This window comes from Camelus dromedarius, chromosome 5 (assembly GCF_036321535.1).
Source record: "Camelus dromedarius isolate mCamDro1 chromosome 5, mCamDro1.pat, whole genome shotgun sequence".
NCBI lineage: Eukaryota > Metazoa > Chordata > Mammalia > Artiodactyla > Camelidae > Camelus > Camelus dromedarius.
In genome coordinates, this window is record NC_087440.1 from 55,049,599 (window position 1) to 55,153,807 (window position 104,209).

The window sequence follows — 104,209 nt, forward strand, 5'->3', positions numbered from 1 at the left end:
TCTGTGGGGCCTCAAAGGAACAGAGATGTGCTGCCTTGGAAACAATCACTCACTGACATTTCTCTCAGTTACCTGGGTGTACAGACCACTAATGACTGGAGGGTCCCCATTCTCTCTGATGCTCTGGAAACTGTGTACCTTGACAGGGCCCAGGGAGGGCATGAAACCCCAAGAACGTCTGTGCTTACATTTCTTATCAATCAGGTCTAGGGGCGGGGAGCCTGGAGGTAGAAAGGAAATATTTCCCAGGAGCAAAAATTAAATTGAAGTGTAGAGAATAAAGTGATATTTCTTACATACTTGAATTTGTTGGCTGAGATGTATACCCTGCCACACAATTTTTAAATTGTCAAGATTTATGACATTTATATGCTACTCTGTAATATAATTATTAAATCTGCTGTGCTTTGGGCATTGTGTGATGCCCAAAAGTGAAAACTAATAGCTAGCACACATGCTATATGATTACATAAGTATTATTCACTGTGAACCAGATATTGTGCTTAGACTCATTTAGAAGGAAACTGAATCCTATGACATTTAAAGTTTGCTGGTTAAGTCTTTCCTTAATTTTTTCTGCTTCTGCTTGGTTGCCAGCTTTGTTGTATAACCTGATGCCTCAGATTCCGATTTTTATGCTGAAGCACTTCCTCAAATAACTTTTTTCATGCAGGGAGCATGAATGGTAAATTTTAAATTATCAGATATCTTTATTTTGTCCTCATGCTTATTTAACAATAAAGCTAAGTTACAAAAAAAATCTTCCCTTAGATCTTTGAAGATACTAGTCCACGTTCTTCTTTAGTCTTACTTTTTGTGCACTTGCTCTAAGGAAAGTGAACCTCAATCTCTGGTGTGTTTCTGTTTCTCCTTGTATCACCAATCGCTTTTGCTTTATGAATATTGATGCTATGTTCTTTGGTGCACAGATTTTATATCTTCATTGTGAATTTCCCCTTCAATATTATAAAGTATCTTGTTTAATGCTTTTTTGGCCCAAATTCTGAAGTTACTACAAGTCTGGCTTTGATTTTTCTCTCAGGCCCCAGTACTCTCACCAGAAGGCATCCTTCATGAACGACACTGATGTTTGCTCCACAGACACCTCCTCTCTCAGAATTTGCTCATGCTGAACCTAGCATGTATCCAAGTCTTCTTAGAAACTGGTTTGCGTTTGGTGTCCTGAGATGCAGTTTCTTCTCTTGATTTTTCACAAGATTCAAACCCATTTGCTTTCTGTTTTCCAGGTAGTCCTCAAATTTTCTGCTATACTGATAATACTCTAATCATTTTCTACTCACATGATATTGTGCCTTAAAAAAAATCTGTCTTGGAATTTCACTGGGAGGTGGCAGGGTATGGGGTTAATCATGTGTCACAGTCTATACCTTGACCTGGAATCTTTCCTAGAGATACTTTTGTTTTTTTATGTATATACATTTTTTTTTATTGAAGTATAGTCAGTTTACGATGTGTCAGTTTCTGGTGTACAGCACAATGCTTCAGTCATACATGAACATACATATATTCGTTTTCATATTCTTTTTCACAATGTTACTACAAGATATTGAATATAGCTCTTTGTGCTCTACAGTATAAGCTTGTTCATCAGATTTTGTGAGAATCCTCCTGTATTTCAAAGCAAGAGACACTCTGCCAGAGTTCAGTAGGTGTTCTGTGTGTTTGTAGACGTAATTCTTGATGTATTTGTGGGAGAGGGTGAACTGTGAGTCTCTCTACCCTGCCATCTTGGCTCAACTCCCTAGGGATTCTTAATAAGCTCCACATTTATAGGAATAAAACATTGTTTAGAGTCCATCCATTTTCTCCTTCCCTCCCTTATTCTTCAACATACATTGCATGTGTACACAAAATCATTTATTATCTGTATGCATTTCCTTAATATTCATTAAAGTTCTCAGTGCTTGAGTTCTCTTTTCTCCCCATAGATGTAAAATACTGAAAAATGTAAAATCCTTTAGAGATCTATTTGGATGATGTATCTCCAGTGAGCTTTCAAAAATTTCACTGTGCTTTCTAAGAGATAATACTGTTATGTAGCCACTATAGAATGACATAATTCCAAAGAGAATTACAGCAATCTATAGCCAGAATACAGTACAAAAAAATTTTAAACTCAGTAAGTTCAAAGGTTTGAATACATTACTTGCATATAATTTTATTCTTATACTTTCTGTACATTACCAACTTCAAGGCATTTTACAGCTGGTGGCCAATAATATCTGTAGTAAGTCATTCTTTTTCTTTCTATGCTAAATATGCAAGCAGAATGTTATATATTCAATTTGACTATAATATAGGTGATATCATTATCTACCTGGTCTTAAATCCTAATTTTGGAAGATAAATATTTATTATTTTTTAATAGAAACATTAGTTCACCTATTTTGTTAGCTGTATCAGAATCTGTATTATCACTTTTCATTTTAGAAATCTTAATTTCTAGAGTCCTTCTTTAAAGGAACCTAGTTGCAGTACAGCAGATTCACCATGTGGTGGCACCCAAAAGTCCAGAAACCAGCATTATACAGACTGTATTGGGCCTCTGAACAAAAATTTAGGCAGATAGCTATCTTGTAGGAAGAAACAAGAAATAAACAGAGCTGTGAAACAGTCGTAATTTAAAAATGCTAAAAATGTTCTATATCTTGATCAAGGCTGTGGTTACATAGGTATATACATATGTAAAATTCATCAAGCTATATATATTTAAGATTTGTGCATTTTACTATATGTATATTATACCTCAATAAAAAAATGTTGTGACTATATGACAATAAAGGAAAAATGTTCTATGTAAACATATCTTAAATTTTCCCCTATTACTGGACACAACAACAAAAAATTTCACAGGGAGCACTAGGTATTAACAATTTCTCTAAACAGTATGAAACTATTTTTATGACAGTTATTTTAGCTTATTGCAATAAATTTAAAACATTCTAAAACTGTCAACTTTAAAATTGTTAATTGCGGTTAAAACTGAACCATCAACAGCACAACAACACAGTGGATGGATAAATCATGGGTCTAATCACATATTGGAACATTATCCAGCAGTTAAAATTAAGGAAGCACAGCTACACACATCAATATGGATAAATCTCACAACACAAAGCTGGGTGAAAGAAACAAATCACAAAATATTTAGATATTTTCCTATGTTCAGAAAAAAAGAAAAAAGATAACAATAACCAATTGACTGTTAACAGTTGTTCTCAAGTAAGTCTCACCAAGATCTACAAGCATCTTTCTAAGATTAATTTCACATTATTTTGATAGTAGGGGTTGCAAAGTTTTCATGAGAAGCCATTTACAAACTGTGCCGGCCTTCTGATTAATATTGCCAATTAGGAACAGAGAAGAATCTACCCATCAAACTTGGGTCAAATGAAGTTATGATTGGATATATTATATATTATACTATAATTTATTTTGACACCAGGAGACGTTATTTTTTTAAAGGCCATAATACCTCTTTTTGCCCACTTTGAAGCATAATTGGGGTCAAAGCCCTTGGGTCCGCCTCTATAAAAAGTCATAGGGGCTGGGGTGTTCAGACCTAGGTGCACATATGAAAAAGAAGAAATTTTATAGGTAGAGTGATGAAACCAATGTGGTCATGTCTGAACATTTTTGCAGAAAGAATTAAAAGACAACTTTAAAAAATCTTGGAATAATCTCTCATCTTTTGAAAATATTCTGATAATTCTACTGATTGCTTGTTTTTAAAAGAACCCAGATTAGGCTTAGCCTAAACAAGGAAGTCACCTGTGAATTTGACAAGACCTGTGAATTTGGCAAGCATTTTGAACAGTATACTTCTACGTTTTTATACTTTTTTCACAGATCTATTTCTTTAAAAAATACATATAATTTTGTAAAATTGTAACGTTTATATAAATTGCATCATACTGTGCATATTGTTCTGCAACTTATCATGGTTATTCCACCTGACTTCAAAATTGATCTATATTATACATGTAAATTGAGTTTATTCATTTTATCTACTCAATAGTATTCCCTTTGGGCAATTTCATTTTCTATTTGAAAATTAATAAACATTTAGATTCTTCTAGTAAAATCAGGACTACATTGAACATATCTCCTTGGGCACATGTCTGAGAATTTCTCTAGTTCATCTGACTACAGGTGAAACTGCTGGCTTGTGAGTCCCACGCCTCTGTACTGGATATTGTCAAATTGCTCTTCCAAATGGTTGTAGCATACAGTTTCTATTTTCCCTGGCAGTAAATGAAGGTTCCTGTTTACCCACGTCCTTCCTATCTCTGGTATTTTTGTTTTGGAGTTGTATGATTTTAATAGAAGTATATTTTATCAAACTATTGCTTTATGACTTCTAGCCTCTGTGTGCATGTGGGTTGTCATGTTTAGAGTGGGGTTTTGGGGTTTTAGGGGGTGGCAATATTTAGTTTTGGTAGCTATTACAGCTAACTTGCAAATATAATTTTGTTGTTCATTTTGTTTCACAATGATGACATTAAAAGAGAATAGCCAGACATTTTTCATTGAGAGGTTTTTCCTCACTGCACAGAACTGGGTTATCTAATGCAACATTAATAACTGTATCAAATCCAAGGTGAAGAGTTAATCTGGAGGATTCCAGTACTGATGTTTCTTTCTCCCATCTTCCTCGTCCTACTTCTTTTGAATAGTATTCACTTTCTCTTCTTTATTAGGTCAGTCTTAAAGTTTCAGGAAAGTTCTAGATGTACCAAAGTTCAGGTTAAAAATTTTTGCAGTGTAAGCTCAGTCAAGGCACTAAAATTTCTCATGCCATTCCAGTTAAAAATAAACTAAAACTCCAAACCTGTAGGATAACCAGATGTGACATCTGCTGAGTTGTCCTGTATAAATAAGCAATAAATTACAGAGTGAACAAGGGCTGTAGCAGGTGTGGTAAACCAAGAATGGCTTTTTGACATAAACTGATGATATTTTTACTTCTTCTGAAACAATCAGAGGTATTTTATTTTACACGCTCAATCTTTTTTGTGAAACATATTTTTCATAACAGTATAGAATCTAACAATAGTTTATCACACTAGCTCTGGGTGTGTGTAGGGGGTACGGGGTGTTCCTTTTCTTTCACCATCTAAATGTCCCTAAATGAAGATTTTTGCTTCAAGATTGCATTCCTCCAAATTATGTGTCAAATTTCCTTTGAAGAGAGTCCAGCTAGGGGTAGGTATAGCTCAGTGGTAGAGTGCATGCTTAGCATGCACGAGGTCTGGGGTTCAATCCCCAGTACCTCCAATTAAAAAATAAAAAACAAGAAGAAGAGAAATCAACTACTTTAGAAAAGTTTAAATCTTGTATAAGGAAAGTCATTTTGTTTTTCAATATTTCATGACTTTTGGAGGGTGGCAAAGTCTTTAAGCTCTTTTGGCCAAACCTAGGTTTTTCGATAAGAATGTGAAAAAAACAAGTCTTCACTCAATACACATGGAAAGATATCCCTAGTTTACAAAGTTTTCTCAGATCCTTATGGTAAGATATTCATAATGCAATTCTCTCCACAACCAACCGCAAGGCACTCTTGGTTACTATCTGTGTTGCAACATCTCACTCATGTGTTACCTTTTGGTTACTTAATTATTGGAACTCATCCTTCCATAAATCTATGCCTGCTATTTACCTTCTGTCCAACTCCCTGATTCCTGGCTCCTACCTTCCTTCGACTTTGCCCTTCAGGTGAAATGGGTAAACTCAGACATGAAAATGTATTTAATGGTTTCAGTTGTTTTTATCATCAAAATGAGACAAATGAACTTATTTACAAAACAGAAACAGACTCACAGACATAGAAAACAAACTTGTGGTTACCAGGTTGGAAGGGGTGGGTGGAGGGATAAATTGGGAGTTCGGGATTTGCAAATACTATTACATATAAAACAGATAAGCAACAAGGTCCTATTGTATAACACAGGGGACTATATCCAGTACCTTGTAATTGCCTATAATGGAAAAGAATCCGAACATATATGTATGACTGAATCACTATGAGGAGGAACCGGGAGGCAGCAGCCGTTTTGTAGCACATACTCACCTTCTCCCAGTTATTAAGTCAAACAATTTAGGAGCTACTATGAAAAGATTTTGCAGTTGTAACAAAAATCCCTAATTAGTTGCTGTAAATTAATGAAAAAGGAGATTATCCTGGGTATACCTGACGTAATCATTTGGAACACTTTTAAAAGAGGGCTTAATCCAGGCCCAGCTGGTTTCACACTGGCGAATTGTATCAAACATCTAAAAAAGAATTAATACCAATTTTTCAGAAACACTTCTAAAATATAGAAGAGGAGGGAACACTTGCCAACTTATTCTATGAAGTCAGTATTACCATGTTAAAACCAAAGACATCATAAGAAAAGAAAATTAGAGAACAGTGTCTCTTATGAATATAGACATAAAAATCCTCAAAAAATACTAGCAAACTGAATCCAGGAACATGTAAAAAGGATTATACACCATAACCAAGAGATCTATCCCAGGAATGCAAATTTGGCTTAATACGTGAAGTGAATTAATGCAATATACTTTATCAATAGAATAAAGAACAAAACCACATAATTACTTCCATAGATATAGAAAAGGCATTTGATAAAGTTCAGCACACCTTTATGATAAAAGCAATCAATAAACCAGGAACAGAAGGGAACGTAACCTAGTACAGGACATCTACAAAAAAACATTCTCCTGAGAGCGCACACTTTCCTCTGTTCTTCCATTCGAAAAGCTATACTTATACCTGATTTTATGTAGGGAAGTCTAGGGTAGGGCCTAGGTGAGACGGTCTTCTAAGTGTGGGGTTCAGTTTTAAGAAGTACACTTGCCCACAGGTATGTGCCATGTTATCCACTCTAGTCTCATTAATAATAAAGGTGAAATTTTGGCTCATCCCAGCCCCTAATGCTTTATTGTCTGTATCCTCAACTGGTTCAGAATTAGGGCAGGAAAGAGGGGTGGTAGTTTTTTGTCCCCTCAAAGACCTCAGCATGAGGCAATCGAAGGAACAGTTTACAGACACATTTTAGACACGCACGATAGTAATCCCCTGAGTAATGACGAGAATCTTAGGCTGTGTTTTGAAAGTTGGAAAGGATCCCAGAGATCATCTAGCAGCTAGATTCTAACCCATAGGGGTTAAGTAATGTGTACAAGACTACCCAGCCATCTAGTGACATATCACAACTAGAATCCAGATTTTCTTTCAGCCTGCTGCACTTTCCACCACACCCTGCTGCTTCCTTAATATGCTGAGATAAAAAAAGATAGCACATTATGCTCTCCGTTATCATCTTATCTGCTTCTCTGAAGATCGGAATTTTGTCACTGCTATAGATGAAGGAATAAATGCACTTAAGTTAAATAGTTTTCCTATGGTCATAGGGCTTATCAGAGGTAGTGCTGGAAATGAAAAATAGTAGTCTAATTTTAGTTCAAGGCTGTACTCATGAGATCATTTTTTCTGTCAAAATGCCAGACTGAAATAAGTAAGAGAGTGGGACAACGTGGAAATACAGTTGCTGGGGCAGAGTCTCTGGCTGATATGTTAATTCAACTGGTGATCTTTGGTTCCTTTTCTAGCATGATGTCAGAGTATATTGTGGTATTAAAATTTCCTCTTATAAGAATGGAAGGAAATAAGTAGAATAGGGTGTCACTGCCTAACTCCAAAGCCTGTAATCTTAATTAACTATGATGTTTACTGCCTCCCTAGATGCGTAAGGTGCAAAGGCAAATGTTTAGATAATAAAATGAAAGTTTAGGTGAATTTCTAGAAACAGTTCATTTATACATTAAAAAAAAAAGTAGCAGAACTTAGCACTTGGCTATTACAGCTTTCTTTAAATAATCATCCCTGTAAATTTATTGGTAGAAACACAGTAATGTGAAAGAAACACAGTGATGTGAAAGAAACACTTTAGGCCACTGAAATGACAGCAGATCTCTTAATCAGGCCACTACTCTTTGATTTTCTGCAAAATCTACAAATGAATTTAAATTTTGATTTTCTACAAAAAAGGTCTTTGATCCTAACTACTTGCCATGTTGAGAAGTCATTCATTCATTCATATGTAGTTTTTGAGCATCTACTGTGTCTAAGGGATTGTTTTAGGCACTGAGGATTTAGTTATAAATAGAACTAAGTCCCTGGTCTCATTGAGAAGAGGGCATTATAAAATGATAATCATAGTAAAAATCCCTTATTTGCTGCTGTTAGACATAGGCATTACTCTTTTTAATGAAGTTGCTTTATTTGTGTCTCTAGATAAGAAAATAAAAGAAACCAGTCAAATAAGAATGGGAAATAATGCCACTATAGTCTGTTCTTAAAGCTTCAAATTACACACTGGTTTATTAAAGCCCCTAAAATATTAAACAATGAGAATATCTCTTTAACTCCATTTCCCTGACTTATTTGACCATTTAAGCTTTGTTTTTCACCATTTTTGTGATAGCGCTTACTAACCCCTGTAGTATGAATGTTCCAAAGAAGCCAGTTGTAGAAAATACTGAACTGTAAGAGCTCTTTGTTTTTATTTTTGTATATATTCTGTGATGTTTTATTAAAGTGTACAGTATTTACAATATTGTGTTAGTTTCAGAGGTACAGCAAAATAATTCAGTTATATATATCTTTTCAAATTACTTTCCATTATAGGTTATTATGATATGTTGAAAATAGTTCCCTGTGCTATAAAGTAAATCCTTGTTGCTTATCTATTTTATGTACAGTAGTTTGTGTGTTCTATGATTCTATACCAGTTTTAGTTTTTATTTATATTGTTAAGTTTTAGAAGACAAAAATGGACCTACACTAGTTCAAATACATAATAATAATCAACTACATTATAATATGGATCCATTGGAAATGCTTTATTCCTTACCTTTCCCAGGTTGATTTATCTCTGTAAACAACCATAACCTTTAAAAACCTTTCAATTATAAAATAAAGCATAGAAACAGAAAAATAAACAAAACAAATATAGAGCTTAGTGAATAATTATAAGGTGAATACCCTATGGCCTCCACCCAGGTCAAGAAATAGAACTTTTCCAGTCATTTCAGAAGTCCCGTTGGCCCCATACTATTCACAGCCCCCCTCTTCCTTCACAATAACCTCTCTCCTGACTTTCATGGCAATCTCTCTCTTGCAGTTCTTTACACTATAGTTTAGTTTTGCCCATGTAAAAGGAAAAAAAAAAAAACATCTTGTTATATCTTTTAAATCTCTTGTGAACTACCAGTTCTCCCTCCATTCTTTCTTTTCCTTACATTTTCTCTGTTATAAACTCTGTTTGATACATAGTGTGTCCTACAGACTGAATTTTGCTGACTGCACACTCACAATATAGTTCTGCATGTTGCTGTGCCCTCGTATTTCCTAGAAGTTGGCACCTGTATCCAGAGATTTCATCAGGCTCAAGTTCAAACCCTTTGTGTTCTTTTTTCAAGAAGTTTGGTTTTCACTTTTTTTTTTAATGTTAGCACTTTTTTTTTGATGTTGATATTCATTTTCAAATTCAAACCATTATATGTTATTATGAGATACTGAATGTAGTTTCCTGTGCTAAATAGTAGGTCCTTGTTTTTTATCTATTTTATATATTGTAGTGTGTGTATGTTAATCCCAAACTCGTAATTTATCCCTCCCCCACACCCCTTTACCCTTTGGTAATTATAGTTTGTTTGCTATGTCTGTGAGTCTATTTTTGGTTTGTAAATAAGTTCATGTGTCTTTTTTTTTTTTTTTGGTTTCACATATAAGTGATATCATATGGTATTTGTCTTTCTCTATCTGGCTTACTTCACTTAAGGTGATAATCTCTAGGTCCATCCATGTTGCTGCAAATAGCATTATTTTATTCTTTTTTATGGCTGAGTAGTATTCCTCTGTGTGTGTGTGTGTGTGTGTGTGTGTGTGTGTGTGTGTGTGTACACACACACACCTTCTTTATCCATTCATCTGTCAATGGACATTTAGGTTGTTTCCATGTCTTGGCTGTTGTAAATAGTGCTGCTGTGAACATTGGGATGCATGTATCTTTTCAAATTAGAGTTTTCTCTGGATATATGCCCAAGTGTAGGATTGCTGGATCATATGGTAAGTCTATTTTTAGTTTTTTATGGAACCTTCATAGTGTTCTCCATAGTGGCTGCACCAATTTACATTCCTACCTACCTAAAATGGTTCTTTTTTCCCTACATCCTCTCCAGCATTTATTATTTGTAGACTTTTTGATGATGGCCATTCTGACTAGTGTGAGGTGATACCTCATTGTAGTTTTGATTTGCCTTTCTCTAATAATTAGCAATATTGAGCATCTTTTCATGTGCCTGTTGGCCATCTGTATGTCTTCTTTGGAGAAGTATCTATTTAGGTTCTTCTACCCATTTTTTGATTGAATTGCTTGGTTTTGTGATATTTAGCTATATGAGCTGTTTGCGTATTTTGGAAATTAATCCCATCAGTCTCATCATTTGCAAGTATTTTCTCCCGTTCCATAGGTTGTCTTTTCATTTTGTGTATGATTTCCTTTTCTATATAAAAGCTTTTAAGTTTAATTAGGTCCCATTTGCTTATTTTTGCTTTTATTTTCATTACTCTAGGAGACAGATAAAAAAAATTGCTGCGATTTATGTCAGAGTTCTGCCTGTGTTTTCCTCTAGGAGTTTTATAGTATCTGGTCTTATATTTAGGTGTTCTTCTTTAGTTTAGACCAACCCTAAAGCTTGTGGTCTTTTCAAGGAACATGAGCCAACAAACTTTCATTTATATTGTGTAAGCTAATTTGAATTGGGTTTTCTGTTATTTGAATCCAAAGGCATCTTAACTAATATACCTTCCAATGGCTTCAGGATTATATCAGCATTCAGTAATGTAAATCAACGTTTCTAGGGATATATTTTTGACAGGAGGTCCTAATTTAACACAACAAGTTCATGCTCTTGACCCGACTGCTTTATTCTCTAATCTTGTTTTCAAAATCTTGAAGGATACTTTTGGAAAGGCTGAGGTATCTGTGTTAAAATTCAAATGTTGAGCTTATCTTTTCTGGAATTACTCCTTGGTTTTCTTTCTTTCTTTCTTTCCTTTTTATTTTATTATTTTATTTTGTTTTTTTAAAGCCCGGTATTTTATCCTTGGTTTTTTTGGGGGGGGGTGCGGAGGGGTAATTAGCTTTATTTATTTACTTATTTATTAATTTTTTCAATGGCGGTACTGAGAATTGAACCAAGGACCCCATGCGTGCTGAGCACATGCTCTACCTCTGAGCTATATCGTCCTCCCATTTCAATATTTTAAATTAAATCTTCAGTCTTGTTAGTTGTAACTGTAAATTCAAATTTGTAATTGTGGATTCATATGCAAGAAATAATACTAAGATCCTGTGTACCCTTTATTAAGTTTCACTATCTCACACAGCTATAGTATAATGTACAATATCACAACCAGGATATTAACATCAATACAGTCAAGATATGGAGCATTTCTTTCACTACATGGGGTCCTCACGTTGCTCCTTTAGAGCCACTCCCCCCATGATTCTGGGAAACCACTAATCTGCTTTCCATTTGTATAATTTTGTCATTTTGAGAATGTTACAGAAATAGAATCACATAGTATGTGACCTTTTGAAATAGGCTTTTCTTGGTTTTCTTATGCTGTCTCATTTCTCCACCTTCTTCTCTGCCCACTTTTCATATTGTTTCTGTCCTGACCCCTTTATTTTCTCCTCTGACTCCCTAAAGGTGAGCCTGTCCTAATGTTTAGTTCTGGACCCCATGATTTAACACAAAGACTTTCTCAGACATGCTGCTCACTCTCATGACTTCAAGTAATCACCTTTCCAGTTCATGCCTCCAAACCTTTCTGTTTCGTGCCTCCATTTCCACCTCCACTAGGAGGCACAGTACCATGTCAATGCACTGTACCTAAAACCTAATTCATCTTTCATCTATGACTAGCTCTCTCTAAGGTTTGTTTTTGCCTCTGCACCATCATTCTCTCAGTCTCTCAATTTCAGAACTTGTCATCCTAATCATCTGTTTTCCCTTTTCTGCCACATTCACCCTGTATCCGAAGTGTAGTTTCTTCCCTTGTAACGTTTTCAAGGACCACTGCCCTGGCTCAGACTGTCACAACCTCGCATCTGGATAACCGCACTTATTTTCTACCTTATCCTGTCACTACCCCTCCCATCAATTTTATATGTGAATTCTGAAATACCGCCTTGCTAAGAGCCTTTCAAGGTGCCTTAAAACCTTTATCCTGGCATTGAAGGCCTCCCAAATTGGTACTTTACTCAGCTCTCCAAATCCATCTCCCTCTTACTTGATGTGCTCACTTCTTCCCAGCTGCCACACTCCCATCTTCTTTGCTCACATCCTTCTCCACTTTCTGAAATGCCCTCTTCCTTCTCCATTGTTTAATCTTGTTTTCCCTTTAAAGCTAAGCTCAAGTTCTCCTTCCTCAAAGAAGTAGTTTCTAAGGTAGTAGGAGCAAAGTCCGCTTTCAGATTCCTCCCTCTCTCTCCCAGAGTTAGATACACGCCAGGGCAGCCTAATAGAAGATGTCCAGCCTTTTACTAAACCTAGCAAGTGTGGGAAACACCTGTAGGATGTTTAACCTTATCCATGGAGGGTCTGGTTATTTTACAGTTACCACAACCTGAGTGCAGATCACTAAGTTCACTTTTTTCTCTATCCATCTTGAGGCTTCCGGGTTGGAAACTCCAACCCCACCTGGCAAGAAACCTGACTAGGTGAAAAGACTGACAATTGGCACAAGAAGCAACAGGTCCCTGGAGCCAGGGAAAGGGAGATTAAAAAACAAAAAACTCTGTAGCTATAGGGGAAGAGGCTTCTCTGATAAGGTGGTAGGAGAGGGAGAGGTTGAGGTCCAGCTCCAGGGAAAGAACTTGGGGAGTCGCTCCTGTATCTCCGGTGCTAGAAGTTAAAAGCTGTTTTGCATGTTCTTTCAGACTGTGTGAACTTGACCTGTCTCCATGTGGTAAGACTAATTGGGGACAAGTACTGTATTACCTCCTCCTTTCTAGAATATGAATATAATGTATCAGTCAGCATGCTGGCTGGAAACAAATGGCCCACTCAATGGGTTTAACTGAAGCATTTAAACAGGGACTATTTTCAGTGTGGGCAGGGTTAAGGGACTCACCAAAGGCTGGTGAAGTACCCAGGGATTAACAACAGCTAAGAGATTTTACCACCATTGGTCTGAAAAAGCAAAGGAAGTGAACGTCACTAGAGACCCAGGGAGCTGGAACCATGCAAGAGAGACTACCTGGCAGTAGGTACGGCCACAGAGTAACACGGCCTCTGCCAGAACCACGCAGGGCTGCAGGCAATGAGATCCCATGTCTTTCTCTCTCCCTCCCATTATCAGGAGCAGTGCTTCTCTTTGGCCATTCCCAGGGGAAAGCCACAGGCTGAGGGAGTGCAGGGCTTGCAGTCCGTAGAGGTCATCCTTCTAAGGCACAGGAAGCAGGGCAGAGAAAAGCAGATAATGAACCTGTGTTGAGAGCACCAACCCAGAGCACCTGTCACACTGGACTTAGAACAGCGGTCATTCTCTATTCTGAGTCCCACAGCACTTACCACTTACATCCTCATTTCAATTTTCAACAAACATCTCCTAGGCACTTTCCATAAATATTAGCTGCTTTGGGATGATCTACAAATTAACCAGACATGGGTCCCTTAGGAGCTGAAATCTAATGGGCAACCACTAAACACTTGGAATTTGCTATACTTTGAGGGGGTACAGAGGGTTGCATGCTTCAGATTGCGGGAGCAGACATGTTCTCAGAGATGTCCTCTCTTGTGATGTGAGTTTTATGTCAGGCTCCATATAAAACTAGAATATGAGTCCAGATATTGTGGCAAATCTAGTGATACCACAACAGCTTTTGCAAGAATTACCTCTGAATCGGATGGTGTGGATCTCTGTTCCCTGGCCTTGTTTCTCTCCATTCTGTAACCCCACTTTTCTGTCTGCTAACTGCTCACCTCTTTGCATGTTGCACTGTAAGCTTCTGTGAGCAAGGATTACATTGTGTTACTCGGTCTCTCTCTGTCCCTATCAGACAGAGTTCTTCTGTAAGCCACTTCAAAGGGTTAATATTTTCCTTATGTTTGACTATAGATGAACGGTTCTGTCCTGAGTAGCCAGGTCACGTGATGCAGGTATGGCAACTGTAATGAGCATCTGTTATTCACGGCTGCCCAAATCTTCTGAACAGTCTCTTCCCATAATCATAGCTCCTCGCAGTAGAAATCCTGCCTTCTCAATGCAGCATCATTTCCTTTTGCTCACTTTCTTTCTTGTTAGTGTGCAGACATGTGATGTGGATTCTGCTAGCCAGATGCAAGGCTTTGTTTCAGGATGCAGTTATATACAGAAAGCGGGAGAGTGCAGGGTATGCATTTTGCAGGTGCAGTTCCTGGCAAAGATGGTGTGGTTCTGGAGCTGGTGAAGTGAACCATAGATACAAAAGAAGAGATGGTCCTCCACAGCTGCTCTTACTCTATATCCCAGTACTAAACAGTCTTAAGTCTCTCTGAGGATGAGGACTTCATGGAAAGAAAAGAAAGGGCCATCAAAACAGTTGTTGATGTCTTGCAGCCAGAAGAAACTTCTTAAAATTGAAAGATTCTCTTTTGCCTCTGCCATTGCCAAGGGAAATTGTGACTGGGTTTTTCTGCTGTTCTAGGAGGAAGATGAGACAGGTAAGGCAGAGCCCAGTGCACAGCTGGGTCTAATCTACATCAGCTGATTCCCAGGTGACCCGGAGATAAATTGAGCTAGTCTGGCCCAGCCCACCCTACATCTGCTGACCCCAAGACATAGGAGCAAATCTAGCCAAGATCAGCAGCACTGCCCAGATCAGCCCAGATCAGCTCACCCCCGATCATCTCACCCCCAGGTAACCTTGAGGCGTGTAAGCAAGGCTAGCTGGGGTCATCAGACCCACTCATCCCTGCCCAGTTAAAACCAGCCAGTTCCCAGCTGAGCCACAGTTTCATTGTCAACAAGATTGAGCTAGTCATCGAGCTGGAGAAGGCCTGGGTCCCCCATGACTCAAGGACCAGGCTCTGCATTGAGGAGATGCAGACATGGCCCAATACTCCTGCCACTGAGAGGAGAACTCCATCCAGCACCCAACATCCCCTAAGATTCTCGCTCTGAGAATCTTGAGCACCCACAGGGCTTCTATGTCATCAGTCATTTCGTGGCTGTGTATGGGAATCATTTGAAAATCACGCTTTAAAGAAAGCATGATCCCAGTTGGGCTGCACATTCTTGAAATGTGAAGACTTTGAAAATATGCCTTGTAGAGGAGGGTATAGCTCAAGTGGTAGAGCACATGCTTAGCAGACACAAGGTCCTGAGTTCAGTTCCCAGTACCTCCTCCAAAAATAAATAAATAAGTAAACCTAACTAAAAAAACACACAAAGAAAACATGCCTTGTTTTTTCCTTTTAAAGGTAAAATCAGCAAAGGCTCAGAATAAAATGTTTACTCAGGAAAGGGAGAGACATTGGCCACTGTTTCCCTAGCTCTTTTTCTCCACTGCTGTCGAGGTCTGCGCCTGTTGCCAGCCACTGGTTTGGTTCTGGGCCAGATGCTCATGAGTTTTCTCTGCAGTCTGTGGGAGCTGGTGGGGTCCTGGGAGCACAAAGGGTTCACTTAGAATGACGATCTCCAGGTCCATCCATGTTGCTGCAAATGGCATTCTTTTATCCTTTTTATGGCTGAGTAGTATTTCATTGTGTAAATATACAACACTTCTTTACCCAGTCATCTGTCAATGGACATTTAGGTTGCTTCCATGTCTTGGCTAGTATATATAGTACTGCTATGAACACTGGGGTGCATGTATCTTTTCGAATTAGAGTTCTTTCTAGATATATGCCCAGGAGTGGGATTGCTGGATCATATGGTAGGTCTATTTTTAATTTTTTGAGGAATCTCCATACTATTTTCCATAATTGCTGCACCAAACTACATTCCCACCAGCAGTGTAGGAGGGTTCCTTTTACTCCATACCTTCTCCAGCATTTAATACTTGTGGACTTTTGAGTGATGGCCATTCTGACTGGTTTGAGATGATACCTCATGGTAGTTTTGACTTGCATTTCTCTGATAATTAGCAATATTGAGCATTTTTTTCATGAGAAACATGAGTTTTTGTATTCTAAAATAATTTTTTACTTTTTTCCCCTTTCAGTTTTGTTGTTTAACTGATTATACAGTAGCTCAAATAGAAACTTAATAGGACTGTAATTCTTAGGTTTTCTAAATGTACACTACACAAATGTGAACCTTATTAGTAAACTGTCTCCATCTTATTTGATTTCTAAATAGTGCATCTTATTTTTTCGGTGTTGTTAAACAAATCTCTTCTGTAGATCCAGAATCAGCATTCTTTTGGTCCCTCTTACAATGTGACTTCGAGTTTTCTCTCATTTAGTTTCTCTGCTATAGTTAAGTGATTATACACTTGGTCAGAGATAAGCTTGGTAGGATTATAATTCACAGGACAGGGTTTTATAAATGCTATTTACTTAAAAATTACTTTTCACAGATGAGTAGGTTCCTTTTCTTCTATTTCTAGATGGTATAAGGACATTTTAGTTGTTTCTGCTTAACGAGTCTCCCATAACATGAACTGTTGTAACAGTCTCATACAAGATGTAGAACAGAAATGTTTGAAACTGAGTTTATTTCCATATGCCAAAGACTGAGTTTACTCTAATTATGAGATTGATAAGTCTAAAGAAATTACCACTTCAAAAATGACCTAATTTCAAATAATAATTACTAGTAAAGTGGGAAAAGATATAGTTCTAAGTCTGATATTTTAAAAAATTAAATTTGGTTAAAAAATAGAATGGAACAAGTGAAAACTGATGAAATACTAGATAAATCGTTGTTTAATATAATGTTAGTTTTTCCTCATATTCTCTAAATTGAGAAGACGAACTCTGACTTAAGGTCCTGTGGCATATAAAAAAGCCTGAGAACTTAAAATGCTGCTTTCTCAACCCAAGCTGTAACTTCATCATGAAAAGCCCCTAAGAGTGATAACCTCAGAAGTTGGTTATTATGCAGATTATGCACATCTCTTTCCAATTCCGCATAATCTCTTCACATTAGTAGATTGAAATTGGCTGAAGTAGGAGTATTTACACCAAGAAATAGGCACATGCTTTAAATCAGAGCTCCCTGGAATAACCTACCCCAGTTTACCAGCAGATCCCTAGCCCTGTGGCAGTAATTCTTAACTTCATTGTGCATCAGAATCACAAATGGCTGGGCTCCTCTTCCCAGAGATTCTGATTCAGTTGGTCTGGGTGGCACCTTGGCATCTTACGCTTTAAAAGCTCCCGAGGTGATTCTAATGAATAGCCAAAGTTCAGATCACTGCCTGTAAATACTTTTCAGCCAGGCTTTGTCTGATCTGTTAATTGTGCAAGAGACCTTTAGATGTTTCCTTAATACTTCTTTGAGGAAAAATAAATCTACCTTATCAAGTTGTGAGTTCTCATCTCTTGGGACCTCTCTCCCTGAGGCAAGTAAACAGTGAGAAGACTGTGGAATGCCTTGCGCAGAGCCTCGGGCTTTTCTCAGTTGACAGTCCCTCCAGGAGGAGGATGCTTGGGTGTTAACCAGCTCTGCTTCCCATCAGCTATCTAACATTATCACAGGATGGTTTCTTTATGTTGCTGCTGCTTTTGACGTAAGTTGTTGGCACTAACGCATTTAAAATAAGTAGGACCTTTTCTTTTTCTTATAAGACTTTTAAATCTTTCAGACAAAAGTAAAAGGTTATAATGATTAATCATTAAAGCTGTTTAGATAAAGCTGTTTAGAGCCTACTGAGGCTTCATAAGCCCTTAACAATATGCTTGAAATTAATTCTGCATGAATCATGAAGGTGAAAGGTTTGGGCACTTGGTGAGGTGACCATAGGCAGCGCCTTTGCCACAGCTCCATAAACACACGTGATGGAATTGTGTGGGTGTCTCCTTATGTGCGTCTTGGCTCCCTGTGTCCTCCACAGTGCTTAGTCATTGAACGATACTGCATAATAGGTTAGTCATATATTTCTGTGCTTTGTTTGTGTACAGCACTGGAGGGTATGAAACCAACCAGAAGAGAAGCAGATGGGAGGATGATTTAGGAATGAGAAGAGAACTTTGATACTCTGTCTCACTGCCAATTCTGTGTTGCTTTTAATAGCATTACGGAAGCATTTGCCCCTAGAGTTCAAATTCCAGGTGGCTTACAAATGCCTGAGAGTTGTTGTTGTTTTCTCACTGGAAAAATAGAGCAGTAATACTAGGGTAAGTAAAGGTGGACATCTTAACTTCATTTCCTCCACTTAACAAAGAATTATCATTTTTGTACAGTAAGACTTTTGCATGTTTCACTAATAGCGTCTATGTTTCATAAATCCTTGCGATTAGAGGAGAAAAGAGGATTGAACCAAAGGTTTTTTGCTTTGAATCAATATTACCTATGGGTAAAATGTAAGTTAATTGGTTTTCTTCCCAAGAGTATCTGTCACATCACAACTTCTAAAATTTTCAAGTGAAAAATTTGCTTTTACTTGTTATGTTTATGAAATACATCTAAGACGCAAAAAAAAAAAAACCCGTAATTTTACAAATACCTGGGTATTCACCATTTAGATTTTTAAAAATATTAATAGTGAACCAACTATATTTGGTTCAGATATTTTCTGTCCTAAATAAATAAAATGTTACTGGCATGACTGAATCTTTCTTTGTGCCTCTTTCTAATAGTTTCTTCTCCCTTTCTCCTCAGAAGTAACTATTATTCTGAAGTTGTTTTGGACCCTTCTCACCCATGTCTTTTATTTTTTGAAATATTTTATTTATTTATTTATTTGTTTGTTTTCTGTTTTTGTTTTAGGGGGAGGTAATTTGGTTTATTTATTTACTTACTTATTTTAATGGAGGTACTGTGGATTGAACTCTACCACTGAGCTTTATACCGTCCCCCCTCACCCATGCCTTTATACATTTATGTGATTGTAGCTGTTCATAATAAGCAATATTTAGCATTGTTGTCTGTGTTTTATCTGCATGTTTTAAAGATTTGTATAAATGGTAACAGAGTGTGTATCCATTTGCAACTTGCTTTTATCAGGAGCTAAATGTTTTCTGAGAATTATCCATGTTTATACACATAGATCTAAATGATTCAATCGTATTGCTGTTTCTTTTTTTTTTTTTAACATTTTTTATTGATTTATAATCATTTTACAATGTTGTGTCAAATTCCAGTGTTCAGCACAATTTTTCAGTCATTCATGGACATATACACACTCATTGTCACATTTTTTTTCTCTGTGAGTTATCATAACATTTTGTGTATATTTCCCTGTGCTATACAGTGTAATCTTGTTTATCTATTCTACAATTTTGAAATCCCAGTCTATCCCTTCCCACCCTCCACCCCCCTGGTAACCACAAGTCTGTATTCTCTGTCTGTGAGTCTATTTCTGTCCTGTATTTACGCTTTGTTTTTGTTTGTTTGTTTTTGTTTTTGTTTTTTAGATTCCACATATGAGCGATCTCATATGGTATTTTTCTTTCTCTTTCTGGCTTACTTCACTTAGAATGACATTCTCCAGGAGCATCCATGTTGCTGCAAATGGCATTATGTTGTCGGTTTTTATGGCTGAGTAGTACTCCATTGTATAAATATACCACCTCTTCTTTATCCAGTCACCTGTTGATGGACATTTAGGCTGTTTCCATGTTTTGGCTATTGTAAATAGTGCTGCTATGAACGTTGGGGTGCAGGTGTCATCCTGAAGTAGATTTCCTTCTGGATACAAGCCCAGGAGTGGGATTCCTGGGTCATATGGTAAGTCTATTCCTAGTCTTTTGAGGAATCTCCACACTGTTTTCCATAGTGGCTGCACCAAACTGCATTCCCACCAGCAGTGTAGGAGGGTTCCCCTTTCTCCACAGCCTCTCCAGCATTTGTCATTTATAGATTTTTGAATGACGGCCATTCTGACTGGTGTGAGGTGATACCTCATTGTAGTTTTGATGCTGTTTCTTATTACATTGTATAAATATATTCCCATGTAGTCACCTAGCCCAGCCCTTATTTGTCCCGACCCCATTTTCTTCTTTTTTTCCCTCTAATAAATAGGGATAAGTTGTACGTGAAAATAATGTATTTTTTCTTAAGAGTTTGAAAACATCTTTCTTCTTTTCTTTGTCTTCTTTTTCCTCCTCCTCCCCTTCTTTCTCCTCCTCCTTCACCTCTTTCTTCTCCTTCCCCTTTTTTATTAGGTACTAGTCAATCCTGCTCTGGATTTAAACTTGACTGACAGTTTTATAAGAATGACAGGGGAGAAAGGAGAGGGAGGAGCTCGACTGATATAAAATTTAAAATTGGCAGGCTCAACTGCTGCCCAAATATTAAATTGTCCTTTGAAAACAAATAAGAAAACAACACTTGCCACAAACTCATTAAAATGTAATTTAATAATTGTTAAGAAGATTCAAGTAATTCAATCTTTGACAGCAATGAACAAATTATAGTCCAATCCAGGATAAGGCCCAATGTTAATTTATAGCATCAGGCACTCTGGAGGGAACATGTGAGTCATTTTACCTTTGAGAAGGCACCGAGGAAAATGCGAGTGTTTGGAAAGGCCAACAAGATTTGCTCCTACAGCACTCTGTCACAAAGACTAGTTACTCAGGGAAGGCTCACAGAGCTATGACCACTGCAGAGGGTCACCCTCTTTAATTTAGTTCCACTTATGTAAAATTGACAAGTTTGGCAATTCAAATGCCACTGCACTTAATGAAAAGATATTTTTACCTCTGAATATTTTGATGTAATCAATAAAATTGTTCTCATAGCTCATTCATTCACTGATTCAACAAATCAGTTGTTTATGTCTTTAAAGCATAGAAGGTAAGCTCTGTACATAATAAATTACATTGAAATGTTATAAGTGAAGTAGCAAAAGTGGAACAAAGTATAGTGAGATCATAGGTGGAGAGGATGACTAATTTTGCTTAGGGATTCGGGGAAAGAGTCATAGGAGTCACGGTATTGCAATAGATGAAAAACATGTTTGTGTGAACCACGGGGCTTGCACCTTCTCTGGCCAGCTCTATAGCCACCCAAATGTAAGAGCAACAGCAAATGTGTAAAAAAATGAAGAACACCGGTTTTATTCATTTTATGCCTCTGAAAGAAAGAGTGGCTTAATCAATGATTTTGGAACTTGAAAAACAACTTTTTTCCATGATGTTCCAACAGGCCTTTTATTATCAGAGCACAACTTCCTCCACAAAGCAGGAAATTAAGACTCCAATGTGCCAACATACAGAATAACCCATATGTGAAAATATGTTTAGGACATTTTGGAGAAGTACTTAATGAACTTAAGAATGAGGCTGTTACCACACGTATTCATCATACATCGATTTTATTCAGAGAATGGAGCTCCAGAGCTTTGCCAGGACTGGAAGTGTGAAGATAATGCATGCAACCACGCAGAAGTAGTCCCTGAGGAGCAGGGAATGACGGAAATCACTGAGAAAGAGAGAAAATTCAAACCTACACTCAGTAGTCAGGGACTCGTGTGGTATCATTGGGTTGACCAACGGGAGTCTTCTTCTCGACTAGTGATGACTATAAAAGTCAAGTCATTTAGTAAGAAAGTTGAGAAATATGGGGGGGTCTAGTAGGGATGGAGGCAGAAGAGAGAAGGAAAATATACAAAAAGCTGGAGAAGGGCAGCAGCAGTCAAAGGAACAGATGGCAAAGCCACAGGAGCAATGAATGAGGCCTTAAGGAGCATGTAATCTGAGTGTGAAAATGGGGGCTCTGAGATAAGAAACCCAGAGTGACTCTGAACAAGAGGGAGCAATCAGATGCCCCCACTCCTTTACAAGGTCATTATGCCAATTCCGAAGGCACTCTTTTGCTTTGTTGAGAGGAGGGGCATCTAAAGAAAGCATAAAACAGGCTTAATTTGCTTTATTTTTAATTTTTAAAATGAAGTTACTGGGGATTGAACCTAGGACCTCATGCATGCTAAACATGAGCTATACTCACCTCCCTTTAATTTGCTTTAATAATACATGTATCTGTTGGTGGCCAGAGATGTCTTGCTGAAGACACAAAAGCATTAAACATCCCAGGAGTTTTAAGAAAGGGCAAGAAGTGAGGTATGGTGAAAGGTCAGTGGGATTCTCTGTTAGAGTAGTGGTGAATTCTAATACAGTGGCATGATGGGGTCCATGCGATCAAAAGAAATCCAAATCACTGTACACTTTTCCAAGGAAAATATCTAGTTTTATTATTGTAATATTAGTATATTAGTAATTGGTAAAACACATGATTTTGCAAGGAAATGCTGGTAACTGAGCTCCGTATATTCTGAAAAATGTCTTTGGTATTTCAAAGTAAGACTTGGCACTAAGAGCATAATTATGCCTAGTAGAAAATGTCAGCAAATCCTAAAATTGCAGAATAAGTTGGTGGCATTTTTTTTGTTTTAAAGAACTCACTTCTGAGCAAAATCTATACCCTGGACCATTTTAGCAAGCTGATGTAACTGGGTTACTTTTGGCAGGCAGTCTCTCTTTTGCAATAGCAGGTGCCTTTGAATTAGATGTGCTAGAGCTGAGGAAGAATAAGGACAGGCTGGCTAGTCTTGTGCCAATGCTACAGGTTCCCCTAATTTAAATTTCAATGATTAAAAAATATCATTTTCTTAAAGAAACTCATTTATTTAGAGAACACAGATATGCATTCACAAAGATTCTTTTCCCTCTGAAATTTTATCAATTTCTAGTATCATTAGTTTAAGACTATTCCAGAAGGAAGCAAAACAAAATTACTTTATTATTGTAGCGCTTGCTCCCAAAGAGGTAGGTTTGTGTCTCCCCCTACCATTTTATTTCCTATACAATGATCTCCAGGTCTGAAATACACATATAATGTGTATCAGGATATTTTCAGCTACTTTCAAAATTTTGAGAAACTCCTATAAATGCCTTAAACAGTAATATAATTTATTATCTCATGTAAAAAGAAGTCTCAAGGATTGGTTTCATCAGAAGTTCAATGATACCATCAAGGATACAAGTAATTTCCATCTTTCTGTTTTGCCATCTTCTTATGTTCTCTTCAGCTAATAAGATGGTTCTAAGATAGCAGGTGCAGTACCAGACACTGTAAGCAGACATCTAGCAGCAGATGAAGAACTATTTCTTCTTGTGTGTTTCTCTTTTTCATTGTTCTTCAATGTAATTTTATTTAGGAAAGTAATGCATTTCAACAGAAAACGAATGTCCTTTTTTTTTTTTAAGGTAAGAAAAACCTTTCCCAACAGGTTTATAGAAACAGAGTCCACCAAACCTGAATGAAGAAGAAATAGATAATTTGAACAGACTGATCACTAGAAGTGGAATACAATCAACAATTAAAAAATCTCCCTGCAAACAAAATTCCAGGACCAGATGGCTTCACTGGGAAATTCTACCAACATACAAAGAAGAACTCATACCAATCCTTCTCAAACTCTTAGAAAAGATTGAAGAGGAGGGAACACTCCCAAACTCATTCCGTGAAGCCACCGTCACCCTGATACCAAAACCAAACAAAGACACTACCAAAACCAAACAAAGACACTACCAAAAAGAAAAAAGTTACAGACCAATATCGTTGATGAACATAGATGCAAAAATCCTCAGCAAAATATTAGCAAACAGAATCCAGCAACACATAAAAAAGATCATACACTATGATCAAGTCGGATTCATCCCAGGGACACAAGGATGGTTCAACATACACAAATCAATTAATGTGGTACACCACCTCAACAACAACAACACAAGGCCAAAAATCACATGATCATCTCAATAGATGCAGAAAAGCATTTGCTAAAATTCAACACCCATTTATGATAAAAACTCTTACCGAAGTGGGTATAGAGGGAACATATCTCAACATAATAAAAGCTATTTATGACAAACCCACAGCCAACATAATACTCAACAGTGAAAAGTTGAAAGCCTTCCCACTAAAAACTGGAACAAAACAAGGATGGCCAGTCTCACGACTTCTATTCAACATAGTATTGGAAGACCTAGCCTTAGCAGTCAGGCAAGAAAAAGAAATCTAAGGAATCCAAATTGCAAGAGAAGAGGTAAAATTGTCACTATATGCTGATGACATGATACTATATATGGAAAACCCTGAAAGCTCCACACAAAAACTACTAGAGCTGATAAAAGAATTTGGCAAGGTAGAAGGATATAAGGTTAACGCACAGAAATCAGTTGCATTTCTTTACACTAGCAATGAAATATCAGAAAAAGAAAGTAAAGAAACAATCCCTTTTAAAATCACATCCAAAAAAATAAAATGCTTAGAAATAAATCTGACCAAGGAGGTGAAAGATTTATACATGGAGAACTACAAAACATTGATTAAGGAAATTAAAGATGACTTAAAGAAATGGAAAGATATTCCATGCTCTTGGATTAGAAGAATTAATATTATTAAAGTGGTTATACTACCAAAAGCAATTTACAGATTTGATGTGGTCCCTATCAAATTACCCATGACATTTTTCACAGAACTAGAACAAATAATCCTAAAATTTATATGGAATCACAAAAGACCCAGAATTGCCAAAGCAATACTGAAGAAAAAGAACAAAGCTGGAGGAATAACCCTCCCAGACTCTAGACAATACTACAGAGCTACAGAAATCAAAACAGCATGATATTGGCACAAAAACAGACAGACGGATCAATGGGACAGAATAGAGAGCCCAGAAATAAACCCACACACTTATGGTCAATTAACCTTTGATAAAGGAGGCAAGGATATACAATGGAGAAAAGGCAGTCTCTTCAGCAAGTGGTGTTGGGCAAACTGGATAGCAGCATGTAAATCAATGAAGTTAGAATAGTCCCTCACACCATACACACAAAAAAACCTCAAAATGTCTTAAAGACGTAAACGTAAGTCAAGACACTATAAACCTCCTAGAAGAAAACATAGGCAAAACATTTTCTAATATAAATCTTAGCAATGTTCTAGGGCAGTCAACCCAGGCAACAGAAATAAAAGCAAAAATAAACAAATGGGACCTAATTAAACATATAATCTTTTGCACAGCAAAGGAAACCATAAACAAACCAAAATGACAACCTACAGAATGAGAGAAAGTATTTGCAAATGATGCAACTTACAAGGGCTTAATTTCCAGAATATATAAACAGCTCATACAGCTTAATAACAAAAAGCTAAACAACCCAATCCAAAATGGGCAGAAGAACTAAATAAGCAATTCTCCAATGGAGACATACAAATGGCCAATAGGCACATGAAAAAAATGCTCAATATGCATTATTGAATATCCATTATGGAAAACAGTATGGAAATTCCTCAAAAAACTAAAAATAGACTTAACCTATGATTCAGCAATCCCACTTCTGGGCATATATATGAAGGGAATGCTAATTAGAAAAGATACATGCATCCCAATGTCCATAGCAACATTATATAAAATAGCCAGGAGGTGGAAACAACCTAAATGTCTGACAGATGATAAAGAAGCTATGGTGTACACACACACACACACACACACACACACACACACACACACACACACAATAGAATACTACTTAGCCATAAAAAGAGTTAAATAATGCCATTTGCAGCAACATAGATATACCTGGAGACTGTCATTCTGAGTGAAGTAAGCCAGAAAGAGGAAGAAAAATAGCATACGATGTCACTCTCATGTGGAATCTAAAAAAAGAGAAAAGAAGACACAATGAACTTATCTAAAACAGAAACAGACTTCCAGACATAGGAAACTTATGGTTACCAGGGGCAAAGAGGGTGGAAAGGGGTAAACTAGGAGTTCAAGATTTGCAGATACTAACTACTGTATATAAAATAGATAAACAAGTTTTTCTGTATAGCACAGGGAACTCTATCCAATATCTTGTAGTAACCTATAATTAAAAGAGTATGAAAACCAATATATGTATGCATACGTATGACTGAAACATTTTATGCTGTACACTAGAAATTGATGCATTGTAAACTGACTATACTTTGATAAACATTTTTTTTAAAATAAAAAAAAAGAAAAACCTTTTCCAGAAGTATCTCAGTAAACTTCCATTGCATTTTATTGGTTAGGTTTGCATCACACACACGTGCCTGAATCAATCCCTGACAAGAACTTTGGGACCACACTGACTACTTTAGCGCAGTGTTTCTCAACTTTGGCACCTTTGGCATCTAGGGAGGGGTAATTCTTTGTGGTGAGGGTGCTGAACTGTATATTGTAGGATATTGAGCAGCATCCCTGGCCTCCCCCTACTAGATGCCAATAGCACCTTCCCTCCCCCGCCCAAGTTGCTACAATCAGTAATGTCTCCAGACATTGCTGAATGTCTTCTGAGGGACAGGATCAATCACCCCCTTGAGAACCACTGGCTTAAGTCAATCATTGTTCACCCCATGGGTCTGGGCCCACATCCCATGAAGCACAGAGAGGGTGCCCAAGTTCAGGGTTCTGTTAGCAAGGAAGAAAAGGGGAATTGCTATTTGATAGACAGCCAATGGGCAGTGACTCCTCCCTGCCCCAGCCATTTTCTTTCTTGCCATTTTTCAACAAACAGACTGGGGCCTTACTAAAAATATGAAAGATGCAAGAATGAGTTACTTAGTATTACCCAAAGAATGCTAATTCCTGTCTAAATGCCAGATGGAAAATATAAATATCCTTATAATCAATCAATTGGTGAACCAGAAAATTTGATCAAGGGTAACCTGTATTGAAGCACCAAAATCATGACTGGTTGGTTGGTTTCTGTAGGGTTCAAATGTTCCTATTTTTGCTCATATTCTTGTACCAACACCTTAGATTCTGCTTTTATTCTGGTCCTATTTCTAATGTTCAAGACTTTCTACTCATGTTGCTTTTATTCATCATCCATTGAGGATGAACATTTGCATCCTGGATTAAATTGTTTGGTGAGAAAATTATGAATATTTTAAATAGTTCAACAGATATTTACCAGGTGCCCATTATGTATCAGGTGTGGGTACTGTGAAGGAAAGTGACAAGGCTGAAATACTGCACAGGAGGGTTAGAGAAAGCTCTCAGAGGAGGTAACATTTCAGCTAAGGAGCAGAATGGAGAGAGACTGAGGAAGGGAACGTGTTTGATCATAATGCACTATAATAGAGAGTTCCAATTTTATACTAAGAGCAGGAAGGAGGATTGATGGGCTTGGGGATGGAGTCTGTGTTCATGTGTGTGTAATGAGCTGCTTTCCTTTTGCCTGTTGTATTTTTGTATTTGAATGCAGCACAATTCTCAGGTGGATTTAATTCCTCTTGTACTATAACCATTAGTGCGATATGCAAACCTACATTCTCCTTTTGTGATTTTCTTTTCATTCCATTTCTTGAGGCAGCATTGCTGCTTGGCTTCTAGTCTCTTAAGTATGGATGTTAGTTCTCCTGGTCCTCTAAGAAGCCCCAACCTCTAGCTTTAGACGTGGTGTTCCCACATCTGTGACTGTAGGCTACTGGGGTCTTATCTGGACCATCACTTTTTGTTTGTTTTGCGGGGGGGAATTAGGTTTATTTACTTACTTAATATAGGTACTGGGGATTGAACCTAGGACCTCATGTGTGCTAAACACACACTCTAACCCTGAGCTATATCCTCCCCCCTGGACCATCACGTCCCATCTTATTCCATTAGCTGTGGAGAGAACATTTCCTAGGGAAAATCCCACTTGGGAGATTCTTCTAGGGGGAGGAAGATCCCTTTATTTTTTCTGCCTCCCTTCAGAAACTTCTTCCACCTCTCATAACTGCAGAATTAAGCCATTCTATAGATCACTGCTCTCCTTGTAGAAGAATCTTTCTAGTATTTAAAAAGAAATCACTGAAGTATTACTTATTGAGTACCTTTTAAGTCTCAGGCACTGGACTTGGCATTGGGCTAGAGCAAGGAATAAAACTCAGTCTCCCCTCCTCTCTTGAAGCTGTCCCTCTATGGGGGGATTATAGTAAACAACTACTGTAATTAGTGTTACGAAGTTTTGTGAAACAATTATATGAAAGAGGGTAATTTGGGAGATGTTACCCAACCCAGTTTTGGCTGCTTGCTGCTCGAAAGCCAGTACTCAAAAGACATTGCTGGTCGGAAAGATTGCTTTATTCAGGAGGCTGGGACCTGGGGAAAAGGTGGACTTCTGTCCAAAAACCGACTCCGAAGATTCTGCTTGATCATGAAAGTTTTTAAAGGGAGACTCTCCATTTGGGGAAGGGGCCAGAGTCTTTGTTATCTTCCACTGTGTGCAGACTTTCTTCTGATTGGTTGGTGGTAACAGGGTGATGTTCCAGGAATCTTGTGCTCAGCCTGAAGTTACCATTCTCCACCTGGGTTGGGGCATAAGTTCCTACAGAAGAACCGAAAGATATTGCTACATATATTTCTTGAGGAGGAACCCGGACCCTACCTAATGACTGCACTATAGTTTCTTGACTGTTCTTCCTTTGTTTCTGCATCCCCTCCCGTCCCTGCTAAGCAACTGTTTGAATCTGCCCTTTGGAACTCAGAGAAGCTCCAGGAGGCTGAATCAAACCTACTTCCCACAAACAAGAAACGGAGGACGTAGAAAGGATTTGTCCCCGGGAGGGCCACGCAGGGTCCTGCTCCTCTTTAGAGAGACTAGATTCCAGATGTAAAGTGATTAGCTTAAACTTTGTAAAATTAACTTTTTTTTTCTTAGCAATTTTCAAACATTCAATATAAACTTTAAAATTTTCAAAGTACTTTCACTTTTTTATTTGAGATTCATAATAATAGTGTTAGTAAGGTAGGGAGAGGCATAATCACACCCAGGAGCCTAGTTCTGCGGCAAGGAGCAGCCTAGGGGCAAAGCCTGGTGGGGCCCACTTCTTACCAGCAGTTAAGTGGTAGGTTCTTAGTTTTTTGTTTTTTGTTTTTTCCTGAGTGGAGAGTCCAAGTGTAATACAAACAAGCCCATTGCACTGGGTTTCAATATAATATGATGTTGGCTGGTTTGAGTTGACCAAGTTCCAGTCACTGATGGAATAACCAGTTACGTACTATATGTACTTATATCGTCTCTGCTGCCCTGCCAATTTCATCTGTTCGGTCAGCACCTTAACAGTCCCATGACCTCACTGTTTCACAACCACGCCCACCCCCACCCTTGAGCTCTCTCCTGGGGCCTGTGGTCTGAGGCATTGCACAGGCTCTCCTGGCTTGTTTCAAGGATTGCTCCCATTGCACAAATGGAGAAATAGAATCCAAGGAAGGACTTGCTCAAGTGATTTCACTGCCTCTTAGTCTGATCTTTCTCCTAGACCAGTGCTATTCAAAGTGTGGCCACTGGCCTGCTTTAGAACCAGTCCATGATAAGAACAGAAATTGAGGGGAGGAGTTTCAGAAACTTTACTAGCAATTTGACAGAGTAATTTTTTGTGTGCTGAGTCTAATAATCAAGAATTTGGTCTTTTATTTTGTCTTTTAAAAACTAACTTCATATTTCTACTAGTTTTATTCAGTTTTACTATATTTCACAAAATTATCAGTTCACAATGTATTAAATACTAAAACAAAGAATTCCAACTGGTCCTTAACCAGAGACAGTTTGAGAAACACTGCGTTAGACCACACACACTAGTGGGACTTTGACAATCAAGATGTGCAAGCCAAAAGGAAACCATTGTCATTTCAGTTTGATATTTGTGTTGTTTTGTCATTTCAATGCCTTTAACCCATCTGAAATTCCCAGTAACAATACAATGAGTGATGTGGTAAGAGCTCTGGGGTCTGCTAAGTTTGGCTCTGTACTACCTGTTCAATCTTGCTCAAATAGTTTAACTCTTCAAGCCTGGGTTTCCTCATCTGTATGGAAATTTTATATTCCATATATATATACATATATCCCATACATACCATGTAGAATTTCATATGGCAACTTTAATATTATATTTTGATTAAACTGAAGAATGTTCATAAGCTCTTATTAGGTATACTTAGCTTTAAGGTTATACATTTTAAACCGTAGAGGCAAGGCACAGTACATTTTTTATTCTGCATGGTTAATCCATAAACTATCCCCATTTCTCTTGAGAAACAGTATCATACCTAAAGTACACTTTGATGAACACTGAATTTTAAAACATTATATAGTTGTCCATCAGTATCTGTGGGAAATTGGTTCCAGGACCCCTGGTGGATACCAAGATCTGGGGATACTCAAGTACCCTATATAAAATGGCAAGGTACATTCTGTGGATATGAAGAGCCAACTGTACCTACCTCATAGAGATGTTTTCCTGATTAAATGAAACAATGTATATAAAAGTTAACATGAGTCTGGATCATACATTATAAATGCAATAAATGTTGGATATTGAGGAACTACGGTAAACATTATAAAATGGAGATCATATTCATCTACTGTCATGAGAAAATGCAGATCACTGACATGGTTATTATTATTCATTAAACATTTAAGCAATATCAAGTGCAAAATCCTCTGCGGTGGATACTAGGGTATAATCCTTGTCCTCCAGCAGTTTAGACTCTAGCAGAGGGTATTAAATACACAAATGGAAGATGTCTGTGGAGTAAGGGCCATAAGGGAAGAGGAATCAAGTTTTGATTCCTCTAAATAATCCAGAGGTTTTGAGGACAGTGTTTGAGATGAACCTGAAAGGATGGACTGAACTTTTAGTCAAATATGGTATAAAGAAGTTTCCAATGATATATTGAGCTAATATTGACCAGACATACAATTTGATTCTAATATGTACAATAGGACCCCCTCTCCAATTTTTATTAAAAATATCTATATAGATAAAGGCCTAGATGGAGGTATTAAGTGATTATTTCTTGGTGGTAATATCATGGGAAATATTTCTCTTTATTCTTTTTTTTTTAACTTTTTGATATTTAAGATTTTTATAATATAAATTTACAAGAGTAGTTTTATAATTGGGCAAAATGATTTTTTTAAAGGGTTGGCTAAAATCAAAGCTGCTGATTTAGATGAAACTTGGCAAGACCTTTTAAAAAGCATTTTGGCAATTTGTATTAGTAACTATACAAGCTCTGATACTCCTTCACCTAGAAATTCTATTTCTGGGCATTTATGTTTAAAAATCTACATTCAAGAAAATGCCCCATGATTTCTTTATAATGGCATAAAAAGAAGGAAATAAGTTATGTCCAATAATAAAGAATTTGGTAAATTTGGTATGCCCACTTAACATAATTTTATGCAGCTGTTAAAGTGTTTATGAAGCTTATGTAGAAATATGAAAAAGTTATAGGTGTAAAAAAAAAAAAGCAAACAAAAAAACACAGCCACTAGGGTCCAAAATTATGTCCACATTATGATCACAACATTGTGAAATAAATATGGGTGGAACAAAAGGTCTAAAATATGCTGAATGTTGAGTGGCTGTATTAGGGTGAGGATTTTTTTTCTTTGTTGTCCTCATGTTTTATGATGTGGTTAAACTTATTTTTACAATGAAAGCAATTATCATTTTAAAGGCTGAGAATAAAAGGTTCCTCACTGGCACTCCGATTTCAAAGTATTAAATTCATAAAGTATTAAAAACCTCTTTTATAGTCATCATGTACAATCCCTTAAGCTTCTAAAGATCACATTTTGAGACTGTCTATCAAAGTTTAGCAACTTGCTGGTAGGTATTCCTGCCATGATTTGCGTAGGCAAGAGCTGCAGAAGGGACTCTCTCAACCCCTTCATTTGACAAATGAGAACTCTGAAGCCCAGCCTTCCAAGACAGTAGCAGAACCAACATTTGAACCCAAGTCTACTAGGTTATCTAACAGTAATCTAATACCATTTATAGCTCCACATCCACCTGTAAGTATTAATAGATTCGTCGTGTCTCTTGACTGAACCACTGGCGTTGATACCATTCTGGCTAGCCCGAAGGGTTGATTCCTTTCTCTACAGGTCAAGCTGGAGCTTTCACTCTTCACCACTTGGGGGCCCGAAGATGCCTCACCCGGTTTTCGCGTTTTAAGTCCCCCAGTCTTCCCGTCCCCAGCGTCCGAAGTGCCGCAGAAGCCCGGCAGGGGGCGCTGCGACCCACTGGCTCTGCGGCCCCTCCCCTGGCCAACCGTCGATTGGGCCGGCGCGTGACGTCACGCCGTTTGAGCCAAACAAATGGGTTTCGGGGCGAGCGTTGGGCTCAGCCGCGCCGTGCAGGGCGCTCGGTCTGCTTTAACAGTGGGGAGCGAGCCAGGCCTCCTGCCGCCGCCGCTGTATTGGGGTGTGCAGCCCGGGCCAGGCCCCGGCCGGGGCAGGAGCGCAGGTGGGTCCGGGCCTGGGTGGGGCGTGGCGCGAGAGCAGCGCAGTCGGGGTCCGGCGGCGGCCACCGTGGCCGCTCCCCGCCCCCTCCCGCCGCCCGCCTGCGCTCTCGGGGCGCGGGGCGGGTGGGGGCGGGGGTGCCGCCCGCGGGTCCAGGGCTCGGTTTGGGGCAGAGACCCGGCCGCCCTTACCTTTCCTGGGGGCTGCCTCTGCCTGCGCACGGGCCGGGCGCTGAGCGCCCCCGCGGGGCACAGAGGGGCGGGAGCGGGTGCCGGGTCAGGGCTGAAGCTGAGGAGATCCCGGATAGGCCGTGAGGAGGCACCGGACCGGCTCTCCCACCCTCAGGACCCGCGGCCGGTGAGGAAGTCGGTCCCTGGGTGGGGGCCGCCTCGCCTGGTCGCGCCCGCCCGGGCTCGGCCACTCTGTCTTTCCCTGCCCCAGCGCAGGTGAGCTGGCGCCCGTCCTTAACCTTCTTCGGGGACCGGGCAGGACGGGGGTTCGGGAGGTTCTCTAGCCTCCGGGCTGGCGCAGGTCGACTGCGGATACCCCTTAGTCCGCGATGAAGTCATAGTGCTGAGGTCCGCGTGTCTGTGACGTCAGTGGTTTCCAAGAGATGGGTTATGATGTCACTGCAGGCCCGGGCGGGGACCTTGGCGCGCGGAAGGGCCGGGAGGACCAGGAAGGGAGAAAAAGGAAGTTCAGTCTTCTATCAGCGTCTGGAATCGGAGCGGATTTGAATCGAAAGTTGTTCGATATCAGCATTTTATAATTTTCTGGTAGTAGTTGTCAGGTTCTTCAACTTTATTTCAAACAAGCATTGTTAGTACAGTTCAATATGAGACTCATTTGATCTAGAAAAATCTAAATCAGGAGGGTTTTTTGGGGGGAGGTTGGTTGGGTGTTTATGCTTTTCAGGAAGCTAAACTCGTGGTTTGATGTTTGTGATCGGAATTGCTGAACAGATGAACCAATTTGACTGCTGATTGTTGTTTGTCTTATCTTTTTTGCTAGGCAGTTTTAAGATCGTCTATCTGCCTGTTCGCATTTTTGTTAGAGAGTGGCCTGGAAGAGGGAGAGAGGGGGTCTTACATCAACGTTTTATGTTTTAAAGTGGGAAGGGGGAGGTCTGGATTAATCCAATATTATTCTTAAATAATAACAAGTGAGGATTTAATTTATCCAGGTTGTCTTTGTGCCCTCGATAATTGAGGGTTTCCTACGGTTATGGCTCAGCAACAAGCCTTTTTCTTGCTTTCCTACTAAGTCTGGGCTATAACAGTATGACATATCTCAGGACTGCTTGCCTGGACAAGTAACTAAAATTTTGTAGTGCTTTCAAATATGAAACTGCAGATTTGGAAAAAAAAAATTTTGTCTATGAATATTGCTTTTCTCTAAAGCTTTCAAAAGTGATCAGGCCAGAAGAGAAGCTACTCATCTGCCATTACTGACTCTTCAAGTATTATAGTAAAAAACTTGCTCATTTCTTCCTCTCTATAAAATCACTTAAGTAGAATGCAATTTGAAAGGTAGATGGCTTAAAATGGAAGTGTAATTACAATTTAGTGTCTTTAGCAGGAAGCTTGGATAGGAGCTCTCAACAGTCCCCACTGACCTTGACTTGTAAATGTTAGGATTTTTTGTTTTTAATACTTCCTTCTCTCATTTGCTCTTTAAAGGTGATTGATAAGGTGTTGTCTCTCTGGATTTTGCTATACCCATTAACATAGGAAATGAAAGCAAACATTTACTCTTGTTAATTACTATTAGATTTGACTGGAAGTTCACAAAACAGGGCATTCCTGTAAATCTCATTTTGATTCTCACCATACTTTGGAAATTTGACAGTATTGCATGTACTACTGAAAAGTGAGTGTGTGTGTTTATCTATATATATATATGTTTATGTATATGTATATATTTCTTTTAAGAATGTAGGAATTGTGTGTTGACCGTGTTGGTTGAAGGCTCTAAAGACAAAATCTGGGTTTTTGGATCCGCAAGACTGATAAGTACCAAATTAACATGAAATTGCTGATACTCAGAGTGTTAATGTACTCTTTAAAATGAAAGGATCATAGCAAGGTATTATGCAATGAACTAGAAGGAGCTACACAGAGGACACTTGCATGTATCTTTTCCAAGGAGCCTTTCTAGGGGAGGCTACAGTGGTTCTATGTAAATTAAATGTACTTGTGTAAGTGGAAAGGGGTGAAAGTCAAACTACATGTGAGTTAAAAAACATATAAATGGTGATAATAAAATAGCTCCTCCTTAGTAGTACATTTTTCTCCTCTTTTCTGTTTAGCAGTTATGAAATTTTTTAAGGAAAATGAGTCAATACATTGAGAATAAATGTTGTGTATTCTGATGTGTCGTGTATTCTGAGGGACAATGACAGGTATAAAAAAAAAGCCAGCTTTTGTGTGTAGCTGTATAACTAACAAGCCATAACACTCTGAAACATTTTTACAGTTTGTTTCTACTATTGGCAGGATGTTTTTCACCCAGGCCTTGCAGTTTTGGGCCTGGGAAGCAGCTTTTACACTTCTTATAAATGGAAATTTATTTGAGATTGGATGATTATTTTGAAATAGTTTGTCATTTTATCCAGTTACAACATTTGAAGGGACTAAATCAACCAGTCATTAGTGATATAGCATCTTTCCGAAAGATAAAAGCAAATATGAACAATGGAAGTGCTGTATTTTAGAAATTCTTTAGGATGTTTATTGGATCAATTCTGTTAACATAACATGTAGAATTTGAATTCTTATACACATTTTCTACTTTATTTTCTAAGTTTAATTTGCACAGTTTTGATATTCTAGTAAACCCAATCTTGTTTTCATATTTGTTGGGGAGAGAGCATACTAATGGTTAGAGACATCATTCAGTGTTACCTTCCCAAATTTGCAGCTGTTTAGAACCAGATACTTGAGAGAAGCTACTATGGTATAATGAATGCCTTCCTTGTTAGGTCATGTGTGACAAAGGCAAAATTCAGCAAGTGCATAATCTGCAGTCCTTTGGAAGCAACAATAACAAAAGAGCAGATTAACTCCAAATGCATTTAGGTCATCTGGAAATTGAATTCCCGTCGATTCTTATTCTTTGCATAATTTATCTTGTCCTCTTTAGTTCATATTTATGGTACTTTGAAGCTAAAGAACATACTGTATTATCTAGGAAAAGCATTAAAAATTAAAATGTGTTTCTTAATGTCTTTTGAAAGAATTTATCAGCCTTTCGTTTCCAACCCCATCTTCTAGTGAGCTCTTCACAGAAAGAGGATCCAGATCTTCCCTTTTTAAATGTTCAGCTTCAGAAACCTAGCACACACATTTTCAACCCTCAGCATAATGTAGGTATAAATGTGAAACTGAGTGCTTTTTTAATGTATTATGTTATTATCAGGCATGGATTTTATTTATCCAACAAACATTTTTTGATTACCTCTATGCTAGGTCCTCAGCCAGGAACTGACACAAATGAATTACCCTTGTTACAAGAATCCTTGACCTTTGTTTTAACATTCTCCATTCTCTTGCCCTGGAGGGCCATAGGTCTGAAGGGCAAGAATTGGACCAAAAGGTTGAATCATTTATGTTGTGCCAGATTGGCCAGAGGTTTCATCTAAAGGTCAGTCAAGGAGGTGTTAGAAACTCAGGCAAAGAAAATGAGGAACAGATTATCATAGCCCAAGACAGACAAAAGGTTAGGCTTCACATATTTAGATTGTCTTGGAATGAAAGGAGTTTAGTGAGTAAGCATTTTCTTTCAGGCAAGAAGGAGCACTGAAGGCCAGAACTAGTCTGTGTAGGCAGTCTAGGATTAGAGGTAGAGGGAAGAGGGACAGTCCAGACATCTTGCTCTCAGAGGCATTTATATACCTTCCTTTTTGTCTGTAAGGTTAGTCCTTTTCGTTAATTGACAAACTTCTGAAATACTGTGAGCCTCTCACAACCTCATTCCCACTATGCTTCTTTTTTTCCCCTCTAACATTTTATTATGAAAAATTTCAATCAGAGAAGTTGTAAGAATTGTTTGTACATTGATTACCTAAATATCCACAACCTAGCTTCTGTAATTCTTATTTGTTGTATTTACTTATCCTTTTATTCCTCCATCCTACTGTCTCCCTTTATACATTCATCAATCCTTCTTATATTTTGGTAGTATTTTGAAGTAACTATAGTTTACTGTACCACTTGAGCATGCCTATCATGAACTGTTTGTTAACTTGTTTTTTAGGTAACATTTATGTACAGTAAAATGTACAGATCTCATGTATACCATTCCTGTAGTTTGGACAAGTTCATAAATCCATGTAACCCATAACCCTGTCAAGATATAGGGTATTACCATCCCTACAGAAGGTTTCTTTGTGCACCTTCCAAGTCAATTTAATTAACTTTTTAATCTCCTGCAATCTTACTTCCACCCTTTTGAAACTACTTATTTGAATGGCCTATTAGCAGCACATTTGAGTGGCATTACACTAGGTGTTCAGAATATAAAAAAATGAAGCCCCTGCTCTCTTTAAGCTTGTATTTAGTTTTGGATTTTAGTTACTTTGGTTGTCTGATAAATAAATGTTAATGAATTCAGAAGAGGCAACTAGGACTGTCAGAGAAAGCTTCCTAGGTATGGGTCTTGGATTAGGCCTTTATTTTAGGATCCAGAGAAGAGTTTTTTTCAGAAATAGACTGATTAAAAGTTATGTCCAAAGGAATAGTAGCAGACAAGGAGGGAGTTTGAGCATCATTTTTTATCCAGTGACAATCTGAGAAAGGAAGTAATGTGAAAAACAGATGTTTTAGGTAGATTCTTGTCCCATTTGTCATCTTTGATATTTAGTTATGTAGAAGATGTCTTCATTTTTTGAATTCTCTCTTCTTTTGGCTCTTTGCCTATCTCCGATTTCTTCTGATTTGTCAGCTTTGCTGGGCATTCTGTCTCTTCCAGATCCATACTATCTAAAGCTCTGTTCTTTTCTTTCCTCAATTGAAATGTAGATGCTGTACAGTATAAGTTATAGGTGTACAGTATAGTGAGTCACAATTTTTAAAGGTTATACTCCATTTATAGTTATTATAAAATTTTGGCTATATGCTCTGTGTTGTACAGTATATCCTTGTAGCTTAGTTTGTACCTAATAGTTTGTACCTGTTACATCCCTGCTCCTATATTGCCCCTCCCCCCTTTCCTCTCCCTGCTGGTAGTCACTAGTTTGTTCTCTATATCTGTAAGTCTGTCTGAAGCTCTATTCTTGGCTCTTTATTGTGCTCCTTATAATCTAGCTCTTAGCTCTTAGGACTTCTCAATTAAAATGCTTTCCAAATCAAGCCTATATCTGTATCCATAAGCTGTTAACTATTCTTAGGTTTCTAATAGAATGCTGCTTTTTGTTATCCCTCTTTACTTTGTACTTATTGTTCAAGCATTTATAGCAAGAACCTTTGCTCTGAGTAGTTGTAGCAATAGAGATTTACTAAGAAGAAGATAAGTAAATGTGGAGTGGGCTGACTAGTAAACAGATTAGACTGAGCTTCTAGGAACAAACCCCACACTGACACTATAGAACTTGCCTGTGAAGGGAGCTACTGCCGTTACGGGCCATGCTGTTGAATGAGAAAGCTAACAGAAGTGTTAACTTCCTTGGGCAGAATCATCATTACATGTTGCTTTCTGCCATCCATATTGAACGTGGTCTGCTTGGCCACACTTAGGTCTTTTGTGAAACCTTAGCTTCAAGGGCATCCGGAAAATATAGTTTTTAGTTGTCCAGCCTCTGTAAAACAAAAAGTCCATGTGATAATAGATTGGAGTGAGCATTGAGTGAGTCTTCAGCACACTCAGTTTGTGAAAAACTAAATTCACTTTCCCCAGGTATTTCCCTCATGGTAGCAGATTCCCTCGTGGTAGCAGAGTTAAGCCTTTTGTAATTTTGCTGTTATGCAAAAAGGTGGATATTGTTCTGGTTTCCTGAGATAGAAACTATTGAAATTAACTATACCATTTAATGTTGTGAGTATAACAGAAAATCCGCTTAAATTTATTGACTTGCAATATTGAAAAGACCAAAGGTGAAACTTGATCCACTTTTACTTATGTCTTCAGAACCTCATCTTTCTCTTATTTCCTTTCTTTAATGAGCTCTGTTTCCATGGTGTTGGTCCCTTTGTGGTCACAGTGTGTTTGTCAGCAGCTCGAGCACTACATCCTCATGTTATCAAGTCCAGAGGAGGGGAAGGAGAGTGCTTCTGCAGAATCTGTAGGGCAGGGCTCTTGACCAGTTTTGCTCCATAGACCCCTTTGGCAGTCTGAAGCCTGCAGGATCCCTTTTCTGAGTAACATTTTTGAATTACTTAAGACTACATAGAATACAAAGATGACTACCAGTTATATTAAAATAGTTATTGAAATATTTTTAAAAAATTGTGAGATCACAATATGTGCCTCAGTTAAATAACATGATTTAGTGTGGGTCTAATAATTTCCAAGTGGTGATGAGCATTATCACCATTTGGGGGTGACACCTGTGATTGTGTGATAGGAAAATACTTAGGATTTCTACTAGTGGCAGTGACAGATGTTGGTAATATTGCGGTCTGTTGACTGAATTCACAGTAGAAGGAAATGCTAAATTTCAGTTGGAGATCAGTGAAAGTAAAGATAATTTTCCCCTCATCTGAGAAACCCCAAATTCTGTTCTCAAACCCTCTGGTGGAGGGGAATTTGTGGGCCTCAGCTTAAGAACCACTGCTAGAAGAGTTTTCTCTCTCCAGAAGCCCCAGCAAATGGCTTCTTGTACTTCATTGAATTCGTGTTATATTGATGCTTGTGAACCAACCACTAAGGCCAGATAAGGATATGCAAATTGGTTTAGCCAGTCTAGACCTACCTCTGGCGCTGGGGGTGGGGTCGTTGCTACCCAAACAGCATGATGGGAGAGGAGTGGATTTCCAAATGAAATGCAGGGCTTGCTGGGTGCTGAGTAGCAAATAATAGATGTTCAGTATGTTATCTTTAGTGTATCCCTATATCTCCTCTCCTTTGCTCCCGTAGTCAGTCATCAGATTTTTGTGGCTCGAAATTTCGTTTGGATTTGTCTTTTCCTGATCAGTCTCTATGCTAACATCCTGGGCTTCCAGTGTGGGGTGTTTGTGGGATAGTCCACTGTAGTACAAAAAGAAAAGTATTAGAACTTGTGTTTTTTTTCTTATCCTTTTAGTATTGATTTTGGTGTGTATGTAAAGTATATCAGTACAGTAGTACAGGTATATATGTAAAATTTATAAATATACACATTTATGGATACATGTTAAAAATGTTTTGTAATTTTCAACTATCCAGTAAAACTGGAGGAGGAAGGGGGAAAATATTTTAAATCATGGGAATGGGAAGGTCTGAAAAGTTGAAATAATCATGGAGAAGTGCTATCCAATAGAAATATAATGTGAGCCACACATAATTTAAAATATTCTAGTTAGCCACATTTAAAAAGTAGAAACAGTTGAAAATAATTTTAATAATAATTTAACACAAATATCCCAGTTTCAATATGTAATCAATGTGAAAAATGTTGAGATAGTTTACATTCTTTTTTCAAATAAAGTCTTTGAAATTTGTTGTGCATTTTACACTTGAATTTCATCTCAGGCTGGTGATATTTCATGTGCTCATAAGTGACTTGTGTTTATAGTGGTTTCTGTGTTGGATAGCACAGATCTAGACCAGTGATCATTCTGAGTTTAGATTTCTATAATTGTCTCTGTGATAGGTTTTATAAACTTGTTATTTGCTCCCTTCAGTCTTTTTATACAGTTGCCAGGTTAACTGGACAAAATTTCTACTGGGATATTACTCTCCTGCACTAGGTGTCTGTGACATGATGTTTAAAAGTAGCTTTGAAGACTTCCCATAAGATGGTCCCATCCTTCGTCACCTGTCTCTGGGACTGCCTGCAACAAACCTGGTGCTCTGTTAGTTTCCTCAGCCTTGCCTTCTCCTTTGCATTTTACCAAATATAAGCATCCGTTATAAGAAATCTGTTCCCATAAAACTTCTTTGGACTCTCTTGTCCCTCTGCAGTCTTCCCATTTCCCCAATTCCTAGTGTATATTGAGTACTTAGCCACTTAGCATGTCACTGAATACTGTTGTTTATTGCTCTTTGTTTCAGGTGTATTAGTCTTATCTCCCCTACCAAATTCTAAGCTTCATATCTTATATCCCCAAATTGTAGACACATAGTTGAAGGCTTGGCTTTTTTCTCTTATCTTTAAGGACATACTTGGGCTGTTTAAATTTGTACCTTTAAATTTTTAAAAAATTCTGTTTTATTGTCTGCTCTTCTCATTAACTTAGGTACCTTCTAGCAGATTCAACTGTAAGAGTTTGTATATTAAAATGTTCATTTGATTCTTGAAAATTAAAAAAATTAAAAAATTATATATTTTAAATAATAATATTAAAAAAGTCAATTTGAAGCTCTAAAACCACTCTTGGAACTACTGTAAGGAATTGCTGATTAGCTGGAGTTTCAAGATGAAATTTGAGTTTGATAAGGAAGTCTCAAAGAACACATTTGCTCTATTGTCCAGGAACCAGGAGAGGCAAACTTGTTTCCAAAGTAGGGCGAGGGATTTTATTTCAAGTTTAGTCGTCAGGATTATTCTCTGGAGGTTCTTAGTCCTTTCTATACTCCACTCCCGCCCTTGGGGATAGGTTTCTCTGGTTCAGGTAGTCTTCTAGTTGAGGAGCTCTACTATCATCACAGTATTTTAGCTTATTTTGGGATACGACAAAGAGGACTGTGAAAATGGGTCCTGAAAATAAGTCCAGAGAAGGTCATGTAGTTTTATGCTGTAGGAATCCTGTCTTTTATTTGCCATTTTCTTTGCTTGTGTTTTAGTTGACATCTTATATGGTTAGCTTGATAAAATAGTTATATAACACCATTTTTAACTTGAGGAATTTCAAGGCCTGTGCATTTATTCATTTACTGAAAAAAAAAAGTGTAGTATGTTAATGTATGCCAGGCAGTATGCTCAGTATTTCTTTTTCTCTTAGCATTATTTTACAGATCTATATATTCTTTGGCAAGTGGCAGTCTTTAAGAATTTATTCTTTATTTTATTGTTTATCTTATTGCTTTGTGAGTTTCCCCCATTTGTGGCATGTATCATTAATAAAATTGATTATTAAAATTCAAGTAAATACTGGCTTTTCTGGAAAATTCATTTTTGTTTGTATGAGGTGGTTTTATATCAAAACAAATGTACATTGTAGTTACATAATTTTTTTTGCTGTATTTTGAGTGGGGGAGGTTATTAGGTTGGTTTACTTATTTATTCATTTATTCATTCATTCATTTATTTTACAGACTTAACAGGAATTCCACTGGATTATAAAACTGTGGTTTTATACGCTAGGCTATACCCTCCCTGCCTTTTAAAAATTAAAAAATTTTTTTACTTTGTCTTTTTTAATGGAGGTACTGGGGATTGAACCCAGGACCTCATGCATGCTAAGCACATAGCTTTGCCACTGAGCTGTTACCCTCCCTTAGTTGCATCTTTTTTTAAGTATAGAGAATAACATAGTTTTATACTTAAAAATTACAGTGTAATGTATCTTAGAACTGATTTTTAAAAACTTCATGGTCTTGAAATTTAAGTGAAAACTTTAGCCGTGATAGTTACTGTTTTATTTCTGAATTTAACACATTATTTTCTCCTTTCTTTATTTGATCTAGGAGCTTAGCTCTGTATTACACATGTTCGCAGTTACCTAAAATATTTTTGTGTATATTACTAAAAAATTACTAGATTTTTACTGTGGTTGTTACCTTGTTTTATTTTGTGAATCTACCTTGTCTATCCTGCTTAAATTTTAATTACTCTATTTTGGTAGAGAATAAGGAGTTGTAAAGCTTCTTTTAAGAATTGTTCCTTTATGAATATGTCAGATTTTCTCTTTTTAAGGGACATGAAAAGAAGGGGAATCTGCCTCTTTAAAAATGTAATTAATTTTGTAGATTAAAATTTGCTTGCCGACTCATTTGTAGGACTACTTAAATATTTTGGTTTCATTTTATTAAAGGTCTTTTCTTGTATTCCCAGTGTTACCAAGCATTTCTTTTAGCAAACACTTGTTGAATCTTCTCTTGTTTAATGGCTCTGATTTAAATACATGTTACCTCTTGACTGTAGTTTTATAATCTGGTGGAATTCCTGTTAATTTTCTTAAGATTTTGGCTTTTTGAGTAAGTCCCTTAAAACTGGTCTGATAGTTACTAATCTTTGTTTCCTCTAGAATCAAGTAAAAATTTGTTAGAATTGGATTTGAGTAACCCCTGTTCTTGTGTTTATGTTGCTTATTTAGTGCTCTTTGAGAATACTCTGAAATTAATTGATTCATTTTTCTCCCCTCCAAATTGATAATTTAGGAGAATTTAAGAGGAAATTAATGTTTACATTTTCCCTTTCCAATTTTTAAAAAACAAAGAGCATAACTTCCCACCTTTCTGCTTGCAAAGGATGTTAGTCTTGTTGGATTATTAAAGCAATAGTAATACCACTCTTGAAGCTTCATTGTGATTTCACATTTAATGTTCTTGGCATATAGCAAATATAGCTTTTTTTTTTTCCTCCTTTTAAGAAAGAACCATGTCAAGCCTTCATTAGTGAACCCTAGTGTAATTACTCAGGTTTTAAGGAATTTTCCTTTTGTATGTTTTTAGTAGATATCTTATTCAGAGAAGTAAAGCCTACCTTTGTTTCCCTCTGCATTGTATTTGTTTCTAAACTGTTAATGTTCAGTTCATTCACCAAATGTTAATTCTTTGCCTACTTTGAGCCTTCTACAGTTGAATGTTCATTTAGTCTCTTACCGACATCTTTATAGGATAACACGAAGTACTATTTCGGAAAACATAGTCTTTGCCTTCAGAAGCATTTGCTTTGAAGTGCTTAATGGTGATTGTCTGTACTTACCTTTGTTCCTGAGGCCCCAAATGAAACTTCCACACTAGTTACTAGAAATTTCTGAAGGGTTAGTGATTTTGTTGATGACCTTCCAACCCTCTAACAATTTTTATGTTGATAATGTTATCAGCAAGAGGATATAAATGATGTTTCTGGGTTTAAATATTCATATTTATCATTTAATAGGTTGTTGGTAATTGGAATCATCAGTAAATGGTTAGTGGCCTCTACCCTAGGATCTTAATAGTCATCTTCTGGCACTGAGGCAAGAAATAGAGTTTTTTTACTGAGTGACCTTTTAAAAATAAAAATCCAAAACTTTATGGATTTTTATAAAGTGAACATTTTTTATTTTATGCAACTTAATATTTGTAGAAATAAGTATGTGAAATCTGCATATAAAATATATACACTAATCATACACAAAAATACATGTATGTATAGGCCAAGACTCGGGCAACTGACATGAAATTAAATGATCTATTTAGGAGTAGTAGATTTTGATTAGTTCTTTTTTATATTGTATATACCATGAAAAGTTAACAGGGTTTATATATATACATTATAAAATAGAGTTGAAAAAAGAAAACTACCTAAGGTCAATTTGGTAAATTTCTGAGAAATCCTCATTTTATTTCAACTTAGGAACTGATCCATAAACTTTAACATTACTATTTGTAACTCTTCGGAATCTGCACTAACAGGAAAGAACCTTTTCCACAACATTGTAAACTGACTATACTTCAATTAAAAAATGTATATATATGAAAGAAAGAACCTTTTCTGTGATTCAGAAGCCTTGTTAGCCTTTTTGATTTAGCGAGCTGCTTTTGTTTATTTTTCACTAAAAGCAGATAGTGAGAAATTAAAAGATATATAATATATATTTCCAGCAGTAGAATGATCCCAGTGCTTCTCTTTTTGGTTAAAATATTTTCTTGCCTTTTTCCTCAAAAGAGTTTTCAGCACTCTCCTTCCCTTTTTCCCACTTATAACAATTTTTATTCTTTTGTCATTTTTGTATCTAGTGGTCTTGGTAATTAAATTCATTGTAGGGTCATCTTGAAACTAAAGTCAGTATAAGTCTTCAAATCATTAAAATCTGAACATACTAAAATTTTAAAAAGTTAAATGAAATATTTAATAGGACTAAAGAACATTTATTTTTTGAATGGGAATGTGTTTGTATGGTTCAAAATGCAAAAGGTGCAAAAAGCGAGTAGTTTTCTTCTCCTGTGCCTTGGACATACTTTTCCCTTACTAGGGCAACCATTGGTACTTGTTTCTTGTATATTCTTCTGGTATATATTCTGTCTTCCCTGTGTTTAAAAACATAAATGGTACCATATTCTATGTACTGTTATCTTGCTCTTTTTTCACTTTCAATTTTGTCATTTTTTTATGTATTGGTATATAAAAAGTGTATTAGTGATAGGAAAACTAAACTAGCAGTGGGTTAAACAATGAAGTATTATTTCTTTCTCTTATGAAAGTTAACATAGGCGATCTAGGGCTGGTATAGCACTCATGACATTGCTCTTTTCTCTTTTTGAGGTATAATAAGTACAGTAAAATGCACAGGTAACACATGGGTAGTTCGCTAAGTTTTGACAATTAGAAGTACCTATATAGCAGACACTGCAGTCAAGATAAAGAGCCCTTTAGCAGATCCTCATTCCCCTTGAGGGCCCTCGCTGTCTCCCTTATGATTGCCTGAGTTCTTTCTGTACTATTATGTCTTCACCTTGTGTTGCCCTTGTCCTCATTGACCTAGGTGGATTTCCAGCTATTGCAACCCATTCTAAGCAGCAGGATGCAAGAAGGGGCAGCAGTATACAGGCTAGCCTTCTTACAGCACTTCCAGTCATGCTTCTTTAGCCAGAATTTAGTTCATGGCCACATCTGAATGCAAGAGAGGTTGAGAAATAAGAGTCTTTACTCTTTTTTCCTATTAGAAACAATGTTGCAGCAAACAACTTTCTTTGAAGTTCTTCTTTTGGGATAAATTCCCAGAAGTGGAACTCTGCTGGGTCAAAGAGTATTTGCAGTTTAAAAAAAAAAAAAAAGAGTATTTGCAATTTGAGAGTACACCTATCTTTTCACATCCTTGCTGACACAGTTTTTTAATATTTGCTAATCTCATTGGTAAATCATGATGGCAAAGGGTAGCTCTAATATGCCTGAAAGGACATTTAAGTAGAGAGAGACAAAGTACTTCTACCCTAGACTTTGATGCCTCAAAAGCATGTACTGCACAGCCAGCTAATATAATGCTAAGTTGGGTGAAGCATATTAAAGCTTGTTACCATTTTATTTAGGCCAGTCATAAGAGGAGACTGATGGTTATGGTTAGAAGAAAAACCCTTCCACCCGTAAATACGCAGGAGTGTTTTTTCAGGAATTGCGCTCTTAAAAACTAGATTAGGACATAAGGTTAAAGTGTTAATTTTTTTGTCTTCTTTTTATTTTCACTCATGTACATTCCCTAATACATAGAAATGTGTTTTCAACTAATCTTAGAGTACTCTTTAACATAACTGGAGACCAAGTAATAAATATATTCCATTTGTTTCTTTTTATATATTTCTTGTTGCAGTTCTCTTAACTTTTCTAGCCTTGCTCTCCAGTTGCTCAGATGAATGATATAAAATATGTTCTGCTAAAATTGTAATTTTTAATAGGATAAGTGTTTGTAAAAATGTTTTCAACTCTGTAAATTCTAGCTTTTGGTTTGGGCTTGAGGGAAAAATTCATAGTATTTTTCTTGGCAGCCAAGTGCTATTATGAGCTATACTTACGTTTGAAGTAGGAAATAGCATAAGAAGGATTTATAATGCATATGTTTTCCCATACCACAGGATGAGGTCTTGGAGAGACCTTTCACTTAGCTACCTTAGTGCATGGCATAGCACCTTGTACTTAGTAGATGGCATTTTTTTCTCTAATTGAAATGGGTCTTGAGAAAGTGTTAGAAAAATTATTAGACTCCCAGTAGCAATATTTTGGCCTGTTGGGGGCAGGGGAAGAAAATATTAATATAATGTCACTGTTAGTACTTTTGAAATGATCAGCTCTTGAGGTGAAGACACTTAAGGGACCAATATCTATTCTCTATAGAGTGGAGAGTTTTGAGGTACTTTCAGTATAGTATCATCCCACTTTATCTGAAGGACAAATTTCTGTAAATCTCTTCTGTATTTTTTTAATAAGCCTATTAAGCCAAATAACTACAAAATACACTTACTGAATGAACTTTGTAGTCAATCTCAGGCCTCTCCCTGAGGTCTTCGTAAATTTGGAATAGAAAGTGTTGCCCATCATACTCTTTTCTCTGTCCTTAGCATGTTTTCTAGTACATGGTTGGTATTCAGTAAATATTTGTTGAATGAATGAGTTGATATTTATAAATTTTTTTGTGGTTTTGCTAGCACAGCTTTTTTGGTGGGGGGAGAAGATGACATTGTTGAGAGAACAGCATTTTTGCTTATTTGTTAGCTGGTGGTGGTGGTGTGAATCACGTAGGCAAGTGCTTGCCTTGGGCTGTTTCCTGTGCCTAGATAAATCTTCATGTCTAACTTGCTTGCCTCTTCCATATCTCTTCTTAAATATCATCTTCTCAAGGAAGCCTACGCTGACCACCCTGTTCAAAATAGCTAAACCAACACTCTTCCCCTACACTTCCAAGTCCCCTTGCTCTAGTCTATTTTGCCCTTATATTAGTTACTTCCTTGAAACGTACACCTTATAGCTTACTTACCATGATTATTTATCATCTTTCTCTCCACCAGAATTAGTTCCTTGAGGATTTCGACCGTTTGTTCACTGTATTCCAAGAGCCTCATAGATGCGCAACAAACATTTGTTGAAGGTAGGAAAGAATGTAATGTGAGAAAGTTGGCTATAAAATAATTTACATTAAAAATTATATTAAAAGTATTTTCGTTACTTAGAAAGTTTTGCTTTTGTCCACTACTGTGTTCCATAAGGATACCAAGGCAAGTAACCTGTGCAAAGTTTAAGGACTCTTGTCTTTTGGTGGAAGAGGGACTGAGTTTGGCTTGCTGAAATGTGTTACCTGCTTCAAGGTTCTAGCATCTTTTTGGTGAATTTGCTTTTCATAGCCTTCGATAATGATTGAGCTAATAAGAAAGAGTCTCTGGGATTGAGTGTGTTCCATTGTGTGCAGATGGAACATCTTTTTCCTGCTGGAGGTGGCTTTCCATGAAGTGAGGCATGACAATATTAATAACTGTCTTCCTTCCTTTCTTTCTTTTGACTAGGTCTCATGGTAAACATTTTATGTGTATTTTTAAAATAATCTTTATAACAACTCTATAAGGGAAGTATTCTTGTCCCTTTTCTCTTGGAGAAAACTGAGTCTTAGAGGTTATTAAGCAGTTTGCCTAGGCAGGGTGTTGGAACTGGATTTCAAACACAAGCAGTCTGCCCTATAGAGGAACGTCATTATACAAAAAGCCTTCCTAGTGAAGAGCACCCAGAAGTGAAAAAGAAATTAGCAACAACTTAGTGAGACTCTAATGTCACAAAGAGACCTTTATCTTTCATTTGCTCCAGCTTCCCATGACTTAAGTAGATTGAATGAGACCACTGTGATTGAAGCAGTAATGTTATGTTAAAGTTAACCAATACTAATTTAAATAAAGTATGATTTAGGTAAAAGCAGAGCTGGCTCCTAATCAGATCCTCTATTACTTAGACTTGTAGTTTAGCTCAAGAACAGTTTAGCTTATCTCTGGGGCAGAATTTGTATGCTCTTCCTTCATCTTCCCTAAAAAGTAGATTCAGCAGGAAGGCAAAATTTACCATGTGGCTGTATAGGAAGTATAATTTAGTGGAGAAGTAGAAGAGTAGACAGTAGGTAGGTTTTGCTGTTCTTCTGGATTTTTAAGGAAAAAAACTTCCCTATAATTTGTATAAAATTATACTAAATGGAAATAACCATCCACCTGCCTACTGTATAAAATAATTTGTAATTTCAAAATTTGATTAGAAAATTCTGATTCTTTAATATGAATTACTTTTTGAACCTTAATTAGCTGTTTTGTCTTTTTTTCCTAGTAGGATCACATATTTCATTCCCTGCCAAAAAAATATTTCTTCTCTGCCCTAGGAAGCCTCAGACTATACCTGGTTATCTCTAGTATCATAAATTAATTTTAACTTCAGTTTTAAAACAATGGTGATTTAGCGGGTAACCTAGAATCTATAATTGCAGGAAGTTATGCTTAAGGATACATATTTATATGCTAAAGCCAGTGATAACGCTTTCCATAGAAGGTGCAGGGACACTATTGTGTACATAGCTAGTAGAATCATTTTATTTAAAAATAAATTCTCCAAAGAAGACATGAGGTACTTTTTTTTGGAGATGCGTTGAGATTGTTTTGTAGCTCAAGATGATTATTGGTGAAAGAGTCTTTCCCGTCTAGATTTCTAGAACTGTGATGAGAATATCAAACTTAATTAGGTACTTTTTTCAATGCTCTCATCCAATTTTAGTGGGATGAAAGCACTGACAAGTTTTTTTCTTGCACTTTTTTTCCCCTTTAAAGGAACCAGCAAAGGCTTCTTTCTCAAGTACATGTTTGTGGAGGGGGGAAGCATAATGGTTCAGAAGAATTTATGATGACAGTGGTAATCCCGTTGTCCTATGTGTCCCCACCCACATCCCTCCCCAAAGGAACCACTTCAGTTTCTCTGTTTGATTTTTCTAGTGATAATCCCCCATTATTAACATGCTTATACTTCTCTTTCTTGATTTGTCAATTTTATGCATTATCTATTGACTTTCTGGAGTGATAGTCAAGATTTAGATCCCATTTACCATCTGTCAAGAATTATAAAGGATCTGAGAGTTCACTTGAAGCTAGCAAATTAGCCTGCCACAATTTCATGGATGCTGGTAGAAGATACAGACTCCTATTCTGGTAGAAGGCAGAGTCAGAGATGAAGTACAGTTTATTACTCACAGCAATAACAGTAACCAGAGTATCAGCATTCATTTGTGCCAGTGTCACAAACCTCAGTTGCCACAGGGCACTGCAGAGAGACAGCCTGTTCACATAGTGGGTTCTGATACTGGAGAAAAGTCTGAGTTTAGGGATTCCAAATATTTTGTAATGGGCTGTAAGCATGCCTGCCCTTTATTCCAAAGGGAGACAATATGCCTTCTCTTTGCTCTGAAAGAAGACACCTTCCATGTTCTAAGGTTGTTCACTATATGAATATACTTGAAAATATAGTCCAGAGCAAAAAGCAGACAATGCCTTGCTTGCAAGAAAAGAAAGAGACCCTTGAATTATTTCCCAGCACCACTACCCTATCCCCTACCTTCTTTCTGATACAATTATATATCATTATTTTTAGCTCTCTGGTCACCTTAGTAAATACTTTATATCTATCTTATTTTACTAGCAATAGATAGTTTCTTTTGGCTTCCTGCTGTGAAAGAGGAGTATTTTGTTAGGGATGCTTATAAATGTTAGAAAACCAGTTCAATCAGAAAGGAAATTGGTTTTCAGAACTGAGAGTCCAGAAGGATAGAATAGAATTGGAGCCAGGTGCTCAAATGTTGCTTTGAAGATTTGGTCTCTCCCTATCTCCAGCTTCTTTCTTCCTTTAGTTTTGTTTTCAGTACCCTCCTCTTTCACCCTTCTCCCCCATCCATACTGATTCTAGGCTGTGTGTTTATTTCTGAACAGCTGCTATGACAAGGTGGAGAGAACAGATTAGAGTAGTTAGAGCCTGGTCACATGCCCAGATGGAGATGGGGATGGACTCAGCCTCATTTGAATCACATGTTTTGGGGTGGGGAGAAGGTAGTTCTGCAAAGATAAAACAGGATGCCATAACCTCTCAATATCAGAGTTCCCAGTTGTATTGGGGGGTGGGTTAACTAGCTTTTATAACTTTCTTAATTTTTTCATTTTCTTAAAGATAATATGAAATTTCTGGTATCTCCCTTTTTCATAGTTACCCCTCTCCTGATGCACTGTATCCTTCTGCTCCAATCTGCTTTATTTAGTACTGCTCAGGTGACATGGTGTGAGTGGCCTTTGTTATATTCCTATTTCCCATATATTCCTCTTTATTGCTTTATTGCCTTGTTTTGCTGGGGTACATACTACTGTAAGATGTGTAGGAGGTAAATTTTTAGTAATTCCATGTCTGAAATGTTTTTTTTATTTTATTCTTTAAAATTTTTTTTATTTTTTAATTTAATTTAAAAATTTTTATTCTTAAAATGAAATGTTAGTGTGGCTGGGGATAGAATTCTGGGTTGAACATAATTTTCTGTCAGACTTTATTGCTTCATTGTTTGCTAATGTTCTTCAATATTGATGAGAGAAATCTTAGACCAGTTTGATTCTTTTTTCTTTACGGATGAGCTGCCTTTTCTCTGAAAGCTTTTACCATCTTTTTTGTCTTTGTTGTCTGAAATTTCCCAGTGATGTGTCTTGGTGTAGTTATTCATTTGAGCACTGAGTGGACCCTGTTAATTGGAAAACTCTGTCTTTTAACTTATTAAATCTTTTAATTGTGGAAAGTTCATATTTCTCTGGAAACTTCCTCTCTTCAATCTTCTTTCCTTTTCATTCTGTATTTTTTGTTAGTTAAATGCTGACCTCCTGGACTTATGTTTGTGTGTCCTTCGGTAATTTCTTGTCTCTGTTTCCTGTTTTTGTCTACTTTCTAGATATTGTGTCCACAATATAAAACCTTATATACTGCCTTTTTTTTTAACTTTAGAAAATCTTTTCTCATACTTTTTTTGCCTTTTCACAGCCTCCTGTCTTACTTTATAGATGCAACATCTTGACTTTCTGAGGTCTCAATTAGAGAGCTTTTAACAGGTTCTGTTTTGTTTATGAATTGTTTCTTCCTTTGTCATATTTCTTTCAGTTTTTGTTTCCTTGTCTCTTTCATGTAACAGATGTTTGATTCTGATTTAACCAGTCAAATGAAAAAAATGAAGCAATATGATATAGAACTGATTGGGATCTCTGTACCTAGACAGGGTCTATCGATTGGTGAACTTTGCATTAGGATGAGCAGTTAGGGGGTCTTATTATCCTTGGTCAGTGGTGTTAATGCCTATAATAGCTGCCACTAATTCCTTCTAGACTATTTAATTTCATTAAAAAAGAACCTTCTGGGTTTTTTTGGTTTTATTGTTTTCATTTGTTTGTTTGTTTATTTTTTAAATAATGTAAAGCCTCAAAGGTAACTAGGAATGCGAGGAGAGTCAATGATCTGGGGTCTAGAAATGTTCAAGTAGTCATCTTTCCTGTGTTTCAGAGTGAAATTTTATGGTACAGGGTAGTATAGCAGAGAGTAGCCCAGATGTTGGAACCAGACTGCTTGGGTTCAAGTCTGATTCTGCCACTCAAGTATATGTAAGTGACTTAACAAGTTACTTAACCTCTTAGTGCCCCACTTTTTTCATCTGTAATTTTTGGACAATAATAGTATCTACCTACCTATTAGAGTTGTTACGAGGATTTAGTTTAAAAAATGCTTATTAAATACCTGGCATTTAGTAAAATCTCAGAAAGTGTTAATTTTCCTTCTCTCCTTACGAATAATAACAATTATGTGATTTAGGTATGGTGGTGGTTGCCCACAGCAGGAATTTTGGTAGGATTAGGTAATTTTAGATTATGTTTTTCTCTTTAAAACCTTAAAGAATACTTGGTATCGTTACTTGAAGTGCTGAAATGTATATGTGCAAATGTTTTCATACGGGTCCTTCAAAGGTCCTCCTCTTCCCCACCACAGAAGGATCTCACTAAAGATAACTTGATAAAGGTAGTCTTGGAGCACAACCAGAAAACTCAGAATGAAGAAATACTATTTTCATGCCCAGAAACTTTATGTACAATCAGAGTCATATGTGCTCAGGATGTTAGGGAAGCTTTGTTCCCATACAAAACACACACTGACATTCCTACTTCTTGAACTTGAGAAACGTTGAAAGTTTCTTTATAAGTGGATATCTAGAACAGGACTGGCAGGAGGAAAATATTTCTTGAAAAAAAAATTTTTTTTTTTTGCCTCAAGTGGAACACCATGTGACTTTCCCTACCGTACTCTCTGTTGACTGTTTGTAAAAATCAAGTGAGTTAAATGAGTAAAACTTGTGTAGTGGTTCTTGCCCTCCTCCCCCCAAACTTGGCCCTTTAGTTTAGATTATTTATATTGTTTTTTTTTCCTTCTCACACATAGTGGAAGTCATCCTTGGAATCTATAATTGTTACTTTGTTATTATAATTATTGTTATTTACTTTTAAAAATGGAAACACATTTTTAGTCACTGAGCTGCCATGTATTTACCAGTTAGTTTCAACATTTTGCCATACTTGTTTATTTTTGTTACAATTTTAAAAGTTTTTTAAAATAAATTCTGTACATCAATTTATTTTAACCCTAAATATATCAATACGTGTCTTTAAAAAAAGGCATTTTCCCCCATAACCACAATGCCATTATCCTACCTAACAAAGTTAACAGATTGACCTAGCTTCTGAATTTTAATCTCCATCTTAGTATCATCAAATTCCTGTATGTCATCTAAAACCCAGATATATTCAATTTAGTGGTATCTGATCTGGTTTCATTTACATAAAATATATTTTGCAAATGCTTGACTTTCTAACTTGTTACGGAAATTTTTAATCACATAAAAGTAGGTGATATTCATTAGTAAACTCCCATGTACCTGTCACCCAGCTTTGGCAGTAATCAACTCTTGCCCAACTTTATTTCATTTATTCCCTTCCCACTTCTTCAAGCTGAATTATTTTCAAGTGAATCGCAGATATCATTTCATTTGTAGTCTAGTGTATCTATAAAAGATAAGGACTCTTTAAAAAATAATATAGATGTATATCATCCCCCTTTAATTCCATAATATCACCAAATATCCAGTGTTCAAACTTCCAGTTGTCCCAAGTGTTTGGATCAGTATCCATGTAAATTTCCTAATTTGCAATTGGTTGGTAATGACGTTTAAGTCCCATTTAATCTAGTGGCTTCCCTCACTGCCACTCTTTTTCTCTTTCTCTTGCAGTCTATTTATTAAAGAAATCAGGTTTTATGTCCTTCAGAGTTTTTCAGAATCTGGAGTTTGATGATTACAGTGGCTTAGCTTAACACGTTCCTGTGTCTTCTTTATCTCTTGTAAATTGGTGATTGAATGTGGAAGCATACTTACTTTCAGAATATATTACACACACACATGTTATAGACTTAAAATGATACAAAAGGGTATATATTGAACAGTCATTTTCCAACACAGTACGTTAGGTATCTTACCCAGAGGAAAGTATTGTGTCTAGAGTGAATGACCTGTTTTTATTAAGCTGTCACATCATTAAGCATACTGAATATTCTAGTAATTCTGAAGATACAAAGGTTATTATTTTGTACATTTTAGAATTTGATTATAAGTATATGACGGCATTTAAGATGCGGCATTTTCGTTCTGGCAAAGCAGAATTTGTAAGTGAGATGATAGCTAATTGGAAATTGTAAGTCAGATTCCTTGGCACTGCAATGGACTACTTTTCACACAATGAACAACATGAACAGTAGCTCTGTTAAGGGAAACATTAAAAAGAGCCTTTATTAGCATTACTCAATATCTGGTACATTTAGCTTTATTTTCTTAAATATGGAGTTCTATGGTTTTTTCATCCGTAAAAGGAGGGCAGTATTTATATGAATGGCCTTTGGTTGGTCTTGAGTGAGAAAGTACCTAGCACGGTTCCAAGTGTGGTAGAGACACTTGAATGTTAATTTCCTTTTCTATAAGCATGGCCAGAATTAACTATGAGACTCCTTTAAAGTCTTCAGTAGAAAGTTTTAGGTACAAGTTGGGTGGCCAAGGGAAACCATACACAGTTTAAAGGGTTAAGTTGGATCAAGAACCTGTCTGTCAAGAGGGAGCCAGGGTATACAATCTGAGCCACTTGGTCAAGACAGGTTGTGGGACAGCTGGTTAGAACAGGTGAGTTATGCCACATGTATCCATGTGGTTCACTACTGTTTCTTGTGTCAGCACTCCTCTCCGGGTTTGCTCTCTGGCAGATAACTACAGTTCAGAAGATAGGTATTAGATCAATTCTAGGAACATAGGAAGAATGATTATTGGATCACTAGGAAGACAGAGCAGCAGAGGGGGCCATGGGGAGTCAGGGACCAAGCAGGCTGACTGGCCAAAAGATGTAGTTGTAGCTCTAGCATTTTTAGACCTCCTGCCTTCTCTTATAAAGCATAGGCTATTAATTCTTTTGATAAAATTTATGTGTTATCACCATTACACGAGTTGCCCCAGCTGTTGAAAAATGATTATACTAGAGTGAGCACTAATTTGATTTGCTTTGAACAAAGAGACATGACCTATCTGCATAATTATAGTATAAACTGGGTATTGCGCTAAGTGATCTAATCCTCTTCGCAACTCTGAAATACCAGACTCAGAAGTAGTGACTTGCCAAGGCCATAGAACTAAGAAATGGTTACTCCTAGAGTGGAATCCAGGCTTTACATAGAAGTGAGGTGATATTTTGCTTAAAAAATGGGGGGAGGTATCCTTGAAGTAAATTACTATATCTAAACTAAGGCCATAATACCGTAATTTACTACCTTTTACCAAATTTCACAAATTAGAATTTGATAGCTGGTACATCCCCCAACCCCCAACATGTAGGTAAACTAGAATTGGAGTCTGTAGTTTCGTAGGTGTTAGCCTGTGGGGAGCTGTTGGGAAGGGAAGAATTTGGATCCTCTGTAGTTGTAAAGTTTCTAGGACTTTTGAAACCTTGGGAACATTTTTTTCCCCCTTATTCCCTTAATTTTCTTCTCCCTCATTTTGCTTCCCACCCCTATTCCCCAAGAAAAGTAATCATATTTGTGAAAGAGGGCTGAGGGTGTTCTGAACCCAGCAGGTTCAGACAAGTGTTAAGTGTGAAGGACAGGGAGCCATGCTTGCTAGGAGCAAGTTACTGCCCTAGAAGAAATGAGTCCTTATTGGAGAGAGCCTGGGTACAAGGGTAGTAAAGAGAGAGATGATTTCAGTTCATCTTGAAAACTGTCATTCATGTGGATCCTGTGGGTCTAATGTAAAGAGCAGTTGTCTCACTAGACTGCTGGAAGGCCCTCCTTGTTCTGTGTCCAAGTGCGTGAGAGGTATTTTTTTTTTTTTTGAACTATAGTGAGGGGTCTGTTGAGCACATAGGAGCAGAGTTTAGAGTCTAAGAAATAGTCAAGGACATTGTACATTCATTGCCTGGAGAAGAAGTTACCCACAGTGGCCTGGGTTGTTCTCATACAGTAAAATAGAAAAGAACAACAAAAACAAAATGATTCTCAGTTCCCTAAATTTCAGCAGTTTGTTTGGAGATTAATTGATTCATAGATTTAGTGGGAGGTAATTAGGTTTATTAATTTATTTTTAGGGGAGGTACTGGGGATTGAACCCAGGACCTCTGCATGCTAAGCACGCACTCTACCACTTGAGCTATACCCTCCTACCTTGGAGATCCATATATAATAGTAAATTTGTAAGTGAATTGAATTAGTAACTTTTTGCTTGGTCGGTGTTGCAACTCTCATGGTTCCTTTCCCTACTGGGAATCCAGGTGCACTCTTGAGAAAGGTACTTCGTTATGTCACCTGACGTGTGTTCACCTGGCATTGGTGATCTGCTGAAAAACACTTGAGATGTATCTCGTAATTCCATGAACTTGGGACCCTGAATATACCAGGGTCTAATACTGTGATGGTGTTAAATAAATAAATTTCATCCTTTTGTGTTTAGGTTTTAAATTTTGAAAAACATGCGATTAGTTCTTTGGCAGTTTTTTTTAAAGAATTTTTAATGTGTTTAATACTCTGGTGGTATTTGCATACACATTTTAAAAATTAATAGCTAATTTCTAATTCATTTATAACATAAATATACTACTCATTTGTTCAGCTAAAGCAAACAACCATCAGATCAAATAAAAACAACCCTTACCCTTTATTCCAGTTGAAATTTTTGTTAGCTTTTGTTCTTTGGTTTTCTGTCATAGTTCAGGCTATTTGCAGGGTATCCTTTTATGCTAAAGTTATAGTTATAAGAAACTGGCCGTCTTGGGTGAGAGTGGCAGAATTCTACAGCCTTAAATGAACTTACTGACTCACCATCTGCCCTTACTGCTCACCGTTTTCTTTTCAAAAAAAAGTAGACAGATTTGCTAACATCATTGGGCAAGGGGCACAAACATAGCATTATACTTTGGAAGATAGCGGCTGTGTTAAATCTTCGTCACTCTCTTTTGAAAATACTCAAAATACAAAATAGCCCTAAAGAGGAGAGGTACAAAGGTGCTTTGATATCACTACAGAGTTGAATGTCTCATTTGCAAACACTTTTAAGTAACATTGTATTGTATAATCGGCTTCTCCTATTAGCTTGTTTGGATATATTGGTGTCCCTTTTCTTCCGTTTATGGCTCACCAGTGTCTGTGTGAATGGCTCTGTGAACAATAGACTTTACTCACTGTTTTGTGTTATCTGTTATCCATGGGCCAAATCCATAGTTCAAGTGATAAATCTATTTAACAACTTTTACTCTTCCCTTTATAAATCAACTATAATAATCTATATACCAAAGGATATTTGGAAAAAGCGGGAATATGAATTTGAACCTAAGTTTTTAAAGTTTACTTTAGGGGGACTCATAAACAGTTTTTCTTTTGTTTTTCTATTTTTGTTTTGATTAATAAAATAACTTAAATGTTGATTCTGATCAGAAACTTCAGAAGAGATCTCAAAAGAGCTGAAATTTGAAGTGTTTACAAAGATAGCTCCCTTCTCTTAAATACTCACGAGCGTATTTGCTAAGCATTTTACATGCATGTGTGTTAAGGACATAGAACAGGATTATTGTTGTATTACTAGACCCATGAATGAGATACTATTTTTAGGCTCCCTGAGAGGTTCTAATATGCAGCTAAGGTTGAGAACAGTTGCTCTAGGAAGACTCACAGATTTCTGGCTTGTTCCTCTGGGTGGATGGTTGTGCATTTTGAAGAGAAAATGTGGAAAGAGGCTTTGTGTGTAAATACACGGTGGGGTTGGTGGTTGGAAATAGGATCTGAGGCCCAGAGACAAAGTCAGTTCTAGAGATGTGGTGTGGGAGAATTATCGGCAGCGAGATGGTACTCAAATTTAGGGGATTGAGTGAAAATACCCTGGGAAAGCTTGCATGATGAAGACAAGACCCAGAATCCTGGGGAACCTTGAAATGTTTTGAGTGGGAGGAAGGAGAGAAACAGAGTAAGTGTTCCAAAAAAAAAAAAAAAAAAGCAGCCTTAACAAGGGAATGTGTGGTATTTCAGAAGCCAAGGGACAAGATAGGGTCAGGATACAGGTTGCCTGGCATATGGTAGGTGCTCCATAAATTCTTGTTGCAAGTAGAATTTTGTGAATTTTAAGGGATTATAAATTTCCACTGGGTTATCAGTTAGGATGTTGCTGGTGACCTTGGTTAAAACTAATTTAATTGGAGTGGTATTTCTCCTTCCTTACTCTGGGCTCCTCTTAGTCTCCTTTGTAAATTCCTTATCCTCTATCATTGTTCTGTAGAGCTTTGCTCTAGGCTATTGGTTCTCCAAGTGTGGTTCCCCAGACTACATCAATATCAGTATCACCTGGGAACTTGTTAGAAATGAAAATTCTCGGGCCCCACTCAGAGCTACTGAGTCAGAAGCTCTGGGGATGGGATCCAGCCATCAACGCTCCAGGTGATTGCAGTGCTTACTGAAATTTGAAACCAATGTTTTAAGACCTTTTCACTGTCCATGCTTTCTCCTTAGGTATTTAGTCTGAAATCATGGCTTGAGTTACCATGCTGTATGCCTAGACTTTCAAATTTGCCTCCTTGGTCCAGTTCTTCTGAGGACGAGGTCCACAGATCCAGCTGTCTGTTACTTGTTTTGACCTTGGAGTCTCACAGTCATAGGCACTATCATCCCTGCAGATGTTCACACTAGAAACCTGAGCTTGATCACTTTCCTACACAAATACTGACAAGTTCTAAGTACATTTCACTTTACTGGCTTACACACACAAATGAAATAGTGATAATTTAAAAATGAGTAAATGGCTTCTAAGTTGTATGAAACAAGACATGTTTTTCAGGAAGTCTCAGTTCTCAGAGCTGCCAATGATTGATCAGCCTGTCTTGTTCAGTGTGATTCCAGAGTTTAATGGTTAAGTATAGATATTATAAAGCATGGTCTCTAAACCCAAGTTAAGTACTTCATCTGGTGCTCAACTGAAGAAACGTGTGTAAATGTATAACGTATCTGGTTACTGTACAGGATTGAATATACCAAACTATGTCATAATTTATTGATAGGCAATTTCCAAGAAAGGGTGGGTGGTGAAGAGTGTGGAGGACTCTGGGGCCAGAATGCTTTCGTTCAAGTCATAGTAGCACCGCTTGCTGTGACCTTGGGCAAGTTACTTTTCTCCACTATGCCTCACTTTTCCTTATCTGTACCTCAGTGAGGCTAATAACCATCTATACCTCAAAGAGCTATTAGGATTAAATACAAAAATTAAGGGTTTGGTGTAAGTGGTGCCTAGCACACAGGTAAAGATTCAATAAATGTAAGCTACATTATTACTATCTCTTCTGCTTCACTCTATTCCAGCCATTTTTGAATTCTCTTAGCTACTAGTATCTATTCAGACATGCCATGTGCTTTTGTTTTAAAACACTTAGGCATCCAGGTCTTCTCTAAAGTCTCCTCTGAGTCCCCAGATTAGGTTACCTTTCCTTTTATGTTTCCTAATACCCTCTGCTTCTTCACAGTGCTTTGTAAACTTTTTTTTAAGCGACGGCTTTATTGAAATTTATGTGTTATTTATTCACATACCACACAATTAACCCATTTAAAGTGTGCAGTTCAGTGCTATTCACAGAGTTGTTCAACCATTGCCAAAATCAATTTTAGAACATTTGATTCAAGTCATGAGAGTATCACTTGCTATTATGAAGATACCAAAAGGAATCTCTATACTCATTAGCAGTCACTCTATATTTCCTCCATCCCTCCCAGCTACTGGTAACCACTAAGTCTGCTTTCTGTCTCTCTAGGTTTGCTTATTCTGGAAATTTCTTATAAATGGAATCATACATTATGTGGTCTTTTGTGTTTGGCTTCTTTCACTTAGCATAATGTTTCCAAGGTTCATCCATGTAGCACATATCAGTACTTCATTCCTTTTTAATGGCTGAATAGTAAAGTATTTCATCATATGGATATACACTGTTCATAAATTGATGGACATTTAGGTTGTTTCTACTTTTTGGCTATTATGAATAATGCTATTATGAACATCTACATACAAGTTTTTGTGTGAATGTATGTTTCCATTTCTCTAGAGGACATACCTAGGAGTGGAATTGCTGAAGCATATGGTAACTGTAGGTTTAATCTTTTGAAAAACTGCCAAACTGTTTCCCATAGCTCCTGCGTATTTTACATTTCTAACACCAGTGTATGACAGTTCCAATTTATCCATACTCTTGCCAACATTTATTATCTCTTTTTGATTCTAGCTATCCTAAATGGGTGTGAAGTGGTTTTGATTTGTGTTTCCCTGGTGGGTAATGATGTTGAGCGTCTTTCCGTGTGTTTACTGGCCATTAGTATATCTTCTTGGGAGAAATGTCTATTCATATTCTTTTCCCATTTTTTAATTGAGTTATTTCTTCGTATTATTGAGTTACAAGAACTCACTATGTATTCTAGATACAAATCCTTTATATAACAGATACATGATTTGCAAATATTTCTTCCATTCTGGTAGATTGTATTTTTCACTGTCTTGATAGTTAAAGTTAAAAGTTTTAAATTTTGGTGGAGTCTGCTTTTTCTTCTGTTGCTTGTACTTTTGGTGTCATGTCTAAGAAACCGTCTCCTATTCCAGGGTCAGGAAGATTTACACCTATGTTTCTTCTAAAAGTTTTATGGTTTTAGCTTTTAAATGTTATATAACTATTTTTCTGTCTTCCTTGTTAGAATGTCAGCACCATGGGAGGGCTGGGATGGTGTTTATCTAATTTATTTGTTCTTTGGGCCTCACTTAAGGCTTGGAAAATGCTAAGTGTTTGATAGTAATTGTTAAAGTTTTGGAAAGACAGACTTTAAGGAGCTATTATCAAATACGTTAAAACATCTAACTCAGTCCCCCTATACTCTCCCACCACTTTATTTTATTGTGAACTTGAATAATTTTATGTTTCCGTAAGATTTTTTTTTTGATCCATAGCATTGTTAATTGCAAAACAAAAGCATAAAACAAAATACCCCAAACCTGAAGCTTCCACAAATGCCAAGTGATTAGTAGAGTTTCTATACTTCAAAGCAGTGAGAGTGAGGTGAGGTTTGATTGAATTATTTATTAGTCTTCTATGTTGTGTTCAGTTAAGCTGTTTTTTTATTTTGACCTTTACCTAGGCTCCAAATACATACAACAGATTGAATTTTCTTATTTATATATATATTTTTTATTTTAAACATACTTCATTTATAATAATAGTTTAGGAAAGATTTGCAGCATTTTCTTGTTTTGGGCAGTTTTTTTTGGAATGCCATTTGAAGACATGAGCTGAATCTCTGTTTTGGCTTTTTACAGTGCTTTGGGCAAAGTGCTAAACTTCTTGCTTCATTCTCACTGGATTTGCCAGATAGGTTTAAAAGTATGGTCTCAGTCTTAATGATAATGATTTTGCCTGAAGTCACTGTAAATAATGAATAGTTTAGGTGGCCAGCCTGTTTTTATTGTGATCATTTTTCTAGGTTTGGAGTTCTGGGTGAGGCTGGTTTTCAGTATACATATATTTATAAAAGATTTATTAAAAATGTGGGTTTTACCTACTTTGGTTTTGTGATTTTTGAGCAGAAATTGTAAATGGTTCCTATCATTAGAGCAAATTAGGGCAGTAGGTGCTGAATCTACTGAGAAACTGCTCAAGAAGAGCTTAAATGCTTTGGGGTTCTTTAAAAAACAGCCTGAGAATATACTCAGCTTTCAGTTTAGAGTGAGCAATGGATTTCTCTCATACTAGGTCTTAACCTAAAATACAAGTTCTAATTAATGAGTTAGAATTGTATCTGGAAATAATGTCTCAAAAATATAAGTCTTAAAAGCAAGCTATTAAAGTTGTTTTATTAACGTTTTTCACTGAATCAGTTCAATAGTGAGATTTCTCCCAAGACCTGAATTTTATCCTCCATTTTCCCCTCCATTTTACTGCTGATAGTACTACATCTGTTTGTAAGGCTTCATTTATGTGATTGTAGTCATGTCATTGTTTGAGCTCCTTTTTGCTCCTCTTCTGATTTTTGCCTTGAAGCCAGTTAACAGAGCATTAACTCATGCAATTAATTTAGGCTGAATACATTGAATAAAATATTGACATGCCACAATGACGCATAAAGTGCTGCGTTTTAACCTGTGTAGTTTAGTGGTAGAGTAGCTTTCATTTTATCAAATGATTATTACATTCCAGATGAAAGGCCTACTTAAATGCGTGTGCTTGTATATAATACATATTCTCTTCCCAGTCAATCATTTAAAAAACAATTAGTTTATTGTCTTCTTGAAAGTGAGCCATGAGTTGAGTTTTATGAATACCAAACTTTCAAAAACAATTGCTTAATATTTTGGACTTCATTATGATTAGAAAAATGGAATCAGGAAAACCATATGGGAGAACAATTTGTTTCCTGAGGAATAAGAGCAGTAGAATAACCACAATAAACCAAGTGTTAGGCTTTATACTGTTACTTATTTTCTTTATGAAGTTTCTACTTTTATTAAATGTGAAACACCTGTGTTTCTCTAGCGTTCCAGTGCCTATATTTAAAGGTTTCCACTATAGTTGTTTCTACATAGCCTCCTTCTGAAAATTGTATGTCAAATCTAATATCTATTGCATATATAAATCTGCAGATTATACAAGGAGATACTAAGCATCTTTGTGCTTAAAACAGGTCATATATAGATCTTAGTAAACGGAAACCTTCTTCGACTAGTGCTTTTCAAATAGAAAAATTTTTTATTGTGTAAAGGAGGAGGAAACTTAGCATCTGCATTAGGATCATTTTTTCCCATATCCTATTCGCTAATTTGAAGATTGTTTAGTATGGTATCCACCCATTTCATTTGGCTGCAACCTTTGCTCTTATGAAAGTAAGACTGATTGTTCTGAATTGCTGTGTATATGTGCTTTGGCAAAGCATGAAGGTACCCTTAATAACACTGCCATTGTCTTTAAAACAGCTTGCAGTTATGACTACAAATAAAGAGGGTGTGACAGGAGGGCATGACAGATAATGGTTCTTTTTTCCACCCCTAGTGTTTAATAAATCTGCTTTGGACTGTGAGCCTTTTGTGTTCTCTGGACTACCTACTGTATTTTCTATATGTTGTTCCTAGTCAACTTAAATGTTTGCATATAACTTTAACATGTCTACAGTCGACCACCTTATTTTGTGGAGGCAAGCAAAACAGTGTGTGGGGAGAAGTTGAGTGGCCTTGCCTCTATTGGCCTTTTTTCCCCACTTGCACACTTAAATACTTATGTACTCAAATTATTTTGTGTAAGTATTGTCCTGCAAATGTTTGTTTACTTCTGTCTGGTTTAGAAATTTGGGAATGGCCTTCGGTTTTAATTGACTTCCTTTTTCAATGCACAGTAATACTGTGTAATTTGTTTTTGAACAAATAGTTTCTGTGGAAAAAAATTGCTGGCCATTTGGGTGGCTCTGTTTTAGATTCCGGAGAGATTCTGTACTGACCGTGAAGTAAGGATATTATTTGTGCCATACTTTATTCTATTTTAAATAACTTTGTCAAGTGATAGGGGAGAAAGTAAATGTCCATAATGCAGAAGTCAGAAAAACTTCCATACTGCTTTACACAGTTATCTTTGAATCATATATTCCTCATTGACTCTTTTAAGAAAAGGGACTGACATTTAATTATGGCAACCTCTTATGTTGTTAGCATTTATTCCTATTTTACTGATTCAGAAATGGAGGATCAGAGAAAACAAGCATTTTGCATAGAGTTCCAGGCACCTATCTTGTAACAGTCTGACTCCAAAGCCAATACTTTCTGTTCTAAACATATCATTTTCTACTTCAAGTGGTTTATTTCTAGGGTCAGCTTGTCCTTTGGGAGATCTCCTTGGTAGCATGAAATATTTAATGTAGTGAAGAAATCAGAACTTGGTATTTAAGGTATGCCAAGGGACAGGAATAACGTGCCTTTGACTTCTCATGGAGTTGGTTGATAACCAGCCTCACTATTGAAGGTATTGCTATAGTACTTTAATGTGGATTTTTAAATTTGATTTTTACATGAAGGTTATTCCATAGTTGGGTTATTATCTTCATTTTACAGATGATCAAACAGAGGTGCAGATTAAATATGCCTATATGTGAGGTTCAGATTTTTAGAAGAAAACAGTGGTTTACTTTAAAAAGAACTCAGTGATTTGAAATGAAGATACTTCAAGCAGTATCATGTGTTCCTCCTTAGTTCCCTTATCTTTAAAATGAAGAGGTTGAACCAAGTGATCTCTAAATGCCTTCTTATATGTTCCAGAATGATTATGCTTCAGAAGCCTCAGGGGTCCATGAACCTGAGTGAGAAAATGTTAGGTACTTGTTTTCACTAATTAGATACTTGTTTTCCCTCATCTCTAACTGAAATTTACCATTTCCTTCAAAACCACAGCAGGTTAGCAGTCCTTATGATATTGTCATCAATTGGGAGTCTCAACATATTTTTACAATCACACTGCAGTTGTTGTAGATATCTTGAAAATATCATTTATGTTGGTCGTAATTTGGAAATTATGGTAGTTGATAGATTTGCCATTAGAGCTTATTTTGTGTACTAAATAGGAAATAAGTGTATTGAATATTATATGTTTTAAATACTTTGATAACTGTATTCTAATGTAATTGGCTTTCTTCGTGTGTGTATTTTTGCTTTAAAAAATTTTCTGGAGTCTATAGTCTTTGCATACTGCCCGAGGAGTTTATGGCACTAAAAGGGTTACATACTCCTGAGCTATGTATTCTTTGCAGTGACTACAAAATGGCCCAGGTTGATTCTGGTTGATGTGAAAAAACTTGGTGGACACTTTTTTTGGAGAGCTGTTTGTGGATGGGGGAATTATCTCTGTATTACTCTCTCAGGTTTCCAAAATGATGGACCCTGATTATGTGACTTTCCACTAATACTGAGCAAGCTAGATGCAAACAAAATGGTGATGATAGAAGTAAATTTATGATCATCTCTATTTTGGATGTCCTTTTTGCAAGAATTAAGTTTCTAAGTAGTTGTTGCATTTGAGAGATATAGAGAAAGATCTCTCATTTTAGGTTATCTGCTGTTTTCCAAGCCAGGAGAGGACTAGCTTGCCAAGAACAAAAGTTACCCACACAACACATGTGCTGCACAAAATATTTCTGAAACAGAAGATAAGTTGGAAGGCTGTATAACCTTAAAAACTTGAGGGTATTTGCTGCTGAGTTTTTGTGTTGTGTGTGTGGTGATTTTTTTTTTAACCTTTTTTCTTTTGTGCTTGCTTGGCTCTTAGTAATTTACGTATTAATGAGGAAGGAAATAGTAAATTCTTCATATTAGTAAGAATTAGGATTACATACAAAATTCAGTAGCTTAATTGGAACACAAAGACTGCTCCAGTTCTGTCCTGTGGTGAGTCTTTTATTCCATTTGTAACGCATTTATCTTTAGATTGGGTAGGGTGGGATTTGCATTCCCAAAGTTACAATGAGTTTCCAGATTCTTATCAGTCAGCGTTAGGAGTGACTGTTTTTAATAGTGATAATGAGGCTGCTATTCCCAGGAGGAGACTTAGTCACTGGCAGAATTGTCAGAACCCTGAAATAGTTTGGGAAAACTCAGAATGGAAAAAGCAAACTGTTTCAAAAACAAAACATAACAAGAAAGCTGCTTTTTGGCGGAGGGTTAGATGGGGTTGGATGGAGGTGGCAAGAAATGAGATGAACTTTCCTAAGGCTTTGAGCTGTCTAGAAGCCGGAAGAGATTAGTATTATTTACCTAAAGTAGTCTAGTGTGAACATGACTTTTTGAGTGTCCTAAGATTAAGTTGGTTAACAGCCACTAATCTGAAAGTAGGTTCTCTGTGTACATTGGCAAAGTTTAATTCGACTTTGAGAAAAAACGAAACCCTTCTGGTAGCAGCTTGTTTTTGTTGCCAGTTTGAGAAAAATTTAAGTTTTTTTTTTTTTAATGCCAAAGGCATATTTTACTGACATTGGGGTGTGTGAAGAGTGTTCATGATCCTACATTACCATGATCGAGTTTACTAACTAATAATGAAGACAAAATAATCTTTGCCATGATTAGGCAGAATGAAGATGAGAAATGTAGACCATGCCTTAGGTATGTCTGTCCCACCTCAATTCTAAGTACAAAAGGAATCCTTTTTAGATTAGGGTTTCTTCATGGCTGCCTGCCTGCCAACATAACAAGCTGTAAAACCTTGTTTAGTTTTCCTTAAATCCAGAAATGATTCTATACCAAATCCAAACAAATCAAATCGCTCTTAAAGGAGTAAGTGAAAACATGTGTAGCTGCTTTGGCTGGGCTACATCTGTCTGCAGTTTGGCTCAGTTCTCTCTGCTTAAGCAGATTCCCCCTTAAACATCCTATGAGGGCTGTGACCATCATCGTCATTCAATCTGGAGGTTCACAGAGGATGTGACAGTATTTACTTACCTGAACTGTGTTTTGTAAACTGACTGTAATAACTTTACTAGCTCAATAAGATTCAACCTGATAGCTATATAAAGAAAGAATAAAGACAAGTGCCATCCAATTGCGTTAAAATAATGTATTGTACATTGTAATTTATATGTACTGAAAGCTTTTAATTTAGAAAGAACTTGAATTTGTTGCCCCTTAAACATACATTCTAGAGTTTGTTGTGTTTATTCTTTGAATTTTTCACAGGGTTAAGTGGAAAGTCTCTTTATAGTGTTCTGAAAGAATGTAAGCTTGCAGAGGGAAACCCACTGTGAGATAGGGGGTCACAGCCAAACTGCTGTGGTAATCACCTTTTCCTGAGCTGGGCCAGATTAGGTATCCTATGATATAGGAATACCCTTACATAGTAGTTGGAGTTATAGATAATTCTGAATATCAGACAGAAGTAAGATGATTACTAGATTTTTATTATATGAGTAATAAATTGTAGAAAAACTGGAAATACAAAAAATGAAAGGAGAAAAATTTCTTGAGAAAACTTGTAATCTGAAAAAGAAATCCTGAACTAAATCAATCTGAGCTTCTGCTAGTTTTTCTCATATTTTTATTTTTTATTTTTTCTGTCAGAGAGTTAAATGTGCGTAGTTTAAAGATTCAATAGCTCTGTAAGATTTGTTTTGGAAAGCAGCAGTTCTCCTTCCATTTCATCCCTCACTTCTCCCTCCCTAGAAGCAAAAACTAATTTCTCATAGCTAAGTCTTACCTTTGTGTTCTTGTAGGGGATTTTCCTACTACCCTCCTAGGTTCTCCAGCTAGGGCCCTGTAAATTGGACTGACAAAAGACACGCTAATAAGAGAAAAGCATACATATTTATTTAATATAGGTTTTGTGTGACATGGGAACCTTCATAAGGAAATGAAGACCTGAAGATGTGGTTAATCCTGAGCATTTTATACTAGGTTTGAAAGAATAGGGAGTCATGGAAGAATATGAGCTAAGGGTAGTAAACTGGGGAAACTTAACAGGGCCAGTTCCTTTGGATTTCTGTCTCTGTCCTTCCATTTTCACATGTAAGGATGTCCCCTTCCTCCAGGTATAGGGAGAACATTTATTACATGAGGATCTTAGGACCTGCTTCAGGGTGGAAGAGGTCAGAGAATCCTTCTTGCATCTGCCATTACTCAGATTTCTTCAGCTTAAAATATTTAGTATGTCAAGGCACCATATTTGCAGGTAGTGAGTTCTGAACCCTGTCATTCTCAACAGCATTCTTGTATGCTGATTTCTTGATTTCTCAGTTTCAGATATCTCTTGATTTTCCATTATGGAAGATGAGGATTTAGTTTTTTTCCCCACACCCCCAGGTTCCCTTTTTGTTTCCCATCCTGTATAGGTGTTCATAACTTTGCTTAGCTCAGTATTCAGTGTTTACACAGTTAAGGCTGAATGTGCTATTCACAGTTAGGCCATGTAGTAATCTGTGAACATTTTTACTATTCTATACAACTTTTGATTTCCCCTGAAATTTATATTTTTCTTTGTTGTTATTTGCTTTTATATTAGCTTTTTACTAGTATAGTTCAAACTGCAACTTGTCCAGATTTCCTTTCAGGAAATTTGTACACTTTAGGCATTCTATTAACTTCTCATATTCCTGAAGATGTGCTCCCATCTGGACTGGTTGCCCACTGTTTTTATGCACATTTCTTAACCTGGGGCTTACCTTTACTAGCATCTTAGGGTTACTCTTTGCCTCTTTCTATTGGATTTCTTGTTTTCTAGATATCTCATGTCTTCCTGTTTCTTATTTTGTCAGAGTGTATTCTCCAGTAGCTGCCCAAGAAGGAGGTTCATGGGATTTAAACCTTGAATGACTGAAAATGTCTTATTCTGTCCTTATTCTTAAATTGATTGTTTGTCTGGGTATAGAATTCTAACTTGCAGATTTTCCTTTTAAATTTTCAAGGCATGTCTTTATTGTCTTCTGGTTCCCTCCAGGCTTACTGCATTGCTCTTAAAGCCCAAAGCCATTAGGTTCCTGATTAATTTATGCTATCAGTTCTTTTCTCAGTGTTTGAAATTGTACAACAATGCACCTTCGTGTGAGTTTGGTTCCATCTATTGTGCTGAGCACTTGATGAACCCTTTCAATCAGAGAATGATTTTGTTGATGACTTTCTTCCCTCCTTTTCCTTTTTAGCCCCTTTTGAACTCTTGTTATTCAGATATTGGACACCCGGGACTGATCTTCCAGTGTTATTATGCTATTCTATGAGTTTTTCATTTCAGTTATTACATTTTTAATTACCAAGAAGGCATGCTTATGATCATGCTTACTTTCTGACTCTCTTTCTTTCTTTCTGTTTTTTTTTTAGCATACTTTTCTTGTTTCGTGTTTGTAATATTTTCTTTTATGTTTCTGAAAATATTCATGGTATCTTTCTCCCCAGAGTTTTCTTCTGCCTGCATAGTCTGTCAGGGCTAGTTATATAATTTGCAGGGCTGAGTACACAATGAAAATGGGAGATCCCTTGTTCAACATTAATCAATTCCAAGACAGCAAAGCAGAATAGTAAACCTAACATGGAGCTCTTCCAAGTACAGGGCGCTGTGTGACTGCCCAGGTCACAGGCCTATGAAGCTGACCCTGGTCTCTCTTACAACTTGCTTTTTCTGTTTCCATTTCTATCTTTTATACTAGAGATGTCTAACAACTTGGCTTTTTGCTAATATTTAAGAGTGGGATCCTAAGAAGCTGACTGGAAACTCTGAACATGCAAGTGGGACTTACCAGTTTTGGGTTTTGAAGGAGGATGATCTGGCTGATCAAATTTAGTTTGTAAACTTATCATTATCTTTACATTTGTCGTTGTGAACGAATTGCTGGTCAGATTCCCCAGAGAAGTCTCTTCTAATCTCCACTGCTTAGAAGTAAAGGCCTGACTGTCAGCTTTTTGGGAAAGGTATTGATAAAGGGGCCTGGGGTTAGTGGCTAGTACTGGCACATCAGAGACAGTTAAATTTTTAGAAACTTTTCAAGTGAGTTGCTAAATACAACAATTATTAAAGATTATGCAGACTTTATTAAAATCGAATACTAAAACCTCATCACTTCCTGTTTACTTTATTACATCTTGTTATTGTGGATGCTCTTGAGATTGTGTATATTCTATCTATATGATAGGAATACTGTGAATTAATAGGCTACTGTGCGTCTCTTCTGAACTCCACATTCAGTGACATCATTTGGTAGCTTGAAGCAGTTGTGGAGTCAGCAGATATTACAAATAGCTACCCTTGTCTCCCCCGATGCCTCCCTCCCCAACCCCCAGCCAGTTGTTAAATATTAACACACCATAGGCTGGGATCTAGTACATATGTTAACTTAAACTGCCTTCACCTTACCCTGGTGATCCCTAGTCCCTTTAAACCTCTGTTTATTCATAAGCCTCCTTAGATTACCTTCAGCCTTTTGCAAGGGTGAGGGAAGGGCATTTTTCTGCCTGCCTGAGAGTGTGGATCTGTGAATGGCATTTCAAAAAGATTTTCTGTTAATTCTTCTCATTTTATTCCTGCTGAGCCTTTTGGGGGAGTATTCCCTGATGCTTACTTGAGGATTCAGTTTGCTTGTGCCTTTGAGTCCTTTACTTCTTACCCATTTATCTCCCAGCTTTCAAAAATTTGTGGCTGTAATCTATAGTTTTCTTCATCTGTATGGGTTTATATCTTTTCTGGTAGGCTCCAGTCTTTTTTTTTAAATTGAAGTATAGTCTGTTTACACTGTTGTGTCAGTTGGTTCCAGTCTTTTTTATGATTAGTTCTTCTGTAGTTATTTTGGTGTGTTTGTGAGAGGAGGTGAGCTCTAGCTCCTTCTACTCTGCCATCTTGGCCTGCATCCTTATCCAGAAGTCTGGGATCTGATTCTTGGGAAAAAAAAAAAGAAGGTAAACAGACTCAACAATTTAAGGGAATTCTTAGCAGGGTTAGCCAGTCTCCTGTTGGTTTGCAAATCATATATAAATGCAGTCATGAAAAAGTTTTACTTATTCTAGAATATTTTTTATTTCCAGAAAGGAAGAAGTAGCCATCTATAAGTAGGTGTTGAACCAGGTGATCCATTGTTAGTTTTTCTGTTGGATGTGTGGGGACATAAACACATAAAACAGAACAATATCAGGTTACATAGTTTGGTCTTGCAGAGAATTGGAACGATTGAACCTAATTTTCTTAGATTCTGTAGCAATTCCAGTTGCCTGTCAGTGGCGAGATCTGAAGACCTGGTCAGCTCATCCACTCTGCAGCAGGCGTTTATTACTCCATCGTCTAGTGAATCTTGTGACTTTGTCTTCACACTTCACCAAAGAGTATTCAAATTCAGTGTCCTCCTCCCCCTGTTAGATTTGATGTGTTTGGGTTGATTAGTCTCTCCTACCAGACCACCTCATAGTTCACTAAATTCTCCTTGGTCTATTCATTGATGGTTCCTTTTAGATAAGGCCAGAGTAGAAAGGTATATTAGGATACCATTGTAGCAGCTGAGGTGGAAGAAATTGCCTGTAATCTCTGAGAAGGGGAATGTGGGCCTCTCAGGCACTTTTCCTAGATTCCTCTATTGAAGAATGTATATATTTACATATATTTGAAAAAAAGATTTTTGTGGCTTAAGACAGTGACAGTTGTGGCTAAAAGGAATAAATATCTGATAGGCTGTGAAAGGAATAAATATTTGACACTGTGCATGTGAAATTAGATGTCCAGGTGAGCCTTCTTGTTCAAAACTGAAGATGTTAATAATTTCTAAAGTGTATAGCAGTATCCAATTGCTAAATTAAATTTTTCTACTAAAAGGTCTTTTGGCAATTGCTGCTTATTGCCCCATTTCTCAGTCTTAAGTCTTTTCTACTGCCCTCACCATCTTTTGTGTTTTAACTGGAGGGTTTTTTTCCCATCTGTTTATGAGATCCAGGTCAGACTCTTTGTATGTGCTAATGGCAGTTTTAAAATTTTTGTTTGTTTGTCTTTTGGTCATTTGGTTGTTTTTGTTTTTTAAAATCTTTTGTAATTTCTGGTGATCTCCTGTCTGGGAAGAAATGCTTCTCTTTCTCAGGATTGCTAGAGCGGATTAGCCGAAGCTTTTTCCTAAGATTAAACGCTCAGGACCAAAATTCTACAGAATCTGAAAAGATTTTTTTCTGGGTTTTGACATTTATTTGTGTTGAAAAATCTTTCATGAGTATGACTATTAAATCATCTTGAATAACACATTTAACAAATCACCTTACATGAAAACAATAAAATACTATGAAGTTGGGACTGTCTGAGGGTATGTAGGTCCTGTGACTGTCATGCTTGCCGTAAGCTCTTTCTTAGAAACTGACCTTCATTTTCCTTGGCATTGCCCACAGCATGCATTTGAAATAGAAATTCTAAAATGGTTTGGGGAGAATTATGGTGGTGTCATGGCAAGTTTAAGTAAAGCTCATTCAAGCAGTTGACTTTGTCAAGGTGATAGTGATTGCCTGCTTGACCAGCAAACCTCAGAGGAGCTCCTTTCCTCAGTCCTAGATGATAAAGCAGTTAGCCCTAAGGTAGTGGTATATCCAGGAGCTACTGCCACACCCTTCACATTTTTAAAATGCCCTAAGCTAGATGGCAGGGTCAGTTGTTTGCCAAAGTTATCAGCAGATTTTTTTTCCCCTACCTCCCTTTACTTAGTGGATACTTTTTTAAAAAGTGGATTTTAAGGTGAGAAAGTTTAAAAATTAAAAATTATGTGCAGTCGTGGTCTTTAACTTTTGTTAAAACTGGCTTGCTGTTGAAAGAGCAGATGGCTGTGATAAAATGGGAACATGTCAAGTGTAAAAAGAAACCAGTGCATATTAAATCACAATTAAAAATATCTCTAATATGATTCACTAAAATATTGTTCCTTGAGGTTAACTGTTAATATTGTGTCCTCTTCATAGTCATCTTTTGACAAAACCAAGGGATGAAAAAAAAAAAACAAAAACGGACACAGAGAAAATGACCTTGATGGCTTTGAAATTCCTTCAAAGATTTTTGGGACCCGGACTTTCCAAAGTCAGAGAATCTTAAAATAGGACAATTACTTGTAAGAACAAGGCTGATACAGGCTTTGTGCTTTTTCTTTCAAGTGAGTTGTCAAAAATGGGTTATGCTTATCAGTAATATCTGGTCCTCTTGTAATATAAAGAGTATCAGAAGGATATTATCCACAGATGACTTAAAAGTGACAAGGGCTTTATCTATATCCTCACATTCCCTCACTTAAAAAACAAAAAAAATTGTCTTCCCTTCCCTGAAGCCCCTTGCACCAGTGCCCACAGTATTATACACCTTGTATACATGACCTTTGGGTATATACCTAGTGTACATGACTTTTTGCTGAGACAACTTGCAACATTTCTAACTGGTCCCTATGCTTAGCTCAGTGCCAAGCCCCAGCAGGTGTTAAGCATTTGTTGAATAAAGAAATAAATCAATACCTGTTTCCAAACTGGTGCCTCTCATATCCATTTTTTGTGAAGCTGCTTCAGGGATCTGTCAAAAATACTAATCCAACCATGCTAGTTCCCTTTTAAAAATACTTCAGTGGCCCTCAGCTACTTAAAGTTTGCTTCTCAGACTTTTTTCCTTCTAAAATTGTTTTTGATATTATAAAATTAACATATTATGGTCAGAAATTCAAACAACATTGAAAGTAGATGCAAAAAAAGATATGTCCCTAACTCACCTCCTCAAATATCCAATTTGCTGAGCATTTTATATTTTTCTATGTATCTGCAAACTATACATAGTCTCCTCAATTTTGTTTGTTTTACACCAATAGTATTATGCTGAAATTTTGACACTCCACCTTCCCTACTGGCTGGGGAGAACTGTTTCATGTCATGGAAATTAATCTTTTGTGTATTATCACAAATATTATTCTTCCAGTCTTTTGTTTGTTTTTTAGCTTTATGGTGTCTTTTCCCTAAACAGATGTTTAAAATTTATATTTAGTCAGATATGTCAATATTTTTTGTCTTTTGCTTAGGAAAAAGTTACTTACAAGAAAGATTTTAAAATCATTTTCTCATGATTAACATTATTCAATTTTACATTTTACTCAATCTGGCACTTTTAAGTTTTGATGGTGTAGTAGGTATCTACCTTTTCACTCAGATATCCAATTTTCTCAATTTATTCAAATATCTTATTCTCCCCACTTACTATGCATCTTTAATCATTTAGGATGCTATTTTCTTGAATTACTTACCTGTTTTCTGCTCTACTGCCATACTGTTATGGTCACTGTAATTTTAACATATGTTTTGGAGTTTTAATGTTTTTCCCAACTCAAATCTTACTGACAGTTTTCTTCCATTTACTTTTAAAATTTAGTTATGAATCACATACCATAAGATTCACCTTTTTTAAGTATACAGTTCTGCTGTTTAGTATAGTCACAAAGTTGTGCAGCCATCACGTCTATTTCTAGGACATTTTCATCACCCCCAAAAGAAACTCTATACCCATTAGCAGTCATTTCCCATCTCTGCTCTCTCTCCCCTCCATCCCTCCCCACTCCCAACCAGCCCTAGGCAACCACTAATACTTTGTCTCTATAGATTTGCATATTCTGAACATTTTCTACAGTGAAATCATATAATATGTGACCTTTGTATTTGGATTCTTAGCATAATGTTTTCAGGATTCATCCATGTTGTAGTATATGTATCAGTACTTCATTTCTTTTTATAGCTAATTAATGATACATTTTATATATAGACCCCAATTTATTTATCCATTTATCTAGTGATGGAAATCTGGGTTGGCTGTTTTTAATAGTAGAGCCATAAACTAGTGTACAAGTATTTGTTTACCTATTTTTAGTTCTTTTAGGTATATACTGAAGAGTAGAATTGCTGGATCATGTTGTAATTCTGTTTAAAATGTTTTTTGTTTTAATTTTGATCTTTTATCTGGTAAGTTTCTGTACTATTAAACCAAGTAATTTTTAATTTGATTATTTAACTTGAAAGCCCCATAACATGTAGTTTGCAAATAATGACAGATATTTTGTCTCTTCCCTAAATATTTTAATTTTTTTTAATAACATGACAGCTGGCATCTTTGTTTTATTCTTGGTTCTAGGATGGGAATGTTTTCAATAGTTTGCTATTGTGTGTGCTATTTTCAGTAAATTTCTGGTAGATTTCTTTTATTAAGGCAAAATCTTACTCTATACCTAGTTTGCTAAGAACTTTAAAAAATCAAGAATAGGTGCTGAATATTATTTCTTTTCAAGAATTTATCATACGGCATCCCTCTTTTACACTGTGGGTGTTTCAGGAGCACTGGGCTTGCACTACTGTTTGCCTTGGTTGATCCCAGGTTACCTCAATGGGTTTTTCTTCCCATCCAGACCAGTCTGCCAACCAATCTGAGAACTTCTGTTCTGGAAAATCTGTAGTGCCGAGTTCAGTGATGGTGTAGAGCTGTACATGTTAGAATATTGTTCAACATGTTTATTTTCTTCAGTCCTCTTATTCCGTTCATTTTTCTTGAAAACTGAACAATTTAAAATCTTGTTATTCAGGGTTAAGAAACACACTGCTTTACATGTTTATAAATATACTCCATAATTGGTTCTGCAGCTCCTCCTTTGTCATTCCTGATAAAAAACAAAGCTACTGAATGCTTTGAATTTTCAGTGAAGTGCGCAAATTATCTCTGTTCCTAGGCCCTCATCACCATAGTAACAAGGAGCCAACTCATTCTTGAAGATGGGACAGGAGGCTGGTCCATTACTTTTCAGAAGGACTTAAGACAATCCAAATATCTTTTTGTAGATTAGACAGCAGGCCAACTAAATGTGTGTCTAAACATTCTCAGCGTATGCAAAATACAACTGAGATAGTTTGTAGAGGAAGTAAAATCCCCTGAGTTGTGGTCCAGACGGGCTTACTTTCTGCCTGAGGATAATCAAGTAGCTTCCTGTTAAGGCTCATTAACATGACCACCTCATGACCAGTCCACATTGAAGATAACTTTTGTAGAGAAGGTCTGGGGGACCAGAGAATCAAATGAGGCAAAGGTAAGAAAAGTGATTTTTAGATTTGGGCCAAATTGTGTTAGGTGAAGGCCATAGGTACATCTTTGTTTAAATATGTTGCAGTTAGATTTATTTTGGAGTGTCTTGTCTTGGTTCTTGCTAAGGGACAACATTGTTTGGGGCCTAAATCTTAGAGATTTTCCTTGACAGTTGTGTTTAAAACTAAAATTTGGGGAGAGGGTCTGTGGGGAGAAAAAAAAATAGATCATGATTTGAGATTTGCCACCTGAAACATCTACCCTGATTTTTTTCTAATCATTGAGTTTGTGAATAGAATTAAAGAGTTTAGGAAAATCAAAGTATAATTCATGTTGGAATAGCCAAATAATTTTCTGTATGGATATTGATGACTAAAAACCCCATAAATTTAATTATTATCAGAAAAACAGGAGAGTTTGAGATGCAGGATAGAAAAACTCCCAATGATACAAGCTCTATGTGTATTCTGATATTAATTAAAATATCAAAGACCTCCTAAATCAATTGGTATAATTTTTATTCAACAGTATTGGGTGTCTGTAACATACTGTTTGGGGCTTGGTAGATACAGCAGTGAACAAAACTACATCTTCTCCTAGAGCTGTTCAGGCAGACAGAGGAAGATGCATCAACATGGACACATGTCACGAGGGAAAGAGGAAGTGCTGCAAATAATACAGAGAAGGAATAAAGGGAATAGGGAATGCAGGGAGTAGTACTCCTTTATGTGGGTGGTCAAGGAGAGCAGAGACATGGAAGAAGTCAGAATGACACAGATAAATATCTGGGGGAAGAAGCAGAGGGAACAACAGCACAAGTCTAAATGCTCTGAGGTGAGAATGTGCTTTACATTTTTGGTGAAGAGCAAGAAGGCCAGTCTCGTTGGAGCAGAATAAGCAAATGGGAGACAGACAAGTAGGAAAGGAGAAATAGTGGGGGGCATCTTACGTGAAACCATTGATGGGTATGGCATAGAAAACGATATGGTCAAATGTCCCTTTTCCTTATAAGATCACTCTGGCTGCTGAGTTTGAGAGTATGGGGAGCAAGAGTAGAAATGGAAGAGACCACAGGGAGACTAACGCAGGCAAGAAACACTGGTGGCTTAGAACACAGGGTAGTAGCACTGGAGGTGGTGAATGGTAGTTGGATTTTGATTATATTTTGATGGTAGTGGCAATGAGATTTGCTGATATGGTTGTAAGAGGGAAAAGGGGGTCAAGGATGACTCAGGTTTTTGGCTTTTAGCAGTTATAAAAACAGGATTGCTCTTTACTAAAATGGGGACGATTTTGGGAGGGTAGAGGGGACGTTACTGAACTAAACTTGGGTCTGCTTGTCTGTGTGCAGTAAAACCAATCTACTGACATCAGGTTTTGGTGAAGGAAAGTGTAGCCTTTATTATAAGTGAAGGTGCCAATACAAGGAGAAGGGGTGGTTCGTGCTCTAAAATCCCGACCTCCTCAAAGGGTTTCAGCAAAGCATTTTTAAAGGCCAGGTGATGAGGAATGGGAGTTGCAGGCTGAATGATCAGCTGGTGCACAATGCTCTGATTGGTTGATGCTTAGGTAACAGGGTGGTACCACAGGGGTTAACATGATCAGTCCTTAGGCTCCAGTAGGTAAAACTGTAAAACAACTCAGGAATACGCACCAAATATTATTATATGGATATTTCAGAGAGGAGCCAAAAGAGGATATGGGGGAGGGGTCTGCCCTTGGAAGGCTCCATGGGGTCCGGCCCAGTTACAGTGGATTGTGCACAGGGAATCAGGATTTTATTTTGGATATGTTGAGTTTGAGATGCTTGTTACATATCCAAGTGGAGATTTTGAATAGTCAGCTTACGGATCTGGAGTCCTGGAGAGAGGTTTTGGCTGGCCACTTTGCACGACATGTAGGTTGTATTTAGAACCATTAGAGTGGGGGTGAGGCACTTAGGGTACCAGTTCCCAAACTGAGGATTCCTGAGGCATCACAGCAAACCTGGGTTGCTACAGGATATTTTCAGATTTCTAGGAAAACAGTACAGACGGTGCATGTGTTTGACATGCGTTTTAAAAAAGTTTTTAAGTTGAGATGTGTACCTGTGTGTCCTGTACTGCTGGGATCAGTTGTGTGCAGTTTTGTATGTGCACTTGGTGTTTCATCAGTCAGCCCCACATAGCAGAACTGACTGTGCTAAGTTAGAAGTTTCTGGAGGGTGTGGTTGAGAATCTGCCCTGAAAGATAGAGAACCACTACTTGGAGGGCCAGGAAAGGGCTGAGGAAAATTTGTGCAGAATGTCTTTAAAAAGCAGTTTATTTCTAAGATTCTTGCATACTTTGAATTCTTTCTGTAATATATTATCCCATTCTTTAAAAAAACCTTAAAAATGTTTAAAATTAATTTCATGAAATAACATTTGTTGCAAGAAAGAATGGTGAAGTAGGCTCTTTAAAGTGAGTATACTCGATGGGGAGGGTATAGCTGGGTGGAAGGGTGCATGCCTAGCATGCATGAGGTGCTGGGTTCAATCCCCAGTACCTCCATTAAATAAATTAATAAACCTAATTACCACCCCCCTCCCAAATAAAAAAAAAATACAAAGACTAATATACTATTCAATTCTGAGATAAGATGACTCAGAAAATTAGGGAGAGTTGGGTAGTTTTGGATGCACTCAGACATCTTTAGAAGGAATATAATCTAGTAAATGAGCAGTTAGATAGATTTAGAACAGTCAATGGAATTAGTTGAAACTCAGAAGAGTATGAACACCTGGGAAGTTAAAATTCATTTAATTATATCAGTGAAGAAAGTTGTTGGGTCAAAAACTGACTATAACTTGGTTGAATTCTACCTTCGATTTTTCTTTTCTTTGCTTTTTTTCATGTGTAACCCAAACCTTCTGGTTTAATACTTTTGGTATCACGAAGAGGGGACAGTGTGAGTGGAGGACTCAGGTATTCCAGTTTCTGAAGTTGGAATTTTGATCCCCATTATGACTTAAGAAATGACACAAATTTATAGTATATGAACTAGCCTTGGAACCCTTGTCAACTCAGAATGCAATGATAAAAGTGGATTTCTGGTCCTGCATCAGTATGTGAAGTCATGACTAGGTGGTCATCTCGTGCGTGATTCCTTTATGATACTCAGGGTTTATAATTCTAACAGGAAGGAGGTGTCCTATTCAGGAAACCAAATAAATATCACATGTTTTTTGAGTATGAAATAAAAGGATTCCATGATGTTTAACCAAGTTTTATGTGTCTTGATACTTCTGAATCATTCTATTTCTAATTTTGTATTGAGTATTGTTTCGAAGAGTCACTGAATTTTCTTTGTTTCTGGGATTTGTGGGATGTGGTTAGAAATGTGATTGCAGGATAAAATTAAAATACCTGTATAACTTTTCTTAAAGAGGCATTTTGGTATTAAAGTCCTTTTTTAAGACCAAAAATAAAATATGCCTGATAAAATATGCCTGTTTTTTAATGTGTATGTATATATATTTTTTTTTAATTGAAGTATAGTCAGTGTACAATGTTGTGTCAATTTCTGGTATATAGCATAATGCTTCAGTCATATATGAACATACATATATTCCTTTTCATATTCTTTTTCACCATAAGTTACTACAAGATACTGAATATAGTTCCCTGTACTATACAGTATAAACTTATTGTTTATCTATTTTATATATATATTAGTATCTCCAAATCTTGAACTCCCAATCTATTTCTTCCCATCTGCTTCCCCTCCCCGGTAACCATAGGTTTATTTTCTGTGTCTGTGAGTCTATTTCTGTTTTGTATATAAGTTCATTTTTTTTTTTGAGTCCACATATAAATGATATAATATGGTATTTTTCTTTCTCTTTCTGGCTTACTTCACTTAGAATGACATTCTCCAGGTCCATCCATGTTGCTGCAAATGACATTATTTTATTATTTTTCATAGCTGAGTAGTATTCAAATTTTTAAGGAGATTTTCTCTTAGCCTCTTGAGCCTTCTCATTTCTTCTATTCCTAGTTCCATGCTAGGAAAAATGTTAATTTCAGTGCTGTTTTTCTTTACCTTATGGCTTTGTTTTCATGTTAAGTTTAAAGATCATTTTTTCCTGTTTGATTTGCCTGTCTTTTGTTTCTTTAACTACTTATGATCCTCCCTCACCTTCCCCATCTTCCCATATAAAAGCGTGTGAAATACACTTATCTGTAGTTTTGATTTGTGTTTTCTGTAATAATGTAAGAAGTTTAGAGCTGAGTGGCATCAGATAGCCATGATGTCACTTTCTTCCTTCCATCCAAATTAGTTTTAATATTGAAAACTTAGGAAATATTATTTGCTTATACTAACAGTGAGTGACCTACAGAATATTCTACCTTTTCTTGTATTATCTCAGCCTCTCTTTTAAGTTGTGTGTGTGTGTCCATAAATATTCTTCTAAAGTTAGTTTCAGATCTGGAGTATTTAAGTAATGGTTTGAACGCACCCCAGGATCAGATTCATTTCCAAAAAGATCTGTTTGTGCCGTTTTGTTTCCGTGTGTTGTTCTGATGTTCTCATCTCATTTCTGGATTTGTTATGTAAGTGGGCACTCATATTCTTTCTAATGGGCTTTTATTTATTAAATTTGTTGCTTCATGATACAGTGACTGTAATATAACTTTCTGAAATCTTATGCCTAAATATATCCTTTGTGTATATGACACATACACTCCTTGCTTCCTTTTCCTTCCATAGATACCTCTGATGTACCATCTGCTTTATTAGTCTGTCTCCCAACTAGAACATAGGTTTAATGAGAATGAGGATTTTTGCATTTGCTTGCTGCTGTATCCCCAATCCCTGGGAGAGTTCCTGGTATATTGTAGATGCTCAGTAATAGTGAGTTAATGAAAGATCTGTTCAGTAACTTAGTTCCCAAACTATGAGATTTGAATAGAAAGAAAAATGATTGCTTGAATGTTCAAATTAGAGACTAGAAATTGTTTTAAACCTGTGATGTAAAATGGAAGAAACTTGAGCAAGGTTTAGGATGGGTGAAAATTCCCAGTTAAGGGGTCCAATCTCTTTAGGCCCCACAAGACAGTCGCAGCTTGAGTGCAGCACTAGTGTTGCAGATCTGCATGAGGGTGGGCCTGCCTTTTTTGGTAGTTTTAATCAAATCTCTAATACAAGTGATATACACTTACATTATAATATCTTAATAGTTTTTCTTGTGTCTCATCCTCTCTTTCACTGAGTAACTTCTAGTCTTGGAGCAGTATTTTGTAAATTTGAGGAACATTATGAATCCTATCCAAAGGAAGAAATTTATTGAGGCCCTTCAATATGAATAGACTTAAATTTTTTTTTACATTACATTATAATGTAGTTAAATACATATGAACAAAACCAGTAAATCTTGTACGCTTTTAGATCTTATGCAACTATAAAGAGAAAATAAATACGTAATATGAACAGTACTTCAATGATTTTGATGTTTGAATAAAGTTTGAAAAACTAAATTGATGCATGCAATATAAACTGTGCTGGCATGCAGTCTGCAGACTATTTTGTGTTTGTCATGTTTTAAAGATGCTGTGATAACTCACGCTCTCTACTTTTTCTCCATTTGAACTGGTGCTGAAACCTTTGTTCACACATTGGCTTTCATTTTGCCCAAATTAAGTTTGGGTTTCAAGCACATTGGAGCATATCTGTAGGTATTAAGCCATTAGTTTCCAAGTGAATTCAGGGCCTGGAGAATATCCTATGTGGTTACCCTTTGGTGTTTAATATTTTTTTGACCTATAGATTCCACTCACAGTAGAAATAAGAACTATAGTGAATGTTACTCTCCTTGAGGGTGCTGTTATGTGCAAGACTGAATGGATTGATTTAAAGGGTCTATTTATGTGTGAACTTAGGTCTAGCTCTGTACCTCTCCAGAAGATCCCAGCTAATCCAGGTTAGCTTCTGGTTTGCCTCTCGGTAATTTTTAGTTCTTTGCTAATCACTGTAGAAGATTTTTTTGGATTCAAAGGTCTTTGTTGGGTTGTCTTTTACTTTGCTGTCTAAAGCTGGAAGGGAAATGTTTAATATAAAACGGGACTGAGTGTCAGTTCCTGAAGTTAAGACATATCACAGAATGTTTTCATAAGGAGAACTTGGTGTACCTCTTTACCTATTTAAATATTTTATAACTTAAAATGTGGTTTAAATTTTACATTTACATTTACATTTTTAGTGTATCAGAAAATGTTGACCTCTGAAGTAATGTCTGCAACACTACTGTGGTCTTGAGCAAGTTTCAGTATCTGAGCTTTTATCTCCTTCTTGGCACAGTGGTTGCATACTGTAGGCTACAAAACTGTTGAGGAATATTAAGTTTGTGGTGGCTTGAGGACCACAAGGGGATATGTATGCAGAGATTGAGAAGAAAGAAGAAGCAGCTGGTTCAAAGGCCCCAAGATGCAAATGAGCTGAGGAACAGAAAGGGGGCCAGTGAGATGTTGTGAAAGTGCTTTGTAGATACAGAACATTCCTTACAGCTCAGGTACCCTTAGTTTAGGGAAGATGTTTTCTTTTTCCAGTGGGCTATGGTTTGTTAGCTCCAGGGCTACTTTGCCTAGGAAGTGCGATCCTTCTTTGAGGATGGAAAGGAGGAGTTGGACCCAGCAGTTTATGAATTATGTTACTATTACTTATTTGTACTGATAGTCTTTTTCTATAAGATTGGGCAGTAGGACAGAGAGGCATAGGCTTATTACTAGAAATTTTGGATGAGGGAGTTTTGCGTCATTTCTAACTCCCACCATGTTTGGCTTTGCTGTTTGGTATGTATAGTTCGGCATCTATTAACCCAGCCCTGAAATCTGATCTTGGGTATCAGTTTTTCCTTTGTGGTTTGGTTTGTTAATTGAAGTACTGGGTTCTGGGTGTGAACTATGCGTATTCAGAATTAATTTAGAACCAGGGAAGTTAGGGTTTTCTATTGAAGTAATTAATAAAGCCTATACATGTAAATAACTTATACAGAAATAATCAAAGCATGATAATAGGACAATAGTTTGTTTTTATATCCCTTAAAGATGAAGTTTTACAAAATTTCTGGGTATCCTCTTCCTTTCTAGTTTGGGTGTGTAGGAGTCTTTATCAGAAATTTTGTTAGTGCTGATGTTGGTTTGGCTTTTTAAAAATGTGTAAACATGACCCTAGACAGCTAAGTTTAATATGGTAAAGAATCATGGGGAGACTTTATAGTGTTTCTTGTTGGGACTTAGTGTCTGTGTATTTTAGTATTTAAAGGATGTGGTTTGGGGCTTGAAAATGAGAGCGAGGTTGCCTAACTGAATACCTGAATACCTGCATGTCTAGATTATTCTGTCCTGGAGATTACTAGTAACATAAAAGTTGTTTTCTTTTAGCTAAAGTGTTATTATTAAGTTAAATAGCTTTATTGTGGAAGTGTGTGTTTGTGCATGGCTAGTGAGTAGGATTTTCTTTAAAATCTGATACTGCACAGGAATGTTTTAGGTAACTAGAGTTACTTAGTGTGGGGGAAAAGCTGCTGCTCAAGCTTAACTACTTTTTGCTTTAGAGAAAAGTAACCAAGATTAAAAGTTACTATGGCCTGGGGATCCTCTGTGTCTCCACCTCATGCACCTCATCTCTGAGAGAGCAGGGTGCTAGATCAGGAAATGATGGGTGGAGTTGCTTAATTGCATCAACTTCCTGGGCTGCTTAAGCATTGTTAGCCAGACACTAGTGTTATTTAAGAGATTCTTGCTGATTGGTTTCTTTTAAGTCCTTAGGTTTGACATTGATTCATGCTTAATGAACGTTTGCCATGGGCTAGGCACTTTGCTGCATGCTCTATGAGAGATACAGAAAGGAGTAAGATTACTCATACCTTTCAGGAGCTTACAGTAGGGAGATGAAGACAAGATAGACCATGGTAAGTATCCCAAGGGAGGCACTCAAACTAGGCTTATAGTACCATTGATGAGTGGGGATGGGGCTGTAGATGAGACTTGGGCAGGGAGGGGACCAGTTGAGGGATTGGTTTTAGTAGCTCCTGTGGGTAAAGAGTAATAAAGATATTGATAGGTAGGGAAGAAAAGTCAAATGGCCACTGTGATGTAAAGGGCAAAGTAGAAGGTACTAAAGCAAGAGCTATTAATCAGATGCCCTGAGATTTCCCCAAAATTCTGTGCCAAGTTGTTTATGTATGTAACCTGGTTTTTTTCTGGGGCAGAGAACTCACACCTTTTCTAAGATTCTGAAAAGGATCCAGGGTCCAAAAAAGATTTTGAGAACCTTTATCAACTTTAGACAACTGAGAGGGTACCCAGATTGATGAAGATTGGGAGATTAGGATGCTGTTGTAGAATAGTTCCTGGCATTTGCTTTTCATGGAGCTCCTCTGGTGTGTAAAGTATTCTTGCTTGATCCTATGGGGGATTTGTAAAATATCAGACAGGGGTCTGCCCTTAAGGAGCTGATGGTATGTAATGCTTTCCTTTGGCTTTTTGTTCAGCTTGGATCTTTGTATGTCCTGTTGTCTTTGGGTCTTTGACCATTTCCTGGGCAAAGAGAAACATTTCTGTTAAAATGAACTTAAAGTGACTTTGGTCCATGACTTTTATTTTTCCTTTAAAAGAATGGAGAACCACTGGAATTTGAGGGTTGAATGATAGGCATGTATATGCTACTTTTCCCCTTCCTTCTCATATACTATATCCAGAATAGGCACATCCAAGAGACAGAAAGTATATATGTGGTTGCCTAGGGCTAGAGAAGTTGGGGACAAATCAGGAGTGACTGCTAATGGGCACAGGGTTTCTTTCTGGGATTATAAAAGTGTTCTAAAATTGTAGTAATGGTTGCACAACTCTGAAGGTACTAAAAGCCATTGAATTGTGCTCTTTAAATGGGTGAGTTGTATGGCATGTGAGTTATGACTCAATAAAGATGTCATTAAAAAAATATAGGTGGTAGGGTGGGGGGAAGTGGGAAGTATTAAAAAAATAAATATACTGTGCTTGTAATTAGAAACTGCTGTACAGCTGCTTTAGTGAATTCTGGACAAATCATTTGACTCTTCTGTTAATTGTTATGTAAATGTGTGTGTGTGTACCCACACACGGCCTCATTTAAAATACTATGAAGCATTTTCAAAAAATGACCTAGCACTTAGTAGTATTTATTACACTTTAATTGCTCAGCTTCACATTTGTGAAATGGGAATTAATAATAACAACAACAACAATAATAATAATAAGAATAATTCTGTGTATCTCATAGAGTTGTCCTAAAGGTGAAATTAAATAATACATATACATATGTAATCAAGCTCTTTAGAATAGTGTACAGATTAAGTGCTCAATGAATATCAATGGCTACATTATTATTAATAATATTAATATTTTAATGTTAATTCTGTCATTTCCACCTTCCCAGTGGGTGAGTGTGAGGGGGTGACTATTGTTATAAAAGGATTTATAAGAAGGTATCTTTAAATAGCAAAATTTCCTGTGTGTTTATTTAAATATTTTTATTTATCTTTAAAGTTGTGAAAGTTAAGTGCCCTTACACAGGGCAAACTCAGGTATTAAGCCATTCATTTAGGTTACAGAATGAGAAATTGAAAGCCGGATCTGTTTAATTAAAAAAATGGATTGATTGGTCTTGACTACCATTGTCTTCCAGATCTTTTTAATTTGATTGTGTGTTTGTCTCCCTTTTCTTATCTTTTTTGTTGCTTTCTGGGTTTATTTCCTGTTCAGTTTTCAGTAGAGGGTGTGGAGTAGGGCAAGAACGTTGGTTGGTGCCCCTTGACTGAACCAGGAAGGAGTGATGCATCAGACAGCCTGGGGCTTAGTGGGGAGGGACTTAAAATGAGCCCTGCAGAGCTGCCCTGCCCAGAGAACCTGTGAATTCCTCAGTTTTCTCACTCCAAATGGTATGCAGTTCCAACTGTGTGTGCATAATGAACATTTCTGGGTTCATTCATCCATTGTTTCCAAATGCGTCCAATTTTTATTTCTCCTTTTTAAAAACCAGTAATTATGGGAAAATTTAGTTATGTAGAAAAATGAAGAAGTAATAAAATGATAAATCCCCACTTTGCCATTTCCCAGCTTCAAAAGTTTATCATCTCAGTGGCCAGTCTTGCTTGATATATTCTAGGAACCACGTCTCCCCCAAAATGTTTTGAAGGAAATCTTGGACATTGTTATCATATCAGCTAAAAGTATTATAGGATCTATATCCAAGAGATGACAACTTAAAAATACATACATACATACATACATACATACATACATACATACATACATACACATATTTTAATTTTTATGGTATGTCTGACTCAAGATCTACATATTAGATTGATTAGTTTGTTAAGTATCTTAATTTACCTCTCTCTCTCCCTCCCTCCCTCCCTCTCTCTCTCCTTTCTCCACCCTTTTACCCCCTCCCCTTATCCCATCTTGGAATTTGCTTGAAGAAATCACTTACTCTGTTCTTCAGTTTCCCCACAATCTAGGTTTTGATATTTATTATTCTTCAGATTTTTAGCACATTTCTCAATCTCCTGTATTTTATGTAGGTTGATAGCTGGCTCTAAAGCATTGACCAGATTAGAATCAATTTTTTATAAGTTTTTTTCCCCCATCAAGAGCATGTAACGTCTAGTTGTGTTTCAGTTTGTGATGTTAGCAGCTACTGATGATCAGTGCTTACTTAGATCCATTAATTCAGTAAAATTTGGAAAATAGTGATATCTATTTCTATCATTCTTTCTATTTATTTTGAATCAAAACTGTCAGGAAATAATCATTTTATTTAAGGCATTTAATGGCTTTAAGTATATTTTATTTTGAATATTCTCTCTGACTTTGTTGCGATGATTGAAATGTAGTACATGATTTGTGTTGAGATGTGCAGTATGCAATTTGGGTAGCTGATTACTTTAGAGACTTCGTATCCTCACAGTTCATCTAGTTAGGAAATTTGTCTTGGAGTGCTTCCTGGTGGTTATTTCCCAACTCGAAATAATTATTAGGGGTAAATATGCTTCTAATTAGTGTATACTTCCCTGCTTGTATAGTATTATTAATTGCTATTTTAAAGGCTTACCTGCTTATGTAAGTTATTATTTCTTTTAATAAGCTTATGCACTTAAATTTTCTAAAAATCATTCCTAGGCTTGATTTGGAATGAGGAGCGGTAAAGTCTAAATTGTGTCTGCTTAGTATAGTCCCGTGGGCCCTGAGGAGCTTCAGGGATGTGTGGTTTGTAAATCTCCAAAGCAGTAATGCCAAACTGTAGATAAGTGCCCTTTACTCAGGAGGGGCCAATTTGCTTTCATCAGAATTTCAAAGGACTAAGACTGCAAAAAGATTAATAACCACTGTATTCTGTATAAATGAGATTTTAATTAATAAGAATACTAACACTTTCCCCCTCCAGAGATAATTTGTAAAAAGTTAGAAAATTCTTGTCATTTTTTTCTTGTTGTTTTTCTTTTATGTCTTCTTGAAACATCGAACTTTAACCTGTGAGTTCTTACATTAGCCCCGTTGTTATGGGCTGAATTGTGCCCCTCTCCCACCTTCATATTTTGAAATCTAACCCTCGCCTCACCCCCCAGTACCTCCCTCAGTACCTCTTAATGTGACAAAATTTGGAGAGGGGGCTTTTAAAGAGATACTTAAGATAAAATGAGGTAGATAGGGAGGCCCTAATCTAACTGGTGCCCTTAGAAGACGAGGAAATTGGAACACAAAAGAGACACCAAGGGCATGTGTACACAGTGAAACATCCATGTGAGGACATAGGGAGAAAGTGGCCATTTGCAAGCCATGATCTTGGACTCCTCGCCTCCAGGACTGTGAGGAGTAACTGTTCTGTTGTTTAAGCCGCCCAGTCTGTGGTATTTCGTATGGTAGCCCTAGTGAGTGACAGCATAAAGTATAGCAAGGCCACTATTTCTCTTTGCCTCAGTGGTTTTTTGGGGAACTGAAGTGTCGTATATAGCTTCACATCAGCTAGTTTCTGAAAGAGATGGTAGAACCTACAAAATCTAGATAGAACATATTAATTCCTATTATTGGTCTTATTTTTTATTGATTTGTTTTATTGTTTCACAGTTTCCCATTTGTCTGTGGTTATATTTATAAGTCTCTTTTGTTCTCTAGCAGTTTTCATTTTATGGAACTAATTTTTGTAAATAAGTCTATTTTAAATCAATACCAGAACAGTATCTGTGTGTATTCTGTGTGTGCTGTATAGTCATTCCAGCCCAGCCTTATTCGCGAGTAATGTCATCTTTCCTTAAGCCTCTGTTCCAGGCTGCTATACTTATATTCAATTTTTGAAGTATCTCTTTGCCAAAAATAAAATTTAAATATTTCTAATGATGCCTGCTTCTGTTGCTAACTTGTTCAGTACATTGGAAACTTAGATTTGGAAATGAATGAAAGGCCAAGGAATCAATTTTTGTGCCTCACATTTGCCATGAGGGCAGGAATTCCATCAGTTTTGTTTAGGCTGAAGCCCTATGGTCTAGCACAACACCTGACTTCAAGAGAAGTTAAATATTTTATAAATGAATAGATTAATTTTAAGTAAGGTAAGTATCAAACTCAAGATATCCAAAATTGAACCCATAGCTCAAATTCTGCTTCCTTTCACAGTTAAACTTGTCAGTCTTCATGCATGACATTTAGAATAAGCTTGCTAAGAAGTTCCCATGCCATCCACGTGGTACTCGTCTGCTCCCTTCCTCACCGCACAATGTGGTAGGTAGGAGCTAGCCTTTGGAGCCTGTGTGCATGTTCAGGCTCCTTGATGTTCTAGTTGTGTGTTCTTGGCAAGTTCCTTAACTTTCCTCTGCTTTTGTTTCTTTATCAACAATTGGTGATAATAAGAGTATACAATTCTTATGTTTTTTAGGTGGTGATTATGAGCTTAGAACAATGCCTGGCACACAGTAAACATTTTAGAGCTGTTAGAGCTATTATTATCCCAGAGTGAGAACAGATTGTTCTAGTTTCACTTGTTTGTATCTTTTATCTCTAGTTCTACACTGGTTTCTTTCCCTAGGCATAAAAACAATGCCCAGAGTTTACCCTGAAATTGTTCTGTATACCTTGTTGTAAACCATTACCTTTCTTCCTATTTGGCTTTAGAAGTTCCAGGTTTAGTTACATTCTACAGAGTGGGATTGGCTACAGAGTTAAAGATGAAGACAGACCTACTGTGTACTCAAGGATTAGTTTTATATGAGAAGTCTTATACAAGTAAATAAAACCCAGTATGTGATTTTTGTCCAATTACATGACAGTTTGAGCTCCTTAGTGCCTAATGTTTGGTTTTCTGTAGTGTAGATTTCTCACATTTACTCCTGGGAAATACTCATTTTTAACTTCAATATTTAGACTGGCTTTGCTAAGCTCTAAAAACAACTCCAAAGCAACAACTTTTTCAGATTTCTGTTGAACATAAACTTCATTTCTTTACGAGTGGTAATTCTTAACAAAGGGAACCTTAACCACTGAGTGCAGACTGCTACTTTAGTCTTGGTTCAACAGATTCCAGAGGAATGTAGTAGAATGGAGAGTAGTTACTAAGCAGCTGGGCACAGTCAAGACTGTAATTTAGGATTTATTTCTTTGATAAACACCGTGGTTCTATTTCTGAAGTAATCTCCCACCTCTTCCACTCCTGCCCAGGATTGCTGACAAAAATCTTAACTTGCCAGCTCATTTGTCTGCATTGATAATGCAAATAAATTATTTTGTTTGGTGCTTTAATATTTGTTACCTTGAATTTTTACTTTTTTACCTTTTTTTTCCTTCCTGAGGGACAAGCCATTTTAAAATTTAGTTGTCTCTAATGGTGTGAATGGGCCAGCTTGTGCCCAGTGGGCTGTGTTAGGTGCTTGGCTAAGATCGAGGCCCAACCCGGTGGTGTGAGTACATTGGCAGACAGCACGGTGTGGGGTTGCGTTTACATCCTAGAATTAGTAGCTGTTCTCTTATTTTTCATATCAGATGTTATCTGGCACCTAGTGGATTTTTGAACTGTGTTGATGGCTGGCCTCAAAATCTTTAACATTTATTCCCTAAAGGGTATGACATCTTAATGTCTGAGTTACATTTTGGTGGAATAGGGCATATGTTAAAGCTCTGATTAGTTCTTTGAAGGTACTGTACTGCATGTGCAAAAATGTTAAATATATATATATATATATCCATTTATATAAAAGCATATATGGAAGAATGGTTTCAAAATTTAAAAAAAAAAGCATCAACTCAAGGAAATAACAGTTGTCTTTGAAAGAGTAGATTTTCTTTTCCTTTGTTTTCTGTAAGAAATACTAGAATAGGAAAAATAAGTGTAAACTAAGAATGCTGCTGCCATTCCCCTTCTACAAGATCAAGCCGCTAGCCACTGCAGTGCACCCTGAGGGGAATTAAGGTTAGAGAATAACAGGAAGCATTCTGTGCTTTGGATGCATGGCCCTGGATAGTCAGTGAACACAGATTCTTACATCTTCCCATACACAGAAAAGCACTGAAATCATTAACTTGAGATGTCTTTTCTTTGGGATTAGCAGTAATCTTTGGAAGTTCAACTGTGCATTTGTTTTTTTCCAGCAGAAAATCTTACACACACACACACACACACACACACACACACATAGAGGAAGCAAAATTTTCTTGGTAACACTCAGTGTACTTTATTTAAAATTTAACAAAACCTAATACTTCAATTTGTCTATGTTCCCAACTGTTATTTAATAATTTATAACAGTTTGAGCAAATGTTCTTTCCTCCCTACCCTAAGAAAAGTGGGGAGGAGTCCCATGTAAACTTGAATAATATCACTAATGCAGCATTTTGCAGTACTGTTAAATTGTGTGAGGTGTTGCTTCTGTTGCGATCTTAGTAGAAGAGCGAACTAGCAGCTGCCCTTCCTGACTTGTAATACTCCTTTTCAGGATGTCTTAGGTACTTTGTTGTCCCCTCAAGCTGTCACAAACCTGTATTATAGATAACTATAAAGCAGGTATGTCCAATATTTAAATACTGTTGTGGATTCTAAGGTTGATGAAAGCTGTGAGCAGTGAGTTCTTGAAAACCATGCATATGTGTTTCCAAAGGCTATTCTCTGTATTCAGTATCCGTTAATGGACAGTAAAGGATTTTTCCATTAAATTGTGCATCACTAACTGTCCAACCCTCCTGAGGCAAAGTTCAAAGTTCCCATGAAATGGTTTTGGATATTCCTCTAAAAAAGGAGTGAACTCCCTCCAGAAAAAAGCTAGTCCCCAATATTATGGAGCTGTTTGAAAAATACCATCTTTTCTGGCTTGGTTTGTTCTGTTCTATTGTTAAGGCACTTTGGAGTTGGATGTAGTCTGTCAGTGCTTAGAGGCTTATAAGATTCATTTCTTATGCCTCTGCCTATATTCACAGCCTCCTGGTCTTAGTGTTTTTTTTTTTTTCTCTTACTTTAATAGCCATAGAAACAGTTTCTACATACTTTTAGATTAGTGCGACTTCTTACATGGTATGTTATGTCTGCTTTAATTCACCACAGTTCTGTGTAGAAGTTTTATGTAGCACTGAAGAAAAACTGACCCAATTTGAAAAATAAAAGCTCTTTGAATAGATGCTGTCAGAATTATTTAATTTTATTTGTGTCATAATTGAACCTAGAATTTTTACATGCTTTCCTCCCCTTTTTTTGAAGTAAGGAAAATATAGATCCAGGAGAGCTTATTTAATTCTGCTCTTAATTCTATCACTGTCTACCTGTGGGGCTTCAAAAGTCATTTTAGCTCTGTCACCTCACTTGCAAAAAACAAGTATTTCATTATATTTATGTGCAGTACTTTGCTGAAATTTCTGTAATGGTCCAGTGAAGAAGGCGGTCATAAGATGTGCTTCGGAAGCTTTTACATTTTTAAAGAAACAGTGAATTTTTATTTGCTGTATACTTTTTTCCTCCCTCTGAGGTATCAACTGAAGAGTCTATCAGGGACTTTTCTATTTTTATTCCTCTGACCTTTTGTAAATAAAGAGTAGCTCCTGTTCTGGCAATAAAATACTTCTCTTTGAAAAGCATTCCTGTACCTTTAATACAGCAGAAAAAAACAGGACAAACCTTATCTTCTAACCTGTTTGGACAGGACAGGCCATAGTTGAAGAGTGACAAGTTAGAAAACAGGCATGTGCCTTTGATGTTGGGCTGCCTTTTTAGCACCATGCCTATTAGCACTAGAAGACTCGTCCTCTCCCCTAGTCTAACCCCTATTGCCATTTGAGTCCTCATTGAACAGGTTCACTCCTCCATAGACTAAAGTTAGTATGACTCTTTAGATTTAAGGATTTATCCAAGCCCTGTTTTCTCCCCCTAAGCAAAGTTAAATTCTCTTCCATGGTTTCACTTGGGGATTGTACAGTATATTTAGAGTTTTTCCAGCTTTTTTAAGCCAAAATCAGAAGTTAAGTGTCAAAAAAAGAATACTGGAATTATTTGCAAGCAAGATTTTGGCCTTTACTGGTGGAAAGTTGTTCAAATTTTAATTGATTCACTGTTGTATCTCACCTTATTCCTGGGGAGGATTTAAGATGACAGACAGGTACAGACTTCCTCATTTACAGCCACACTTCATTTGCTCAGGTTCACTTTTTTCAACTTCCATTCACTCCTAAACCATGAATTTTTGGCTCTGCCCTACTCACACACTGCAGTTCTCACAGCAGAGTCGCCAGGCGTCTCCATCACTAACTGGACCTTGTTGTAGGGTATAAAAATGATTGCTCCTTACTTTTATATAAGTTTTCCTGATTATAATAGTAATATATGCAATATATGTTCATTGTGAAAAATTTGGGAAAAGACATCTGTAATCTCAGTCCAGAAAACTTTTTTCTCATTGAATTTCTGTCCCAGCTATCTTGTTCCTTTCCTCTTATTTCTCTTGGCCAGCCTTGTGTCAGTCTGCATACTAGATATCTCTGTCTTGCATGCAGCATTTCTTAAAACTGACCTTACGTCTTCTTCCTCTGCTCTACATCTGCTTAGCTTCCTTTGTCACCATCTCACTAAAAGGTACCACTTCTTCATGTTGCTGCAGCCATGAGGACCCATTCTTGACGACTCTCCCTCAACTTTAAAAATCAGTAGCTAAAATCCTGTCTATTCTTCCTTACTAATCCGTTTACTTGTCTGTTCACCTTAGCTGGGACTTTGATTAAATCGTATACTTTTGAACCTCTTAAGTCTTTGTTTATCTTCCTTCAGGGCTTTTCTGACCTATTTCTATACCCTCAAGATTAATCTTGGTGCTGGTGGTCCCCTCTCCTCCCTTCACACACGCCTTCCTTTCCTGTCCCATCCCGCCCACCTGCTCCCCTCATGGACTCTCCCAGCACCTGTACTATCCTTATAGCTATCCTTATACATCCTTTAATTTTCTGTCTACTTAAGGGCAGCAACTATGTCTTATTCATAATTGCACTGGTAATATCCAGCCCAGTGTTTAGTAAAGTTCGCATAATAAATGGGTAGGAAGAAATGGGTGGCAGTATGAAAGAAATGTGAATCTATTTTGTTAGTTTTATGGTTCTGACTGCCTTATAATTTATATCTTAAGTCATATGATTGGCCTTCATCTACCTAGTCCTGTGGTATTAGTTGTGAACAAGTTTCCAAATGAATTATGGTAGTATGGCAGGAGTAAAGCTGATAGGTTGGCTGAGGTGGGCTCCATGAACTCGCCTCTCATTGATAAAGAGGTTAGGCTTTCCTGTAGGTAACAACAGTGTAGCAGAGATAAGATGTGGCTGCTTAAACTGGAGAGGTTGTGCTCGGGATGAACAGGATGAGGAAGCCAGCCATTTTGGTGACTTGGTGATTGGATGATGGGGGTCAGGGAGGAGGCATCGAAGTGACTCGACTTTCTGACTTGATTGACTAGGTACTTGATGCTGTCATTAACTAGTCATGTTGTTTTCTGGGATCCTTTTTGACATCTAGGCTATAGGATGTGTGGATGTGTCTGTCAGGCAGGCTGTAGGATGTGAAGTTTGAGAGAGCACACTGTCAACTGAAAAAAAGTGCACAACCTAAAAGTCGAGAGTTACGTTTTATTCAGGTGGATTTTCTGAGGACTTCAAGCCAGGGAGGTAGACTCTCAGATCTCTCTAAGAGACAGTTCTGAAGAGGTCGGGGAGAAGCTGGGACATAGGAGTCTTTGCAGCAAAGACTAGGTAGTTGAAACATCAAAAGATTACTGCTGTTAATTAAAGAAAACCAGATATCTCAAGTTAAGGAATTTAGCGGTTTTCTATGTATGGGAAGGTGCAAAAGTCTGGGCTCATTGAAATCGTTCCTTTGATATGCACCTTAGCTATCTAGGGCCAGTATCTTGTTCTTCCCCATCCTGAGTCCCCTCTGAATGCACCCCTAGGGGTGGCTGTAGAGGCTGAGGACTTGGCAGTGGGCAGCCTGCTTGTCTCCGTCCTGAGTTCCTCCGGCTCACCGCTGGTAGTGGCTGATGACTTGGTGGCTGCAACGTCCTTTGTTTACTGTTAGGGCAGGGACATTTTTTTCCTTTACAACACCACTGCAGAGTCATCAGTGTGTGGTCGTTCCAGCTATGGATCACTTAGATATATCGCTCAAGAGTAATAATGGTCTAGAAAAAGGAAGAACTCTGAGGAACACAGCAGTGTTTCAGAGCTGGGGAAGAAGAGAAGAGAGCTAGAAAATCAGTGTCAGAGAAACTGAGGAGTTAGTTGGAGTTGAAGAGGAAACTTAGCAATAAAATGGTTATTGATTTTTATTTATTTTTTTTTTGGTGTGTATTTTAAAGAGAATAACACATAAGAAAATGGGTCTGTCTTTACCCAGCTGTTAAAGAGTAGATGCTTCAGTGTGGACGATGTGCTTGGCTTTTTGTTGGGCAGTTCCTCCTCACCCCTGTCCAGAACTCAGTGCCCCAGCCCATATCCAGAACCCTACAGACACTTACGAGAGGTCTAACACGTGAGCTTTAAAAGCCCTTTCCAAATTGAATCTAAGGTTCAAACAGATTCTTGGCCCATCCCAGAAATTCTGATTCAGTGGGCCCAGGGATCTTGATTTTTTTTTAAAGGAGATTTTTGAGCCATCTAATGAACACTCATGTGTGGGTAGGTGCTATAACCCTGCATTTTATTTAATTGCAAAGAAGTAGGACTTTATTATTGTGAACTTTTAAAATACAATTGTGAGAAGAGATTGGCAATCATGGAAACCTGGCTGGAGCCTTCTGCAGTGCCTGTGTGAGGGACTGAGGGGCAGTTGGGGGGGGTGGTGGGGGTGAGGAAAGTACCACCATGTAGTGTAATCTGTTAGAGATGTGAAGTTTTTTATTTTATGGATTTCTGTAGTAGATGCTCCTGATGCTCTGCGTCATGTCTTCCTGGTCCACTACTGATTTCAACCAAAACTCAGATTTTTGCAATGTCTCTAAGTCTTGCCGGCACTTTTCTATTTTCTGTCTCAGGGCCTTTAAGCCCAGCAAAGGAAGGGAAGAGAGGGTAATATCCCAGGCATGCTTCAACCAGCGGGTTATGCGAGTCTGCCTAGAGGTTCTGCTTTCTTCAGGGCCTGCCTCCACAGTCACCCTGGTTGTATCAAATGACCTTACTGGCTTTTTTCCTTCCCTCTTGTATCCTTCCTCACTTCTGTTCCTTGGGATCATCTATTTTAATCCTGCTAAAACCTTGTCTATTAGTAATGTGTCAGTTGAGCTTACTTTACAGGTTAATAAAAGCAAACAAAAGCTTTCTGTAATCACATTAGTTTCTTCCTAATGCCCCTGTCTATCAATAATAGCACCTAAAATAATGTGTTGGGGAGGAAGGTGAAGAGAACATATTGTGCAATGCAGAATGGCACACACATTGCTAAAGTTTAAATTTATTCACAGACATTCTGTTATGAGATCATTATGTGAGAATTAATTGGATTTTTCAACAGCCTCCATTTCTTACATTTCACTTAGAGAAGGGTTGAAGGGATATGAAAAACCCCGAAAATCATCGACACAGACAGCACTGGATGTGTCTCTTTTATTCATTTATTCGTTTATTTTAGCCATATACCTCCATCTTGTTCTTGAAGAAATCTGGGTGGCTCTTTTTGTAAGATTGAATTATAGAATGTATGATTCTGTATTGTGTAGAATATAAAGCTATTAAAAATGCTATAGTGCAGAAAGGGGGAAGATCTCTAAAGATTAAGGATATAAATCACCAAAGATCAGAAACAAATCAGTCTGACCTATTTCAGAGTTATCTTCTTAAAGATACTTGGTGTGCCTTAAAAGTAAGATTTCGCTTTACCTAGCTAGAAGGTATTCGTATCCATATTTCTCCTTTTAGCTGAGACTGGACTCTAGGAATTAAAAGTTGAAATGAAAGGTAAATTTGTTACGGATAATTACTTTCACTCTTGGTGATTAAAACTGATACCTGAAAGCAGTTACTGCATACCATGCAGGCTGCCACAGTGTGCAGGCACTGGGTAAATGCTATGGAGCGAATGAAAAGGGAATGTGCTGGATTGCCCAGTGTGTGTGTTTTAGACTGTGTCACCAGGAGCCAAGAGTAGGTGGAGCCCATGGGCTTAGACCTGTGAAAGCTCTTGCTTTTCCTTACTCCCACTAATCTGTGACTGTAGATGTTTATTTTGGTCTGTAGGTTTATTTTGTAGACCAGGCATCTCTACAAAACACTTTTTCCTCAGTCTGGGGTGTTCTGTGTAGCAGTGAGATATTTTGACAAAATCATTAGGTAATAGTATTCCAACCCCTCTGTTAACATTTCATCTCAGACCCAGAGAGGAAGTGACTTGTCCAAGGTAAAAATCACCATGTCTAGCTGATGAGTGATACTGTGGTTTCTGTATTTGATTTAAGATATTTGCAGAAAAAAAGATATTTGCAGAAAATTTGACAGCTAAGAGCATATACAAGTAGATTGGTTAGAAAATGAAGGCTAATAGATGGGCAAAGTACATAAGTAGATAATGAGAATTGTAAACATCTAAATATTCAACAGTATGGGAATAACTTGGAAAGCACTATAACAATTTTGATAGACTGTTTTGAGATCAATAAAATGCTAGTTGTGATGACTTAGAAATAGTGTTAACCTACTAGGGATTCTGGATGGGTTCCTCTTATATTTTCATTTCTTCTATACTGTGCCTTGTACTGACTGGAATGTTTTCAGTGAGTTCAAATTTCTTCACATTTAATGGACAGATTTTATGTATAGAATGTTAACTAATAATCAGTTTCTAAAATTCACTTGGTCTAGTCAGTTTGAAATTCACCTATTTATCTTCTAGCCTGTACTCCATGGAAAGAGGTTATTTTGCTTTTGTTATGCTTGATCTATATACATTAAAACTAGCTGAAATGAGAGTTGTTAAAGATTTAGGGAACTGGTAGAAAATGTTTCTGTTATTTCCTAGAATCATGAGAATGTAAGTTTAAAAAAAAACTTTTCTAAAAAATGAAATCAGTATCTTAATCAAATGTGTATTTCCTTCCTTAGAACCTCTGTTATGCACCTAAAGCCATATTGGAAACTGCAGAAGCAAGTGCGACCTCTGGAAATCAGCACGGAAACTCTGAGAACTCCTATGAGCCACCAGGAGGCTATAAATGATGAAAAACTCAAAGCTAGCTGCATGAAACCAAGTGTCTTTGCTTCAGCCTCTCTTGGTAAAGCATCATCTCGAGAGCCTTTTGGGGTCCTATCTCCAAATGTTCTGTGCAGTATGAGTGGGAAGAGTCCCGTAGAGAGCAGCGTGAGTGTTAAAACCAAGAAGAATGCACCATCTGCAACAATCCACCAGGGCGAAGAAGGGGAAGGGCCACTTGATATCTGGGCTGTTGTGAAACCAGGAAATACCAAGGAGAAGATCGCATTCTTTGCAGCCCACCAGTGTAGCAATAGAATAGGATCTATGAAAATAAAAAGCTCCTGGGATATTGATGGGAGAGCTACTAAAAGAAGGAAAAAATCAGGGGATCTTAAAAAAGCCAAGATACAGTTGGAAAGGATGAAGGAAGTCAACAGCAGGTGCTACCAGCCTGAGCCTTTTGCGTGTGGCATTGAGCACTGTTCTGTGCATTATGTGAGTGACAGCGGGGACAGTGTCTATGCCGGAAGGCCTCTGTCAGTCATCCAGATGGTTGCCTTCCTCGAGCAAAGAGCCAGTGCTCTGCTAGCCAGTTGTGCGAAAAACTGCACTAACTCAGCTGCCGTGGTGAGGTTTTCTGGCCAATCCAGGGGTGTGCCCCCAGCCTCTGAGCCCTTTTCTGCTCTAGGGGCATGTGAAGAACCCACAGAAAGGAGGAATCCTGAGGTTGGTGAACCACAGAGCGAGCCGGTCCGCGTCCTCGACATGGTGGCCAGGCTGGAGTCCGAGTGCTTGAAGCAACAGAGCCAGCGGGAGCCCGGGAGCCTCTCGAGGAATAACAGCTTCCGTCGCAGCGTAGGCCGCATGCTGCTTGTGAGTGGCACTCAGGCTGATGAAAGCAGAGCAAACAAAGGCGCCTTGGAGGTGCCTGACACTCAGGCGAATCCTGTGGGGTCTGTGTCTGTGGACTGTGGCCCCTTGAGAGCTGACCGTTGCTCTCCTCAGGGGGACCAGGCCTGGGACGGCGCTCCTCGGGGCTGTGCCCCACTGCCTGCAGATGTGAGTTTCCACACGGACAGTGCAGGATTGCAGCCAGATCAGCAGACTGCCGGGAAAAGCAGCAATAGATACGACGTGGAAATGACAGAGGAACCTGTCGGGTCACTGTTTCCTCCTCGCACCTCTCCCCAAGCCATTGAATTGCCCACAGATGCTGTTGATTGTATGAGTCAAGAGCTTGTGCCACTTACTAACCAAAATCCTGATCAGAGAAGAAAAGAATCTTTGTGTATTAGCATCACTGTGTCCAAGGTAGAGAAAGAGCAGGCTTCTAGTTTAAAATCCTGCGAAGACCCACTTCCAGGGATGTTGTTTTTTTTGACTCCTGGTCAGCACCAGTCGGGCTGTTCCCAGTTGAGCGAAAGCACAACAGAAGAGCCTTCTGGGGCCAGTCAGCTTGAAGATGCTGCTGAGGGTGACAGTGCGTCTGGGGAAAAAAGGCTTTCAGCGGATTCATTTGTCCCCCCGGCCTCTCCTGTGGAAAGTACGTTACCAGTGCTCGAGGCGTCCAGTTGGAAGAAGCAGGTGTCACATGACTTTCTGGAGACCAGATTTAAAATCCAGCAGCTTTTGGAGCCTCAGCAGTACATGGCGTTTCTGCCCCACCACATTATGGTGAAAATCTTCAGGTTACTTCCCACTAAGAGTTTAGTGGCTCTTAAATGTACCTGCTGCTATTTCAAGTTTATCATTGAATATTACAATATCAGGCCAGCAGATTCTCGCTGGGTTCGGGATCCACGCTATAGAGAGGACCCGTGCAAGCAGTGCAAGAAGAAGTATGTGAAAGGGGACGTGTCCCTGTGCCGGTGGCACCCTAAGCCCTATTGCCAGGCGTTGCCCTACGGGCCAGGATACTGGATGTGCTGCCACCGGTCTCAGAAGGGCTTCCCTGGCTGTAAGCTGGGGCTTCATGACAATCACTGGGTCCCGGCTTGCCACAGCTTCAATCGGGCAATCCACAAGAAATCAAAAGGGACTGAAGCCGAAGAGGAGTACTAGAGTCCGTGTGTGAGGTGATGGGCTGGTTTTTAAAGCTGCAAGACACCGCCCATTGCAGTGGGTGCTGCCTGTCTGAGCCCCACTCCAGGAGCCTCCGCTCGCCCCATCTGGACGGCCGCCGCTCAGGTGTCTGACGAGCTGTGCGGGAGCATCACTCTCGTCGTTTTACAGCAGTGCCGCGTGTTTGGTCCAGGGGGTAGCCCGCAGTGTGTCACTGGGCTGTGAATAACTATGCTGATTTCCCAGATCACATCCTTCCTCAGAGGGTGAGGACTTGCCACCGTCCAGAATGTTCAGAAGAGTTCATTGCTGAATATGCAGGCAGTCCCCCAGAAGGGGTTCCAGGAATGTTCTGAGCACTGTCATCGTGTTTGAAATAAGTGAACAGTGTCCTGTGAGAAGAACAGCAGTACTCTTGGATGAGAAGTGTGCTTACAGAGGAAGTCGGGCACCTTAACTTGGACCTTGTGTGCGTGATTTGTGAGATTGATATTTGTGGTTGGAGGTGGATTTCATGCCCTGTGGTGTTTACAGTGTATATAATGGTTGTGTTTTCATAGGGCTATGAAAGTGCACATTAAACCCGAGCGCCTTTACTTTAGATGAGTGCTTTTGGCCCCTCTGTAAATAACACTATTAAAATCCAGTTGTAAATAGTGGACGGCTGACTGAACAACATAATCACCACAATGCAGCTAGGATAGTGTTGCAGCTACAGTTGTGTGGTTTTTGTTTTCTTGTCTCGTCTTAAATTTGTATATCCTGCGTAAGATATGAATGTTTCCCAAATAAACTATGAATGTTTTCTGTATAATATATGAATGTTTCTGAGAAGAAACTCTAAATAGTTAAGAGGTTAACCTGTTGAAAGGATACCAAATAATGGTTTAACTGGACAACCTTAAAATTAGCATAGAGAACAATCCTTGGTTATATTTTAGTGATCTACCAAGAATGAGAGAATATTATATAGTCAGAATATAACATTCTTGCCTATTTTATTCTTCCTGTCTGGTTACAATTTTTTTTTAACTTCAATAAAAACATGCATCTTAAAATGGGACCTGAGTTTTGCAGATTTGTTTTCCTTTTTGAGGTAATATTGAAGGAGGATGTTGTGAATTGAGTCCTAAGAATTAAAAAAATTTTTTTGAGTTGTTGAAGGGAGAAGAGAATTCTTTTCTGCCACTGAAAAGAGACCATCTTCGCTTAACGTTATGATCTCATGTTTTTGCAACCCTTTAACGCATTTTGAATCTGTTGTCTGCTCAGCTCCCACTGTATTTCCTGTTGGATGAGGTATTACCTAGGCATAATTGTTCAGAAGTCATTGAGGATATATTTAGGCCTGTGGTCTTGTAACGCTTGGTGGGGCTGGAAGGTAGCAGACCCCAGAAAGCTACTGTGGAGGACCTAAAAACTAGGTTGGCTTGAAGTTGAGTACCCACCCAAAGAGCCTTGCAGCCGCATCAGCTGTGTGGGCTGTGGAGAAGCACTGGTCAGTGCTCTAGGGGAGGGGCTGGGGGGGGGAGTGCTGAGTGAGGAAGGCTGGGATGGTCCCACAGGAGAAGGATGTAAACGGCTGAGGAGGCTTTTGGCCAAGTCTGCTTGGTAGAGTGGGGCAGGGCCGGAGTCAGGTGGAGCCAGGGTCACCTGTAGCCGAGGCCTTGCGTGGCCACAGAGCAGCTTCAAACTGCACTCCGCCTGGGCTGCTCCTGCCCCCATCTTAAGCAGTAGGTGTCCCTCCATGAAGAGAGGGGACTGAAACTGGGAAGTGTCTCTGGGTGCTGAACAAGTCTGCCTGGCAGGCCCACGGTGGTGGTACCGCTGCCGTGCTTGGCGGGAGCCCGCAGGCTGGTGGATTCGTCTGGGACCCAGGATGGAGAAGAGGCTGCGAAGGCTGAGGCGTTCTTCATCGTGACTCACCCTGCCCGAGGTATGTGGGAATGCTGTCCGTCCGTCCCCTGGGCTCCAGCTTCCAAGGCTTGTCGTCCTCCCCTGTGGTTTGCTCCAAACTGGTGATCTCCGTGTTATCTTCCTGGTAGGTTTGTTGTGACTCGTAACTTAGGATTGAAGGATATGTATGCGTGTGGGACTTAGAAAAGTGTGGTGTGTGGAAAGTGCTGGTGAATGTTAGCTTTCATCATCAGTGGCTTGGCTCTCCATTTGCCCAGGGTGGGCACACTGGATAAACAACTCTCGCTTGATTTTCCCAAGTCAGCCATTCTGGGTCTGGGTTTTGTATGGGACACAAAGCTGGGAGTCTGAGGGCCTGAACTGACCAAGAGCAGAGGACACAGGAAGAATGCCCCAACCCCATCTTGGCGTGCAGTTCTTGGGGTCCTCAGAAATCCCTAAAGTCCCTTTTTGAACTACGTGGCAGGACCCAGTTCCCAGGGTTGTCTGAATGATAAAGGATTTTAACAGGTGGCGTCAGAGGGCACTCCTCCCCTTCCCTGGTCTTCATTTCTAGACAAGCGTAGCTATTCCCCTTCGGAGAAAGATGCTGTGCTTCGGAGCCCCCTAGTGCCAAGCTGGGGAAACCAGTTTACTTTTAATTTCCTGCAGCAGTGCGGTGCTGCCTGCCTGCATCACTGTGTAATCCTTAACTCCTAAGAACTGTGGGCACAGAGGACCCTAGGCTCACCCCTACCCGGCTCCAGTGGGGACCCAAATAAAGAAAACTTCCCCTTCAGCTTTTGCTCTGAGGCTCTGATATGCTTGGCCTAGTCTCTCTCTCCCACCCCTCACTTCACCATTTGAAAGAAAAACCAGAGAAAATGTGGAGGAGTCAGCAGCTCCTCGCCCCGTCCCATTGCTGGGGCAGCTTGGCTTTGTCCCTTGCTCAGTGGATGAGACCAGATGTCCAAGGCAGGGACGAATTGGAAATGGGAAAAAGGCCAAGATTAAAACTTTCCGTGAGCCTTGTCAAAATGACTGGCATTAAAGCGGCCATGTAAAAGGACTGTTCAGTTGACCACCTCCCCTGCCCTCCTACGCTGGTAGCTCTGTGCTCAGGAGGCACCTCCTTTGGGGCCCCCACCCTTCCTGCATACCCTGTTTGGCTGGATGCCTTTTCGGTACCTTGTGCTCATCTACCGCCACTGCCCCTTTTGTGTATGAGGCTTGCACTCCACTCCACTCTGGGCTCAAGGAGGGCAGCTCGGTCATGCCATCCCTTCAGTACCTTCTTCACAGTGCACGCTCCATACGATGTTTGTATTCCTCTCTAGTGATCATCTTGACGTGAGTGGTGCTGGCAGGTTCTGATTGCTCTGGGCTCTGCTGTAAATTTTCCATCTAGTGTGAGAAATGTGAAGAGGGGATGAAAGGACCTGAGATGATCTTTTCCTCTGGCCACAGCTGGTCCCATGGGAGCTTTCTTGGTTAGGGTCGCTCCCACAGCAGCCCAGTTTTGCTGGGTAACTGTCAGTTGTGCGTTTGATGTCATCTGGGCTGTCTATGCCGGTGGCTTCCCTGGCAGCAGGCTGTTCTGGGCTTTCTCACTGCAGAAAGGCTGCAGGGGCTGTGAGCTGATGGCTACACATGATCTAGGAGGTCTCTTCCTGCACTCTGGCCACCACCCTTGTAACCTGCACTTGTCAAGGCCTCCCTGCCAACCTTTACAGACCCCTGGGGCACTGTTTTTCTTATGTGGGTCTTCCAGGGTGTTTTCCATGGCTAATAGCCCTCATTCTTTCTTTACTCAGCAGACTGGCTATTCCTCCTCTCTTGCATCCCACATCTGGCCTCAAAAAAAAAAAAAAAAAAAAAAAGAATAAAGCCAGTCTGCGCCGAAGCCCCGCCAGACACCGCACACTGCGTCAGTAGCGAGAGCTGATGTTATCTGTCAGGTACGTGCTGCATTTACATAAAGTGTTCACTGCTGTGAACAGCATCTAGCACTTGGGGAATCTAACAGTTTCTCTCCTGGCTTTTCCTTTGGGTTCAAACAAGCTAGTGTTGCAATCTCCATGACTTGGTGAAAGTACCTTTGTGGGAAATGTGCAGTCCCTTCTATCGACACGCACTTCAGTTTGTGGCCATAGCTGGTGTTTGCATAACCTCATGGGAAGAGCAAACATCATTGTGGTTATGAAACCTTGGGGGACTTCCAGTGTATTTACACCTAATTGATTTAAGCCAAACCAAAGTTAAGACAGCAGCCCTATTCTAGGTGGTTTGTTTGACTGTGTTATTTTGGAGGAGCAGAGCCACTGGAGTTGGTAGTTGGGAAGGGAGTGGGAGCAGAGAGATGGCTATTGCACTGCAGCAACCCTGGTGAGAGGTGGTGTTCCTGTTTAAAAAGCAAAATGAAACTCTTCCCCTCAAAGCCCCCCCCCCCAATCCTCTCTATAGTTATCAGAGAACAGGCCTCAGAACAATTAGTTTTGGGACCCTTTGTCTCAAATTCTTGGATTTAAGATTCTTTTTGAGCTATAAAAAATTTAAAATTAGAAAACTCTACTAAATGTTTTGCTTTTCTCTTTGGAATGATACAACACAACAGGAATTAGTTTCTAAAGTTAGCATTTAGGGGGAAAATGGCCTACAGTTGCAATGACTCTTGATGTCCTACATGTCCATCACCCATCCACTAGAGAATGATACACGTGGTGTCGAGTGGTGGGAAATGCTAAGTCCTGTAAGAGGATGTGCTCTTGCTGAGTGATGAGCACTGTGCAGAAACTAAGACTTGGGGAACAACAGATCCCAGCTCCCAGCTGATTGGGGCAGACTCATTGTGCTATTTAAATTATTTCCCTTTCTGTCCACTCCCTACCCCCAAAAATCAGAGACTAAGACGGTTGCTTTACAAACTGGTATTTTCAGATGTCTATTAAGTAATCTGAAAAGGTCAATGCACCTTTTCAAAAACCGGACTCAAAATCAATTAGCTGCTGGTCAGTAAAATGTAGAGCAAGGTTGTATCTGTGTTAGTCCCCTATCCATCATGAGGGGAAATGGCCCATTGGTATAACTGAGTGTTTG

General features: G+C 37.8%; 1 protein-coding gene and 1 long non-coding RNA gene across 5 annotated transcripts; one reads left to right on the forward strand and one right to left on the reverse strand.

Annotated features, from left to right (window-relative positions):
- Nucleotides 1–28,331: 28,331 nt before the first annotated feature.
- On the reverse strand, nucleotides 28,332–32,848 carry LOC135321309 (uncharacterized). The gene is made up of 2 exons (XR_010380972.1): nucleotides 32,709–32,848; nucleotides 28,332–28,593 (listed from the first exon to the last, which is right to left on the reverse strand). It is a non-coding gene; the product is annotated as an uncharacterized LOC135321309 (long non-coding RNA).
- FBXO34 (F-box protein 34) lies at nucleotides 32,365–100,278 on the forward strand. Of its 4 annotated transcripts, XM_031453763.2 has the most exons (3): nucleotides 32,365–32,521; nucleotides 47,299–47,378; nucleotides 97,066–100,278. In XM_031453763.2, the coding sequence occupies exon 3, from the start codon at nucleotides 97,076–97,078 to the stop codon at nucleotides 99,215–99,217; it is 2,142 nt and encodes a 713-aa protein (XP_031309623.1). In that variant the 5' UTR covers nucleotides 32,365–32,521; nucleotides 47,299–47,378; nucleotides 97,066–97,075; the 3' UTR covers nucleotides 99,218–100,278. The 4 variants fall into 4 exon arrangements, with proteins under 4 accessions (XP_031309623.1, XP_031309624.1, XP_031309626.1 ...); XM_031453764.2 differs by lacking the exon at nucleotides 47,299–47,378 and having other exon boundaries at nucleotides 32,370–32,521; XM_031453766.2 differs by lacking the exons at nucleotides 32,365–32,521; nucleotides 47,299–47,378 and adding an exon at nucleotides 32,843–32,963.
- The last annotated feature ends 3,931 nt before the right edge of the window (nucleotides 100,279–104,209 follow it).

Excerpts from the sequence above, each read along its gene's own strand:
- FBXO34 (XM_031453763.2), top strand. The coding sequence starts at position 97,076 with ATGCACCTAAAGCCATATTGGAAACTGCAGAAGCAAGTGCGACCTCTG.